The sequence below is a fragment of the Rhinolophus ferrumequinum genome, chromosome 16 (genome assembly GCF_004115265.2).
Source record: "Rhinolophus ferrumequinum isolate MPI-CBG mRhiFer1 chromosome 16, mRhiFer1_v1.p, whole genome shotgun sequence".
Lineage (NCBI taxonomy): Eukaryota > Metazoa > Chordata > Mammalia > Chiroptera > Rhinolophidae > Rhinolophus > Rhinolophus ferrumequinum.
In genome coordinates, this window is record NC_046299.1 from 38,498,828 (window position 1) to 38,643,006 (window position 144,179).

Here is a 144,179-nt window from a genome sequence, read left to right on the forward strand (position 1 = left end):
GGAGTCTTAATTATGAAAATTTCATGTGTGGTAAAACTAGGGAAGAAAATCTTTTGTGTGTATATATGTTGGAGTAAACTTGACATTCAGATAATTTTAAACAAGTACTTCACCTAAATGAATATGCTGAGGAAGTTCTTAAACTTGTCCTAACTCAGGACAATGATTTTCTTGTGTGGGACTTTCCTACACAATATCCTCAGTCTTTACACAGTACGTGCCAGTAATGCCACATAATCTTTGAAGGAGAATACTTCAAAAATGTCCCCTATGGAGCTAAACAACCCCTCTAGAGAGCTACTGGCTTCTATGATTTTCACAGGAAACAGAAGTTTTTTTTTTCGTTTTTTTCAATATGTGTTTCTTTTTGTTGTAGCTCAGCTGAACAGTTTTGAGAATGCTATGATCTAGGCTCTGTCTTTACCTAGTTGAAATTATTAAGTCACACAGAACCATCTGCAGTTCTTCTAATGTATTATGTCTTTATACTCCCTCCTGATGCATTAATGCTTCTTCCTCTCTGAGGAGAGCCTTATTCTGCATTGTCCTACTCTGCACAAACCTACTCATTTATTTAAAAAAATCAAATCAAATAATCCTCCACTTATCCTCACTGTACAGATTATCAGAAGTATCCCACTTATTGGGAAAGTTGCTTGACTTGTTTGAAAATGAATTTCTTAGTTCAGGCAAAAAGGATTACAGTAGTAGCTATAACATATGGTTGGTTGCTGTGACTTTTAAACTGATGGTAATTTTGAAGTGTTAGCTATACTTCGAACAGAGCATGTTTCCAATAAATGCCTACTTTAATTATTATCATTACTATCAGAACCAAATACATGGTATTATTAGCTCTTAAGTTGTTTACAAAACTCTCTTCCTCTTCCAGCCATCAAATTCCTGAAGATCTTCATTTTTCCATCAAGCACATATTTAGCAAAGTATGTAATTGATAGTAGCCATTTCAATAAATGTCTTTTGAAGAAAGATTAAAAGTATATATTAATTATTTATTAATTCATAACGTTAAGTCACTTTTCCACAACATATGTAGAAGTCAGGCTAAATATTCTAATTTAATACTATTTATACAGTATTCTCAGCTCTGTAACTAAGAAAGAGGTATTTCAGGAGTATACCACATGTTTTCTTTAGGAAGAAAACCTAATACAGATGAACCATCTTCAATTTTTCCTGAAATGTCATACTGCAGAAAATTACATTATTTTACAAGTTCAACAGAAGAATAAGGAAAGAAAGGGGTCTATTTGGTACACAGATGAGTTTTGGAATAACTGAGTTAAATAAAATTAAATGTAACTGGGCATACCTCCTTATTACAGGACTTTGGAGAGCTTTATTTGATAAACTACATTGTGAGCTCCAAGAGAGGGGCATTACAAGACATATTTTCCATTTTTAAACTAAAGAACAATTATGTATTTTGCTTATTGTGTTAGTTAGCTTAGGATGCCATAATAGTACACCACAGACTGGTTAAACAGAAAAATATTTTCTCTCAATTCTGGGGACTGGAAATCCAAGATTAAAGTGTTCACAAGTTGGTTTTTGGTGAGGCCTCTTTTCCTGGTTTATCGATGGCTACGGCCATCTTCTTTCTCACATGGCCTTTCCTCTGTGTACATGCACAAAGAAAGAGAGAGAGATCTGGTATCTTTTCTTCTTATAAGGATACCTCTCCTATTAGGTGAGGATTCTATCCTTCTGACCTCAATGAACATTAATTATTTCTTTAAAGGCTCTCTCTATCCCCAAATACAGTCACATTCAAGGTTAGGTCTTCATTAACTAAATTTTGGGGAGGACATAATTCAGTCCATAACACTTGTTAATTTTAGAACAGCTTAATTTTTTATTAAAGTAGATGTGAAAACTTAGTGATGGCTACTAAATAGTATTAATTTTAAGAGTGTATTTAAAAAGACTACATTTAGTTAAAGCCTTTGGCAGAATGAATTTGCCAAAGATGTTTCTAAAATTACATCCCATTCCACATGTTCTTCTGATAATGAAACCTTGATATTCCTCCCATTAAGAGTTGAGTTTATGTCCCCTAAACTTGTTGCTGGGTGGATTGGGTGACTAGCTTAACCATGTGATTTCTGAAGCTGGTATATATCTATTGCCTGATTCTCTTGGAACAGTGGCCTTGAGAAGCTAGTACCATTTGAAAATCACAACTGCCCTGAGGCGGCCATGCTGTGAAGAAGCCCAAACTAGTGAATGTGGAAAGTCCATATGAACAGGCCTTGAAACTACATGAAAAGAGAGATGTGCCTGATCAGCACCTGGCTGCTCCAGTCTCCTGATGTTTCACATCCAGCCACTATCTGACTGGAGCCAAATGAGAGACCTTGAACTAAAACTGCCCATTTGAGCTCCTTCCTAATTTCTGATCTAGACAAGTCACAAATGATAATAAAATGATTATTAATTTTTAAGCCACTAAGATTTGGACCGCTTGGTTATATAACAATTGCTAACTGAGAAATAATTTACTATAAATAGGTAGCATTGATTTGGAATCAGATGTTTTAGGATCAGATGTCAACAAGAAACTGGAAGAACATAGGAGAATGCTTGCAGAAACAAAGGGCCTAGAAGAGGCTGTGGGTCAGGAAGTAAAAGAAAGTAAACAAAAATGGTAGTGGAAACTAAATAATACAATATCCTTGTTATGTAACAGTGGAAAGTTGGCAAGACTCTTTTTTTTGCAGTAATGTGACAAATAGGAAACGTGCCTATGATCTAGCTGGGAAATTTCCAGATAATAATTTTGAAACTACCTCAAAAGAAATAACCAAAGTCTGTAGAGTGTCAGGTTCCGAATGAAAAATGAAAACAAAAAGGAACATGGGATTAAAAAAATTATATTCTGATAGAGTTTGGGGGATTAAATATACCATGAGAGGACTTAAAAATACAAAACAAATGTTAGTGTAAAATCTGTTGTTTAATCTTTAAAAAGCAAAAAATGTATATGTACTAGAAAACCAGAAAGCTATGAAAATATTACAAAATTTATGACGAATTTTGTCAAATTTTCAAAGAGAAAAAAGTATCCTATATGAAACTAATTTAAGAATAATGGATCTCAAGTTGAAAATGGACACAAGTTTTCAGCCTAAAATAGAGAATGTAGTGAAGATGGCAGTAGAAACTAATGGCTCTTCTACAATCGCTGATGGCAGTAAGAAAATTTTGGGGAAAACAGAGTTGAAATTCTCGGAGATGGTTAAAATGTACACATAGAAAACTCATGAAATGGTTGAAAATTTATGTGAAAGAAGAAGCTCCTATAAAACTCAGAGTGAGATGAGAGCCCATGTCTATTCCTTCCTGCTGATGCTAGAGATAGAACTATTTTCTGGAGAGAAGATGTAAGCTGTCAACCCAAGACACATATTAAGGAAACTAAACCAAAGAATTTAATGTTTAACAGATAGACTGGAAAACCAACTCTTTGGAGTTATGTTAATCAAATGCTTCCAATAAAAGGATCTCTAAGACAAAAGCACTTCTATTTTCTCCCTCACACTAAAAGATGTAGAATACTCTATGATCAATTAGAAATATGCCGCTCTGCATTTCCTCCTTCTTGTCATGTTCAATGTCTGAATATGGGCCTCATCCTGGTCTTAAAGGGACAGCCAAGACGTCAGTAAAAACCTATTCTGATTTTTGGGCCACAAAGGCAGATACACCTATGAATGTAAGATGATTCTGCTCTTTAATAGTAAGGGATGGATTGGATTACTGTAAAGCCTTCAGACCCTTGCTACATATGCTCTCATGACTCACCCTTGGATGGATGCCAAGAAGTGATCATTTGGTCATTTTGCCCATCTCCTCAAATAGAGATTATAGGCTCCAACAACTTGTTCCTTCTGCTGGTGCTGAGCATTGTCTTTAGAATCTTACCTGGTTTCCACATGAATGAGAGATCTGCTTTCTAATCATTAATAAAACACTCATGAAACCTCCATTTGATATTTAACTCTAAATTCTGTGACGTAAAAAAGTAACTACAAATGAAGCTACTTTAAACAGAGTCCTTATGTAGATTTGTCTGTCCTATTTTCTGAAGTTCATGTAAATAATAAATAATTTAAAAATATGATAAATATTACTTTGAATAATTGGTTTTATATTTTTTAAATGTCCTGTTCCTCTAGAAACGATTGTAAAGCACTGGTGTTAACCATACATTTGATTCAGACACTCAACATTCTTCTATGAACATAAAACTCAACTAAAAGTATATATGTGTGTGTGTGTTTATTGTGGAAAGAAGTTTAACATGAGTTCTACCCTTTTGACAGATTTTTAAGTGTACAATATAGGATTGTTATCTATAGACACAATGTTGTACAACAGATTTCTAGAACTTACTTGTCTTGCATAACTAAAATTTTATACATGTTGATTAGCAACTCCCTATTTCCTCCTTCTTCCAGCCCCTAGCAACCACTATTCTATTCTTTGCTTCTATTCTTTGCTTCTCATATACATCATATGAGTGAATCGTATAGTATTTGTCCTTCTGTGACGGGTTAATCACTCCATATTTTTGACACTTAAATAATATCTCAGTTTACAGCTCAGGAGCCTGTTTTTCTAGCAGATATGTTAATCACCTTCTTTATAACATTTATATTTTATACATCACTTTCTCCCTATTTCTTAAAAAAAAATGCACTTAAAGAAATACATCTGTTTTCTGAACCAGTCGCTGAAAACGTCCGTGTACAAAACCTCAAATGGCGAAATGGCAAACATAGAAAGCAAATGAACCCTTAATCACTTCATTTAAATGCTTACGGGAAAGAACATTGCAGGCCTGTTGTGTGAATTTCTTATTCCCTTTACAGAGATTTTCAACCAAATAATCATTAAATGCTCTGTTAAACTGTCCCAGTTTACAACACATGTTCCTAGTTTGTTGGAGCTCCACAGCCCAAGATAAGTGCTAAGAAGCCTACCCACATCGTCACTGTGCGGCCAAGTTGTCAAATAAATTAGTCCCTAACCATAAAGACACCTCAGGGAATTTAACTCTTAAAGCTTTAATCAGTCATGTGCAGAATACAGATCATAAAAAGACCCCAAAGTTTCAATATGTCGCTTTGGAAATAATCTTCTTAGGTGAGTTAGCATTTTCCCATCAGTGACTTAACCTTTTTCTATTGCACACTTTTCATGCTAAAACAAATAAACAAAAACAGGATCATCCAAAGAATTTGGCAGGCATTAAATTTAAACTTTGTCAAATTTAATACCACATTCTGCTTAAGGAAATGAACATACACAACACCGTGATTCTCTTTTATCATTTAAATCAGACATATTTACATAAATAACAATAAAACCATTATTTGGCACAATAGATAAAATAAAAAATTTAAAAAATAGGGATAAAATGTATGAAAGATAATACTCCTATAGAAATAAATTTTTCTTTCTTTTTTACTTTAAGTGTAAAACATGTTACTCTTATTATCTTTTGGTGATAATTTTAGCCTTTTTGTTTGTCTGCTAACATAAAATCAGCAAGAATTAAGAGTTTCCTAAAATAAAAGATGGTAATATGATAATTCTTCTTCATATTCATCTAGTGGAATGTTCAAGGAACTTATACCTGTATCTATCATAAGAGCCACCTAATATCAGTTCATTCCTTCTAGTCTGTAAAATGGGCGGGGGTGGGGGTAAGGGGGAAGGTGAGGGGCTTAGAAAACAATCAGTAACCACAAGATGGCCACGGGGTTTTGAAAATTAATCTGGGGAACGTAATTTAGTGGTTACCAGAGGGTAAGGGGGTTGGGGGGTGGGAGATGAGGGTAAGGGGGATCAAATATATGGTGATGGAAGGAGAACTGACTCTGGGTGGTGAACACACAATGTAATTTATAGATGATGTGATACAGAATTGTACACCTGAAATCTATGTAATTTTACTAATAATTGTCACCCCAATAAATTTAAAAAAAAAAGTCTTTAACAACAAAAAAGTTATTAGGGAATAAAATTAAAAATATAATTTGAAAATAGATCATTGAGGACCCAGAATGCCAAGCTGAAGGTGAAAATGTTACCATCTAAATTCATCTTATATCACCTCAAGCCAAGGAACAAATCACTTATTAAATACTTGAAGAAAAAAAAAAAGATGTCAGTGTGTTGTTACCATTATCTCTTGGGTACAAGACTGATCCTGGAAGTATGAATTCTCTAGGTTAAAAGTATATTTGTTTGTTTAGGCTGATATATGATATGCAGCCTTCCCAGGTAGAAAAAATCCAGTGATTATATAGTGTTAGGACAGGGAAAAAGAAATTCCTTAGAAATTCCAGCAGGAAAGGACAGAATACAGTGAAATAACTAGTTACAAATTTTCAGAAGACCTAAAAGAACAAAGTTCAGGGAAGGTCACCTCTAGCTCTTAGATTTGTCACTCACAGCCTTCCAGACAGCAAATCACTACTAATAAGAGAGCTGCTGTCAAAAGCTTTGCACAAACATTGGAGGCTTCTTCAGTAACATGCATCTGCCTTTGTCTTCTTTCTATGCATTTCTGTGGAAGGAGTAAAAATGATTGTTTTTTTCAGCCATCCAAATCTCATGCAAGGAGTCCCCACTGGGAGAATCTAATCCAAAATCTGTCTGATAATAGTGTCTAAGAACTATGATTCCCCTGCTCCTCTGGAAATGCAGTGGAGAGTGTAAGAGTGTGTCGGGCTCATCTAGTGTTGCCAACAGACAATCAGGGCCATCTCAGAAAATGTATATCAAGTTCTAATCCCATGCTTGATACATAGCAAAATATAAAACATAATGGTGCAGTGATTAAAAGTTCTAGGTATGAATCCTCCACTTTCTACCTGTGTGACTTTGGGAAAGTTAGGTTACCTCTCTAAGCTTCATTTCCTCTTCTGTAAGAAGTAAATCTGCCACATTGTGTTAAGACATTTATGTGTATTTAGCATAGGTCTGGACAAATAGAAATATATCTAAAAATGTTAGAAACATTACTATTGCATTTATAATCGTCATCATTATAAACAATTAAGTCTGGTTTTTCTTGTTTTGTTTTTCTAGTCTAAGAAGAAAAATCTGTGTTCCTCCTCTAAAGCCACATCTTCCTACACAGTATAGGTTACATCTCCTTCAATATTTAGAGGTATTTTACTTCTGTGATTAGCCCTGTTCCTCCTCATGTTCTTTGTCTATTTTGCAGCTTGGCTCCGCCACATTTTACATTACCTAACTGTTCTTTTTTCTTTCATTGCCAAAATCTAAGTCTGGTGTTCTAATGTCACTTTTGCTTTCTCATCATCTATTTAAATTAACCCTTCAATATAGTCTCCATTAATATTTTTCTACTAAAACTCTATGCTTTTTTACTCAATTCAGTGAGATTTTTGAATTTTTTAAAGTTGAGCTCTTTCTAATACCACTGACTTTTTATTGAGCAAATATTGATTGAACACTAACAATGTTCAGAATACAAGGTGCTGGGGATATACAATGAGACAATATTTTTTCCATATTTAAGGAGCTTAGAGTCTAGTGGAGACAGGATGGACCACACAATTTTAATATAAAAAGAATACAAGCAAGTCCAGGAAAGGCATAAAAGAAAGGATAACTAATTCTAGATGAAACATGAAGGTATGTCTTTACCTTATGTTACAGTTTGGAGAATGAATGAAGTATTGATAGATTTCAAAATAAAGGAAAGTAGTAATCTATGTTTTGCTTGGGTATTATGCTCTGTTCCACATTTTCTTCCTTCTGAATGTATGTTTCCCTAAAATCAATACTCGCCATTCTGTTATTATCTCTCTCTTTATAGAAAACTCTAGAATCTATAAGTTAAAAGAAAAATATTAATTATATGTACTTAAAAAAAAATTAAAATGTTCTAGAAGAAACATTTTAACTCCAAGCAACTGTTGTAACAATTAACATGGGAAAGGGTTTTCAAATATTTTGATGTTAAATCTCATTGAGGGCTTCTTATATTTAAAGAAACAATTAAAATTAGTCTCAGAACATAACATAATTTATAGCATAAATATTAAACATACCAGTAATGCCTGCTAAAAATTTCATATATATATACGTATATATATGTATATGTACACACATATATATACATATATATATATATATATATATGTATATATATATGATGTTTCTTCCCTAGAGCTTCCAGAAAGGAGTGAAGTCCTGCGAACATCTAATTTTTAGCTCAATGAGATGTGTCTCTGACATATTACTTATATAACTAAAAGGTAATTAATCTGTATTGGTTTAATAAATAAGCAAGTTTTACATCAAGGTTTTTTTCTTTCTCAGTGAAATTGCTGCTTTTTATAAATACTATTGTTAAAGAACTATCATGGATTAGGTAAATATGGCCAGCTATAAGTAATTCAGGTACCTGGCTGAATGCTAGCTTTTCAAGAAAGAAACTGTTATAAACATATTTTCTCTAATATTTCCTCATATTTTATTTAATTTGGATATGTGTTGTTTTCCAAAATACTTAATTTATAAAACTACCTAAAGGCATGAGTTTTGCTAAAAATAGTATCTTTGGAGAAATTTTATAAGTTTTTAATTTTTTTACATTTACCTAGCCCATTTTAGAGACTTACTTTATGTAAGTCTTTTTACAGTCCTCATTCTTAAAGTTCTCAGAATTTAGTAAAAGTGGCAACATTTAGTAACATTGATCAAAAACAAGGCCTCAATGGACATAGTAGTGAAACAAAGGAGAAATTGACCAATTCTGAATAAAATTCAGTAGAGGCTTACACAGAATATTGAAGGTCAAGCAGGAATTCTCTAAGGAGAACAAGAGAGTAAGTGTTTACATTTTATTTATTCATTAATTCAGCAAATATTTATTGAGCAACTAAAAATATTTCAGCAACATGAAATGAGGAATATGGTAGTGAATATTGAAAGCAGTCAACTCCACTTGATCTAACAATTCTGAAGGGGGTAACAAAATTAAATGTACATGTGAGAAAGAAAATAAGTAGAGGAGCTACCTATTTATAATTAAATAATATAATAAAAAACTTTAAAACCTCACAATCATTAACAAACAGTTTATTATATGAGCATATGGTGGAGCAATAGTGGAGAAAGACTTTTTCATCCATTTGTTTAGTAATTTCCGTTTTTATTTACAGTACATTAGGGTTAAACTTTTAAACAATAGCATCTCACTTAAATTCCCCAAATAAAACTTTTTACTAAGTGTAATATTATTTGATTATGTTATGGGAAATAAATATTTGGGGCAGTGTAAAATGTAGGTAATTGATAAACCTTGATGAAAATAAATGGACAATATTTTACTGTTTTATACTACTTCGGTCAGTTTGAAATTTTTCAAAAATAAATGTATATGTCAAAATATGAAGACGAACACAAATATTAGGGTAATAGTGGATTTTGGAAGGAAATGTTCTAGATGACTAAAACCTGAACATACCCTAGTTAGGTTGGTGAAATACGGAGTAGCAAACGTATTCATCCAGGATCCATGGACGGGCATTTGTCAGATTGATTTAGTACAAACACAAATAGGCAAAGGGTTAAAAAGGGAAAGACAGTTGATACTGTCAAAAGAGATTAAGAAATCAAGACCAAATAAAAAGTGAAGTGAATAAAAGAGAGGGCTAATTGTTTAGGAGATTGGTAAAGACTATGAATTTGGATGGTGGTAAAAGAACAATTATAGGAAAATAAGTGTTTTAGCAACCAAAGAGGAACAAAGATTGTATCAGAGAGGCTCCCCAAAGCATGTTTGCGGGAAAATCATTATGAATAACCTCTGAAAGTTCATTTAAAAACACCATCCTCTGCATTGCATAGGATAAATTATATTAAATATTTAGTAATTTGTAGCCTGTTAGAGAGAATCTCAGATCTAGTCCTCTGCTTCATCCACATTTTTTTTCTTGGTGAAATACCAGTGCTTAAAATAATTATTTTCTATTCATGGGTTTAGAGAATGTTGGAGCCATTCTCTTTCTGAAATATTGTGCTCCTTAAATGATATCTAACATCTTTAATATTTCAGGATTGAATGCCCTCAATATGTATTTCCTCCCCTAAAAAAAAGAAAGAAAAATTTTGTCCCTTCTGAAATAGTTATCTTTTATTGAATACGGCATAATAGTCCTGCTGAAAAGATTAATTTTATATTTGGTCAACTATCCACATTAATATTAATAACAAGACTCATGAAAGCTTAATAAAGCATGAGTCAAAGGTATTTATAGTTCAACATTCTGATTTGTACTTCATACTGATTAGCATATGAAATAACAGAATTAATCAAAATGGAGTATATTAAAACTAAGTCATGTAAAAGATATTCTGATGTTTGACTATCCAAGTGAGTGGGTTTTCTCATTGTCTAATTCCCATTATTCAGTGTTACTGTATGTACCTGAAATTGTTATGGAGAACATTAATTTAATATTGCCTTTTCATTACAGTGCCATTTGGTCACATCAAAAGTCACAAGATAGATCAGTTGCTCTCAAGACTACAGAAAGGATTGAGAGGACAAGATAATCCTTATTGTGTAGATATATGAAATAAATCAAATATGCAAGTAGGAGATAGACAAATAAAGGTTATTATTCACAGTGAAAAATACCAATGATGATAGATTTCAAAGTTTAGATAGATATTTGGTGTCCTATGTTTGAAAGAATAACTGTAAGAGAGAAAAACACTGGCACAAATGTTTTGAAATTGAAGACGAAATTATGTATATCTGTACATTTTTTTTACGGTCACAGCTCTATAGAATTTATCCTATTCAAAGAAGTTTCTAGAACTCCCAAATTTTAACATTTTTTGTCATTTCCAGTGAGTTAATATTTGCTGGATCTTCTTTAAATATTTATTTCAGAAGGAAACATTTTGCTCATTTGTTTATGACAAAATAATCCTTACAATTAATTTTAAATAAACTGTACTTTTTAAAAAGTGTATTTATTGTATTATAACTAAATCCCATTATCAGCAAGCTAGCCAGAGAAGATGAATTGGTTCACTGTTCTTTAATGTCCACCTTACATTTCTTTGATGACAGTTGTTCAAGTCACTTTTGATACATCTAAACTGATGGAATAACTAATGCAGAAAACAACAGACCTCTGCTTGCATAAATAATTCAGGAGTCAGTGAAGAAACGTACTAGAAAATATTGTTTCCAACATTCACACACACACAGCATGCACACACACTCACACACACCCCCCCATATGCACACATTCTTTATTGTGTGCATTATTCTATAATTATAATACAAACTTCCAAAGTAACCAGGTAAGTTGACGCTTTCCGTTACCTAATAAATCATTGCTGTGCTCTAGGACTTAGCACAGGGTTAACAAGAGGCTCCAGTTAGCAAACATCTCACCAAGTGTTCTGAGTGGTTATGTTGTTAGAGTCATTACTGAAAGAAATTGAATTTAGTGTCTGTAATAGCTACATTGCCAAGCAGATGAGTGAAGTTTCAGCTGTTTCATGTTCATGCATTACTAATCATCTTTTCTTTTCTTGTTTTGTCCTAGATGTTCTTGAAATCTTTCTTTAAATTATAGCTCTTGGTTACTTCACAAATTATAGTCCTATTAATGTTGATAAACCAAAATTTTATGCTACTCTTTTCATTCATATCATGGTGATGTTTACAAGTTCAGGCAGATCAATGAGAAGAGATACAGTGACAAAATGAGCCATAAAATATACTTGGAGGACCTGTGATATTTAAGAAAAGAAGAGTGCTGTTTGTAAAGCTGGGGAAATCAGATTACAACTGTTCACTGCTGGAGCCGGGGTTAATTTATTGAACTAGAATGAAAAGTAGCTGCTGTTTCTCTTTGTATTTTGTAAAGTGGCTCGTGAGGAAAGATTTTGGAATTGAATCATAAATTTGTATATTTAAATCCAAGTGCATTATATTTAGGGCAAGTTCGTGTTCATATGAAACATGATTTTGATTAAAAATTGTAGCAATCACAGATTAAATATGTAATAAGTGTTATTTAAATGTATTAATTATGCTTCATTCCTATGTTTTTATTTTATTTACTTAGCTTGTTTCTACACTGACTCTGGTTAGGCATATTTTGCTACTCAATAGACAGTGTTCTCAAGGGGAAAAAAATAACATTTTAATAATAGTTCCGTGTAGAAAGAAATGGAATTATTTATTTTGGAATCTACATATTCTCTCTGTACAGAATTTACTACGCCATATTGGGCTTTTTCTGCTTTATTTTTCCTAGTAATAATTGTTCTTTTAGTGAGGTATTCAGATACTATAAAGTTCATTCTTTTAAAGGGCACAATATAGTGGATTTTAGTAAATTTACAAAGTTGTACAGACATCACCACTACCTAATTCTAAAACAATTCCATACCCCAAAAAGAACTCCCATAGCCATTACCAGTCTCCCTCTACCAGGCCCTGGCAACGACTCACCCATTTTCTCTCTCTATGGATTGGCCTATTCTGGACACATCATATAAGTGGAATCATAAGATATGGGGCCCTTGCATCTGATTTCTTTTACTCAGCATAATGTTTTCCCAATACATCCATGTTGTAGCCTGTTTAAGTACGTCAGTCCCTTTTATGGCTGAATGATACTGCATTATACAGGTAGACCATACTAAAGCTTCAATCCATTTTTGCTTCATTTTAATGTTATTTCTTTCATTTTTTCCTCAGTCAATACAATTCTCCTCCTCTTCCTTCTTCTTCCTCAATAGCCAATTTTGTACTTTACAATGGGTTAAGCTCTTTAGTAAGTGCCTTAGATTAGGTAATCAGATTTGCTATTCACAACAACCTAATATGACAGCTATTATTGTTCCCATTTTGTAGATGAAAAAACTTTACACAAAAAGGCTCAAAAACTTTCCCAAGAGAGAACACAAAGCCTGTATTTAAAATTATCCAACTTGTGGAGCCCACATTTTAACCTCTACCTCATCTTCTCACAGTCTCATTATTTCCCTGTGATTTTCTTTCTGTAATGACTGCTTCCTTTTGATAAGCAACCCACTGACACGCCTGTGTCACTGACGTCCCTGACACCTCTGGTAAAACGGAGAGACATTCTGAGAGCTGTGAATTATAGCACTTCTAAAGTCTCCATCTGGGGGAAGTGAGTTCCCTCTGAATTCAGTGCAGAAGGAAAAGGATTTCTTTCAACCATCAATGGAGGACGTTTTCTCAGCATGATAGGGACTGAGTATTAGCCCAAGGTGCAGAATGGGAAACAGATTGTAGTCCACGTGAAAATATACTTTATACAAATTCTGTATACCTTAGGTGAGTGAGCTGTGCTGGCCATAAAAAGTAATTTTTGCCACCAAAATGTGTTTTCATGTTGCAGATAGACATCAATTAAAGTATTTAAAAATACATTTCTATTTGAAAAGTTGATAATTATATTGATATTTATTGAGAACTTACTATACATTAGAGAACATGTTAAATGTTTTGCATAAATTAGTTCCTATTCTGAGGTAAGTTTATTATAATGTATTACATATGCAAAAATGGAGGTGCAAAGAGATTACATAACTTGCCCAAATCTCATAGCTACAAATTGTCTAAGATGGGACTCAAGATCAGGTCTCTATGGCTATGAAATCTGTGATTTTTAACAGCTCAGAAATATTGGTTCTCAAAGTTACAGTGTAAGTTATTCACCTCACAGCCAATTTCTAAGTGAAACAAAAAAAAAATATCAAAGAACTCAAATGTCTGATTGAGTGATTGCAGAGTTTGACTTTCTCTAAATGTGTTAATGTTGTTTGAGAAATACCATTTAAAAGTATAAGAAATAATTCATTGTATTTAAGAAAATAGGAAAGATTTTGTGTCTTATGACTGATGATGAGGTGATTTTATGGATAAGCAAAGAGTGGCAACCTCTAGTTTTCTTAGGGGTCCACTGATTAAATTTATACAGAAGTATTGAATATTATAATAACCCAGTTTATACTTAAGAAATAGGCTTATTTTATTCTTGTAATCCACTAAACAGATCAGAAATTATATAAAATTCAGCCTGAGGTTTTGTTGTGGGCAATTTTCCTCTAAAGCTCTATTTACTTTAAAGTAGCTACTGTCTCCCATTAAAAAATAGTCACTTTGAATATTTAAAAATTGAGGGAAATGTTAGTTTAAGTTATGAGCTCTTGAGAGAATCATGGGGCTTAGGCATTTATTCATATAATTCAACCAAACTTTTAACACATTGTTAAAAGCTATCACATTTTTTACCTGAAATTTATAAAATTATGAGTAAAAAAGACACAATTAAACTTAGCACTGTAATTACCTGGGTTTCAATAGGCCATGTCTTTATTTGTTTTTAACTATTCAATTAGAATCATCTTGGATGCTAAACGGTATAGAAATAGCAAACTTTACAAGTATGAATGCTTTTAGATGTTATTTTGTGAAGAATAATAACTATGCTGCAAGGGTCATCCTAGCCATTATTTATCAGTAATGTAAAACAGCACAATACAATGTTGATTATTCTTAATCAACGCTGATGTAATTTTAATTGTGTTTCCTTCAGTAAAACTCAAAAGGTGCCAATGAATGGCAGGAAAAAAAAAAATCTGTCCTTGAAAAATGAATGGATTTAACAATCACTCCATCTTAACTTCATCTGAATTCATTGTCTAGTAGTTTTGTATTACTCACAGGTAGAAGCAAATGAGGAAAATAAGTGAGCTATATACAGGTTTCTTTCTAAGGTAAATGGTTTGGCAAACTTAGAAGATAATCTGTAAGCATTTTATTTTATAGAGTAGCCATGAAAATGGATTTGATGCTTTTGAAAAACTAGTCTTTCATGTCAATTATTGAACTTATTCAATCGCTAAATGGTCATTATTTTCTTAAATATCTAACACAATGATTTTCTCCATAAAATTTCACAACCGATAAAACTCCCCCTCCATCCAACTCTCCAAAACGTGGAGAAAAACACACATTTGCCAACTAGATGTTTTGCCATTTAGAGTTGTTAATACAGTGACATATTTTCTAAAAAAAAAAGTAGGACAAATGACATAAAAACATTTTAGGTAAAAAGAAGAGTCCATCCCAATTTTAACTGACAATCTAACTTAGAAACTTTTGCTTTCCTGAGCAATAGAAACTTTGACATAACCTGCCTTCTCTGGGCAGACTGGCATTTAGGATTCATCTTTTCTTTTGTCTTATAAAAATAAGAGATATTCTTCTATTGCATAAACACTCAACAGTGGATTATTATAGTGGGTGGGGAGTCTCAGCCAAAAATCTAGAAGGGTAGAGGGAAATTATTTTTCCTTCCCTACAAGTCCAATTAAAAATGATGAAAAAAAATACTCATTGTAAATTATTAAATAATGAAAAACTGCAAACCAGGACAAATGTCAAAGACACAGGTATATATCTCAGTCTGATGCTTTGCTTTTCAATATGTTCTTATCTCTTGTAGCCTTTAAGGAATTTCTCACAATTTTGTGTCACCAAGTTATTACTTAAGTGTGGCACAATAGCCACGTTCTTTTCTTTTCTACCATCCCTCGTGTTGGTACATTGGTTATCATTCTGCTATATCTATGTTTTGTTTTTATTAAGATAATTTTTAAATAAAATTTGATAAATAAGAAACATGTTTATTAAATTAAAATTTTACTGACTGTTGCATTGGTTGCATCAGGTTCCCTAAGAAGTGGATGCCAAGACAGAATTTTTCATGCAAGAGTTCTATTGGGGAACAATGCCTGTGAAAGATTAAAGGGAAGAGGGAGAAGAGAAATTAGAGGAAGCATCTACTCTACAAAGCAGGTCTGACAGCTGAGAAAGGCTAGAAGAAAGGAAGAAGGATTGACTGGTTAGAGCCTGAGATTATGGTGCAGCTACAAAAGTGTCAGCCTGGTTGGTAGGGAGCAGTAGTTTGATTGGTTGGAAAATGGGAATCCATGCTGGTGGACCCATTCATACCTGAGGAACTTATAGCTGTTTCATTTGTCTCCAAAAATATCTAATAGAATCTTACAACTCTACTTTTCTGGTAAAAAATAAAAATGAGAGCAGTTAAACAACAATAAAACCCACTATTTCAAAGGAGTAAAATAAGAACAATATTTAGACCTTTATCCAAGAATAAAAAAAGAAAATACTTCTCACTTCACTTTATAAATACAGCATACACTAGAAAACAAAGCCTAACCAAGATATTTAAAGAAAGGAAAGTTACAGACTAAATTCTTATGTAGATAAATGCAAAAATGCTAAACACATATTGGCAAACCTGATCTGATGTTTTTTTAAATGGAATAAAATATCACAATTGAGTTTTATTCCCAGAAATGAAAGGTTGATTCAATGTGAGAAAATGTATCAATATTTTACCATATAATCAGATAAAAAAAGAAAAACAAAGTATGAACATATTAAAAGATGCATAAAACATCAATACGAACTCATGTTTAGCTTAATATGGATACAGATTGCTGCATATGTAAGTATAGATTTACATATATGAGTTAGTAAACATGTATATAAATGTTTATATATAACATATTACAACATATATATGATATATTATATATATAATATATTTATATATATAAATATATATATATATATATATATGTCATATATACGTCTGATATTTATCTACCTTACATTATATATCTCTGTAAGCTGAGGGCCTAGAAGCAATGACATTCCAATGGCAACAAGTGCATCTATCACCCATATCTTGTTTTCAAATACCACTATCCAATAAAAAAGACCTGTGGGTACTTGGAGTTATGGCTGGTTCTAAGAATGGGTCAGAAAACATACAAGATGAGCCTGAAGCATCTTGTGGTATTCAAAAGTAAGGAGGGATTTAAAATACACACCAATGAGGATATGTCAAAGAGACAGAGATGCCAACTGAAAGAGCTCCCAATCATCAAAGCTGGACCAACTTGAGCCACAAAATCAATAATGTAATATTAGTTTAAAACCAAAGTATAAAATAAATATCCAGGAATCTACAGTAATATAAATACATAAATTACTGGGTAACTGAATAAATCAAAGAGAATAGACAATTTTCCCATACAGAAGAATCCAAAGTAATCTATGTAAATACTTCCCCTTCAATAAATAGAGCACAACTCCCCACTCTAAGTGTGCACTGAATATAGTGACTTTCTTCCAAGGGTGCAGTATTGAAATGGGGGACAAAAAGAAAAACTTGACAGTTGAGAATCCTGACAAACACTACCTCTGCCAGGTGGTCAAAGTCAACATCAATGGTGATAAGTCATGTTGATAGTATGTACCCCTGGTATGATTGATGAAAATGATATTTTACCTCTGTGATCTTCCTCCACAAAACCCACAACCCCAGTTTAATAATGAGAAAATTATCAGACAATTCCCGATCGAGGTACATTTTATAACATATATGACCAGTATTCCTCAAAACCGTCAAGGCAGTCCAAAACAAGAAAAGTCTAAGAAACTGTCAGAGGCAAGAGAAAACAAAGGGGGTAAGATAACTAAATGTATTATCCTGGAAAGGATCCTGGAACAGAAAAAGAGCATTAGGTAAAAACTAACAATATATGAGTAAAGTGTGGACTTTAGTTCTTTATTGTTTTATGTTTCTACAACATACACTTTCCTCTAACTATTGTCCTTTATCCTTCTTTTCTTTCTGAAATTTTTTTTTCTTTCTTTCAAGTTACTCTTCAGTAATATTCTCCATGGATCCTCCCTTCTGTGGTATATCACTTTTCTGACATCTGTCATATTAAATGATAAAAAATTGTTTACATGTCTGCTGCCCTGCTCATCCATTTCTGAGATCAGAAATCATCATGTCTATATTTCTTTTTGAGTTCCTAATAGAGTGCTTGATTTAATAAAATTAAAGAATATATGAGTGGAATGTCACTGATATTTCATAAACCAGCGTGGAATTACAAGAGTTAATTCTTCTAATGGCTAAATTGCAATGCATTAGAAAAACGAATTCATGTACAACAATGTTTGCTTTATAAACAAAACTTTATAAAAATAATATTTGTAAAAATCAATTGAATATAAACTGGTTAATGCAATCAAAATGTTTTAAGGGTATCAAGTTTTACACTAAAGACAAACTGAAAATTCTAAGGTGAGTATCCAAGATGGCAGAGTAGATAAATGATGTAGTTGCCTCCTCCTGTGACCACATTAAAATTATAACTAAATGATTAGAACAATCAACTTAGAGAAGCATCTGAATTCTAGATGAAAAGAAGTCCTGTAACTAAGGATATAAACAAGAAGCTACCTCAAGACTCGTAGAAGGGCAGAAATGCAAAATGGGTTGGCCCCACACCTGCCTGTAGCAGTTGAGAATTGGGAGGGATATCTCAGTCATGGAGGTCCCCATTGGAGAAGGGAGGTACCCCAGCCCCTCACTAGGCTCCCCAGCCCAGAGTACCCATGCCAGGAAAAGGAGCCCCCACAATACCTGCTGTGAAAAACAGTGGGGATACTGATGATCTGGGTGATATGGAAGGCTGCAGGAAACCCAGACATTCTCTTAAGGGACCCACACACACACTCACTAGCTTATAGGCACTCAACCTTGGCTCTGGCAGAGGGACAGTGACTTGGGAGACATCAGATACATACAGAGAGAGTCTGAATTTGTGTGGCTTCCGGGCAAGCCTGGAGGGATTTTCTCTTTGTAGAATTCTCTTTTTAGAATTAATTTTCTCTTTGTAGAATTCTCGTCGTGTGTAGTCGCCAGGAGGACGCCATCTTTCCTGTGTTGAGCCCTCCCCTCCATGGTCAAATCTGAATCTGCATTGACCTGGTGAGTTCCACTCACTCCACCCTGGTGACTCACTGGGACCACATCCAACCCAACTCGTGCAACCCCAGAGATATTTTCTTAGCCAGCAGCCAGCCACAAAGACATTGCACTCTTTCTTGAACAACTCTCAGCAGGGATGGGGGAGGGGTGCGGGGGGTTGGCAGGCCCCAGCTGGCTGGAGCTGGTCTTGGTGTGCTCTGAGACTTTTGCTGAGTAAGCTCCAGGCTCAGTACTGGCACAAAACCAGAATCTACATTAACCTGGTGAAAACCACTAGTCCCATCCTGAAGACTCCCTGAAACCCTGCCTCATCCCACTTGAGTACCCCACGAGGCTCTATCAGTGGCTGAGCCTTATGGGAGCCGACAGGTGGCACCAGGCCTCAGGGTGCTCTGGGTTTTTTGCAGAGCTACTCCACACCTGGTACGGTGGCAGCCATCCTCGGTTCACAGCATGGCCTGTCACATGCAACTGCAGGTCCAGCACAGGGAGCAACAAAGTGCAGATCACTTTGTAGGTCCTACCAGGTAGTCCCTGGCTGGTCACAGGCAATGTCTGACCTTAGCCTGCATTGGAACCCCTGTCAAGATGCCTCAGAATCAACCTACCTGGAGGTCTGCATAGCAGAGCACCGCCCAATTAGCCCCACAAGCCCCACACCCAAATGGAAAACTCAGCAGGCACTAGAGACCACCAGGGTAAATTCTACTCCATGAGGTAAGCCCCACACACAGCAGTCCATAAGCTGTGGACAAAGCCAAACCTCACAGCCAGTCAGCCTGAGGGTCAATCCCACCTAATGATGTGAAAGTAGCAATCAAGGCTCAACTATCACAGGAGGGTACACACACTCACATAAGGGACACTACTGCTACACACAGCATAGTGACCAGGGAGACTGCATTACTAGGCCTCATATGACACCAACTACATAAGAAAACCTGGCCAAGACTGGGGGACATAGCAGTTAGATCTCCCTAGTATATATGTAAAAAAAAGCACAGAGAGGCAGCTAAAATGATGAAACAAAGAAATATGTCCCAAATGAAAGAACAAGAGAAAACTCCAGAAAAAGAATTAAACAAAATGAAGCAAACAACATACCAGATACCAGAGTTCAAAATAATGGTTTTAAGAATGCTTAAGAAACTTAAGAAGAACTTCAAGAAAGAAATAGCAAGAATAATAAAGGATATAAAAAAAAAATTAAAGAAACACTCAGAAATTAAGAATACAATAACTGAAATGACAAATGCACTAGAAGAGATCACCAGCAGACTAGATAAAGCAGAGGATCAAATGGGCAATTTAAAAGACAAGACAGCAGAAAATACCAAATCGGGACAGCGGAAATAAAAAAGGATTTTTAAAAATAAGGATAACTTCAGAGACCTCTGTGACAACATCAAACATAACAACATTTGCATAATAAGGGTACCAGAAGGAAAAGAGAGAAAGCAAGTGATTGAGAGCTGGTTAGAGTAAATAATGACTAAAAACTTCCCTAACCTGGTGAAGTCAATAGGTATATGAGCCCAGAAAGCAGAGAATCCCAAACAAGATGAATGCAAACAGGCCCACACCAAGACACATTATAATTAAAATGGCACAAGAGAAAGACAAAATCTTAAAACGAGTACAAGAAAGGCAACTAGATACTTCAAGGGAGCTCCCATAAGATTATCAGCTGATTTCTCAACAGAAACTTATAGGCAAGAAGGGATTGGCACAAAATATTCAAAGTGATGAAAGCAAGGACCTACAACCAAGATTACTCTACCCAGCAGGCTATCATTTAAAACTGAAGGACAGATAAAGAGCTTTTCAGACAAAATAAAGCTAAAGGAATTCATCAACACAAAACCAGTATTATAAGAAATGTTAAAGGGACTTATTTTAGAAAAAGATAAGGGAAAAAAAAAAAGAACATTAACTATGAATAATAAAATGGCAATATCTATATATCTATCAATACTCACTTTAAATGTAAATGGATTTAAATGTAAACTGATGATTGCTAGATGGGAAGGGGTGAGGGATAAGGGAGAAGATGAAGGGATTAGATAGTACAAATTGGTAATCACAAAATAGTCATGAGGATGTGAAATACAGTATGGGGAATATAATCAATAATGTTGTATAGACCATGTAGGGTGCCAGATGGGTACTGGACTTAACAGGTACTGGACTTATCACTTCATAGATTGTGTAGATGCCTGACCATTGCACTGAAGCTGATGTAGAATAATATTGAATGTCAACTATAATTAAATATACATATATAGTCACAGGATGTAAAATATAGCATGGGAAACATAGTCAATGGTATAGTAACAGCTGTATACGATGTCAGAGAGATAGTAGACTGGGAGGGCGGTTATCACTTTGTGAGGAGTATAACTGTCTAATCATTATTTTGTTTTGTACAACTGACACTGAAAAAAAAACTTAAAAAATAAATAAATATTCTAATAAAAAAATCCATACAGTAGCTGAATGGATAAGAAAAAAAAATCAAATATATGCTATCTACAAGAGACTCTCTTCAGATCAAAAGACATATGCAGACTGAAATAAAGGGATAGAAAAAGATATTTCATGAAAATGGAAATAAACAAATAGAAAGAGCTGGGGTGGCAATATTTACATCAGACAAAATAGACTTTAAAACAAAAACTAGAATAAGAGACAAAGAGGGACATTACATAATGATAAAGGGATCTATCCAATAAAAGAATATTACCCTTGTAAACATCTATGCATTCAACATAGGAGCAACTAAATATATAAAGCAAATACTGACCAACATAGAGAGAGAGAATGGCTGTAATACAATTATAGTAGGGGACATTAAAACTCCATTGAAACCAAAGGACATATCTTCCAGACAGAAAATCAACAAGGAAAGAGAGGACTTAAATGACGCACTGGACCAGATACATTTAATTGATATTTTTAGAGCATTTCACCCCAAAACAGAAGAACATACATTCTTTTCATGGAACATTTTCTGAGATAGACCCAGGATAAGCCACAAAAAGTTTCAATAAATTTCAGAAGACTGAAATAATATCAAGCATTTTCTCTGACCACAATGGCATGAAACTGGAATCAATTATAAGAAAAAAATCAAAATCACACAAACACACAGAAAGCTAAAATATATGCTACTAAATAATGAATGGGTCAATAATGATATCAAGGAAGAAATCAAAGGATACCATGAGAAAATTAAAATAAAAAGACAATGACTAAAAATCTATGGAAAAAGAAAGCAGAGAAAGCAGTCCTAAAAGGGACTGCTTTAGTATTACAGACCTACCTCAAGAAACAAGAAAAATCTCAAATAAACAATCTAACATTATAACTAAAGGAACTAGAAAAAGAAAAGTCCAAAGTGAGTAGCAGGAAGGAAACAATAAAGATCAGAGCAAAAACAAACAATATAGAGTCTAAAAAACAACACAAAAGATCAGTGAAACTAAGAGCAGGTTTTTTGAAACAATAAACAAAATTGACAAACCTTTAACCAGATCATCAAGGAAAAAAGAGAGAGGACCCAAATGAATGAAATCAGAAATGAAAGTGGACAAGTGACAACTCACACCACAGAAATACAAAGGATTATGAGAAAACATTATGAACAATTATATGTCAGCAAATTCGACAAACTTGAAGAATTTGGATAAATTGAAGAAATGGTTAAATTCCTAGAAACATACAATCTTTCAAAAGTGAATCAAGAAAAAACAGGAAATCTGAACTGACCAATTACTACTATAAAAATTGAATCAGTAATCAAAACAACCCCACAAACTGAAGTCCTAGACTGGATGGTTTCACAGGTGAATTTTACCAAACATTCAAATAATAATTAACACTTGTCCTTCTCAAACTATTCCAAAAAATTCAAAAGGAGGGAAAGCTCCCAAGCTCCTTTTATGAGGCCACCATTACCCTGATTCCAAAACCAGACAAAGACATTCAAAAAAAAGAAACAAACAAACAAAAATTTATAGGCCAATATTTTTGATGAACATAGATACAAAAATCCTCAACAAAATGTTAGCAAACCGAATTTAGCAATACGTTAAAAAGATCAAATACCATGATCAAGTGGGAATTACTTCTCAGATGCAAGGTCGATTCCCTATCCTCAAATCAATTAATGTGATAAACCACATAAAAAAAAAATTGAAAGATAAAAGTCATATGGTCATTTCAATAAATAGAGAAAAAACATTTGATAAATATCAGCATTTATGATAAAAAAAAAACCTCTCAGTAAAGTGGGAATAGAGGGAACATACCTCAACATAATAAAAGCCATATATGACAAACTCACAGCTAACATCAACATAGTATTGAAAGTCCTTAGCCACAGCACAGACAAGAAAACATAATAATAATAAAAGGCATCTAAATTGGACAAGAAGTAAAATTGTCATCATTTGCAGATGACATGATGCTATATATAGAGAACACTACAGATTCCACCAAAATACTGTTAAAACGTATAAATGAATTCAGTAAAGTAGCAGAATACAAAACTAATATTCAGAAATAGGTTGTATTTTTATGCACCAATAATGAACTGGCAGAAAGAGATTTAAGAAACCAATCCAATTTACAATTGAATAAAAAAAAATACCTAAGAATGAATTTAACCAAGGAGGTAAAATACTTGGAAAACTATAAGTTACTGAAGGAAGAAACTGAAGAAGCTACAAATAAATGGAAGCATATTCCGTGCTCATCAATAGGAAGAATTAAACTCATTAAAACGTCCATACTACCAAAACAATTTATAAACTCATTTCAGTCTCTATCAAAATACCAGTGGCATTTTTCACAGAACTAGAACAAATAATCCTAAAATTTATATGGAACCATAAAAGACCCTGAATAGTCACAGCAATCTTGAGAAAGAAGAAAGCTACCTGATATGAAACTATACTATAAGACTATAGTAATCAAAACAGCATGGTACTGGCATAAAACAAACATATAGATGAATAAACACAATAGAGAGCCTAGAGATAAATCCACACCTGCATGGAAATTTAATCTATGACAAAGGAGGCTAGAATATACAATGGGGTAAGATCAGTCTATTCAATAAATGGTGTTCGGAAAACTGGACAGATACATGCAAAAAAATGAAACTGGACCACCTTCTTATTCCATATATAAGAATAAACTCAAAATGGATTAAAGACTTAAATGTGAGACCTGAAGCCATAAAATTCCTAGAATAAAACATAGGCAGTAACTCTCTGACATTGTTCTTAATAATATTTTGGTGATGTATCTCCTCAGGAACAAACTCATGGCTACAGAAAACAAATTGATGCTTGCCAGAGGAGCGGGAGGGTTAGGGATCTGGGTGAGAAAGGAAAAAGGATTAAGAAATATAAATTCGTAGTTACAAAACAATCATGGGGATGTAAAGTATAGCATAGAGAATATAATCAATAATGTTGCAACAACTATGTGTAGTACCAGGTTGGTACTAAACTAATCTGGGGATCACTGCATAAATTATATAAATGTCTAACCGCTATGCTGTACACCTGAAACTAATATAAAATAATACTGAATGCCAACTGTAACTGAAAAAAAATAATTTAAAAAAAGAAAATTCTAGAATTTTTTAGTTTTGTGAGAAAAATTTTAAATCTAAGTGGTAAGTTGACTTAGTTATTTTATTGCACTTACTTTATTACTCACATAGAAAATATTACATTACAGAAATATCCTATTATGGTATAATAAAAGGTTTTTGGTTAAACATTATGAGGTATATACTTATAAACTAAAATTTTAAAAGGACTATTAGAGAATCAAGCACTTATCTGACATAGGCAAACAAACTCTTCTGCATTTCTACATTGATGATCTAAAAGAAAAATTTTTTGTTATCAGAAGGTATCTATATATCCCTAGGAATGTATTTTAATAAGACTAAAGAAATGACTTCTCTGTTTTTCTGAATGGTTGGATTCATCATTGGACTTTATAATCCATATAAACACAGTTTTATTGGAGTTGTATCCAGGATTTGTAGATTTTATACTGGCTATTGAGCTGCTACACTAAATTATCAGTAAATGAAACCAGAGCATATTTTCTTTGTTAAATAAAATAAAAACAACCTGCTATCACCAAGTAACCAAAATATTAACTTGTCAGAATCTTACCCTATTTTCTACACAATTATAAATGAGGAATACAACGATAAAAATAATTTAATGTCAAGGATTTATCTTAAACAGTGGATTATTTTACATTTTCAATACCACTAAAAACAGAGAGATTATAAATGAGCCCTGTAGAGGTATCCATCTTCCATTTCTTTATCTTCCTGTCTTGAGCAAGAGAGGATAGAAAAAATAACTAGCTTGAGATATGCAAATAGAAAATTTATAGAGATGTTTTCCTATTTGAAATTATTTTGTATATAAAATTGTATTCCTTAGAAAGAAGAAATTTTTTTGTTTTTATATAAATTTTAGGAAAAAGAACCCCATAATTGTTTTATTTGCCATAAAAGATTCTGTCATAAAAGCATGTATAGAGTTTATGATATAAGATAAAGAAAACCTCAGAAATTCTAAGAAACAAACTTAGTGTCAACTGTTCATCCCATTGAACAGTGCAGAAAATTTTTTTAACCACATTCATGATCATCACTTTATTTATATGCAGATCATAACAATATTATATAGGTTGAGAAATAATTAATTAGGCTTTACCCAGCTATTCATATCCATATAACAGCAGCTGGTTTGTACTGTCTAAAGTTTGTGATTACTTTGTCATTGACACAATCTGTTAATTTAGGCCAATCTGATAATTTAGGCCAATTTAACACAATCTCCAGTCTCATAGTAACTTAGAAATCTCCATTCTCATAGAATAATCAAGAGCAGTCTTGACCATGATGACAAAAAAAAAAAACACAAAAAAACTTAGTCTGTTCAGGTATGATATTCCAACATAGGTATGATTAGAATAGAGATAAATGGGTATAAAACTCTGGAGATAAATTGTTTGGAGCGAGTCAGGGAACATTCTACTTCAGGATCTTAAATTAGAATTAAAAACACAACTTGGTCCAGGGACAAACTGTAGTGTTTCCCAGAGAGTGATGTATTTGTAATTGACAAAAATAATTAGTCTGCATGTGAAAGCAGAGAAAAAAACCTTGCCTAACTAAAAATGGTAAGTGCAGTCATGGTAATTATAGCCATACATTTGACCTATGTCTTTAATATTCTTGACAAGCTCAAGGAGAAATTTAATTAGAACCTCCAAAGTTATTTTCTAATAAAAAAGGAAGATAACACTTACACTTTTAATTACCGATTGTCAGAAAAATAGAGTGAGTTGGCAGTTAATTTTGTCAACAATAAATCAGCTCATAGTCAACTATTTTTAAAGCTTCTATGTATATGTTTTTGCAAAGATTACTGATACATATGGAATATAATAAAATCTCGAAATTTCTTTCTAGTATTCTTATATTTAATTTGCTGAAATAACCCTGAGAGGTCATTGGCAAATCTAAACAAAAGAGTGGAAATGAGTTGGCCTTGGATTCATTTCAAAAGCCTGAGTACTTCCTTTCAAAATGCATTATAGACAGGAACAGACGAACAACAAAAACCTGAATATCCATGATGATACAAGATTAATTATGCACATGACATAGTATGAAACATTAAACAAATTTTCTCCTTTTATTTTCCATTTATTCTATATGCTTCTAAAGCGATTTTTAAACTTTATGTGTATTAGGGCTATCTGAAGTAGATAATTAAAATGCTGATTCCCAGGTTCTAAATGCTAGAGGCTTATTTAGTGGGTATGGAAATCTTCCTTTTTAATAAATGCTCCAGATGTTTCTTCTGTTGATGTTAAAGCATAAACCACATTTGCAAAACACTGATCTAGAAAATGTGAATGAATTCCAACTACTGGTTTTATGTTTTTAATGTCATCCATTGTTGAACACTCACAGTGGTCTGAGAAAGCTTCAAAGAGTTGCCCTAAAGAGAGCTATGGAGTAATGGAGAGGAGAAAAGGAAAATAATTTATCTGCCAATGATAATAAAGGTAAACTCATGATAGCTGAAATGGACAGATTGAATGAGAGTTGGATCTACATGGTTAGAAATGCATTTTGGTTCAAGCTTCTAGGTTTGGGAAGAAAGAGTACTACCTAAATGTTTCCTTTTAAAATGTCTGAATCCACTTTAATAGAATTAGAATTGAGAGAAGATCAAGGTTGATTCCCTCTCCAGGAAAAAAAAAGACTGTATAGTCAGCTCTCTAAAAAGGGTTCATTTATCATGACATTCTTGATGGGGACTCTGAATGAAACATAACAAATATAAAAATGCATTAGGAAGTAAGTTAAAATGGTGCTTTATTATTCCTTTTTTGGCTTGAAATGAATATATATGTGTGTGTGTGTGTGTGTGTGTGTGTGTGTGTGTGTGTGTGTGTGTGTGTGTGTGTGTGTGATATTTTTTCTTGATTTTGCAATTAATTTATGTTCTTGGAACAGCTTTTAGAATAAAAAGCAGAAAGAAAAATTCTCTAAATGTCCCACTTACCTATGACAAGTATTATTTATATCGGATGGTAGCAGATGGTACTAAAATGTTCTTCAAGGGAGAAATCTGTGATTTTCTTTTTTTAATAAATCACTTCCAAACTCCAGAATCTTTATAATTCAGCTTTTTACAGCATGGTACTGGCATAAAAACAGACACATAGATCAATGGAACAGAATAGAGAGCCCAGAAATAAATTGATGCCTATATGGTCATTTAATCTATGACAATGGAAGCAAGAATTTACAGTAGGGTAAAGACAGTCTATTCAATAAATGGTGCTGGGAAAACTGGATAGACACGTGCAAAAAAGTGAAGCTGGATCACCTCCTTACACCATATACAAGAATAAATTCAAAATGGATTAAAGACTTAAATGTAAGATCTGAAACCATAAAACTCCTAGAAGCTAATATAGGAAGAAAGTTTACAGACATTACCCAGAGCAATATTTTTACTGATATATCCCCTCGGGCAAGGGGAGTAACAGAAAAAATAAACATATGGGATTACGTCAAACTAAAAGTTTTTTCACAGCAAAGGAAACCATCAATAAAACAAAATAGGATCCTACTGAATGGGAGATGTTAGTCAATGATATATCAGATAAGGGGTTAATATCCAAATTTTATAAAAGACTCACTCAACTCAATTCCAAAAAAAACAAACAACCCTATTAAAAAATGGGCAGAGGACATGAAGAGACATTTTTCGAAAGAGGGCATACAGATGACAAATAGACATACGAAAAAATGCTCAACCTCACTAATTATTAGAAAAATGCAAATAAAAACCACAATGAGATACCACCTCACCCCAGTCAAAACGGCTATCATCAATAAATCAACAAACAACAAGTGCTGGTGAGGATGTGGAGAAAAGGGAAACTTTGTGCACTGTTGGTGGGATTGCAGATTGGTGCAGCCATTATGGAAATCAGTATAGCAGTATCTCAAAAAACTGAAACTGGAACTACCTTACGACCCAGCAATTCCACTCCTAGGTATCTATCCAGAGAAATCCACAACTCTAATTTGAAAAAATGTATGCGCCCCTATGTTTATTGCAGCACTATACACACTAGCCAAGACATGGAAACAACTGAAATGCCCCTCAGTAGACGACTGGATTAAGAAATAGTGGTACATTTATACAATGGAGTATTACGCAGCCATAAAGAAGAATGAGATCTTACCATTTGCAACGATATGGATGGACCTAGAGAACATTATGCTAAGTGAAATAAGTCAGACAGAGAAAGACAAATACCATATGATCTCACTTATATGTGGAACCTAAAGAAAAGAATAAGTGAATGAACTAATCAGAAACAGTCTGAGAGATACGGAGGAAAAACTGAGGGTTGTGAGATGGGAGGAGGGGTGGGGATGTGGGAGAAGGTGAGGGGATTAGAAAGCTCAATCAGTAACCACAAGATTGATACCAGGAAATGAAAGTTAGTTTGGGGAATATAATCAATGATGTTGTAAAGATTTTGTAGGGTATCCGATGGACACTTGTAGGGAGACCACTTCAGGGATGATGTAGATGCATGATCACTGCGCTATATGCCTGAAACTGAAGCTGAACAATAATGAATGTCAACTATAATTATATATATATATATATATATGCTTTTCTCTCTCTATATATATAATATCTAATGCTTTTCTATATATATATAATTATAGTGATTATATATATGTATAATTATAGTGGAGTACAGCATTAGGAAGTGGAGTACAGCATTAAGAATAGAGACAGTGGAAATGTAATACCTATATGTGATGTCAGAGGGGTAGTAGATTGGGGGAGGGAGGTTATCACTTTGTGAGGGGTATAAATGATAAATGTCTAACTATTACATTGTGTTGTACACCTGAAACTAATTAGAAAAATATAATAATTCAGCTTTTCAAAAGAAAAATTACCATAGCCACCTTGCATAAAATTTTTCAACAGAAAGAAAGCTAGGGAGGCTGAATTCTACCAGTAAGAATAATCTCAAGAAAAAATACAACTGTTGGATAACAGCCAAAAACAAATATTTTAGAACAGCTATAAACTTCTTTAAGTAAGATCATCCAAGTAAAATTCCTTGTGTTATGTGTTTAGTTCCCTCCTGATTATTTCATAACTCTTCAACAATATTACAGTTGACAAAATATGTTGTGTGGAACAAACAGCATAAACACAAAATCACAAAATCAACCTGAGTAGTTATTTCCACTCTTAGAAAGGACAGACTCTTTTCCGAAATGTTGGCTTTCTAAAGCCACCCGGATTGTTCATCTTAAATTAAAACTCCAAAGGAGCACTTTCCAAGGCTGGTTTAATGGGCATTGTGTTACCTTTTGAAAAGATTGCTGCTTCTACCCATTGGCCAATTGGGGTAAGCCCTGTAGGCAGAGAGGACGACCACTGGTTACAATCTAGAACAGTATTATGAGAGTCTGACACAAATTTTTCATCTGTAATCTTACCAAACAGCATGAAGAGCACAAGCAGAGAGAGGCCCCTATGGGGGAACTCTGTAAGGTAGTACAGAAGTGTAACTCCTGTTAGAATGGAATTCATAATGAACCAGGAGAAAATAACTCCAGGAGAGGTGAAAGACAACTATGAATCATAAAAATTGAAGGGAGTTTCTTGCAATAGATAGAGAGTCCTTAACTATAAAAGTCAGACCTGCTTTGGTGACTGGCTACAAATCAAATGGTTTCCTTGTATATAGGTTGCCTTCTGACCCAGAATTCAAACGTTAGGTAGGTCTGCCTGAGTTAAGTGTTGCTAGAACAGGTGCATCTTTCATGACAGATTACTTATCATGCATATATTTATCCTAAAACAATGAGAACATGGATTTTAGGGGAATAACAATTATAGAGGGAGTTATCAAAACATTACCAAATATTTCGCAATAACTTCTGTAATGTTTATTCTTTCTTTTTCCTCTGTTTTCAACTTACATAACTTGCAGTTTTCATTTGAAGATATAAAATGATTTATTTATCTTTTAAAGTTATCCTATTAGTAACTGTATATAAATTCAAACTGAGAATCCACTGCCTTTTTCAAGCAGATTTCCTGTAACAATACTAACGAGTTCATCTAATGCTTTTCAAAGTCACTTTTTGAATTAAAAGAATAAATCTTCTAAAATTTCTGTCATTCATTTACTTCATGAAGCTTTCTGATTTCTACATTTGGAAGATTCTTACAGAAGGAAGGAAAATAAGTCATTAGAAATCAGAAAACCAAAGTTAAACTGGAGCTTTGTAATTTATCTGCTCTATGATATGACACCAACAATGTGAACAGAGGCCCTTCATTTGTGAAAGGAAGAAGACATTAGCATCTGGTCTTAATGTATTGCCATTTTTTGTGAATATCAATTGTGTTAACTTAGGTAAAGCCATACATGTTGTAAAATATTAAGTCCTGTATAAATATTAGCTAAGAAGATAGCTATGGTAATGGAAAACCATAGCTATGGTAGTAGGGATCTCCTTGAATTTTAATTTCAAGCTAAAGTGTTCTATTTTGCAAATAGATAAATGCATTAGAAGATTTTCTGTAGCCAGATTTCTTGAGTATTTCAAAGGTTAATATGAACTCTAGTAATTTTTACTTTAGTAATGCTGATTGGTAAAATATTCTCAAGATTAAAAATGATTATGGGTTTTTGATTCCATCATTACCAAGATTTGGACTTAGCCACACAAAGGAATGTTTATTTCTTAAATCAATTTTCTTGTTTCAAAATGGTCCATTTGGATATATTAGGTTGGTGCAAAAGTATTTGCAGTTTAAAAGATTAAAAAAATAATTGCAAAAACAGCAATTACTTTTGCACCAACCTAATATCAATATCATACTGATTTGTATAAGCAAAGTGCTAACAATATAGCTTCTGGGATTAGTCTGAGGAGCAATTGTTAATCAAAAGCTTTTATATAATTGCATTTCTGTTATAACTATGTGATTATAAAATTTGTTTTCCTCAGGGTTTTGCAGTATATTTCAATTATTACCTGCTTATTTCCACCTAGTAATTTCTCATATTAAAGACATTTTCTATATGTTTTTATTCCTTAGTCAGATGTTCTACACATCTTACTTAGTGCATTACTATATCTTCCAAAATTCAATTTGTTAATACAAATTAGATAAAGATGCAGCTAATATGAACCCTCCAGAGCACCACATTGGGCATTCTCTGACAATTTTTATAGTATACAATTTTGTTATTATTTATTATATTGCATTATTTATTAGGAATGGACATAATATGAACCCATGTAACAGCATTTATGTCAGAATTTATTGGATTTTTTTATTTAAAATACTTTGAGTATTGATGTTTCTTTGAAGTACATTTATTTAACATTTTAGAGCCAACTAGTACTTTTTTATATATTAACAATAAGCAATGAATATTTTCTGTGTGACCTCAAGTGTGAAATACATTCTTAGATTTTCATATTTAAAAAGTAGTATCAGATTGGATAATGTGGCAAACCGACACCTGCTTGCCAACTGAATAACAACACACTGCTTGAGAAAACAATTTTATTGTCAAAATGGCCATCTTGGAAAAGTACAGAAACTTAGAATTTATTAAGAAAATGTTAAAAAAAAAATACAGTTAAACTTTTTTAAAATAGAGTGAGTGAGTCATGACCTATATTTTGCATTTCTTTTAAAATAAATGTAGACAACTCCGCTAAGAAACATATTGCCAAAAATCCACTTCAGCATGGATTTGAGAATATTTAAATAAACAACATATTAGAACTCTTAGGCTTCTTTTTTTAATCTATGGCTAGAATAAAATATCAAATTATTCCCTCAATCTTCTTTCACAAAAATCTGAAATACTGGGTGGCCAGTTGGCTCAGTTGGTTAGAGTACAGAGCTCATAACACCAAGGTTCCGGATCAATTCCCATATGGGCCAGTGAGCTGCACCCTCCACAACTAGATTGAAAACAACTACTTGACTTCGAACTCATAGGTCCCGGAAAAACACACTATTCCCCAATATTCCCCATGAAAAAATTTTTTTTTAAATCTGAAATATTGTATTGGGGCTTCTTAATCATCACTATAAATCTAGTTTGTTATATCAACTTTGCTTCATTTTGTGTCTAAAAACATATCTTAAAGTAAAATCTACTTCAATCAGATTAATAATGGTTTTGGGAAAACAATAAAAACAAAAACAATACAATCAAAGCAACACCAACATTAAACAAAAAATTCAGTCTTTGTCTTTGCTTTAAACTTAAAGACAGGATAAGGTATTGTAACAGATGAGGACTTTTTGTGACATTGATTTGAGTACCAGGTGGAGTCTAGGTTTAATTAGCTTGGTAAATTTTCAAGTTGCATCGTTCACCTGGAGTTTCTTCTATAATTTAGGAGCAAACATATGTACAATGAAGGATAATTTCAAGGACTAGACAAGATAATGTAAGTGAAAGCATCTAACATAATAATCACGGAATATTGTTGATGGCCAATAAAGATTATTTTCCTTCCTCTATCCTCCTATATGGAAAATGCAAAAGTAGTACATTTTTGGAGCTTATGTTGTACAATTTTTATGTTTCTGATGGTCTCCCTGCTAAATTTTGTCTCGCAGAATAATCTTGATTTCCATCAGTCAATTTTTGTCTTTTTACTAAAACCATCCAAGCATTCAAGATCCTCTCAGTCTGGTACCTTTCAAAAATCTTAATATTATTTAAGTATTCATGTAGGTAATATATTAGTTTCCTAAGGTTGTCATAATAAATATCACAAACAGTATACCTCAACACAATAAAAATTTATTGTCTCACAGTTGTGGATGTTAGAAGTTTGAAATCAAGGTTTTACCAGAGCCATGCTCCCATTAAACCCTATAGGGGGAACCCTTTCTTGCCTCTTGAAAGCTTCTTGATATCCTTCTCTGGCCTGCATTACCTACAGCCACAGAGTCCTAGTTAGTCTTTCACTTTTGTTATCGCCTCCCATTTAGATGGCATAATTTGGACACATAGAATACATTACATCATTTGCCTGCTCAAAGCATATATATACATATAAAAAAATACACATCAAAAAGAAAATAAACTGGGATAAAATAATAACATTGGTTGTTTCTCAGTGATAAATAATGGATGATTTTAATTTTCCTATATGAATGTTATCTATTGTAAATGCCCTAGTGTTTGCATTTGTTACTTTTAAGCTCAGGAATTGATGAAATAATTTAAACCAATGCAAATATTTCATTATTAAAGGTGAATGCCACATGATCAGTAGTCTAATGTAATGAATTTTTTCCCCTTAATTAAAGAACCACTAAAAGAAACGCCATCAATTCTGCCCTTTCCTACTCTGTATCACAAGAAGAGTACTTTATATATTTTCTGACACATACAGAGGGTGCCAAAAAATGTATACATGTTTTAAGAAAGAAAAAAACTATATTAAAATTATAATACTCAATATATACCAATAACAAAAGATGAATACAAGTCATGATATACATTTTTTGGCACCCCCAGTATATACAGTGACAACAGAAGCAGATGCCTAATGATGGCACTAGAAAGATAAGCTGGGTTTTCAATTTGATCCCCCTTTCTGCTTTTCATCAAGTTTTACAATACAAAGAAATAGAAGGTATTTCTAACCTGAAATAACCTGAGCGGTAACCGCTAACCTGAGCGGGCATTCCCAGTGTCATTCAGAGTGATGACTAATAATCACTCTAGATGACTGGAAATGTCCCAAGATAATTATGTACTTGAAATTTCCTGGGTCAAGGGCAGCTAAATACATCTGCTTCTACAATTATATGATTTTGCCATGTATATAAATTTTCTTTCAAACCTATTTAGAGAAGGGGAATAATTTCATGACTAGAAAAATTGACTATTTTTACTTAATATTATAGTGAAATGCCTCTTTGGGAAATTGTTTTGGAGATTTAAATAGATAATCTATTGAAAAATTACAAATGGGGATATTCTGTTGCCACACAGCAGCCTACCCGTCTGTCTCCTCATACCTGCCCCTAAAGAAAGGAGAGTCTGTGAGATGGATCCTTTCAGGGACTTTGCTTCACCTTTGTGCTTACACCTTATGTCTCCCTGTTTGGCTCCAAAAGATGGCTGGCTAGTCAATGATGGGAAAAATTCCCCACGGCGGGAACAACCCAAACCAGACATAGCCATGTGGGGACCATCTGGGGAACTCATGGGGTCAATAGAGGTGGGCACAGCCCCCCTCCCCAAGGAGAGCCTCTGCCTCTGTGGCTGCATTCCTTCCCACAACCCCCAAGGGAAGTGACTCAATGATGTGCTCTCCATCTATTCATATGCATAAAGGTTTTGTCCCTTGGGGAAGTACATATCCTGAGACTTCTGCTGCCTGCAGGCAAGGGTGATTGGCTTAAATCAGATTCCTATTATAATGTATGGGATTCATAGATCTTGAGATTGACAAGCTTTACTTCTTTTACTTCCACACCTAACTAATAAAAGCCATGGGTTGGCCCGATTTGGGGCTCAGTCCTTGAGACTTGAGTCCCTTGGTCCTGCTTGCACTCTACTCTTGTCTACTGTCTTTCTTAATCTTGTGCTGCCCTTCTCACTTCCCACTGCTCTTATCATGCTGGACGGGACAATATTCTTCATCATCATCATCATCATCATCCTCATTCTTCTGAAAATTATTTGCCAGGGAATGTGATACGTTCTTTTAAAAAAAATAAATAAATTTTATTTTTTAGAGCAGTTTGAGGTTCACAGCGAAATTGAACAGAAGATACAGAAATTTCATGTATACCCCTTGCTTCCAGACATGGATGACCTTCTCCATTATCAACGTGCCCCACCAGAGTGGTGTATTTGTTACAAAGCTTGAACCTACATCAGCACATCATCATCACTCAGTGTCCATTATGAATTATTTCCTTTTACTTTTCTATTTGATGTAATATTGGTGTTATATTTTACTTACATGTTTGGTAGACTTTATTAGTGAAATAATATGTACCTAGAATTTTCTTTGGGGAAAAGATTTTAATAATAGATTAAATTTCTTTAACTGACAACTTGAGTGACCCTGTGTATACTCTCCCATGCTCTATTTCTCTCTCTTATGCTTCAAATTAGCTAATGATAAGTGAATCCATGAAACCCCAGATACCCCACTCTTGGACACTAATAAAGACAGAACCCCAATATCTTTCCAGCTCTCTCTCTCTCTCCCCTCCCCCCTCTTTGCTCCCCCCTCCCCAGTCTCTCTTCCTGTAATATCATTGTATGGCCTTCCAGCATGCCATGTAATCTCTAAGACCTGTGATTTACCACTTTCTCCACCAAAGAATCAGGAATAATCTCACTTATCTCATTAGGAATTGAGGTCAGATGATGTTGGATTAAATGTTTTTCTGGAGAGCCTACCTTGTTTGAACGAACATTCATCTTTTCATTATCCTTTTTGTCTTACAACAACTTTTTTATCTTATATTCCACTAAATAAAAGTTTAAAAAAATAGAAATGAACCCTCACTTTATGTATTTTCAGTTCAGTGATGACATAGGAATCCCTATGATAATGGGTCAACATATCCTCTTTCTGTGTCTAGAAATGATAAAATTTGTTTTTGCCATCTTCGCTTACTCTTTAAGCCTTCTTTGCATGCCATTTTCACCCTCTTTTGGAATTAGACACTTTGCTTCAAATAAGCAGCAACTCATCCATTGTTTCTTCATTTTATCTTGTCAAAATGAATCCCTGAAACCAACTATTAACACAACCACCTGAAGACAGCTCATCAACACTATCTGCCTTATTTCTATTCCACCAAAGTGAAGAGCTGTATTATTTGAGAGTAATCATAAATTCTCAGATACATTTGAAAAAAATCCTCACCCATATATCACACTAGTCAGGGAAATAAAGGAATGAGAGAGTTGTGTTTCAGAAGAGGCATTAATTTGTCATTACAACCATGTCAGAAAATGCAAATCATTATCATATCATTAGTGCATCAGCTATGAAATATTTTTTTACAGTATTAAGAACTAAGTGCTTCATGATTATTTGGCTATATAAAACATTGTTTAGTGTTTCATACTGAAAGCTATGAGAAGCCTTTAGATCTCTGAAGTGTTAGATCTCTGAAAGAAACTATTGCTGATAGATATGTATATGCTCCATAAACATACCAAGGTAAAAATTATGGATGTTACCTATGTTAACAGATAGTACTGAAATCTATTTCACCCACGAACCCACGAATTGAAATGTGATGTACTAAAAAAAAAGTTTTTTGGAGTATTTATCAACTAGAAAATATTACCATATCTTTGAAATAAGTACTCTTTGCAGTTAATCAGCTGTAATTATTTCTTTGTGAGTTTATAATCTAGTGTTCCATATTATAAACTCTATAATGTAGAGTTGATAATCTAGAATTCTGAAATATGATGGAAGACCCATTTACTTAGCAAGGAAAAACACATTACCATCAATGACAAACTAGGGGAAGCTTTCCTGACTAACAGCTGAGCATCTTTTGTCAAGAGCTGGAAATTTTGTTATTTTAGCTAGATTGGATTAAATAAAAGATTGTTATTAATTTCATTTTTAATTAAAGTTTATTGGGGTGTCAGTTGTTAGTAAAGTTACATAGGTTTCAGGTGTACAATTCTGTATTACATCATCTATATATCACATTGTATGTTCACCACCCAGAGTCAGTTCTCCTCCCATCACCATATATTTGACCCCTTGCACCCTCATCTACCACCTCTCTCTCTTCTAAAGGGTAAGTTAACTACTAAACTATTGTCTGTGTCTGTGAGTTTTTGTGTTTTCATTTGTTTGTCTTGTTAGATTGCTATTAATTTCAAAAACTAAAAAGCTAGAACTAGTTTAATAGTTAGTAAGTGGTATTCCTCCCCAAAGGCATGCTTTTCTTTTCTACAGATTTCTCCTCTTACAAAGTTGATAAACAACAGGAAAGCCACAAAATAACAATTATGGGAAATAACAAGCCTAAAGAGGAAGATGAGTATTACAGAATTGTACACTTGAAATCTATGTAACTTTACTAACCATTGTCACTCCAATAAACTTTAATTAAAAAAAAAAAGAGGAAGATACGACACTTTCTTTATCCTTGGCTACTTTTGTAAATAATATTTACCACTAGGTAAACTACAGAGTTTATAAGATGGGTTCATGCACAAGGATTGATATTCCACATTTTCCACAGGAATGTTTACTGTGTGCTCTGCCTTTAGCTTTTAAAAATAAATTTTAAAAGATTTTTCTACCAATAACACCTTTGCACATGAGAACAGATGTCAGTTCCATTTTACCAATTTAATCAATTTGTTTCAGGGATACAGAAGTAATTTTAAAAACAGAAAAGAAAAAAGACTCACAAGGTGATTCCCAGAAACAAATAAAGAAATATAAGGTACTTAAATATAGATAGATAAATATACACATGTTCTACAATGTATTTATAATAATGATTTTCTATTAATTTTTTCCTCCCAATTAAATTATATATGTATACAAATCATTCCAAAGCATATAATTCTATATAAAATTGCCAAAGCACTATAATTCTAATTAACTGCATTATTTTAGCAGGATAGGTGACCTTTTCCATATTAGAAATAGATCACTGAATTAGGGTTTAAAATAATGTTGTACCAGGTCCTGTAGTCTAATATATTTTCCCCGTAGTTTATGTAATCTTTGACTCCAATTATTCTATTGCACAGAATATATATAACTGCTTTGTAGAATATGGAATCGATAATCTTAAGGCTTCATATTTAATCAAATCCTCTTAAGAGTCAACTCTTGCTAATTGTAGGATGTGCCATTTAATAACTTTAAAGCCATCTGTTCAGTTAAATATAAACTGAAACTAAAATTTCAATTAAATCTTATTTAAATTGGTATCTACTTCAATTATTTTTACAAGGTGGCATTATTCACTGAATATTTACTACAGCTTCATAGTAGGTATTTGCAATTTGGTATACGGAATATGTGAGCAGAGCCAAGAAATATCCTTTTAAAAGTGTCAACATGAGACACATAATTGTTTTTATTGGACTTCCTACACTAACGTATGCTCTGTGGCAAAATAATTCCTCCAACTCTTTGTGCTATTTAAAGTACTGAAAATTCTTGCTTTGATCCTGTCAAAAATAAACAAAGCCAGACACTACAGTAGTTAAAGTGGTAAGGATAGACATTAATTAATAAGATACTATTACAATAGGGAAGAAACCAGTGAGAACTGAACTGAACAGTGATTATAATCTGAAAAGTTATATTAATACCAAGAAGAAGACAATAAACCATCTATAGAGTGGAACATTAAAATATAGAGGTTTTATCCTATCCTCCTTAACAAAGGACATTATACAATGACAAAAAATATAGAACAGGGAATTAGGATATGTTGTTTTAGGAATAAAATAAATGCAAACTCTAATTGAAAAATGTTCACGTGCAAATGGCATAAATCAATGAAATGTATTTTCCAAGGACAACTTTTGTGTATGTATTTATCATTTGAACCTTAGCAGATCACTTTATTGAATCTATTTTTCTCACTTTTGACTTCAACTATACCAATATAGAGTATGTATCTTATACAACTACATTGTACAACATGGAATTAAAAATAATAAGTATTCTTATATTTCCCTAGACATTTCCCTTAAAAATAAATTAAACATGCAGGGCTAATGAAATCTGAATTAAGTCGATGTGTTTTTCAGTTATTTTTGAAAGAGAATAATATTCATAAATATTTACTACTACTTTATAGCAGACTGTTTCAAGTTGAGAGAAAGACGATGGTAGCAAACTGATTACAAATATGAAGATTACCCAGAACAAGTACATATTTCTAAAGATTAATGTCTAATAGCCAAGCACACAAAATATGCAAACACAAAGTAGTTTAAAATGTACTGATTATAGGATTTAAATATTAATAGCATTTTCGACATAGAATTATTACTAATGCAAAAGGAGAGTATGGACAAGTAAGTGAATTATAAAACTATAGGGAAAACATTGGTGTGCTAGTTAAAAAGTAAATCACGTTTTGCTTTGGTCCTTAATGATATCTTTGTCCATTGTACAGCTAAAGAACTAAGATAAAGACAAATTTCATTCATTTTAACTTGACACAGAAAAACGTGTTTCTCAAGTAAAATGAATTCAAACATTTTTTTAAAATGTATTTTGTTGATTTAGAACAGTTCTTAGCATCTCCTGAAGATAATAGTGTCACTGAGGATTAAATTCTTATGAACAATAGTTTATGGTATAGCATAGGAAATTTTCTCTGAATTCTACAGAAAGTTCTTTCAGTAAACATTTGATAAAGAAAAGAATGCCTGTACAAACGCTACCTAGTTTGGTGGTATGGAAAGAGATCCCAGCAGTAAAATACCTGTCACACAGTAAACACTTAACTTTTTTTCTGAAAGAGTACGTGAGTGAACAAACAAATGACGACCATGCATTAGGAAATGCCAGAATCTGAGTTTCTTGAAGGCAAAACCTCCTCCGTCTGCGAGTGTTTATAATTTAGTTTTCTGGTTTGCAAGTAGGTAGGTAATCATATACTACTGGGGCTTCTTTTATATGCCACAGTCTACATAATAAGCAGTAACTGAGAGTGGAAGTTCACAAGAGATCAAAAGGACATACACATGTACTTGTTTTCTCTAGAAAATTCTGACAACGATGGCCTGTCATCTCCATATTAACTTAGCACATATATAGAAGGTACAGGTGTGCATGAGTTAGACACAAAAGGTTATGTGATGGACATGCATGTAGACACAATGACCAATTTTAGAAAATTCTATGTATTTGAATTGCTGCTATTATTTTATTCATTCTGTATTCCCATTGTAGATGAAACATATGAGGATTGCCGTGAATTGTTTGTACTCAATCTGAGGAACTTTCTTAAAGGTTTACACTTTGACAGTCTGATTACTTCTTCATTAAAACAAGTTAGAAATTGACTTAAGACATCTGGACAAATAACTTCCAATTGTTTGAATGTTGGTCTTTTTGCTACAATATTACTTTACTCTGTGTTTGAGCAAAAGGTGCTATCACTTGATATACCAGTGCAGGTTTAGAACTGGAGTTAAGAAGAGAAAAAGAAAGGAGAAATCTTAATCTAAACTTAAAAAAATAACAAAAACAAACCTATACACACATTACACACACACACACACACACACACACACTTTTCCTTCTCTACTTGCCTGTACCTTAAGAAATATGTTCCTCATTTAATGAAATAGTGTTGTAGTTATGGTCATACAGGGGCTTTTTTTAATAATATGAAACAAAAAACAAATGTGCAAAAATGTGATTTTAGAGACTCCAACATCAACTCCTTCTGTTTCTTTCGACATATTGACATACACTTGAATCCCTGATCTATACTTACCCAACATGGAACCGATTTAAAAACATGTCATGATACCAAAATAGATAGATAACATATATCTAAATAAATCATTGGCTTTTTGGCTCTGTAATCCTACGTTTTAGCACGGACCAAAGATTTGGAATAATTTTGATATTTAAGATAGGAAAAGTTTTGGCTAATCACTCTTTTTTCTTATGCACATGGCTATCCACAGCGAGAGGAGGGATTTTATAAATCCCATTGTCTATTTGATAGTGATATTTCACCTTAGCTCCCTACATTGAAAAGTGAGGACTGATAAACATGGATATTTAAATGATCAGTTTAATCTACTTTTTGGTAATTCCCCTGGAGTAGCTCTAGCACCATTCTTTATAGAGTGCAGACAAATATTACGTATTTCCCTATCTTTGGATATCAGGCAGGACTCTGAGACTCATTTGTCCTCATTTTTCTTGTGCTGCTTATAGTCCGGCATCTAAATATAAGGGGTTAAAATTACAGGCTTCCTCATTTCTACTTCTTTGGTGATTTTATAATCTAATGGAACCTTTTTTGTAGTTGTTTTGTTTAAACTTCATATGAACTTTCTCCATACATCTCCAGGGCTGTAATCACACTTCATTTTATAAAACATCCTTCAGAATATCTGCCTTTTACCATAAGATACTTTTCTCAAGAGAAAAGCCCCCCCTTTTCATTATAGACAATGTAACCAGAATGTATTATTTATGAGCTTAGTTTGCCTGGGCTTTCAGCCATAATACAGCCATTGCAGTCTTTGAAATATTAAGTTTTTTTTAAAGTTGATTTTACTCTTTAAATAGGCACATCGGCTGGCTTTGAATGTGCATACTTAGACTTTCATGACCCTGTGAAGGAGAAATATATCACTCAAGGAAGTACTCTCTAGTGACATTCTGTCCCAGTGTATCATAGGTACGATGGGGCTTTAATAACATATTGCTAAGTGTCACATATCAGTGAGCACTAGGGCGAGGAGAGAAGTCACTTTAATCAATTATTAGTGCCATGTATCATCACAGTGTCACCAGCTGGCACTCAAAAACACAAACCTACATTGGAGAGGTTATATCAATTTTATTTTCCTCAGCAGTATCTTTGAATCCAAGGTGAATAAAAATAAGACCATTGAAGGACTCCTCAAAAAGTGTCGTGATTTCAATGTTTATACAAACACTGTCAATGTTGTCAAGTAGCAAATAGAAATGTTAGCTGACATTTCTCTTTAGAATTTTAAGCTATTTGAGAATTCTACTCACAAATTGTAATTCATTTTGCTTTCTTTGAAGTATACGTAACTGTGGATCATTACTATTTTTAAGATTATTTTGAGGAACCTATACATACACATGCTTGAGCACACACACACATATCCAAAAGCATTAAGAAAGAGAACTGCCAATTTCTCTTTATCTCTTATATATCCTTATCTTTATCTAACATATTCAAAAATAACTATAAAATATAAACTAATCAAAATCGGTTCCTCCTTCCTTTCACTTTTTAGATTTGAATTCAATTCTATTAAAAATCATATTGGGTGCTTTTATTTTTTTTGCAAAGCAAATCCGTATTGTAGTTACTGTAAATTTTTAAGTTCAAAAAGAAATACTATCTCAAATATTTGCTTTAAACTAGCAGTTGTTTAAACAAAAATCATTGCTTACAATTAGAAGAGAAAGTTGAAAGTTGGGACTGCAAAAGCAGAGAAAGAATGGATGATATGTCTCTCTTCTAGTGTTTCTGTTCACCGAATAATTTTTGTCTACAAAAGGTGGCAAAGTCCAACTAATCATAACACTCCTTTCATAAGCCTGTAAGTGTGATTTTCGCTGTTGTCTCAGAGGTCTATAGAAGACCCAAAAATGAGGATAGTAGACAATATTTTCCAGTGCATTCTGAAGAATGGTGCTAATTAGGCTTTGGGGATAGATGGTTCCAAAGATCTGAAATGCACTTCTTCCTCCCATTCTCCAACGTTTTTAGGCATTACAAGCCTGTCCTGCAAAGCCTGCTCAAAAGTCTCTCCTAAAAATATAGCTCCCATGTCTTTAAACCCAAGTGTAATTACACGCTACCTGATCATCAGGTCTAAACTACTTCGTAACAACCCCTATTTTATTAAATCATTAAATTCCTTATGATAAAATTCTGCCTCTTTTTGTAAACTTCAAGGCTTTAAATCCAAGTAGAATATTCTTTTTATCTTTGTGTTCTCATGACCTAACCTAAAGCCTAAAGCAGAACAGGCCATGTCTACTGAAATGAATGGAATTCAAGGTAAAATAGACCAACATCTCCATTCATTTCGTGTCATCCGCACTTCCCAAACCATTGTTAAAAATGTAACTTAACCATTGAGAATCTGGCATTCTGGGGCTCCTTTATTCCTCTGAAATTGTCAGAGATCTATCAGAAAGGGAGAAAATAATATTTAATTAACATTGACAGGAGGTATTTTAAAAGTATGTCACATGTATTTTCAAACAATAACAAAAAGATGGCGGAGGCATTGTTTCTATTTCAGTTCTGGTACATTAGAGAGTATCTAGGGGATAGGAAAAGAAATCGGATTTAATTTCAGACTTATAAATATCACATATTCAATTGTTGTACAGAAGAAAATAGCCCTAGACTAAACTGAATTGAATTTGCAGTCTTTCCAAATAGTTTGAAACTATATTAGACCATTTTACAGAAAACCAAACTGCTAGAAATTCAGCATAGAATATATTATTCTTAACTTTTACTTACATTTGGAATACTATAGCATACACCATCTTTTTCCAGAATTAGGTTGCCTGTTAGATCCCTGTGTTTTCTGAAGGAGTTAACAGACATATGGCATTATTTGCCTTTAATTTATGTATTAAAAGTAGATTTGGAAATGGTGGTGAGTCTCCATGGGATACTGCCAACACACAAAAATGAAAGCTGACAAGGATATGCATGGCCCTACCAACACATAGAATTTTGCAGAAGGCTGTGTTTTTCAGTTGTTATCTAGATGCTGTGAAACTGATCTTTGACAAGCAGTTTCCAGGTCTCGGGCTCAGCCCTGAATCTCAAATTAGAGTTCTAATCACAGATTTTCAAAGGCTACTCCAAGAAGATTACATCTGCCTTAATAATCCTGAATTAATCTTGAATAACTTCCTACTAACTTCTACTTCTATATGGGCATTATCTGGGATGTCAAAGTACCAGACATTATAAAAAGAGATTGATAGAATTGGGAATATAGAGAAGGGGTTTCTACATCTAGCCTCACTGATATTAGTGTGATTTTGACTAAAGTTAACTCACTAACTCAGATTTAAGATACATCCAAAAAATTAGATTGTTTACTGGTATCTAACCGTTATTTTTTGTCTGTTGTTTAGGCCTTAGTTTTTGTTTTGTTTTTTTCATGAAAGTCCAAATAACTCATCTGAATTTTGTTAATTTTCCTCTATGAAATTGACAATTTGTTTGTGAAGTATACCTTTATTTATTTAACAAACATGTTGTTAAGACTGGCCCTATTCTGGGCACTATACAGAGATAAACGAGTGACTATTTGTTAAAAGTTGCTTTAAGTCTTTACTGCTCAGCTTCACCAAGTAGAATGATTTTATTGATAACTACAAATCTTTTCCCTATCACTCACGGGCTTTTTTCAAAGTTGTAATTACAATTAAGTGCTTTCCTTATTACATCAAATATGCAATATTTCCAAGAAAATCAGAATATCTGTTAGATTTTTGTATTTTCTGTATATAAAATACATTATATATTACGTAACATAGGTCGTTATATATTAAATATGTAATAAATATATAAAATATAGTAGAAAAATTAGATATTATGAAAGAGCAAAAACTAGTGAAAAATAAAATATCTATAATCATATAACCTAGAAGAATATAATATGTATTCTTTTACATTTTATTCATATATTTTATATTATACAAATTGTATATATTATACAAGTTGAACTTATATAATATTACATATTATATATATTATAAAGATTGAGTACTCTTCTTATTTTAAAGCCTATTTTTTTCTTGATGAAGAAAATATCAGGAGAATCATTCTGTGTCAATAAATATTTATTTAATACAATATATTTGCCTAAGAAAAAATAAATCATTTTAATTCTTAAAAAAATGAAGCACTAATTATTTTCATGTATAACTGAAGAGATATAATGACTATATTGAAATGAAGGGACACTGTTTGGATGGAATTTGATATGTAGGGTTCAAAATGTGATAATTTAATCTTCTCTTTTGACAAGGAAAGTTTTAGTCCATGAAGGTGGACAATGAAGAACTGACTCCAATATTGTCATAACAAGGCCCTGTGCCCTCATCTCTAACTTCCTCACTCTGTCAGAAGTCTTGAAACTGCACTGTTTCCCTGTGTTAGCCACTTTCCTATCTTGGGTTCAGCAGCCACTGAGTGTGGGAGGCATAGCTTTGATCTATGGAAAAGCTTAGGCTCTCCCTGGAGATTAGGCTGTCAATCAAAGAATATACAGTACACCACTTGTCAGAAAACTCTTTGCTCTGGTAACACACAAAAAAAGATAATAAGAGTCAGTGCATCTTCTCACTGAACCTATCTCTCCTTTTTTAGTCACTACCTGTCACTGTTTGCAACAACTCGGGTTTCTAGTAAGTCAAAGCTATATATGTGAGCAATTGTTTATTGGATTGTTCTGCTAGAAGTGAGCTGGACAATTTAGAGTTAGTGGCTAAGTGTTACCCATTACTTCCACTAGTATGGTAATAGAAGACAATGGACTTGACTAGAAATCACATAGAATTAAATTACATGTTTATAATATATATAAAATTGAAATTTGCTGTTAATATTCAATTTATTTTAAATCACTTAACCTCTTTGGCATCATAAAAATTTAAACACCTGATTTTATTTTCTATATTATTAAAATTAGCTCCAAATATGTGGATGTATGATTCTAGAGTCACTTGAATATCCTTCCATATTAAAATGCTCAAATAAGATAAAATCTGTTGGATATAATGTCTTTCATTTTAACCACAATTTTTCCATTTAGGCTTTATATGTTAACATACTAATAGTTCTATCTAATTTCAGGTTTTCATTCATTTATTGAAAAAAAATTTTTGGTACCTACTTTATATTGGACACTATTCTAGAAGCTGACAAAAATAAAACTGAACAATAAAAAAGAAATTCCTTGCCCTCATAGGATTTATATTCTAGTAAGCGGAGACACAGTAAATAGTAAACCAATAAACGAAAAACATTATTCCACGTTTTTATCACATTATGATGGAAATCAAGAAAATAACAGGGTCCCATGAAAAAAACAAAAGCATACTCAAATTAGCAGACTCACACTAGAACAATCCAAACAAAATAATGTTTGCTTGCTCACTTGTTTTGTTCCCCCAAAACGGAATACTGACAAAGATTTGAGCTTGGTGGAATGACAAATGATGGTACAGTGACTTGAAGCTAAGAACGGCTGAGTTATTACCACCCTTAGGGCTAAAGAGATAAGTAGAAAGAGTTACCGGAAATCACAAGGAAGCAGGTTGTGTGAAGTTGCCCAGCACTCAGGAACCACTGATCTTGTTTTAAGGACACAAGCAGCCCAATGAAAACTTCCCAGGGAAGGAGATAGATTTATCACTTTCCTGGCTTTACTTTCACCTTTCACTATGACCTCCTGCCAGAGCTGCACACAAGCTGAAGCCAACCAGATCCCAAAAGGCAATGGAGGCCAACTGATATATTCTATAAATGTGACCCTTCCCGAGAAGAAGATAAGGTGGAGAAAATAAGAGTGGATCTGGTGGGACAAGTGGAAGAAATTCAAAACAGTAATATAACATAGCAACTCAGTTGGCTAGAGGAGGGCGAGAAGAGGCCTACTTTGGAGATGATAGTGAAGAAAGGTGCTTCAGAGGAGATAATGTTTGTGTTGACACCTAAAGAATAAAAAATATCATGCTACTCAAAATCAACAGAGAATATCATTTGCCAAGGACATGAAATAGGAAAGAACATAGTGTGTTCAAATAACAGAAACAACCTGGAATGACTGGAGCATAGTGAGCAATCAAAGAAGTCAGCAGGTGTGGAGACAGGTAGGAAGGGGCTGGGTTACTCAGGCTGTTAAATAATCATAGATCATGTGCAAGCAAGAAGGGAAGCCAGTATAAAGCTAGGAGGCTATTGTAGTGTCCAGGATAAGAGTGAGAAGTGGTCAGATTCAGTCTCCTTTGGAGGTAAATATTCCAAGTGAGAGATAATAGTGACCTGGATTAAGAGAATTGCCAAGGAAATGAAGAGAAATGGGCACATGTGAGATATACTTTGAAATTAATAAGTTTGCTGATGGATGGGATGTGGGAGATGCAGGAAATGTTTTTGAATCCAGCAACAGCACACATGATTGTAATTTACCGAGATGGGGAAGACTAGAGGGAAACAGCTTGATGATGCATAAAAAAAAAAAAAAAACACACAGTGGAGATGACAAGTTAGCTGTTATGCTCTTCAAGGCTCAAGAGTAGAAATCAGTGCTAAATATAAAATTATTGATGAAGAATGATTTTTAAATGGCAAGACTGAACAAGTTCACCCAAAGTAAGAGTACAGAATGAGAAAAGAAAGATCATAGGACAGATCTCAGACCCAGGTTGAGGGTTGCCAAAAATGGTAAATGAAAAGATGAAAATATCAAAAGTCCACACTGAATATTATCACAGACTCCCCACATGTTCTCCCATTAAGTTTATAAATAGAGCTCTCTAAGTTCTTCACTTTTTAATTCTCAAATGAATGTGGGAGTATTTGTCATATTTATGTTTTTTTTCAAATCACTGTACAAAGATTTTAAGTCAAATCATTGCACGATATCATTGATGGTACCTTTCAGCAAATTTAAATACAGATGATTGTTCTCTATAATAAAAATATGGCTAGAGAAAAACTGCGGGTAATATCAGATGAGGTGATATACTATTAGGATTTGCAAATATGCTCCTGAAGTACCGATTAAAGGGAGATAAATTTTGTAATTTGGAGTTCAAGAAAGATTGCAACATGAAGGAGAAATCTTGTGATTCATCCTTTTCCCTTCACCAAGGTATCATAAGGTTAACATGATAAGTGAATTCATAGGATAGAGCAGAAACTCAGAAAATAACATATCTTTGAAATATAAAGCTAAAACATTTTACCTTGATTTAATGGGCACCCCCCCCAATTTTATATAAAGTACAGTATAAGGCTAACTGAAATAATTGTACTTATATTGGTTCGATGCAGGATCAAGTTCATATCAAACACTTTGTCAATGTAAAAATGGAGATAATTTTTGTGGCTACGTATGGAATTATAAAATATTAAATTTATGTGCATACATAGTTACGAAAGCATTTGTTGCTTAGAGAACATACATCTGTATGTTTTATTCATACTTTGCGTAAGAGATACTATCGGATAAGGATTACGGTGCAAAGGATTTTCTCTGCTAAATGCTTCTTGTCCTAAACTCATATTTACTACTCAGATTCCTTTGCATTCCATGGATACATGCTTTTCAGAGTGATGATATGCAATCATAACAATAACGAAGTTTTTTTGCAAGAAACAATCTGACTTCCATTACTGTGTGCCGCTAAAATAAATATTGTCATATTAACTAACATCTGCATAAAAATAATTTGTATTAAGATGTACCTTTTGAAAAAACAAAACCGCAATAAAAATATCAACAACCATGGCAGCCACAACAATTTTTAAGTGAAATAAAGTTATAAAGTTCTACAACTTCAGTGACTCATAACTGAAACAAAACCACATAAATAAACAAACACAAAAGAACACCAAATCGAAACTGCATAGCAGATGACTGTTGAAACTACCTGTGATTCTAAGAATACGCTTAACAGTGTTATCATTTGAAAATCACTAGAAAAAGTGTATCTTTCCTGCAAGGAAGAGAATTGAGATTATTCTTCCTCAAACTCTCATATAGCCTCTGAACTCAGAGACCAATCAGAAAAACAAAGACTATTAAATATTCAGGAACACTGTCAATCAATGAACTATATGGTATTAATTCGATTAATATTTACTAAACTATTAGTCATAGATCTGCAAGTTACTAGGCTTGACAATAATACCAAGACAGACATGATTCTTGCTATCATAAAATTTAACATTTTGGCCAAGGATGAGAAACAAAGTATAAATCACTACACGATTAACAAATTGTCCATGTGGTAATAAAGGAGTGTTGTGTCCTATAAAAATTCCAAACTTCTTGTTTAACAAAAGGTTAATAAACCATAGTTCCTTACAAAATATCAAGAAGGATCATGATTATTAAATGTAAAAATGGCCAAAAGAAACTTTACCTTAACGTCATCATTCTTAAATGGCCCACATCCCACTCTAGCGTCATTTCCATATTACATGAGGTCTCTGCTAACATTCTGTAAACAAATTCACACATTTTGTCTATCATAAAATGAATAGGTATGTGATAGTTTTAACACAACTGTTTTCCTCCCCTTTTAGAGAGTCATGTTCTCTAAAATTCATGTGAGTCTAATTTTAAGAATTGTATTCAGTGTGACTGCATGGCTGTCACTTACCTAAACACAAACCTGAAGGAAAAGCTATGATTCTATACAACTACTTTGAACTTAATCCATTATGGTAATTTTCTTTAGTTTTAAGAAACTAATTGCCCACAGAAATGCTTATACTTCTTAGAAGAGGAACTATCCAGCCAAAACAGGTTTTAATTCGTTAAGATTAATACAAGATCATATATTTTTACAACTAGAAAGTATCAGCTTGAAAACAAAAGGAAAAGTCTTAGCTTTAACAGACAATGGAATAAATTAAATACTGGAATGGTTAGCAAAAATCATTGAAAGGGACTTGCATAAATTCTAAAGGAATACTAAGATTACGGCTTTGTTTGTATATAATATTAAAAATGGAAGGACCACCAGGGACCATTGAATTCAATTGTCTTGCTTTGGATAAAAGAAGAGGTTATTCAATATCTTTAGGGTCACTGCACTGTTAAATAGTTTCCTAGGGTTAAAAAGATTTCTTATGATTCCAGTAGAGTGTTCTCAGCAGCATAAAATGATTATCTTCCATTGGGGCATACATTTTTCCCTTAACATAGACTTTTTTTATGAAATGATATTTCAGTTTCTATTAAGAATCCAAAAATATATTAAAGCAGTAGTTTGTATTTAATTACCACTGGTAAGATAATTAAATTGTTAGATACCATAGTACTAGGGTTTATTATTATAATGAATTTCCATAGTTTATTGCAGGTAAATCAATATATTGGAGATATGTAAAGTCTTAAACCAGACAAAATAAAATGAATGAATGTGATGAACAAGTTCAAAGGAAAAGCAAGACAATCATAAAGGGGGTTGGTTTGCTGTGGTAACAGGAAAATTTAGAATAACATGAGACATTTTTATTCATACACATATACATAGCAATCAAGCATTAGCTTTGTGCCTGTGTCTCTGCTAAATATAAAAGACACAAATGATGGTGAAATGGAATTTCAGTCAAGGGCTTAGAAAGATGGATATAACAAAAGATAATTATAACTTTTTAAAATTATCATGTAAGTATGCAGTGACATATGTGTACACAAGTTATTATGATACCCTGAAGATTGAATGGAATTATGGAAATCTTTCCCAGGAAATAATACAAATGTTGGGTTTCAAATAGTAGAGTTTGGGGGTGGTGTGTAAGGAAAGGAATTCCCAATCAGAAGGGGCAGCAATAGCAAAGCAGTGAAAGAAAGTACAACCTTAAAATATAGTAAAGCTTCCATTATCAGGTTCAAAATTTCTTGGAGAGATTTGACGGAGAGTTGGGTTGAAGTCAGTAGAGTCCCTGGGTTTTAGAAGGGACTATATCCCTAACCCCAACGGTAATTCAGGACTATTGGCAGTGAAGTTACAACCAGGAGGATATCATGTCTCAGTTGACAGAAAAATCACAATTTACTCTAAAGCAACTATTTACAATGATGATGCTCTCGGTAGCTAAACTGACGTTTACCTTATTATAGAATAAAAGGGTATGGCAAACTAAAGTAATTTTACATTAGGATAGATACTGAAATATATATTAGAAATATACTATCTACACATGTTCCTATAAATTTGCCATACCATGATAAATCATTCATATTTATTTTTAAAAGAGTGAATCTACAACTGTGACCTAGATGTATTTTATGTATATTTACATATACATAACAAAAATGGACTCCTTTAGAAATTATGTACTCCATACGTTTACTCAATAATAATTCAAAATAAATATTTTGCTGAATTCTTTCATTTGTTTATTTCCCCTCACATCAAATTTCACATATAAAAGGTAAAATAAACATGAAACAACCAAAGTTGGGGTCCTTGGGCTCACTTTGGTGGCAAATAATTGTTTTGCACAGTTACAAATTTGTTTAGCTCAGATATAAACATAGTGAAATTTCACAGCATTTTGTGAAGCACTAACACAATAGAAATTTACTCATGAAATTGCTAGTAGGTTTCCAGAGACTAAGGTAGAAAGACACTATTTTATCTTCCATGCCACTCTCCACTGCAAAGCTTCTTTTTTTTTTTTTTTTTGATTATGGAAAAAATAGCAGCAGAGGGTAGACAATAAAGATTAAAAACATCAAGAGAAGAAACTGTACCTTGTAATGGATACCAACATACATTTTCAATACCATCGCTTCCTCTCTACTGCCTTCTGTGTGAGAGCAGGATCATGAATCAGTGTTAGTAGGTTATACTGTATATTCCTCCCTATCCTCCAAATATTTATAGGTTATATAAAAGATATATCACTTGCCCTCATGATATTTATAAATCTCTAATGGCATGTTGTTCCTAAAAGGTTAACATAACTATTATAGTTAAAATATATTTAGGAGAATTTAGATTGAGAGTGGCACCATGTATCAAGGAATAAATGTCTAGAAATACACATGCACACGCACGCAAATAAACAGGCACACAAACATATGCATACACATGAATATTTATATTTCTCATAAATATCCAATCATTTATTTAACTATTGCTATTTACTAAACTAGCTCAATATAGCCAGAATACACAAAACTGGAATACATATCAAATAAAACTATTCAAAATTGGATGCCTCAGTAGATGTTTGAAAATTTAGTGAATTTCTTTTCAATAGAATAATATAATGATCTCCTATTTTATTTCATGGTCTGTAGAACTTTGCCTACCACAATGGTTACTAATACAAGAAATGGCTCACCAGAGATATGCTTTTCTAAAAGATATCTTTTATGGCTAAGGAAAAATTGTGAAAAATTCTTATTAGCTATAGGCTTCAGCAGGTATTTCCTGGCTTCAGCAGGCTTCAGCAGGTATCTGTATTTCCTGGGAAGGAAAGACTTGACAGACATTTCTCCTAAGAGGACATGCAAATGGCCAACAGATATATGAAAAGATGCTCAACTTCACTATTAGGAAAATACAAATCAAAACCACAGTGAGATACCAGCTCATACCTGTTAGAATGGCTATCATCAACAAGACAAGAAAGAACAATTGTTGAAGAGATTGTAGAGAAAAACAAACCCTCATACCCTGCTTCTGTGAATGTAAATTGGTATGGCCACTATTAAAAACATTATAGAGTTTCCTCAAAAACTAATAATAAAGTTATCATATGACTCAGCAATCCCTCTTCTGGGTATCTACCAGAAAAATTTGGAAATATTTATTCAAAAAGATATAGGCCTCAGACAATTAAGTTCGTGAACTTTCCACCATGTAAGTGCACAGTGGAAAGTTCGTGATCTTAATTGTCCAACCTTTTTGTATGTACCCCACTGTTCATTGCAGCATTATTAAAAGTGGCCAAGACATGGAAACAACCAAAATGTCCTTTGATGGATGTTTGGATAAAAATGATGTGGTACATGTATACAATGGAATACTACTCGGCCATAAGAAAAGATGAAATACTGCCATTTGCAACAACATGGATGGATCTTGAGAGTATCATGCTAAGCAAAATAAGTTAGAAGGAAAAAGTCAACAACCATGATACCACTCATATGTGGGATATAAAACAGAAAGCAACAAATGAACAAACAAGCAACCATAGACACAGACAACAGGATGGTGGTTCCCAGAGTAAAAGTGGGTGGGGGAGGTAGAAGAAGGTAAAAGGGGCCAAATACATTGTAGAGGAAGGAAACTTCACTTTGGGTGGTGAATACACCATGCAGTATACAGATGATGTTTATAGAATTGAACACTTGAAACCTATATAACCTTTTTTTTTTTTAATTGGGGAAGGGGAACAGGACTTTATTGGGGAACAGTGTGTGTACTTCTAGGACTTTTTTCCAAGTCAAGTTGCTGTCGTTTCAATTTTAGTTGTGGAGGGTGCCATTCAGCTTCAAGTTGTTGTCCTTTCAGTCTTAGTTGTGGAGGGCGCAGCTCAGCTCCAGGTCCAGTTGCTGTTGCTAGTTTCAGGGGGCGCAGCCCACCATCCCTTGGATGTCTAACCGGCAACCTTGTGGTTGAGAGGATGCGTTCCAACCAACTGAGCCATCCGGGAGCTCAGCGGCAGCTCAGCTCAAGGTGCCGTGTTCAATTTTAGTTGCAGGGAACGCTGTCCACCATCCCTTGTGGGAGTCGAGGAATCAAACTGGCAACCTTGTGGTTGAGAGCCCACTGGCCCATGTGGGAATCGAACCGGCAGCCTTCAGAGTTAGGAGCATGGAGCTCTAACCGCTTGAGCAACCGGGCCGGCCCAAAACTTATATAATCTTAATTAACCAAAGTCACCCTAACAAATTTAATAAAATTTAAAAAAATCATATCATCTTCAGCAGACATATCAGTGTTTCCTAGATGAGAGAGAAGAGCTTGGAATTCAGTATTGTTCAAATCCAACTTATCAATGTCATGAGTTTTCGTTGTGCATTTATTAAACATTAGTCAAAGAGGATCAAGCTGGTGAGAGAAGTAAAAAAGATGTTTGTCATTTAGTAATAGCTACAAATTTATTTGTAATGCCCTAGCAATTAAAATTTTGGAAGAGTTTCCTAAAACAAATTAGCCAATTAATTCTATTTTAGCAAGTATGTGTGTTCTACATAACATATACAGTACCATTTATATTATTACAGAATTGCGTACACCTGTAAAGACATTGCAAATAAGCCCAGAAAATGCCAATAATATTTGGCTTTCTATCAGTGAAATAATGTTTTGACATTGCTTACCACAGAATACAGAATATGGTTTCCTATAAATGCATTATGAAGGGCACACTGGCAGTGAGTGTTCTGTAATGAGAGTGTCGGACCTATATTTAGAAATTTATCCTTGATAGAAAAGATATTGAACTCTGGGGAAATATGCAACAAATGTTCTAGTTTTAAATTGATTAAATATTATCAAGTGAAGTCAACCTTGCTTTTCATGAGTCTTGCCAAATCCCTTCCAGCATAGTTATACAAAGATATTTTGCCCTCTAGAATGACAATCCTATAATACTGCTACCTTAGAAGAAGGCAATGATAATTTGTATATTTAGAGGAGTTTCAGCACAAGAAAAGAATTGACACAAGTTTAAAGTAAAACGCACCTGGTTATGATTATATTCCTGTTTTGATCTCAGCTACACTTATACATACTCATATAGAAGAAACGCTAGTATTTCCCTGTATTTTATCAAATTATCTGTTTTCTATTTGATTCTTTGTGTCCTTGAGCATTTTCCCAGAAGATTCTGTCCCTTTCAGCCATATTTAGGAACAATATTAAATACATCATACGAAATCATAGCTCTCATAAGTGCGTGCAAAACTGTGGGTGTTGTATATAAATAAATATTTTTAAATGTAGTTTTTGTTTTGAGAAAAGAAAGCAGGAAAATTCTTGTAGCTGAAGCGATCCATGTGATAAATAAGAGCTGGTAAAAGGAACAGTGAAAGAGTATCATACAAACCGTGTGTGTTCCATGAACTTACCACCAGAAATAATGAATCTGAAATACAATTTTTCCAGGGTATGGACCTTTTCATTGTTTTTTTAAGTGTAAATTTCAAATTTCAGAAAGAAGACTATTTTGGGTACTTCAGAATGATTTATAATCGCCTATCACTCCTCTCATACAGAATTCTCAGGCCTCTACTTTATTGGAAATTTTAATTGACTCACATTCAAATTTGAAACCATTTCCTTTAATAATAAAGTAGACATTTCAACTGCAAAATAATGTTTTATTTGTGCAGTCAAAGATTCCACGATATATTTCACAAGAAGTATCTGGTGTGTAAAATAATGCCATGAATGTGCCACACGATGCTCATGTTCTTTGTTCTGATTATCTTGCAGTCACACTCCACATTGTAGCCAATAAATAAAGGGGCTAATTTTCCTTGTCTTGTCAGTAAGAAATCCCTGTATGTGCTTTTCACTTAGAAAAGAAAATTAGTCTTTATAAGATATGGAATTTTATCATCTATGAAAATAAACCAATGTAAGTTATGTTCCTCTTTTGGGGGGATCATGAATAATTTTGAGTTTAATCATAATTGCCTTACATAAAATTTCTGTGTCTCTTATGTCCTGTGTTCACAAATTGGGTGAGGACACCTGTGTTAAATCATCTTTAAATTTCTCTATGTTTACAAAATCTATAACTGCATGATTTGTTTTATTTTAAACATATTAAAGTGTATATTTACGATAGATGATTTCTTAATTACATACATCCTATACTTTTATAGTTAATATTTATTGAGCATTCCCATATCCGAATTACTTAGCCAACTGCCTTATGTGTATAAATTCATCTATTCATAGCACCATTCTATACATTTGCTATTATCCCTAATTACATACAGATATGAAGTGAAATTTTGACAGGGGTTCAAGAGATATGAGTATAGTTTACTACGTGATAATTAGTATTAATAGAAGAAATAAGAATCAAACCAAGTCAGGCTTATTCTAGAAATATTCTCTCTCTCTCTTTCTCTCTCCCTCTCCCTCCCTCCCCCCATATACATGTATACCTGGGGTGCCAAAACAATGTACACATTTTAAGAGATGTTACCTATGCATTACTTTTTGAAGTTGAATTATGGTAGCAATGTGTAGCATGGTGTTCACTGAAAAGATGGCATTAATAAAATGAATGCTAGCATCAGTCATTGTATTCCAATTTTAATACAGCTTTTCCTTTGTTAAAATGGGTATACATTTTTTTGGCACGCTCTGTATATATACTGGTTTACTTTAAGTAATTTTTGACAATTTGTTATTGGAGGTTTTCATCCTCCTTTCATGTTCCAATAACAAATTGTCAAAAATTACTTAAAGTAAATAATTGACATATGATACACTTGTACATGGGTGGTTATCTAATATGAAAATGACGTTACGAACTCAAATTGTAATATCACATGTTCTCAGCCTTTTCTTCAATAGAAATGATGACGTTGTACTAAACTATTTACATCCTTGTACCACGTCCATCTGTATACTATGAGACAGTTACGTTCTTTTGTATCTTTAGTTTCTCAATCTCATTTATGGGTAGCTGGTAAGAGAAAATTGGTATGACTATATCTAATGAGGTGAAGGAGAAGAGTTTTTTGAATGGCATTTAGCTATATCACTGAAGCCTCGTATATAATGAACTTCAATTGGTTCATTTTTTTTTTAATGAATCAACTTAGGAAAGGGCATATCATCTTAAATTTTCCACAAGGCATGTACCTTGCATGTTAAGCCAGAAACTCTCTTCAGTTATCACCCCGTCTTGGACCTTTTCTCCCATTGACTTGAATCCATTGTTCCAGGTCTTCGTAGACCAAAGATTATATCCACTCCTTACCTATAGTCTCTATTCTCTAGGCACAATTTAAAAAGAGTTATATAACCATGAAAATCAGTACCAGAAAATAAAAATGAGCAATGATACATAAAAGTATGGATGAAATAGAATTTTTAGTTTAATATCTAGTTGAATAAAAGTGCTATCTGAAAAACATTTTTATAGGGTAATTCCCAATTAATCATTTTTAATACTACATTACAAATTATATATATTTGGAGATTATTTTGAAACACGCTTTGAATTTGTGCATAAAAGCTGATCATAGCTCTCGTTTTATCTGAGACATGTAGTGTTAAGTAATTTCACGAAATCACCACCTATCATCACCAATCTTCTTTTATGATCAGCGCTTTGGAAAATCTCACAACTACTTTCAGGTCAGTCCAACATCTACTATGTAAAAGTCTTTGTCTAGGAGTGGATAGAAATTCAATAATAAGTAAGACATAACTTCAGCCCTAAAGAAGATAGGGTTTAGCAGTGATGACTGAAATATGCACAATTAATCTGTAATAGATGACAGTGTGTGTATGTACAAGGGAGGGAGCAAGTACCTGTGGCTCAGAGGGTCAAAGAATAATTATGGAAGTGACACAAATTGGCTTCCAATAGCTGATTAACATTTCTGCAGGTAGAAAAAGAGAAGAGAATTCTAAAATTAGAATAATAAAAAGTAAAACAAAATGGGTGGATATTCACTCTATGTTGCACATAATAAGAAATAAGAAATAGTCTGGTTAAAATGAACTGTGGAATTCTAATTAACTCAATTCTAGTTGAGTCCAGATCTGAAAAGATGATTGACCTGAAACCTATGTAACTTTACTAACAATTGTCACCACAATAAACTTTAATTTAAAAAAAAATCATTAACAAGCAGGGCTTTGTACATGCACATTTTTATTTAATTTTGATTTGTGTTTTCTAAGAGAAAAAATTCAAATAAGAAAAAACGTTATCCACACATCTTTTTATCATTCAAAATACAACAGCTTATTTGAACTTCACAGAAAATTGTGCAGTCTTAAACCTTTATTAGTGTCAAAGAGAAAAAGTTACTGTTTCCCAGGTCTCAAACTTAATAGCAAATCTATATTTTTTTCATAAAACAGGATTTTTCCTTTTAAAATTTACAAAAGTAATATATAAACATAACACTGTAAATAATTTAAGCATTAGCCATGTGGATCGAGAAAAAAGACAGTATCTCTTTATAACTAACTTTTTATCATGCCATGCCGAGAGGTGATAAACATTTGGTATGTATTTTGACAGTATATATTGTATATATTATGCACACACATTTTCCTTATGTAAATGAATTATAATATATGCAAGATTCTGCATCTTGGAATTCTTTTTTTACTTAATGTCATTCCATTGCTCACTTTTGTGGTGACATGCTTACATGTCACAAAGAACCTTATTTATTCTGCCTGTCTTTTTTCACAAATGCAAATTTTAGCTTGGATTTAAAAACATTTACTTCAAGCACTGCATATTTTAATTAAATATATTGACTTTTAATAATCAAATTTTTTTCTTGATCCTTTTAAAATTATCTTTTAAATGTATTTATGTTAACCTTTCATAATAATGTTACTTTTCTGTAGTGTCCATTTGTTCTTCTCTGATTGCCTCCTTTTTGTTATCAAATTTCTCAGCTGCAATTAAATAATATTTATCCTTTCATGCTTTTCTCCATGCTTACATAATAATATTAAACAGAGGAATATATTTATAAATAACCACCCTTACATATACTTACATATATTTGATCTTGTTTCATGAAAATATGTTATATCAAACACAATTTCAACATTTTGCTTTTATTATATTATGCAATCTCTTCTAAGTAGGGCCACTTGACCTTGTAAATTCTTAAAATTTATGTGTTGTTTTTCCATATTTATTATTCCCATTGAAATGCAGAATTAGTCACACATAGATTTTGTGGACTGAGTTAGCCAGAATAACACTTTTATAACATATACAGTCCATTGAACAAGAAATATATGTTTGGATTTATGTAACAAAGGTCTGCATGCTCCTGAGAAACGTTTAAAGTTTTTTATGAATATATGTTTGAAACATGTCTTCTTATGATATTATTAGTTATTTTCCTTTTAATCTTGTATGATAATTTCTATTATGTGTGACATAAAAGTTAATCATCTTTAAATTCTGTTCTTTATGCATATAATATGGACGTATGGTTATTGCAAACGGGCAAACAAATCAGAAGTATATATAGAAACAAGTTAAAGACAACTTTGAGAATTTCCAAAAAGTTTCATTCCCCTTTCTGGTTTATTCACTCATAATATATTTATTAAGCATCTACTATTTGCTTGAAACATTTTTAGACATTTAATGTCTATCAGTGAACAAAACAGATCATTCACCTTTATATGAGAATGTTTGTGTGCATATGTGTATGTATTCACCAATTTGTAAAAAATATCAAACATCATCTATTTCAATATTGCCTTTCCTTCATTCTTTCTAATTTGTTCTTCTGCAGTTTTGATCAGAGGCATGTTGAAACTTCTCATCAATATTTTTCCATCTTCTTAACATTTGAACTGAGCTCCTATTTTTTTTAAAATCAAATCTATTTTACAGTTTACTAATTTCTTTTTCATTTTATTATCTGATGTCTAATTATCCATTATTTTTTTTCATTTTCATGACCATATTAGTGAGTGTGTATATAATTATAACCACCTTGGAAAATTGTTGGCACTACTTTGTAAATATGACAATGCACATACCTTAGAAACAAGCAATTCCAAAAAATAGACAAAACTGCTCCAAACAATGGAAAATGAGAAAGTGAAAAATAAAATAAGCGAACTAGAGCTATATACATCAACAATGCTGAATGACAAATACATAACTTTGAGCAAAAAAAAAAACCTGAGTCACAGAGAAATACACAAGGTGTGTTTCTACTTATATAAAGGTCAAAAGAGCTAATAAAAGTATTTAGTGATAAATTATAATGGAGCAAAAGATTTAATGTGCAAACCAATTATTAACATTAAGTTTGTGAGTGGTTAACCTCTGGAAGGGAAGAAATGAGAAACCTGCGGAAGAGCATTCAGGAGAATTTAAGGTTCGTGGCAATGCTCTGCTCTTTCCTCTGGGTCTGGGGTACACGGGAATTGTGTTTATTATTAGTTCTTAATGGGGATCAGTCTGTACATATGCATTATAAGTATGACGTATGTATGTGTGTATTCACTCTCTAGGTGAAGGGCGGCAGATAAAAGATGAAACATTTAACTTTATCTTAGGAGATGTGTTATTGGAAATATTAAACATCTGGAGCTGTATGTTGGTTATATGCTCAGTAGCTGTTGAAATACAGAGCTTGCTTATTGCAGATTTGCTTCTCTCCCTTCTGTTCCATTTTAGTGTCATTTCCCAATATTTCAACTTTAATAGATCATACTGTCCATGTTAGTTAAGAAAATGGAAAAGCTCCAACTTTATTAAATCAGTATACTTAATTTAGTGGTCAATTTAAACCACTTTCTAACATGACAATGGCTCTACATATTTTTTTACAGTTAGATCCATATCTTGATGAGATTTTTACTTAAAGATAATTCTATAACTTGCTACTTAAAACTATTCGGCATAGCTAAGGATGTTTTGTAATAACCCAGGCTTTGACTATGTATGTAAGTAATAAATCCAGCTCACCTTAACTGGTATGGTTCTGAACTTTACTTCTAAAAGGAAGGAACAACACATTAAAATACTGAGTGCCACATTTTACCAAAACCATTTGCTGACTACCTATCTGAAAAATTGCCTCTCTGGTATTGTTCAATGTGAATTAACCAGGCTGTGCAGCTCTCCATCCAAAAACTTCCAAATTGATGTAGATAAATGAAAATAATGCATAAACTGATGAACAAATAAACAAATAAATTAATTGTGAAAATATTATTGTGAGTGATGAGTTAGGGACTATATACAAGTTTGTGCTTCATGTGCAGAAACAAGCTTTGTCCAATGACTAGTCTTTGTGAAAGCATTATTTTTAGTCAATATATGAAGTGCCTTTTTTATTCATTTACACTTTATCCTCCCTGTTACAATTTGAGATACAAACATTTTATTTTACATATTTTTGTAGGACGATTAATTTTAAAAAGAACTGAAGGTATAATACAAATAACATCTTTTCCCTCTGTGATCACCCAGCAATGAAAATGGTTTTAAAATGTCTTCCTGGTACAGGAACAAAAATGGTATTTATTTCTTCAAATATTTGAGTTATTAGTGTTATATTTCCCCGAAAATAAGACCTAGCTGGAAAACCAGCTCTAATACTGATTGAGCAAAAATTAATATAAGACAGTGTTATGTTATGTTATGTTATGTTATGTTATGTTATGTTATGTTATACTCAGTCTTATATAATAGTAAATTAAGACCACGTCTTATACTAATTTTTGCTCCAAAAGATGCTTTAGAGCTGATTGTCCGGCTGGGTCTGTTTTTCGAGGAAACATGGTGTTTATCTGTGCTCAGTCCAGCACACTCAATGTGGTGTATTGCATATTACCACCATTAAAAACCACCAGAGGTTGAGGCAATCACTAGAATCCTAGATATACAGAATCTTCTGATGATAACCTACCAAATACAAACGTACCATTGACCAATGAGTCAATGCCCCTATGTTCTCTTCAATAAAGTAAGGATTACTACAATTGGTAATATAAATTCTCATGAGGACACAGATTTGGGTTACTTAGTTCATCTTACCTATGAATGAATGGGTTTTGAATATTTAGCTAATCATTCAGTTTCAGAAAGTTGTTACACTAGATATTTTTGATTATAAAAAACATGTTAGAAAGTTGACATGAGTAAAAGGAGATAAAGTTAACAGCAATATGGATTATAGTTAATAAGAACTAAAACACACCATCTATTAGCAATGCACTAAGGTTTCAGTGTTAATGTTCTATTGAGTTCTATAATCTAATATAAATGCATTATTCACTCAGCTAAAGTGTAACAAGATAAAAAATAAGATGTTCTGTACCAAGGTGTTGATTTCTTTGGAGAAGTAATTAAAAAGAGAGAAAATGTACCACATCTTCTTTAGCTAATCATCTATTGATGGGCACTTAAGTTGCTTTCAAACCTTGGCTATTGTAAATAGTGCTGCAATGCACACAGGGGTATATGTATCTTTTCTTTTTTTAATTAAAATTTATTGGGGTGACAATGGCTAGTAAAATTACATAGGTTTCAAGAGTACAATTCTGTAATACATTATTTATATATCAGTTCTTCTTCCATCATCATATATTTGACCTCATTTGCATGTATGTATCTTTTCGCATTTTTGTTTTGGATTTCTTTAGATAAATACCCAGAAGTAGAATTTCTGAGTCATAAGGTAGTTCTATTTCTAATTTTTTGAGGAGCCTCCATACTGTTTTCCATAGTGGCTGCACCAATTTGCAATTCCAGTAATAGTTTACGAGGGTTCCCATTTCTCCACATGCTCGCTAATACTTGTTTGTCGATTTATCGATGATGGTCATTCTGACAAGTGTGTACTAGACTAGTCAAGAGGATCACTTTGTAAATTATATAAATGTCTAACCACTATGCTGGACACCTGAAATTAATATAAAATAATACTGAATGTCCACTGTAATTGAAAAACTAAAGAAGTGGGGGAAAGTAAAAGGGAATAAGAGTTTCAAATTTCCAGGTATAAAATAAATAAGTCATGGGGATGCAACATACAGCATAGGGAATAGAGTCAATAATATTGTGATAGCATAGTACGGTGTCACATGGTTGCTGGACTTATCATGGTGATCACTTTTTTAGGTATATAAATGTTGAATAACTATGCTATACACCTGAAACTGACATAATATTACATTTTAGCTATATTTTAATAAAAATCTTTTTAAAAGAGAAAAATGGAAGGGGTTAATTATAATAATGTATGCAGTATACTTTTGTAGTGGCAAATAAGAAAACATGAAAAGGAATTCTCAACAAGATGATCTTGTTAAAATGAGAATGCAGTGAAGAAAGTATAGATTTATCGAAAGAAAGTGCAGATTTGGAAGTCTCCTGACTAGTTATTACACAAAATAGCTAATTGATAAAAAAAGAAAACAAAACATATTAATCCATTAGAAATGGTAGGTCTGGAGCCAACTTTTAAGGAAAACAGAACTTGGAATTATTTTTAACTGATAATGTTTTAACAAAAAATTGTTCACTTTTTGAATAACCCTCATGTAGCTCATAAATATAGGGAGCTATACAAGAGTCCTGGACTACTACACAAAGTTATACTGCCTACCTGACTGGAGTATATAAGGAAGATAATAAAATGTTAAATCTCTACTATGTTCATTACTTTCTACACATGTATTTTATTATAGCAGATCCTTTCCTCTCAGTACTTCAGCATAAAAAGCCCAGAGTTGGAGATTTTCATATATGGAAAGTATTTCATTTTTAGATTTTAATATCAAAGTACACTTGCACAGGTCCAAATAAAAATAAATATGATTAATTAGCAGCCCTGCACAAATCCAGTGCTTTTCAATATACTTGCAACCAACTTTTTGACATAAGAACTATTAATACCATGAACTTTAGTTAGAAATTATAAAAGTAGATCTTCTAATAAATTTTTGTTCTATATCTAATATATTATTAGGTCTTAACGTCTTATATTTTTATATATAACTATATCAATTACTGTACAGTTTTCAGAGTTAAAGATAATTTTTTATGCTTTAAATCCAGTGGAATTTATTTAATTTTAATACAGGAATTAATCCCAAACTAATAAAATGGTATTTTTTTTGTTTTTGTTTTTGTTTTTTCTTATTTTTATTTTTTTTTAATTTATCGAGGTGACAATTGTTAGTAAAATTACATAGATTTCAGGTGTACTATTCTGTATCACATCATCTATAAATTACATTGTGTGTTCACCACCCAGAGTCAGTTCTCCTACCATCACCATATATTTGATCCCCCTTACCCTCATCTCCCACTCCCCACCCCCCTTACCATCTGGTAACCACTAAACTATTGTCTGTATCTATGAGTTCTTTGTTTGTTTGTTTGTTTGCTTGTTTTGTTTTTTGGGGTTTTTTGTTTCTTTTTTTTTTTCCTTAGACGTTTATCATTTATAATCCCTCACACTGTGGACCCCCCGCCCCTCATCCACTATCTCTCTGACATCGCACCGAGCCATCCCATTTCCACTATCTCCACTCCCAATGCTGTACTCTGCCTCTTGTAAATGTACACATACCTATATATACATATATATATAATATTATAGTTGGCATTCATTATTATTCAGCTTCAGGTGTACAGTGCACTGATCAGGCATCTACATCTTCCCTGAGATGGTCTCCCAAATGGGACACGTGTCTATCGGATACCCTACAAAATCTTAAAATGGTAATGTTTGTAAAATATAAAATGGTCTACCCAAATGGTTCATTGGCACTGACCGACATTAACAATTATTACCTATTTCTTTTAGTTGTTGATATTTTCCTTGTTTTTTTTTGAGCTACAATTTAAAGAAAGAAATATACAATTAGATGAATTTCAAGTATTGTAAACAAAATAAAGGTACAGAAGAGGAAATTCACACATGGGAAATTAATTTGTGAGGAGTCACTTTCAGATTATGTAAATTTGTTTCCTCATCACACTTTTATATACTCATTTTAGTATCCATTGATAATTTTCTAATCCCACCATTCACTTGTATTTATTACTTATAGTTTTTTGGCAAGGTAAAGATTTTTCTTTGCATTGTTTCATTTATGCCTTTAGTCATTTATGTCAATATGGACTAGTGTATTCATGTTTTATTTAATGGGTTATAATGTATTACTATGATTTTTAATGTAATTAATGTAATTATTGATATGGCTCAGTTTGTGTCAACCATCACTTTTTTTTATACTGTCTTATCTCTTTTTTTCCTTCTAATGCTTTCCTTTTATTAATTGTGTACATTTAGACATTTTAATTCTTCTACTGACATTTCAATAAAGCGCTGAATATTTTTAGATTACACTTAGAATCGCCTTAACTTACCGCGCAATCTACCTAAATTATATATTGTACTATTTCATTTATAATGTAAGAAATTCACAAAAAGAAAACTAATTTTATTCACTGCCTCATGTCCTGTCTTATTGGTGTCATGTAAATTCAACTTGTTATTATGGTCAAAGTGCAATCCTATTTTTACTTAAATATTCAATTGTATTATGTAGCATTAAAGAGAATAAAATAAAACACAGTTTTTTATATTAAGCCACATGTTAACATATCTGACTCACTTCTTCCTTTCCTGTAGATCTGAGTTTTTGTCCTAATTTTCTTCAATATAAAGGCATATATTTGTTTCTTGCAATGCAGGTGTGGTGGCAGTCACCTCTTTCAGCTTTTGTTTATCTGAAAATGTCTTTAATTCACTCTCATTTATTTAAAAACAAGATACTCACTGAACATTTAGCATTCTGGGTTAGCACATTTTTCTCTTATTAAAATTCTATAGCACTCACTAATATTCTATTCACTTTCCTTCTCTGTTTCTGTTTGTTCAATTTCTAATGATATCAAAGTTCATAGGCCCATTCTTCTTTGAAATCCAGTTTATCCAAGTATATCCAATAACTTTTTTTTTAATTTCATATATTGTACATATTATTCCTAAAATTTCCAGATTTTTTTTTCATGGTTCCCCTTTTCCTGCTAAAATTCTCCATATGTTCACTCATTAATTTTAGCTTTTTCTTAAGTCTTTGAACATATTAATAATAGTTGCTTTAAAATCTTTTTCTGTTAATTCCCACTTTTAGGTCACCTCAGAATGTGTTTTGCTGTCTGTTTACTTTTTCTTGAATATTGATCATATTTTTCTGGTTCTTTACATAGTTGGCAATTTTTTATTGCATGCTTCTGATGTGAATGACACATTCTAGTATGTCCATATTATCTTATCTTCATTTAGTGGGTTCAATCTTATTGTAGCAGAAAGTTTAATTATCTGTCATTCTTCTTTTCCTGATAAGTTTAATCTTATTCTTTATTAGAGCAAATCTGTTTTGTTTTTATTTCTTAGTCCTATTGTCGAAGTTATGATCTTCAATCATAATGCATGGCTTTTCTGGGTTATCAACTGAATGCCCAAAGTGCTTCTATCCATTGCTAAACCAGAACTCTAATATCTAATTCTGTATTAACTCTTATACCTCTGCTCGTCTTTCAGCTCTGCAATAATCCACTCTCTGCTAGGCCACATAGAGTCTTCACTAATTATTTATAGCCCAGTCCTTCGACAAGGGTCAGTAGAGAAACAAATATTTTTTTTTTCTGTCCCATCTGTATAGCTTCCTTATTTTTAGGGCCATGACATACATATTTCTGGGAATTTAGAATGTGATGCACACATGTAAGGCTGAGTGCATATTGGGAAACTGTGTACAGGGTAAGAAAAGATGTGAGAAGGTCCTAAGGTCTCACCTCTTGCTGAACTAGAAGCTCTGTACAAGTAGAAATTGAAGGCTAAGGTGAAGTTGTAGACTAGCTTGGAAATTAACTAAAGACTTGCAAAAAAGTAGGAAGGATTGAGTCAAGAAAAATGTTAAATCTAAGTAAAAACAGAAATATTATTCAGCTTGGCTAGGTGTTGAAAACATGTCCCAAGATACATAGAAAGCTCCTTGACAGAGACTGGGATGCTGGTATTTAAGGAAATCTCTGCCCATTTATTAGCTGACCACTAAGCTAACTGAGTTGAGGCTTCAGTAAACCCACGTGACAAAGAATACAGATTTAACAGAATTGTTCAGGAAAGTCACTAAACAAACTAAATCAACAGCTACAACGAGGAATAAAACAGAAACAAACAAACAAACAAAAACACATAAGGGTGGGGGAGTCTTGCCACATTATATTATATAAAATATCAGTACATTGTTTTGTATACCTGAAACTAATAATTAAAAAATAAATTAAATAAAATATCAAACCTTCAGAAAACAGAGAGACAAAGACATAAAAAGAAACAAGAAAGTATGACCCATACAGAAAAAAAAAAAAGCAAACAAAAGAAAGGTCCATAAGGAAGCACAGTTATTGGTCTCATTTGGCAAAACTGTAATATCAGCAATTTTAAATATTTTCAAACATATAAAAAAATGGTTAAAGAACTGAAGGAATGTATAAGAACGATGTCTCTCCAAAGAAAGAATACTGATATAGAGATGTCAATTGCAGAACAAAACAAAAATTATGCAGTTGAAAAATATAATGCTTATTGTAAAACATTCATAGAGAGAATCAACAAAATGCTTGAGATGGCAGAAGAATATATCTGCTAACTTGAGAGAGGGGAATTGAGAAGAACAGTTTTTTTTTAACAAGTAGTGCTGGAACAACTGGCACCTACATAGAAAAGAATAAAGTTGGACTCTTATCTGATAGCATATACAAAAATTAACTAAAGTTATATCAAATAACTAAATGTACAAGCTAAAATTTTACAACTTGCGTAAATCTTCACGACCTTGTATTAAGCAATAATTTCTTAGATATTGTACCTTATACACAGGCAACAAAAGAAAAAATGTTAAAATGACTTCATCAAAATTAAAAACTTTTTGCTTCAAAGATACTATCAAGAAAGTGAAAATATAGCCCAGAACATGAAAAATAACATAAATTATATACCTGATAATAATCTATTATCCAGAAATCATAAAGAACTCTCATAATTCAACCATAAATGACAAATAACCCAATTAAAATGAGCAATGGGAACTATAAGCAAAGATTTTAATAAACATTTATGCAGAGAAGATATACAAATTGCAAGTAAGCACAAGAAAAGATGCTAAACATCATTAGCCAAATACAAATCAAAACCACAGTGAGATGCTACATCGTGCTCACTCAGATGGCTACAATCAAAAAGACAGACAATAAAAAGTATTAGCATGGATGTGGAGAAATCAGAACCCTCATACATTGCTGATAGGAATGTAAAATGATACAGCTTCTTTGAAAAACAATTTAGCAGTTTCTCTGCAATTAAACATTGAGTTAACATATGATCCAGCAACTTCTCTCCTAGATACATTTGTATATCAAAGATAATTGAAAACATAGGTCCACTCAAAACTTGTACATGGATGTTCACAGCGGCATTATTTAAAAACCCAAAATGTGGAAATAATCTAAATATCCATCAAGCGTGTTTATAAAATATGGTATGTCCACACAATAGAATATATCATAAAAAGAACGAGGAACCAATCCAGACTATAACATGGATGAACTCTGAAAACATGAGAGGTGTAGGAATCTAGACACAAAATGTCATATATTGTATGATTCAAATTATATAAAAGATTCAGAATAGGCATATATAGAAATGGAAGGTAGGTTAGTGGTTGCTGGGATTTGGGGAGAGGAAAATTAGGAGTGACTGTTGGTAAAAACAGATTTTCTTTTCAAAGTAATGAAATGTTCCGCAGTTAGACAGTAGTGATGTTTGCACACCTTGCAAATATACTAAAAACCACTGAATTTTCCACTTTAAATAGGTGAATTTTGTATGTGAATAACATCTCAATAATAATTAATTAAATAAAACGTCTAAAAAACATATTCCATAATACTCTTTTAAACTTGAATTAATTTTCCAGATACTAGTACATTCCAATAAACACCTGAATCCAGCCTCTGTAGTGGGAACAGAGAATAAAAATAAAACTGTCGTAAGAGACTGAGGTAGAGGAGCAATGAAAACAGAAAGAAAAGGAGAATGTTAAACACACTTTAATTCCTCATAGTGTCGTAATTCTCAAATGTTCTTTTGTCCTAAGTGTCTTACAAGAGAAACAAATTTAGCAACAAGTTCAGTGAATAGAAACACCCCACTCTGACTGAGTGATTATTAAGACTCTCTGCAGAATGCTTTTTGAATTGAATTAGATTGATAGATAAAGATACATCTAATTTTTGTACTTGTCTAAATGTATCACATTTACTTCAGAAAATCTGAACCAAGGTAGAAAGAAATTAAGGACACTGCATAATTTTAAAATGTCAAAATATAAAGTGTTTCTTAGGTTTTGGTAAACTGCATACGAGTATTATAGACAAAAATTTATGTGGTAAACTAGTAGATATCAACCATTAATATTGTTAACATGCAACGAGAACATGCAGCAACTTGAAGAGTTGTCAGCCTTTAGGTTATATTGTGAAAAATATATTTCTTATGATTAAGAGACCAAAGAAGAATGTACACAAATGTAGTTTGTAGATATATCTTTCATTAAAACATGTATTTTACTTAGACTTGAAGGAATATTGTGGTATGAATGAGCAAAAAATTACTTTTACTTCCTCTTCAGAATGTTTTGCTGCAAAGAGTTTGAATTTTTTTAATAAGAAAATGACAGTGCATAACTCATGCAAATTCATGCACACGCACATGTGCACCAATTACACACAAATGCACACACATACAATATGAACTAAACATGTAGACAGGCAGATTATAGAATTACTCACCCTACAGAAATAAATGTAAGGCAATCAATACTACCTCAAAATAAAAAGACACTTCAAAGTTATTTTTTTAAACACTATTAAGTAATCCAGTGTCAAACACTTAAGCCTTGTTAATTCTCTCTTGTTAGGAACAATACTTTTGAGAACTCTACTCAGCTAGGTTCAGGGTTGTGTTTCATAACCTTACTGTCCGAAAGAGAGCAGATGTTGAGTGCCAAGGATCATAAATGACTCTAATTACTAATTGTTTAATTTGTGACTACAAGAAAACATTGAAATTCATTTATTCAACGTGGGCTTGGTGTTTATAAAAAATGAAATAAATTTGCTATAAACATTTAATTAATTCAAGTACTTATCTTGTGATTACAAGATTATGTATATCTTATTGAACTTATTATCCTTGGTATTTCTATTAAATTAATCCAAAGATTGCATGTTTACTTTATATTTATTAAAAAAGAGAAAGATTTACCTGTGCAATGTGAAGAAACAAGGCAGAGCAGTGTAAATTCGTGGAAATGAATAATTCTTAAAAATATAATGATAAGGGGATATGCTTCCATAAAATACTTTTGGATAATTATTTAAATTGACTTCACTCTGCATGTGTGTGTCTTTGTATAATTTCAGAAAGAGCCATAGATGCACTGTGACTTAAGTATTTTTTAATGGTTTATTTAATAACTTCTAGTAGAGACATAGCTTTTCATATTTACCTGGCAGGATTTCAGAGTTGCTATACCAATTACTGAGTCTACTATTTTCCTCTGTTAAATGTGTTTGTTGTCATTTTGCTGTCCTTGCCTTAAAACTGCATGTGAGTTCTGTGGGGAAAGAAAAAATGTCTCTTTAGTTCATTGGTCTTTAGATTGAGAGGAATCATACCTGAGAAACTGAATTTAAGGAGTCTCATTAGAAAAATGAATGTGAATCAGATGCAAGAACCTGAGCCGAAGTCTGATACCATAGTAAAGATGCTAGGAGGTGTTACCAAGAGATGCACATATTTTGTAATAGTTCCCCACCCTGTAGGCAACTAATTTTTTATTTTTCCCCATACTTTCATTTTGCCTGATCTAATACTTTATATAAATGGAATCATACAGTATCTATTCTTTTGTGTTTGGATTTTTATTATTTTTAAGATCCCCGTGTGTTGCATGTGTGAGTAGTTTGCAATTTTGGTGGCTGAGTGAAATTCCGTTATATGACTATATTATAGTGTGATTCATCCCATTCTGCTCTTGAGAGATATTTGGTTACAAAGAAGAGAATTCTTAGGAACATTCTTTACAAGCATTTATATGAGCATATGTTTACATTTCTTTAGTACATACCTAGGAATTGTTGAGAAATAGGATAGGCATAAGTGACTTCATAAGGAAAGACAAAACTTTTTCCTAAGTGATTGTTTATGGTAGGCTCCCAGCAGCACTATATAAGAATTTCAGGATCACCATATTCTTGCCAACATTTGGTGTTGCTTATCACTTTAATTTTTACTATTCTAGTGGTTGTATAGTGATATCTCATTATGATTTTAATTTGCATTTTCCTGTTTCTTGTGTGTTTACTGTCTTGCATATATTATGATTTTATTAATTTATTTTCTGAGACACTCCATCTCATAGCTACAGGAATCATGCCTATTTTGTTTACTCATTTGTCCACACACTGAGGACTATGCTTTAGTAGTTACATGTGGAATGACCAAAGGAAAGTTTAAAGTATGACTGCTAGAGGAGTCGTTAGCTTTTCAAATGTACTTACTCTTGATACAAACATCTCATTCTCAAATCCCATTTCTGCCAACTTGCAAATGTGGAACATTAGGCAAGTGCTTAGGTTATGTCAGCTCAATCTCCTCATATTCACAAGGAGGATAAAGCCCATAACTGACTTATTCTGTTGTTACAAGGAATAAATATAAAGTTCTTTGAACACTGACTGGGATTTATTTAGTTCACAATAAATATTAGCTATTGTTTAAAAATGTACCTATATTTTCTATATATCCAGAGAGTTTTAAAAAATAAATATTAATTCTTATGGGAAAAGAATGAATGAGAACTTAATTTTAGATATCTCCCAGGCCTTAGAATTAAGTTTCTGTGAAGTGCAAGTTTGGTTTTTATTTTCTCAGCTACCCTTGGATAGTGCGTACGCCACAGCTGTCAGTCTTGTTGCTGTTACTGCTGCCAGGATTCTTATTTTCCACTCATCAATATTCACAGTAGCTCTAATGTGGTCTTGGAGCATTTTCTCCTCCTTACTCTTTCTTGATAGCTATTGTTGATCCATCAGCTCACTACACAATAATTCCTGCTACACCCCAATTTTACTACATTAGCCGCTTTATCAAATCACTACTATCTATGGGAGTCCATGTTATGCAAAATAGCATAGAGAAGTACTTCAATGTCTTTCAAAAAATGTATGTTCTTTTCACTACTGCAAAATAGCTTACTCTCAAATACATTTTTGCTTAAATTAAAATGTTTCGCTTCTGGCTATTAATGTCAGTTGTCTTGCTTTTCAAGGTTTTATTACCTTTTAATGAAGCAAAATGGATTCTTTAAGGTTATCTTATATTAAAAAAATGCAAATGGGTGAGAAAACTGGGAGAAATTTAGAAGTCAAAAATCTGTGAACTTAATTACATTTTAGACATTTTCTTTCAATGCTTATGGCCCTAGCAAGCCCAGCCTACTGTTTTCTTCAACAGTTCTTACTCATCCATATGAATTGTTTCAATTCAAAAGCCTCCATTGTCAAATCTAGCTCTCAAACAAGTTAATTTTCATTCTCATCTTAGAAGCAATCTGTTCATCAGTCAATTGTCTATTTGGCTGTTCAAGTCAGTAGGAAGCATCATTAGGTTGCACTGAAAACTCAACTGGATGCATGAAAGAAGTGCACACTAGATTGCCAACTTGAAGCTATAGAGGTGAGTTTTAATTTACTCTCCTGAGCTCAATGCAACAATCTTCATAGGTGACTAACAAGTATCCTATATACATAGACCCAGAGGATTCTAGTCAGTGTGGTTACATTTGGTGAGCAAGTTGAACATCGCAAATGCAATGTGACACTTGAATTATATTGAGAATAGAAAATCCATGCTACTTTTGTCCAGTTCCTTCTGTAATTACAGTATATTAATATTAAAAACAAGCTTTCCTGAGTCCTGAATGACAGTTTTGAATTGTTTTGTCAGTTTTATCATTGCCTTTGGGGAGAGAATTTGCCAAGTTTCTCATTAAATCAGTTCAGTACTCCCACCTAATCTATTTACTTTTAATGTATTACTGATTTGAGAATTGATATATTTCATTTACTTTCTCCTTGCCTTCCTCTTCTGTTTATTTTTATCTCTTCCTTTGCTTTTTCGGGGGATTGCTTGTGTATTTTGCTATTAGCTCATTATTTATACATTCTTTCACTATTGTTTTAATGTCTATGCTAGAAATTGCATAAAGAAAATTGGAAAACTCACAAATCTGTGGATATTAAGCAACATGCTACCGAACAACAAATGGGTCAAAGAATAAACCAAACAGAAATAAAAATATACCAAGAGATAAATGAAAATGGAAGTATAACATACCAAAATTTATGGGACCCAACAAAAACAGTTCTAGGAAGTTCATAGTAATTAATGCAACCTCAAGAGACAAGGAAATTCTCAAATAAACAACCTAACTTTACAGCTCAAGGTACTAGAAAATGAAGACAAACAAACTCCACAATTAATAAAAGGAAAAAAATAACAAAGATTAGGGTAGAAATAAATGAAAGAGACTAAAAAGACAATAGAAAAGATCAATGAAAGCGCTGATTCCTTGAAAAAATAACAAAATTGATAAACCTTTAGATAGACTCACCAAGAAAAATAGAGAGAAGCTTTAAATAAATGTAATCAGAAATGAAAGAAGATATATTACAACTGATACCACAGAAATACAAAGGATCATAAGAGTACTACAAACAATTGTACACCAACAAACTGGACAATAATGAAAATATAGAAAATCTGAACAGAACAATTACTAGTAAGGAAATTGAATCAATAATTAGAATCCTCTCCCACCAAACATAAGTCCAGAACCAGATGACTTTACTGGTGAATTCTACCAAACAATCAAAGAAGAATTAATACCACTCCTCCCCAAATTTTTTAAACAAAATAGAAGAGTAACTCTTCCAAACTCATTTCAAAGGGCCAGCATTACCCTGATACCAAACCCAGAGAAGAATACCACAAGGAAAGAAAATTATAGGCCAATATTCCTGATGAATATAGGTGAAAAAATCCTCAACAAAATACCAGCAAACCAAATTCAATAATACATTAAAAGGATCATACACTAGGATCAAGTGGGATTTATTCCAGGTATGCAAGGCTGGTTTAACATCCACAAATTAGTCAATGTGACATACCACTTTAACAAAAATAAGGATAAAAAATTATGATCACCTCAATAAATGCAGAAAAAAAGCATTTGACAAAATTCAACATCCATTTATGATAAAAATTCTGAACAAAGTGAGTGTAGAGGTAACCCATGATGACATAATAAAGGCCATGTATGACAAGCTGACAGCTAACATCATACTCTATGGTGAAATAATGAAAGCTTTTCCTCTAAGGACAAGAACAAGACAAAAATGCCTGCTCTCACCTTTTCCATTCAATATAATAATGGAAGTCCTGGACACAGCAATTAGGCAGATAAAGAAATAAAAGTCATCTTAACTGCAAATGTCTCTATTTGCAAATGACATGATATTGCATATAGAAAATCCTAAAGCTACACACACACACACACACACACACACACACACACAAACACACACACACACAAACACACACTAGAACTAACCAAAGAATTCAATAAAGTTGAAAAATCCAAAACTAAATTAAAGAATCAATTGAAGTTCTATACATTATTGACAAACCATAAAAAAGGAAATTAAGAAAATAATCCCATTTACAATGACATCAAAATAAGTGAAATACTAGGAATAAACTTTGCCAAGGAGGTGAAAGACTTGTACACTGAACACCATAAAAGATAAATCAAAGAAATTAAAGGGAACACAAATAAATGGAAAGACATGCAGCAATCATGGATTGGAAGAATTAATGTTGTTAAAATGCCCATAATACTGAAAGCAATCTACAGAGTCAATGTTGTTCACATTAAAATCTCAATGGCATTTGTTACAGAAATAAAAAAAAAATAAAAAAATCTAAAATTCGTATGAAACTGCAAAATACCCAGAATAGCCAATGCAATCTTGAAAAAGAATAAAGCTAGAGGCATCACACATCCTGATTTCTATATATTACAAAGCTACAATGATTAAAACAGTATGGTACTAACATAACGATAGACTTATAGACCAATGGAGTAGGATACAGAGCTCAGAAATACACGCACACATACAGAAGCAACGAATATTTGACAAGGATGCCAAAGAACAGGCAACAAAAGCAAAAATAAATAAGTGGGATTATGTCAAACAAAAATCTTCTGCACAGCATATGAAACAAACAACAGAGTGAAAAGGCAACACATAAAATGAAATAAAATATTTGCAAACCGTATATTGGATGAGGAGTCAATTTCCAAAATACATAAGGACCTTCTATAATTCAATAGGAAGAAAAACAGCTATTATGACTCTGTTATGTGTTGGTGAGAATGGAAGCAGGAATGGGAGGCCTAGATAGGTGATGGCTAGGATTGGTTGCTTAGAGCAACCAATATTAACTATTAAAAATATTAATAATTAAGAGTATTAATATTCTTTTAAATATGTATTATTTTATTTAATCTCGATTGAGGTATTTATTCAGTGCTCTTGTTTAATGTATAATAAGTAAGCTTTAATCTTGTTGCTATTTCCACCAAAATTGCATTTTAAATTTTTATATTGTATTATAGTTCAACTCTAAATCAATTTCCTTCCACTTAAAACTCTCATTGGGTGGTCAGATGGCTCAGTTGGTTAGAGCACGTGCTCTTAACGAGGTTGCGGGTTCAATTCCTTCATAGGATAATGGGCTACGCCCCTTGCAACTATGTAGATTGCAAACAGCGACTGGACTTGGAGCTGAGCTGTGCCCTCCACAACTAGAGTGAAGAACAACGACTTGGAGCTGATGGGTCCTGGAAAAACACACTGTTCCCCAATATTCCCCAGTAAAATTAAAAATTAAAAATAAAAATACATTCATTTAAAAAAAAACTCTTTCATTACAGTTGGATGTGAATATTTCACTCAAATACCTCTGATACCAGAATTTATGTGATCTGGGATAAGTTGTCTACATCAAGATAAATTGAGCTTACCCCATCGTGATCTTCTAAAAAGATACACCCAATGATTCTAATATACAATTGATTATTTCTCCCTAATCTCTCGAAGAACTTTCCTCCCTTATGTTGCTATTGTCATCTGATACAATTTAGATAATTACCCAGCCAACATGCCTGTTAACTTGCATGAGAAAAATAAGCAATTTTTGAACATGTCATTAAACCTAATGGGTCCCTTCAGTCAAAGTTAGAAAATTACTGTCTTAGGTTGGACTGAACCGTGAGTGCCCTTGTGTTCTAAAACAGTTAATGCAATTTCTGTATTTAAAATTTAGCACACTTGAGAATTTGTGTGGCGACTTTCCAATTGACAATACTCTTGTTGTTCTTCTGTTTCAGTAAACCATGCAAGAGTTATATATTTAGATGGGGGTTCCGGTTTTTTTTATTTCCAACTAGGTGAGTTTTGACCTTGAATTACTAGTGTCAGATTGTACATTAGAAAATAAAAATTGGCAGAAAAATACAGTAACAATGCAGATAAATTTCAAATTAATGAAGGCCAAGGGTATCTTCCCTTGTGTTTCCATGCCACTATATTTTCTTTGTCACAAGTCCTCAGAAACTGTTGGGAGTCAGTGTTGATTTAGAAGCAATATGTGGATGATCAATGCATTGCTGAAACAAAATGTTCTCAATAACGGCTACTTGTAACACTTTAACTCTTTTATGTCTGTGATCACTTTATATCATACATTTCACTTTCTGTATCCTTGTGCAGACTTCTTGTAAATTCACAAAAATAAGGTAGATAAACTTATGTCATCAGATTCTTTAAAAAGTAAATAATTTTGATGCTGTATGAGTCCATAGAAAAAGGTGGAAAGCTCCCCAAATAATTTTGTAAAGGCAAAACTAATTAACAATAAAGTATTGATAAATGTGCTGCAGAGAAAGAAGAGTCATAAACTTCCTAATAAATACAGACACAAAAGTTCTACAAAACATGTAGTTACTAAAAACTAAGGGTATAAATAAATAATTTATGGCCAAATTTGGTTTATTCCAGTGATGCAAAAATAAGCATTTATCAGTGTAGACAGTTATATCATTAATAACAGAATGCAAAATATTATTATAACAGGTACTGGAAATGATTAATGACATTATAAGACATTTTCAATTAAAATCAAGAATTAGAGAGGATTTTAAATATTGATTCAATTGATTCAGAGTTTATACTGAATTCAATATTCAAAGAAGTCAAGGAAGAGAACTCATCATCTAGTACATCAAGACGTGAAAAATTTTATTTTGTTATAAAAGTATGCTTTACATATCAAAATATTTGACAGTTTTGTATTCATAAATCTTAAGTTTGGCCCATACCTAATATTTTCCCTTTTACTAAAACCCCTGCTCACAGATTATGGACATAAAAATATACACTGACTAAATGTAATAATATTACTGTCATGCCATGATAATGGTTAAACAATTTTTGAAGAATCTAGCAGCACCCAAAACACTAAATTTTAAAGCTCAAAATTATAAAAGTACTAGTCAAAATATTTCCCTATTTATATGAAAAAATCTTAGGAGTAAATAAAAAGTGATACTTTAGAATTATTGTCAAGATACCTTAAAAAAAAAAAACAATTATGGTTCCTGCATTGCTTTACATTGTGGGATTATTACAAATGTCCACAGGCAATCTGTTTTGCCTCCCAACACAAACTGCTTATGTTTGGAATGAGGAAAACAGTTACACTTTCAAGAATTTCTGAATACATGAAAAAAATCTCCATTTATACAAGCCACTCACATAGAAAATCAAGTGACTATTTCTACTCTAATTTTAAGTTTAAAAATATGGGTGAATTTTCTGCAATATACTGGGGTGCCAAAAAAAAAATATATGTAAGTGGACACTTTGGTCAACATTGCTGAAGTAGTAGCTTGCCATAATCAGAAGTGTCAGAAGATGGTGATGGTAACCACTTTGAGAACCTCTTGTAGTTGCAGAAGTCAAACATGACTTGCTGTCATCTTTTGTTATTAGTATATATTGAGTATTACAATTTTAATACAGTTTTTTCCCTTCTCAAAATGTGTATACATTTCTTTGGCACCCTCTGTATATTACAAATCAATACAGCTATTAAAAATATATATGGTTGGACAGGAATTTCATTTTAATACAGGAAATTAGATAAAAATTAAATAAATAAAATAAAATATAAACTTATATTTCTGATCATGGAATTAACGGTCCATGTAGAGATGTTGAGAAATAACAAAATGTGAAACAAACAAAAAATCCACAAAACTGTGATAACTATTAATGATAATTAGGACTTTTCAATTTTTTATATGAAACATTTATATAAAATGTATTATTTATATCCTTGCACTACGATTATATATTTTTATACATGTTGAGCATATAAATATATTTCTGAAAAATTGGAATTTATCCTTTCTCTATAACATTTACACAAAATGTTTATATTCTTACACTGACAATGTATATGCCCTTATATATTTATATTTTTTCACTTTATATTTTACATTATTAATATTATGTACATCTATTATAATATTCATTACAAATTATGATTTTCTTATACATTATAATTATTCAAATATTTTAATGACTACATAACACCATATGATTTTTAATTGCCTCTCTTTTTTAAGTTAAAACAACTGAATTTTTTTCCTTATTGCAATGACTAAAAACTTTAGATCACAAATATGTGATAACAGTGAAAATTAGTATCTCTTTTACTGTCCTAATGGCTCATATGCTTTACTAGGAAATTGATAATGAAACATGCAATTAAATGAAGAATTCTATATGATGTATAGTAAATTCTATATGAATTCTATATGATGTAAAGTATTCTATATTTGTCGTGAGATTTTACCAGTAGCTGTTGCTAATTTCTACTGAATTTCTTTACTGTATCATTATCACATTTTATAATTGGTCTGCTCAAATATATTTTAATAAAGATCTACTGTATCAACCATTGCTTTGCAATAGAGGGATAGTTATAGTCAGTTATTCTGGAATACTACTTTAATGTCTTATGGATTGAATTTGACACAATTTGTAAAATATTTTTACTGCATATTTAGAACTAGTATGATTGGTTTAAATTAGTGTTTTCCATAGTTTACTCACCATAACAGTAAACCTATGAAATACTACATTTAAAAGGTGTTTGCTTATGCCATAACTGGAAAATTCTACATAAAATTTTACAATCTACGTGTATTTAAGGTTATTAAATTTTCCATGAAATCATTAAATAAAGAAATTCATTCAATTTTGTTCAACTCAGATCCTATCAAATTTATTTGAACATGACATTATTTTTTAGAACAACTGTTAAGAAATTGTTTCGTCTTTTTCAGAACACGTTTTGAATAATACTACCTTAAAGAAATAATTATTGGTATTATCCTAGTGTTTAAAAATATATAATTGGGTATCTTTCTACCTTAACATTTAACATTGCCTTTCATTTATGGCGCTATTACTTATCTTTTTGCTCATGTTGAGCTATTTCACAGTCTTGGTTTACCTATTACCTTTGAAAAGAAATGCCTTAATTAGAGAATGAATCTTTATGAAGAAAAATAAAACATAACAAAGTTTTTCCAGCCCATTCTCCTTTCTACCTTTATAACAAAGGTCTTCTGTTTAAGATGAAAATGTCTCCACATGGAAGGGGCCTGAATCCTTCAGTCACGGTTTGAAGGGGGGTCCATAGGAAAGGGTACAAATGCATGAAATGGTGATTTTAGTGAAAAATAAACTTTCATTTTGTCAAGCAACTGAAATTTGAGAGTTGTTGGTTAGAGCAATTTGTGTCGAATTTCTTGAAGAATACTAGACCTATCTGTTCTTTACACTTTGAGGCTCCTTTATTTGTTGCTTTCCCTGACATTTAATGCATGTTGTGATATTGAAGATTAAATACCTAATTTTAAACTGCTTACTGGAAGGCATTTAAGACTAATTGAGAATTAGACTAATTTCCACTTAAAAACTTATCAATGAATAATTTTGAAGTGTTGATTACCTTTAATAATTAGATACAAAACAAACGTATAATAATAGAATAACATTTAAATGCAGTGAGTTTTGTAATTATTTTATTGAATTAATGAAAATAAAAATAATGATTTGAACTCCTCTGATATTTAGATCTGAAAATTGTGTTTCAACAACTTTATTTAAGATTGAGAGAATTAAAACTCCCAATGTTAAAAGCCACGTAATGGCAAATAAATATCAAAAATGTAAATTTGTTTATCACATGTGCTATTATCTGAGACTCAAGAACCCCTTTCACACAAAGTCTGCAACTTTGTTGTTTTTATTATAATACTTGTATATTATCAGAGATTGCCTTTATGATTAAAAATTGAACTATTACATTAATTTTGTATACCATAATTGTAAAAATTGAGATATAAAGTTGTCCTAATAAAGAATAGGTTCTAAAAGACTGTTAGCTGGACTAAACAATGTAAAAAATATATATCTATATAATAAAATCTGTTAAAGTTTGGGTAAAACACATACTTCTCTCATTTATAAGACCACTTTAACCTAGTATTTCCATAATCATTTATTCCAGAAAGAAGTAGACAGTTCCTTACTGAAATTCCATACTATTTATTGAAATCCTCCATGGTTGAAAAAAAAATGGGTTAGTTGATGAATCTGTCACTCTTCATTGACATTTCTCATTCTCCCTTTTCCAGCCTATTCCATGGTGGAATAGCATCTACAAAAACCCAGCTAACATTATACTTAATGGCAAAAGACTGAATGTTTTTCCGCTAATACCAGGAAAAAGGTAAGAATATATCCTCTCACAAAGCACGTTCAAGATTCATTATATAGTACATCATTCAAGACTTTGTGATATTGACAAAGGAATTAACAAGTATATCTATGTAACAAAATACTAACATGCCCCTCTGATGTTTGACAAAGGCACAAAAGCAATTCAGTGAAGGAAAGATACTCTTTTCAACATGTGATGACAAAGCAATTGCCTTCCATAGGCAAATTAATTAATCAATTAAAATAAAACAAAGTATACCTCAACCTAAATCATCTCAACACTTTTTATAAAAACTAACTCAAAATGGATCAAGGATTTAAATGTAAACTATAAAGCTTTTGAAAACAGAAGAAAATTTTGGGGAGCAAGGGTTAGGCAGAGAGCTCTTAGAAAATATCAAAAGCACAATACATAAAAGAAAATATCTGATATACTGAACTTCATCAAAATTAAAAAAAAAACTATTGGTCTATGAAAGACCTTGTTAAGAAGATGAAAAGATAAGCTATAGAGTGGGAGAAAATGTATGCAAACTGCACGTCTGACAAAGGACTAATATCTATAATATATAAAGAACTCTTGAAACTCAACAGTAAAAAGAGCAAATAGCCCAATTAGAAAATGGGCAAAAGATATGAGTAGAGATTTCATCACAGAATATATACAGATGACAAATGAGCACATTAAAGATTTCAACATTTGACAAGAGGCAAATGTGAGAAATAATGTGATATCACTACACACCTATTCAATGTCTAAAATTTAAATATATATACATACATATACATATATATATGTTTGTGTGTGTGTGTGTGTATGTATGTGTATATATATATACATATACATATATATATATATACACACACAACATATATATATATATATATATATATATATATATATATATATATATATATAGTGACCAAAATGCTGTCAAGGATGTAGAGAAATCAGATCACTCATATGTTGCTTCTGGGAATATAAAATGGTATAGCCACTCTGGAAAAACAGTTTGGCAGATTAAATAACTAAATATGTAACTACTATAAGAACTAGCAATTGCATCCTTGGACATTTACTAGTGCGAAATAAAGACTTATATTCACACAAAAATATATAGTTCAGTGTTTCCAGAAACTCTATTCACAATAAACAAAAACTGGAAACAACTTAGTTATTCTTCAACAGTTGAATGATTAAACAAATTAGAATACATCCATACCTTGAAACACTATGCAACAATATAAAGTAATAAATCATTGGCGTATGTAAAAACCTTGATGAATTGTCAGAAAATTATGCTGAGTGAAAGCCAATCCCTCAAAATTATATATTATATGATTCCATTGATGTATCATTTGTGAAATGACAACATTATAGAAATGGAGAACACATTAGTGGCTTCAGGATTTAAGAAGGGAGTGGTGGTGGGAGGGAAGTGGATATGGCTGTAGAAGGGCAACATGATGGAAGAAAATGTGCTGATTGAAAGGTTCTGTGTATTGAGTCCATTAATGTCAATATCCTACTGCGACATTTATTTTATTGTTATCATTACTGGAAACTCAGTAAAGTATACACAGGATTTTCTGTGTTATTTCTTACATCTGCATGTGAATCTATAATTATTTTTAAATAAAACATTTAATTAAAAAGAGTTAAAACTGCATGCTTTGACCAACTAACAGCAAATTACAGAGCTAGTTTAGCAAATTATGATTCAATGAGTAAATAAAAATGAGATATAATTTAGCAGACTTTGGGCAAAAGGTGACACTTGAACATGTTTTATCCAACCAAGAATATATTTTGAAAAAGGAGACTGCATTAGTTTGCTAGGTCTGCCATAACAAAGTATCACTGGGTGGTTTAAACAACAGAAATGTATTTTCTTACAGTTCTGGAGGCTAGAAGTCCAAGATCTAGACGTGAGCAGGTTTGGTTTCTTCTAAGTCCTCCTCATCTTGCAAATGACTGCCTTCTTGTTGTGTCCTAATATGGTTGCCCCTTGGTCTGTTTAATGTCCATGTCCTAAGCTACACTTTTCAAATGGACACCAGTCATATGGAATGAAGGCCCACCCATATGACCTCCTTTCACTTAATTACGTCTTCAAAAGCCCTATCCCAAAATATAGTCACACACTGAGTTGTTTGGGGTTAAAATTTCAACGTGCAAATTTGAGGGTGTGGGTGGTAGACACACTTCAGCCCATAACAGAAACTGACATTTAGAAATTAAGTAATTCCAAATAAAAATTTAGATATCTGTGTTATTTCTAGAGCACACAACTAGTTATGGCAACAATTAGTAGTATCTGAGGAATGAATTAATGCTTCAAAAGCACATGCATAAATGCCCTCAAACATTTGTAACACTCATACATCACACACACACACACACACACACACACACACACACCACAATCACAGAGTCCTCTTAACTCCTATAATAAATCCCTGGCCTTTGTGTCATTTAGCTTGTGATGTCTGGAATATGGTATCATACAGGCTTCTGATGAAGTAGGGAGATAAGAAGGCAGAGAAAGACTGAAAAGAGAAACATGAGGGTTCCATAAAAAAAGAGCCTTCGTAACAATTTTGTAAATAGTACTCTCTGTCAAGAAGCAGTAGCTACTTGTTTTGACATTTGCAGAGAGCAGGTAGTGTCTCTCTCAAAAGGACGTAAGAACATTCTGTCAACAATGAATTAGTCTATTATTTTAATCCTGTATTCTTCTTTGTTTGATCAGGAGTTGACATTTATGTCAGGCTCTACCTTTTCAGTCTACCAAGTATACTGAAGGCATAGAGAGTAGTGTACTTGTCTATTGAGAGCATGTCTGTGAACATAAAGAAATGATCGATCTTAATGCAAACCATTATACCAGGTTGGCAACCATGTCACTGTAGTTTGTGCATGAAAATATTTTGCTAGATAAGGAAAGCCAATCCTTTATTATCATGAAAGCTACAAAGGAAGAAAAAAATAATAATGTGACTACTATTTCCTTAAATACACAATAAAAGTCTCAAATTCTACAAGGTGCAAGACGGAAAAGTGATATGAAATGTGAAGGCTCAGGTGGCATTTTAATTTTATATTGGAGCGTAGAGGGAGCTTGTTAACCAAGGCCTAGGGTTGGTGACATCTCTGCATCATATCGTTTATTTGCCCACATTTACTAAATATTAGATTGGTGCAAAAGTAATTGCGATTTTTGCAATTATTTCCAGCCTTTTAAACCACTATTTTTTTTAAACAGTTACTTTTCCATCAACCTAATAGAATGTCACTAATCAGCTTATTAAAAGACAGACAACCTGGAAAAAATCATGTATGCCATTGCAATTAAAACAAGGCAGTTTTATTTCAGAAAATAAAATATGTACAAAGCAAATAATTAACCAATATATATATAATAGTTTATAGTTTTCACAGTGTTTTCATTTCTAGCATACCATTTGATTTTATTCTCATAAACTTGTGAGGAAAATATAAACAACAATGTGTTTTCCAAATAGGTTTATATTTAACTTTACCAATTAGAATCAGTGCTTCCCAGAGGAGTGTTGATTTAGCATGGGAAGTTTTCAGGACATTGGTTGTCCAATCTAAAGAAACTAAACGGCCAATTTAATTCATTGAGCTTTAGAAACACACACACACAGGAATTTAAAAAGTGCAAGATTTGATGAAATAGTTCATAATTTCCTTCAGCTTTGTATTTTATGACTTTATAATCTTTATAATTCCAAGTTTTGTTTTGTTTTTTTAATTAAATGATCTTTTTCATACAGGACATTTACAAATCAAGTAAAGCCTAAGGAGATCACAGATGCAACTTAAAACAGAATTCTGTTTAGGGACTGCTAGGGTAATAAACAGTTGTAGGAAAACTGTTCTTGCATTTATGGCCTCCCAAAGAGATAATCTCTCCCCATATATTATCTTTGAGACAAAAATGAATTGTAAGCTATGTATGGTTTCCAGATAATTGCAAAGTAATTTTCTTTAGAATAAAATATTTTTTCCTCCTTTCTCTCAAGACATACTGGAAGCCAAAAAAATTAAAATGTATTATTGTAAAAAATTAAAATAAATAAAATGTAGTGTTGCTATAATATGCCTTTTTAGTACATACAATTAATACTCTTAAACCCATTCTTTGAATATTGAGTCTTTCTTTGGCTTTAGAATTAAGTAATGGGTGATGCCAATATATGAGGAAAATATCTCTCAATGTGTAGTTAAATGACTCTTTTTACAAAAGAAACAGAAAAATGAGGGAGAGCGAATTTAGAAAAAATATAGATCATATGATTATGCATGCGTGTCTGTGTCTGAGTATGTATATGTATGTACATATATATACATAGTCATGCATAAAGACTGTCCTGTTCTGGTTTTATATCCCTTACCAGTGAGTGAGTGGCGGCACTAATCCTTTGTCCTCTTCTATGTTTGTATAGTTTTCTACAAACCTGAAACTGGTGTGAGAGTTTTATTCACAGTTTGCTTCTCTCATTTTATCAAAACCATTAACCTCATATTGTATGAAGAAATTTTAGAGAGGTTCTCCAAGGACTTCTGTAAGAAACCGCCAAAGATATCATTCCTACAGATACCAACTGTGACTGGTTAGTTCAGTAGGCATAATTCTTATAAATCTTTGTGTTCCAGAGAAACCTTATCACATATTTGAAATGAAGAGGAACTTCCTGAATTCCAACAGACACTAAGCTTATACTTCATTTTCTATTTTTAAAAATTATTTCTCTATATTGGCTAAAACCTTTACCGTGTAAACCCCTACTATAGTATACATTATATATTGCCTTGAGAGATAATTACGAATGCAATTCTGAGATGGAGTTCAATTAAAACACAAAGAATCACCTTTCTTAGAAGAAAAAATATGCATTTAGATAGCTGAAATCATCACAAAAGTCTGACCAAAGGCTTTAAATACGATTTAGCAAATGGGCACCTCGGTATTTTATAAAGTGAACTTGCATATGCTTCAAGACACATTATAAATGTGTTACAGTAAAAGGTAGAGTATGAAGGGATAGTGCATTAATCAAAAATATTGTATTGTCTAAATGTCCTTAGGACAGCTATATAACATGGTGAGTACATATTAACAGTAATAGAATACTTCTACCATTAACCTCTGCAGTGCATAACTAATATTATAAACATTACTGAGAATCAAAATTTTCTGTAGGCTATCTGTCCATCTGAATGGAGTTTTTTTGTTTTGGGGTTTTTTTTTTGTTTGTTTGTTTGTCTTTTTAATTCTGTTATGATCGGAGAGCTCTGCAAGCCAAGAGACTTACCAACCATTCATGTCTCTGATAAGCTTAACATCAGAGTAATACATGTAGCCAGTGTGACTGATGATTTTGCATTAGGGAGATTAGTTCACCATCAAACTGATTATTCCGTTCCCATTATGCCCAAGGCCTCATTTAAAAAATATATAATAATCTTTACTTTGTAAGCTTACCCTTAAATATTTTAAAAGAAGAAAAGAGTATTGGACAAGCTCTATGGATCTAATCAGGCAACAATAAACGATATCATTGCTAGAATGAGAGTGAAAAGTAACCTTTTATAATAAACATTAATTTTTTCTTTTCAGGTTGCAATTTCATATGTTATATATCCTTAGGGTAATGCAATCTTTACTTAAACCCAATCATTGCTCTCACAAGAGAAATTCAAGCTCAATCCCTCAGCCTCTTTATTCATGTTACAAGAGATGTAGAAAAGAAATTCTCCATTGGGATCTGGATTTGGAGAGAAAAGAAATCAACTGTGTAATTGCTTAGTGTTTTTTTTTCTTGGGTCTCCATGGTTTTTAAATAGAAAGAAGTAGACACTTATTCTGTTATCAGTAATATGACATTATAAAAAAAATGGTTAAATTTATTTTGTTTGGCACCTACATTTAAAAGACAAAAACACTCCACTAATCTGAGAAGGCACAGTTAATGCTTCTTTTCCAAAGCAACTGTGTGATCTAGTGGTTATCTTTATTCCTGTTGCCTACTGTAAAGACGCAACTGGAGGACAAAGGGTATAAAAGTACCACAAACTGAGTCTGAGAAATGAAGTTGACTTGGTATTCTTGGTGAAAATACCTTCTACTCTCTCATTTTTCTCTGTTCCTTTTAAGAGAATTTCAGGTTCAATAGGCTAGCGTGAAGTGTTGTTCTCTTGGGATAAGTAGTATTATCTGTATAGTGTCTAACACATCATCAGCAATAGAAAAATGCTTCTGATGTAACTATTACAAACACAAAGATGCAGCAGACTGAAAGAAAATAAGAGGCAAGAAAAAAACTTCAAGGTTGCAGTTTGAATTGAAATAGTTGCTGTATCCGCTTATGGAATTAGAATTCAAATATCAGTATTATTTGACCTAGTGAGGTTCAACTATATAAATTACTGGCTCTTGATTACATATTTAATAAGGATTTCTGGCATGTATACATCAATCCATTACACCAATGCTACAATTTAGTAAATTTTATTTATTATGTATTTTTTTTTACTTACAGAATAGTATTGAAAGAATTTTAAACATACTGAGAAACTAGAGAGAAGAACCATTTGGTGTTTATCTTAATCTCTTGGCTCTCGAAAACACTCCAAAATTACTAAAATACATTTCCTTTTTACATCTCCACGTTCTTTATCACCATGTCTTTGTCAATGGATAATTATAAACATACACTTTCTAATTTTGTTTCACACCAAACCAGTGTCTCCACAGAAAGTAGAATGAGCTATGAAATGTACAGCTCTAATCATGACATATACTTGTAAAAATGTTATCAATAGCTTCCAGCTATAATTTAAATATGACCTTTCTCTGCGGACCCTATCTAAAGGTAGTTCTTCCCTGTTAAAATTTAGGGTAGAACTCTACCTAATAGAACTCACTATAATTTAAAATCATATGTATGACTAATTGCATGCATGTATATAATATATACATATAAATACATATTTATATATGTCATAAATATATGCAGGCACATATTATTTTATTGTGCTTTCCTTTATTGCCCTTCACAAATACTGCATTTTTTACAAATTGTAGGTCTTTGGTAACGTTGCATTGAGGAAATCTATCAAAACCATTTTTTGCAACAGCATTTGCTCACTTCATGTCTCTGTGTCACATTTTGGTAATTCTTCCACTAGTTCACAGTTTTTCATTATTAATTTTTATGGTGATCAGTGATTCCTGATGATACTATTGTATTTGTTTTGGGATTCCAAGAACTGTGCCCTTATAAGACACCAAACTGAATTGATAAATGTGTGTGTTCTGATTGCTCCACCAACCAACTGTCCCCACATCTCTCCCTCTCCTTGGGTCTCCCTAGTCCCTGAGACACAACAATATTGAAATCAGGCCAATTAATAACCCTACAATGGCTTCTAAGCATTAAAGTGAAAAGAAGAGTTACACATCTCTCACTTTAAATCAAAAGTCAGATATGTTTAAGTTTAGCGACAAAGGCATGTCCTGAAAGCTGAGACAGGCTGAAAGTTGGACATCTTGTACTAAACAGTTAGACAAGCTACAAATGCAAAGAAAAATTTCTTGAAGGAAAATAAAAGTGCTACTCCTGTGAACACATGAATGATAAGAAAGCAAAACAGCCTTATTGCTGATATGGAGAAAGTTTTATGGTCTAGATAGAAGATCGAATCAGTCACAATTCCTTAAGCCAAAGCCTAATCCAGAGCAAGGCTCTAACTCGCTTCAATTCTATGAAGCCTGGGAGAGATGAAGAAGCTACAGAAGAAAAGTTTGAAGCTAGCAGAGGTTGGTTCATGAGGTTAGGGAAAGATGCCATCTCCATAACATAAAAATGCAGGGTGAAATAACAAGTTCCCATGTAGAAGCTGCAGCAAGTTATCCAGAAGACGTAGCTAGGATAATTCACGAAGGCAGCTACACGAAACAACAGATTTTCAATGTAGATGAAATAGCCTTATTTTGGGAAAAAAGCCATTCGGGACTTTCATAGCTAGAGAAGAGAAGCCTATGCCAGGGTTCAAAGCTTCAAAGGACAAGCTGACTCTTTTGGTAGAGGCTAATGCAGTGGGTGACTTTAAGTTCAAGCTAGAGCTCATTTACCATTCGAAAATCTGTTGGCCCTTAATAATCATGCTCAGTCTTATAGAGAATCATGCTCATGTTCTCTATAAGTGGAACAACAAAGCATAAATGACAGTACATTTATTTACAACATGGTTTACTGAATATTTTAAGTCCACTATTGAGACATACTGTTAAAAAAAATTCCTCTCAAAATATGACTGCTCGTTGACAATGCAAGAGAACTAGATTTAGAAGTGGTAAAAGTAGATGTGAAAGAATTGCTGCAATTTCATGACAAAACTTTAATGGATGAGGAGTTGCTTCTTATAGATAAACAACAACAACAACAAAAGTGGTTTCTGGAGATGAATTCTACTCCTGGTGAAGATGATGTAAAGATTGTTGAAATGATAACAAAGTATTTAGAATATTACATAAACTTAGTTGATAAAGCAGCAGCAGGATTTGAGAGGACTGACTCCAATTTTGAAGTTCCACTGTGGGTAAAATGCCATCTAACGGCATCGCATGCTACAGAGGTATCATTCGTGAAAGGAAGAGTCAATCGATGCAGAAAATGTCACTGTTGTTTCATTTTAGGAAATTGCCACAGCCACCCCTACCTTTAGCAACCACCACCCTGATCAGTCACAGTCATCAACATCATACGTGTGTGTGTGTGTGTGTGTGTGTGTGTATATATGGTCTTCATAAAATAGCAGGCAAATGAAGATCAAGACAATATGAGTCAAGAAACAGTGTATAGTATCTGAAGTCTTTGTGTGCTTCTGTTGTCTCTTGGTTCAAATGGTTCTTATGAATGCTATTTTGTCTCTTCCTGTGTTTTGTCACTTTTGATTGGGTGTTGAGCATGGCATTTCAGTAATTGTTAGTACAAGTCATTTGAGCCCTCTGAGTCAATTTCCTTGTGCTGTTTTCAGGTTCCTCTGGACAATCTGGGATTACCTTACTCTAAATTTGGGGTTTGAGATGTTGTGGGTCATCCAGGTAATTCACAGCAAGGCTGCAGTCTTTATGAATATTCATTTACTTTTATTTCATCTTTTCTGTTAGTATACAGCACTCTGAGGTATATAGCACTCTTGAGTATACAGCACTCCCAGCCCAAAGCAAGGACAACTTACCTGGATTCCAACTTTTTCCCTCTGTCTCCATGAGTCTATCAAAAACTCAGTTTGGCATTTTAGCCATCTATCGTAGATCATCAAATACTGTCAGAGCAAAAACGCTGAATGCTCTGTGTTTCTATTTCTCCCCAAACCTCAGCCTGGTAATTTTTTTTTTTTTTTTTGTGAATGGCTGAGCGGTGGGGGAGGCTTAAAACAACAGAACTTTATTCTTACATAGTCCTGGAGCCCAGCAGTCTAAAATCAGTATTACTGGGCCAAAAACAAGGTGTTGCCAGAATCATGCTCCCTCCAGAGGCTCTAGGGAAGAATCCATTTCTTGCCTCTACCAGCTTCTGCTTGCCCTCAGCATTCAAATAGACTTCTCCTCTCTCAGCCTGGTAATTCTTTACAATCTCCTTGGCTCTTTACTGCTTTTTAAAATTGGAGATTCCCCATCCCCACCCCTCAGCAGCCTTTTAAACTGTCTTTATTGGTTGAAGTTTGGTCAGAATTACCCAGTCTGCCATTAACTAGTAAGTATAGTCCCCAATGTACTTAAAGTTTTTACCATTTTTTCTTATTATTAGCATCTTCGTAAGTATAAAAGATATTACCGGCTTTTTTAGACTGTTTTAAGTGAATCCATGCATGTAAAGCCCAAGAATAGTATCTGGTACTTAGTGAATATTCAAAAAAGTTTATTATATATTGTTTTCCCTAATATTATTGCTGTTTGTTAAAAACATCTCATGTAAAAGATGGAACTTGAAAGTGTGAGCTCACACTGAGGAAAAAAGTTTTAGTTTATAAACTATCAAAAAATTGAACAGGTGTTAAGTAATTTTGTATTAATATAATAAATATATTATAATTATACAATCCTTAAAGTGTAAACAAATCTGAGCCAGCTACATTATATCATTCCTGGATAGAAAGCTCTTAAATGTAAAATATAACAAATTAAATTTATACAATATATATTATAAATAAATAAGTAAATAAAAACAGAGTACAGGGGAGCATTGAAGGACAACAGGAAATCTTTTTTAAAAAAAATAAAAGAGAAAATATTTCATTAGTTTCTTTTTTTATTTTATTAGTTTCTCTGGTTCTTTTTCTTTCCTTCAATTAGCATTGAAAGAAAAAAACAAGATGAGTGAATGGAAAATTTTGAAGTTAAAATGAAACTGGAAATCAGATCCATAAAAGAATAAAGCAAAATGTTGGCAGGGGGTTGGGGGGAGAAGAATTTAAGTGGAAAACAGAAAGTGAAGATACACATTTCCTTGCTGTTTAAAAATATGACCTTTCATACAACTAAATGTGCAAGTGTGTGTTTACAAAGGCTCCTGCAGTCCCCACCAATATCCTTATTAATAGAAAAATAGGCATATGAGAATATGTAAAACATCACAAATGAATTTAGGAACAGCTCTAGAAGTAGGAGACTCAGAGTTTAGCACAAGAAATAATTTGAAGAAACCCCAGATAATTCCCATATCTACTCAGGGAAGAAAATGAGAGGTAATTATAAATTACTACTGTGTCTTCCCAGACTACTGTAATAGCCTCCTACCTGGTCTTTGCCACACTAATTTTTCTAAAATATAAATTAAATTTTTCACCTCCCTGCTTAAAAGCAATTACTAGTTTCTCCCTGCCCTTAGGGATAAAAGCCAACTTCTGCTGATGACCTGCAAAGCCTTGCATAATAAGGCTCTTGTTTACATCTCCAGTTTTGCCTTATCCCATTCTTCTTGGTTCAATATATTTTATCCTACCTTGAGTTCATATAATGCACCAACCTAATTCAGCCAAAAGGCTTTTAGCACATGAAGTTCCCTCTGCCTGGAGTGCTCTTTCAACCCTTCCTCACATAACCGACTCTCTTGCTCACCCTCTAGATCTGAGCTTAAATCTTACTCTAAGACCTTTCTTAAGATAGTTTCTATTTAACTGGATCCGTCAGACTTGCTTCACATTAGCCACCCAATGATATTTTAAAAACAATAACTGTTTTGTAGCTTGTGATTCTTTCAGTCAACAATTTTGGCTGAACTCAGTTAGGCCTTGGTCTTGATTGGATCATTCATTCAGCCCACTCAACCATATGTCATTAGGAGTTAGGAAGATAGGCCTCTGATCCATGTGCTTTCTCACATTCTAGAAGTGTAGGCCAACTGTTCACCAAGTGAAAAGGCAGGGTGGAATGTGTGTGTGTATTAGAGAGAGAGAGACAAACAGAGGGGTTGGGGTAGATATTGTCTAAGCTTCTTAAGCCCCATGCTCAGACCAGGCACATTGACACACACTGTCTACCACACTCCATTGGTCAAATCAATTCACAGTGCAGCCCAGAATCAAGGGGAGATAAAATAGACTCCAGCTCTTGAGGACAGAAGCTACAGTGGCACATTACAAAGGGTGTGGAAACAGAAAGGATGAAGAATTGTGGCCATTTTTGCAGTTGACTACACTAACTGTTATATATGAGACAGCATCCTATTTATTCCCTTCACACCACAGAGCAAATGTGTCTCACCAGTTTGAGGTTTGCTGCGTTATTATTTGTTACTCTCTGTAGACCATAAACTCTATGACAGCAGAGACTGTTTCTTCTTTTTTAACATAGTATAGCCATGGGCTGGCATAATCCCTGGCATATATTAGGCACTTAATGAATATTTAAAATAAAAAATTTAAAAAAATAAGGAAACTGTGTAGAAATGATCTCTCTTACAGTTTTACAAATATCAAGGGTCTTGTGAGGTCTCGTATACCTGTCATCTACTCACAATCCCAGTAACTAGTAATAGCATTAAAGGTTATAACTGCAAAGAAGAAAGTTTGATCACAGAAACTGGACTAAAACCTTGCGCAACTAGAATGCATTGTCTTATTAACAGAATGTAACAGATACTTACATTTGCTCTGTGCATTCATTATGTCAGGCACTATGCTGATAAATTTGTTCTTGCCATCACCTGTCTGTAAAGCTAATAAGAGAAAGAAAAAAATGTGACCTAAGACAGATAACATGAGGATTCTGACTTGGAGATTGGTGTTTGGGTTATCTGGCAGGAATTTAGGAAAGACTGGCACATACAAATAGAAAGGAATTATATAAAGAATAATGCTAGTTTGTATTGACCTAGGCCTCAATGACATACAAGGTCATGATATAATATAGACCTTGTTTGGAAGGAATTTGCCTCAATATAACTCCAGAATTTTAGCCCTCTGTCCAAATACTGAAACACCCAAAATAGATACATTTTAGAAGCCATCAGTATTTAAGGATGCTATGTGTAGTTTAGAGTTCATGAATTACAATTTTAAGAGAAACTCTGGTGTCAGAAAATACTGAGAATTAAATGCTATGACAGTTTCTAGTCTGTGCTTATTCCTTGAATCAGACCAAAAAAAACTTGAGTTTAATATTCGTAATGACAATATATAGCTTGAACATAAAAAAAAAAATTTGTTTCAATTAATGATAAGAAAATGCAATAAGGTAAATGGAACTCCATCTTATAAAAAAATGGAATAATTACTATAGTACTACTAACATTTTATTTGCGAGTCACTGTGTGTTTTCAAAACTTTTTACACAGTTAAAGCTCTTTGCCCTGTGAAATTCAGGATTAAAGAGATTAAATAACTTGCATATACTCTGCAAAGATTAGGTACAAATAAATCTAATGCTCCTAACTTATGGTCCAATGTTCTATGCTGCTTTCTGATCTAATGGCAAATACAAAAATATATTTACAAATAAATAAATAAGTAAAATCCACAGAATAGATTGGCATGATGTTTAACGAATTGTATGACCCTTTAGAGTGTATCATTATTTAAACAGTCAATATCAAGGAATGCACCAGTCAAACTATCTAAAATTAAATAGTTAAAATATGTTTTCAGTTAAATGTCAGTTTTATAATGATATAGATATACTCAATTTACTTGTCCCAGTTTCATAAATCCCCATCTTCTCTAGATGTCCCATTCTTCAATGTCTTCATGCTCAAATCATATTTGTATAAGAAAAATAAAGTCTACTAAAACTAAAATTAGAAATTAGAAATAATCTCTTAAGGGAAAGTAAGATGATCTTATTTCTTATATTTGTATAATTCTATTTTCAAAATAAACATAAACATTTACGAGAAAAATATTTTACTAATCACAATAAAAACAGCTTTCTCTGAGTATTTAATATTTTTGGATCCTCAAGCTTTGGCCACCCTTTACATTCATGTCTAGAAAGGAGGTAAGCTTTCCTTTTCTCTGCTTGTGTCTAGTCCAGCCTTATCTACTGGCATGGACTGAATTGTGTCCCCCTAAAGCTCATGTGTTGAAGCCATAACCCCCACCACCTTTAAATGTGACCATTTTGGAGTTAGGGACTTTAAAGACGTAATTAAGGTTAGATGAGGCCATATAAGTGGGCTCTAACCCAATCTGACCAGTGCCCTTATAAAAATAGGAAATTTGGACACACAGGAGGCACCAGGAATGCGTGTGCATAAGGACATCTGAGAAAAGTACGAAAAGGTGACCATCTGCAAGCCAAGGAGAGAGCCCTCAGAAGAAACCTAAACTTTGGCCCACTGTAAGTTTTATATATGACTCACAAGCTAGAAGGGTTTCACATTTTTAAATAGTTGAAAAAAATTTTTTAAATACTATTTTGTGATATTTGAAAACTATATAAAGTTCAAAAATCGGCGTTCATAAGTGAATTTTATTGGTAACAGCCCCACCTATTCATTTACACACTGTCTGTGACTGCTTTTGTACTACCGTGGGAAAGGTGAGTAGTGAGACTCTTTGGCCCACAAGCCTAAAACATCTGTGTTTTTGTAGAAAACGTTTATCAACCTGGACCTGTAGGAAGTAGATAATTTCCTAGCAAAGTATAGCTTATTCTAGAAGTAAAAAATGTGAACAGGTCAATTTTTAGAGGACAGAAATCATAAAGTGATTTTTAAAAATCTACTTTTGAGAAAGCCACCAGAATGGCAGAGTTCATCGATGAGTTTCATTTAAAGTAAAATATATATATATTTTTTAAATGTTATTTAAACTATTCCAGGACATTGAAAAACATTAAGTTCTTCAATTCATTTTATGACTACAGTAGAACATCAGTAACAAAACCTGATATAAATAGTGTGAAAAACTCTACACCAATATTATTTATAAATGCAGAAATTCTAAACGCAATGCATCCTATTATTAAGGACAGTTTTCTTCAAGGAATGCAATGGTGATTCAATAGCAGAAAATTCACTAACAAATTATGGAATAAAAATTATATTCTTCCACCAATAAACTTAAAAATAATTTGATAAGCATCTGTTATAATTTTTCTTTTAAAATCAGGAATAGATATCGCTGTGTCTCATTGTTATTGTTCAGTGCTGATTTGGAATGTTGAATAATTTCAAAGCAATTACTGAATGAAATAAGTATTAAATAACTTGTAAAATATTGGAAAATAAAGGGATAACATTATCACATTTTCTATTTTTTCACTTGATTATGCCATTTTTTAAATTTAAGTATAATTGGTATACAATGTTATATGGGTTATATTAGTTTCAGGTGTACAATATAGTGATTTGACATTTTTAAACCTTACAATGTGATTCCCCCACTACTTCTAGTACTCATCTGTCACTGTGCAAACTTATCACAGTATTATTGACTACACGCCCCTTCCCCTTTTCACCCATTTTCCCACCCCCTCCCTTCTGAGACCCATCCCTTTGGTCTCTGTTTCTATGCGCCTTTTTGTTTTGTTTTGTTTATTTTATTTTGTTTTTAGAGTCCACATGTAAGTGAAACCATAGGTATTTGTCTTTCTCTGCCTGCATTATTTCACTTAGAATAATACCCTCTGAATCCATCCATGTTGTCGCAAATGGCAAGATTTAATTTTTTTTTATTGATACACAATATTTGTGTGTGTGTGTGTGTGTGTGTGTGTGTGTGTGTGTGTGTCTTCTTTATCCATTCATCTATTGATGGACACCTAGGTTGCTTCCACATCTTGGCTATTGTAAATAATGTTGCAATGAACATGGGGGGGTCCATATAGATTTTCGAATTAGTGTTTTTGTTTTCTTTAGATGAATACCCAGAAGTGGAACTGCGGGTTGTATGGCATATCCATTTTTATTTTTTTGAGGAATCTCTATACTGTTTTTCACATGCAGTGTACTGGTTTCCAGTCCCACCAACAGTACAAAATTATTCCCTTTTCTCCACATCTTTGCCAACATATGTTATTTGTTGACTTTTTGATAATAGTCATTCTGACTGGTGTGAGATGGTATCTCATTGTGGTTTTCATTTGCATTTCCCTGATGATTAGTGATGTTGAGCATGTTTTCATATGTCTGTTGACCATCTGTGTGTCTTCTTTTGCCTAGGTGTTTAGTCTATCAGTTTTTGTGCCAGATTTTCAAAATGTTCCCATACAGATGTGTAGTATATGCTCATAATTATTAACCTCATAGTTTATAATATAATACTATCATTTTTATATCTTCAATACCTGTGACTATTTTGCTTTACTAATTTCTAATGTCATATTTCTTCTTGCTCTATTTTCCTTAATCAGACTTACTAGGAATTTACCTGTTTTTCCCCTAAAAATCAGTTTTTTAATTTATCCTTTATCCCGTTTGACTTTATATTTAATTATTCTTGACTCTTATCTTTAATTATTTCTTTATCCAAAGTCCTTTGTTTCATCTTGTTGACCTTTCTTAAGGTTAAGATGAGTAACCATGTTTTTTCTTTACTCATGGACTAAAATTTTTCCTCTAAGTACAGTGATCACTTGTCTCTGCTATGGGTTGAACTGTGTTCCTTAACAATGTGTTTAAGACCTAACCTCTAGTATTTTTGAATGATCTTATTTGGAAATAGGGTCTTCGCAAATATAATCAAGTTAAGATGAGGTCATATGGAATTTGAGTGGGCCCTAATCCAACATGACTGGTATCCTTATAAGAAGTGAAGAGACATGGACACAAATTTAGAGAGAAGTCAACCATGTGAAGGTGGAGGCAGAAATTGAAGTTATGGTGCCACAAGCCAAGGAATCTATGGGGCTACCAGAAGCTGAAAGAGGCAAGGAAGGATACTCCTCTAAAGGCTGAGGAAGGAGTAGGGCCATTCCAACACCATTATATTAGACTTCCAGCTTCCAGAACTGTAAGGAAACAAATCTCTGTTGTTTTAAGCCACTCAATTTGTAGTATTTTGTTATGGTAGCCCAAAGAAAGTAATACAGTTTCCACTTAGAATTGGATATTAAGTGATCTATCTCTTTTATATTGTCTTCTAAATGGGCTGTAATTTCTCTTTTATTTTTTGATCTAATAATTATCTAAGACTTCTTTTTAATATCTCCAGTAATCAAGGCTTTTTTGGTTATCTTTTTATTTTTTTCCATATGATAAATTATGATTTATAAAGGGGGCCTATAAAATTTATTTTCAATCTGTAAATATTTCCTTTGTATCCAAACTTATGATTGCTTTTTGTAAATATACCACAAATATATATATATATATATATATATATATATATATATGTAATTATGTGACTGAATAACTTGTGTTAATAATTTTTTATGTTCTTAAACAAAAAAAAGAAACCAAAACTTCCTACACCTTGATCTTGGACTTCTGGCCTCCAGGACAGTGAGAAAATAAATTCCTGTGTTTAAGCCACCCAGGCTGTAGTATTTTGTTATGGCAGCCCAAGCAAACTAAGACATCTACTTATAAGCAAAAATATGTCTAAAATCAGGCAGAAGGCAACTGCCTTCTATTTTCAGAACAGTAGTAACAAACTGGCTACCCACCTTGGGGCTAACAGAGCTTGTAAAGTTGCCAACCTCCTAGGAATTCACTTCTCCCCTGGACATTTTCTTTGAAATGACTAGTCAAAGTCTCACCTACGTCCTTTTTAATTCAGAATCTCCTTTCTGACTATCTCCTGACAGATAATCACAAAAGCAGAGCTTGAATTTGAGTAGACCCTCTGTATTACATAACTGTATGCCCCTCTCTCTAAGTTTTCTGGCTGTCCTCTTGCATTCTGTCCAGACTCACTGTAACAAGCTGACTTCCCTTTCATGGTTCTTTCTAGCATTCATTGTTTGGCAATTATCCCAGACTTTGGTCATACTCATTAGATTTGATCACCAGCATATCAAACGGATCATTAAAGGTGTAGAGACTATGCAGCAGCTCATGCTTTCCTCAATACACAATCGCACTATTAAGGACTGGCAGATATCCAGGTGGAAATTGGTATTTTTGTCTACAGGTAATATAGAGGCAAAAGGCTCAAGTTTCACATCACTACAGCATATGCGCTTACACAATTTTAGTGACAAAAAAAGTAAAAAATCACGTCAAAACTATAGCTTAGATATCAGGATAAATGAGGGATTGGTAAACCACTTATGCTGTCCTTAGATTTAATCAATTCTAGGGCAAAGCAATAGAGAGGAAAATGAACAGATTATTTTTTTTTTTAAACTCTGTGATATTTCTGTTTCATCCTTGAGGAGGTAGAGTGATGAGGACACTGGAGATATTTTTTTTTTATTCTTTGATTTGTATCTTAAGAGATCCCATAGTATTTTAAAAGAAATTAAGTACATTTAATGTTGTCAAGGCACCTACTTTCCATTACATACTCCAGGAAAAGAAAAAAATCGCTTCAACTGGTAATTTGAAAAACACATCTTGAGCCTATCTCACCAATACTGCAGATACATTTAAATCCCTGATGTGTGGCCAATTTTTATAAAATGCTAACTTTGTGTCGAAAAGAACACTTTTTTCTTCTGAAACTGTGGCAAAATTTCTGATCAGGATATAAACTAAAGAAGCATTAAAAGTGCTGGGGCGCCCCCTAATGATCATCAAACCAAAACAAAACATTTTTTTGCTTTTACAAAATTTATTTGTTCATACCATTGGCAAATTATATTAAACATGCTGATCTACTTATGTCTCTCTTTTGTTGGTGGTCTGGGTTCTGAGTGTCCCATGGGGATGTTGATTGCAGTATGTCTAAAACGGAACTCTTCACGCTGTCATCTCTCCAATCCTTCTTCTCTACCTGCATTGCTTCTCCCGGTAGATTTTACTCAGTTACCAAAACCAACAACCTTAGGAAGCCTTCTCATTAGTATCCATGTCACGTTAAATGTGCTTTTGGTCCCTTAATTATAAATGGTGATGTTTCTGTCCTAAGTGAGAGTCATCAGCATAATTTATCTCTATAATCACCAAGTCCTCCTTGCTGTTTTTTTCTCTGCTGTGTGCTGTCATTCTCCACTTAACCTGGCCAATTAGATCTGATTTGAACTATTTTCCTGATCATCACTGAAGAAAAAAGAGACTGGATTACCAGTAGCTACATCTTTTAGAATGATGGTAAGTCATCTTCACTGGTTCCTTCTTATTTTTTCAAAGCTCCTCCCGATTTTCTTGCTGTTGCAAAGGTGCTGCTATGAGTTCCATAGACATTTTCCCAATAATAGCAAATGAATGAATAAAACCTACTGCTTCACAGGGAGATGAGACTATATGTGCTTTGAGGTCATAATGAATAGCAATTTTTCCCTCTAATTGGTTTCTTTCATGATATTATTCAATGCAGGGCATGAATTACCCTCCTTTTATTAATTTCTGTACCTTGTAATGTTTGAAATTAGGCTGTTTTTTCACACTTCAATAGGACATGTAAGGAATACATGTACCTCTGGTACAATAGCCCTTAAGGATTTAAAAGGCCTAAGAACCATGTTTCACTGTCCTAGATTCATTTATCTCAGAACATGACAGTAATATTTGAATAAAATGTTTTTTCTCAACCACACAGATGCCATGGGTATACACTGGCCACACGTTTAAATTGTTCATAAAGCATCACAGACCCTCAGTATCGGGATGACACAGTCATAATCTCTTGTCTGCTTTGTGAACATCTGGTTAGCATTTCTCTTCGGTGGTAAGTCCTGAGATCTTATTTAAATGTTATATGACAAATCCTTAGTTTGATTTAACTATAACTATCAATGTCAATATCATGCAATCAAAAGAAAGCACATTTAGCAAAAAAGAGATTCTTAAACTCAAACTTATTTGGCATTATTGTTTTAAAATACATTATTTTAAATATTTAACCTTTAAACACACAGTCTCACACACACACACACACAGAGAGAGAGAGAGACAGAGAGAGACAGAGAGAAAGAGAGAGAGAGAAAGAGACATACATCACTAGTAACTATTTCATGCTTTTAATAACAATGTGTGTTTTTTTCTCTTGAAAAAGAATATGAGCAGTGGTGTTGGGGAAATCATAAACACCCTAAAAATAAGGCAAGCAAGTAGAGACATAAGACCAGAAATAAAAGCAATCTCTTGGAAAAATCATAAAAGTTTGAACAAGGGAAAGTTTTATAAAACAAAGAGTAGTACTATGTTAATATTCATGAATATAATCAATCTCTTGCTTTCTAAGGATAATTCTGGGTTTGGCCATAATTTTCCACCCTTGTGCACCAACCATGGATAGTTCTTCAAATGTACTGTACTTGGGCTTGGAAAAAAAATGCAAGGAGATTTAGAGAGGGATGATAACCAAAGCATGTGGTTAAGGTTAATTAAGGAAGGGCTTTTGGACAGTCTGGAGAAAGCCGGCTCTGTTATTCAAAATTTTATTCAACTATCTTTTAAAATAATGAATGATTTGAGGTTTGATTAATCAGGAGAAATTTTGTTTTCGATGTGATTTTTGTAAATTTTCCCTTCTATTGTTATTTATTTATGTATCTCTCTCTTCCCTTTCTCAGCCCCCTTTCGCTCTCTTTCATAATTCTTCCTCTTCCTTTTTTCTCTCCATCTTCTTCCTCTTTTCCTTCTTCGTCTTCTCCCTCTTTCTGTTCCTCCCCTCACCTACTCTCTCTCTTTCCTCATTTTCCTTTGTTCTTTCTATTTGCTGTAGATTTATAGGAAAATTGGACTAATAATTTAATTTCCATTTAATTTGGATGTAAAGTTGATGTACAGATTATTTCCATAAAATATAACACTGCTTTTAACCAAATAAGCTTTGTATATTTGAAAAGTTATTTTTCCTTTAGCCAATTATATAATAGCAGTCTCTTTAAAAAGAGGTATATGGAGATTGCATTAAATCTGTAGGTTACCCAATGCAGTCCCCATCAAATTCCCAATTGCATTTTTTTAAAGAAATAGAACAAAAACAAACAAACAAACAACAACAACAACAAAAACATCAGATTAGTATGGGATCACAAAAGACCCCAAATAACCAAAGCAATCCTGAGAAAAAATAACAAGGCCGGAGGTATCACATTCCCTGACTTCAGAAATAAACCTACACATATATGGGTGGGTAATTTTTGACAAAAGAGTCAAAAACACACAATGGAGAAAAGAAATCCTCTTCAATAAATGGTGTTGGAAAAATTGGAAAGCCACATGCAAAAGAATAAAACTAGACTGCTGTCACCATATACTAAAATAAACTCAAAATGGATTAAACACTAAACATAAGACCTAAAATAATAAATTGCATAGAAGAAAGCATAAGTATTAAACTTACGGACCTTGGGTTCAGAGAGGATTTTATAAATTTAACCTCAGAGGCAAGGAAAGTAAAAGCAAAAAACAAATGAATGGGACTGCATCAAACTAAAAAGCTTCCGCACAGCAAAAGAAACCGTCTACAAAATAAAGAAAAAAACAAACAAATTGGAGAAGATATTTGGGAACAACACCTCCGATAAGGAGCTAATATCCAAAATACATAAAGAACTCATGTAACTCAACACAAAGAAAACAATCCAATTAAAAAATGGGCAGAGGACCTCAGCAGACGTTTCTCCCAAGAAGACACATAAACAGTCAATCGATATATGAAAAGATGCTCAACTTCACTAGCTATTAAGTAAATGCAAATCAAAATCACAATGAGATACCACCTCACACCTGTTAAAATGTCTATTTTCAACAAGACAAGTAATTAACAAGTATTGGAGAAGCTGTAAAGAAAAAGGAATCCTCATACACTGTTGATGGGAGTGTGAACTGGTACAGCCACTATGGAAAACAGTATGGAGATTCCTCAAAAAATTAAGAATAGAATTACTATACAACCCAGTAATTGCTCTTCTGGGTATCTGCCAAAAAAAATCTGAAAACATTTATCCATAAAGCTATATGTACCCCTATGTTCACTGCAGTATTCTTCATGGTGGCCAAGACATGAACACAACTGAAGTGTCCTTCAATAGATGATTGGATAAAGAAGAGGTGGTACATATATACAAGGGAATAATAATCTGCCATAAGAAAAGATGAAATACTGATATTTGCAAACAACATGGATGGATCTTGAGATTATCATGTTAAGTGAAATAAGTCAGACAGAAAAGGTCAAGAACCATACAATTTCACTCACGTGTGGGATATAAAACTGAAAGCAACAAATAAACAAGACAAACAAGCAAAAATTCATAGACACAGACAACAGTTTAGTGGTTACCAAAGTGGAAAGGGATAATGGGGGAGGTAAAAGAGAGTAAAAGGGGTCAAATACATGGTGATGGAAGGAGAACTGACTGTGGGTGGTGAACACAATGCAATATGTAGACGGTATATTATAGAATTGTATACATGAAACCTATATAATTTTACTAACCAATGTCACCCCAATAATTTTTTTAATTGTTAATAAAAAAAGTAAAAAGAAGATATAGGAAGAGAAGGTAAAGATAATTGCTGATTCTTTCATCCAGTAGCCATCGTGCAATATAAGACAGCAAAAAAAATTTGGAAATTATTATAATAGAAACTAGTAAATCTCATTAAAATATTGTAAGTCCCAGTATTATTTAGCCAAAACTTAAGTCATAAATCACTCATCTGTGTTATTGTCAATATATACTTAAATAAATACAGAATATCAGAATAAAATGTCATTTCTTATAACTTTGAAAAAGACTTTAAAAAACTGATAATTTTATCATTCTGATTATGTGTAATTCTACAATGAGCATAATTTGATGTTCAAAAGTTAAAATAACAGTAATTATTAATCGAACATACAAATCAATAACTGGTGCCTGTACCAGTACCTTGAAATTAATTAATTTGCATCATTATTCTCTGTATAAGCACTGGAGTGCTTTTCACATTCGCTTGGCTACTGTTCTCTCTGTGTTAAAAGTAGATATTTAGAGTTAGACTACTTTTAATTTTTTTTCATATAAACAAAAGTGGTACTTTTTAAAAATGACTCAAACTTAAATATAGAATTGCATAGGAATATTCAAAACCTCACAAACTAGAGATAATTGAACACTGGAACTTTATATGAAATGGAAAAGAAAGACTTAAGTGAACAGTTTTTAATTTCCTGGACTTAAAAAGAAGGGACATGGCCCAGTGCACCATTCTTTCTTTTTTTAAGATAAGAAACTGCTTTATAATAGAGTCTGCTTTCTCAGGTCTGGAACAATCCTAAAATTTGAAATTGTTAGTATAGTGAACATTTTAGAGCTCTGCCCATTCTGGAAAAGCCAAACGAGTGATTAATTGTGAAGAAAGTAATCGTGTATGAATAATTTAAACGGTCACGTTAGTTTGAGTCTAATGATGTTCACAGATTTCAACTTTCATATGGAGTTCTAATTGCATCTTTCTTTTTTCCCCTTTCACATAATCACCAAGTATTTATTATAAATATTTCTTAGTTTATCTCTCTAGAATAGGTATCTAATTTAAAACTATTTTGAATATGACATAGTTCTAAGCAGAACACTTAACATGTGTTTTTTCAGTTCTTTATTAATTACTTAAACTTCTAGGGGCACAACTAAATGTAGTTGTATTTATAATTTCTAGAATTGCTATTTTTATACTACACTTGTTTCTCCTTTCACGTCTATGTAAAAAGACCTCACTAGAGTATAAACACTTGAGGACTATTATAAGGGTATGGCAGTTGTACACACCTAATTAACCAGCAGGAGACACGAATTACTCAAAGGCAGAGTGTGGATAAGTAGAGTTTTATTTTTTAAAATAGAATTTTTAAATCATTTCATACCTGAAAAGCATGTTTTGTTTATCTATTGCTATATAACAAACTATCCCAAAACTTACTAGCCTAAAACACCATTTTATGCTGTTCCTAATTTTACTGAAAAAGGCGTGGCTGGGACGGCTGTCTTTGACCCATGTGCTGTGAATTGGAGTAGCTGAAAATGATTGGATTAAGATTGGAAATGGCTTCATTATGTACATGTATGGTGCCTTGGTAGGGATGGCTGGAAGGCTGGGTCCAGAGGCACCTCTCTAGCTCTCAGTGTAGCTCAGGGTATCTCTACGTGGCCTCTCCAGCAGGTTAGTTTGACTTCTCACCTGGTGATTCAGAGCTCCAAGAAATACTACCTTAAGTGGTAGAAAGTAAAAACTGCCCTTCCTCTTAAAAGTTGAAGTTGGAATTGGCATAGAATTACTTATGCCATACTCTATGGTCGAAAATGTCACAGACTAGTCCACATTCAAGAATTAGAGTTCACGGACCCCATCTCTCCAGGCAGAGCTGTCAACAAATCTGTGTCAATCTCTACTCTGCCATAGTTTATATTACATCTCTTTACCTCTTCACACCTATCCAATCGTATAAAGTGTATTTACATAGAAACTGTTTGAATAAGAGATTGTACTATTTTATTTAAATGCATCAATTAAATGCAGTGACTCTATCGATGAACATTAGAGGGAAAAAAGGTATATATTTCGAACCTAGATATGATACCACTCTCTGATATCCACCTTATATTTTCATTAGGAGATACTTAGTTTGGTTTTCCTTTAGTTTCTTGGATGGGGGGGAAGAAAAACTTTCAATAAGAACACTTTAATTCTTCCAAAAGTTTCAGAATTATTATGGCATTACCTGGAGCCTGTCTGCCCTTTCCTACATCTCTGCTGTCTCCAGTAAAATATTCAAGAACTGTCACTGTCACCCATATACATCACGACCATATGTATATAGGGCACAATGTTCTGTAACCTGATGACTGAAAATTCCTGATGAATATTCATGGGAAGTGAAATGAAGGATACTAATATTTAATGAGGATATCTTATTTAATAGATACTTTACATATGATAACCCATCTAATTCTCTCACAGGAAATCTATAAAATATTTATTATCCTTTTATTGAACACAAACTAATTGAGGTTTACACTTCCAAGGTCACAATATTTACTATGTGTCTGACACAAAACTTGAATTTATGTCTGACTGATTTTAAAACCGATTGTAACAATCGTTTGTTTCCATTGTACTATAATAATGAATAATCCCTCATCCCCTCAAATCTACTATGATATGATTGGAACATCCTAAAAACTTGGGTAGAATTCAGGAATAAACAGAGGTACTGAGAAATTTGGGTAATTCCTATTAATGTGACCAATTTGATCTAACCTACAATTTGGTAAGGCCTAAGACTATCAGGTTTATTAGCATTAAATACCTGAAAAATTAACATGGCAGTCGTACAAAGGCATTGTTCCGCTCTACTAATACTTAACATTTTATTCTGTTTGCAATAATCATCTGTGAAAAAATATCTAAAGAAATGAGTATCAGTTCATGTTTCTATGTTCGCCACTCGAAAATAAAACAGCAAGAAATTCACTCTTTGGAATGTCAACTTTGGTCTTCATTTTGTGTTATGGCAAACTAGCAGTTTACACTTGTTTCCCAGGCTAACCTTTTTGCTATTATCTCAGCATTGCCTAGATTTCACCCTTCTTTTCAGATAGACCTCAACAAAAGTAAACAAAGCAGGAATAGAAATTTCTGCAGGAGGAAGCAGCATATTCAGAAAAATTTTCCACAACCCACTGTTGCCGAAGGCAAATTGCACAGGGTGTAGTCCCAGTTTTCCCTGTAGAAAGTAAACACACATAACTGTAAAACTACCACAGAGCAGAATTCAGAAAGTCCATATTCGTCTGCGGTCATAGCCAAGAGATTACTGATGCTCATATTCTGAAAATGCCATGTTCTAAAGCTATCTCATCTAAAGACAAGAGTGCCCAGGCATATACTTGAAAGGCTAAATTATTGCAGGTTTCTGGAACCCCATCTATTGAAGACTCTTTCTTTGACTCATCATATAACCATTAACCATTAGCCTGGCCTTTTCACTGCCCATCAGTGGATATTCAGCAATGAGGTACGTGGCGCTTTTTCTATGATGAGTGTGCGAACTGAATTGTCTGACCTCGTATATTAAATTCTCTTACCACTCTCCCCAGTCTGGGTTTGTGCTTTTCAATTGTCTTTGAAATCAGATCTGCCAATATTTAACTCTGTGGTTTCTGGCTTTGATGTCTATGTAAGTTTTGAAGGGCCTGCCCCCAGACCATTCAGTCAGGCTGGAGGTACAGCAGGTTCTGGTGCAAAATGAGGGACGTCACAGACATTGAGGGAGATCACAGACACTTCCTGGGACACAAGATACCTCATGGTTTGAGAGGGGAGCTCTGGAATTATGAACAAGGATAATACCTTGCTCATGGACTCACTGTCCATTCAGAAAGGGAGTACTCTCTACCTTTTTATTTTCCCCCAAGGCTGTGTATTTAAACATTGGCTTGGTTCTTGACCTTTGATAGCTTAATAGAATAGTTTATAATCCTGTGGCCTGAAATATATCTTTATATAGCTAAAAAAATAATCTTCACTAAATGTTTTTTACCTTAGGATTTTCATTAAGCTGCAAAAATCTTAGTGTTTTGTTTTGTTGTGTTTTTCTGGAAAGAAATACCCTGTCCAAATACACACACACACACACACACACACACACACACACACACACACACACACACCAAAACAGACTTAAAACAACCACAGGATAACTATTTTTAAATTTTTAATTAAATGCCATTGATAATGATTTGCATAGCTCCAGCATATTACCTGGCCAGTAGAAAACATTGAAAAATGGTAAATTCATAAATTCCCCTTAAAAGATCAAACTAATTGAAACCATTCTTAAATTTATATGTTTTCTCATGTAGGTGGGATAGAAATGCAGTGAGACCATAATATTTAGTTGCTCCCCCCCCAAAATGTTTTTCATCACTGTCACAAATATTTACTCTGCAATTTCAAATGACTAATTTTATTTACATAAAGTTTTCTTTTCCCTTTTTAATTAACACATAACCCACATATAGAAAAAAGCACAAATCATAAATATACAGCTCAATGGGTTGTGAAAAATAATACTTGTGTAACCAACACTCAGGTCACAAAATGGAATATGAAAAGCCCCCCCAACTTCCATTACTAGCCCCTATCAACTTTCCAAAGTGAACTATTATCCTGGCTTCTAACCCCCAAATTAGTTTATTCCTGTTTTTGAGTTTTATATATATATATATATATATATATATATATATATATATATATATATATATATATATATATTGAATCAGAGAATGATGATCTCTTTTACATTTGGCTTCTTTGACTCCCTTATGCTTGTTTGATTTATCCATGTTGCTACATGTAGCTCTACTTTGTTCATTTTTATTACAATAGAGCATTCTATTATACAGATACATGTATATTTGAGTAAATGGCTTAACATGCTTTTCATTAAAATACGGCTGCTAAATAAAAAACTATTAAAGGAAAACAAAATGTCATTAATTCAATTAGAAAATCACTATATATTCCATTCTAACACCAAATATCCAAAATAATTATATATTATATAATGTCAGTTTATTATTATATAATATATAATATCAGTTTATATATGTATTAAAACCCATTTAAAATCTACTTTGAAGGTTACTGTGCTCTTCAAAACTAAAAGAAATGATTTGACTTTGGTGGTGATTAGTGAAGGAGGGTGCAAGAGAAAGGGCATTCTTTTTTTCTGCACCAGTTTCTTCATCAGATTTTCAACCTTTGGAAGCTCATGAAAAAGACTTCATGAGCTTTTATAGTTGGAGCACTGAAAAAGACCAGCAAGTCAAAATAAAACAATTTTTCCCCCTTTCACTTTAGAGCAGCACCTGTTTAGCTCTAAATCTTCAGTGTCACTTGGTATAGTAAGCTTTCTGTTTTTCTTTAATATAGCCATTCCATAAATTGTGTAGTGCTTTGTTCTAGTATATAAAATTTAGATGTTGCTAATAACTAATGAAATTCAGCACCATTTCAAAAATGTAGTGCCCATTTGTTTGAAGTGTTCGTTTAAAATTCTTTCATGATTTTGTTTTTCTCAATGCTTGTCTATAGTTTTCTGACCGGTTTCTAGGAGTTAATTATATATCCTGAATAAGAGCTCTTTGACCTTTATATGTGTGGCAAATATCTTTTTGGCTTGTCTTTTCAGTCTCTTAAAGGTGCATTTTGATGAATAGGAGTTCTTAATTTTAATACAGTAACAATTTGTCACTCTTTTCTAGTTTCTGCTTTCTGTGTTTTAAGAAACTCTTACAACTGAAAAGTTGTAAAATATTTTCCTATGTTATTGTCTGGAAGTTCTACAGTTTTACCTTTCCTATTTTCATCTTCAGTCTACCTGGTGAATAGTGTGACATTAATGTGACTCCAGTCTTGCCATTGAAGTCTGAAGGGACATAAGGTAATGTTGTTGGTGACAATGTGTTCTGTGTCTTCAGTGTGGTGGTTATATGGGGCAATATGTATTCAAAACTTAGCAAGAATACATTTAAAATAGGATCCTTTTACTGTAAATAAATATACTTCAACAAAGTTGATTAAAAATAGCCAACTTGAGGTATTTTTCTTCTTCATTTCGATAGTCAAATACCCAAATTATTTATTTGAAAGTTTTACTTGGCCTCTATTAGAAACAGAAATAAACAAGGTCTTACAAAATATTTAATCTTCATGGCTCATTGTGAAACCTTCACAGTTAATTCAAATTAAATATTGCTTAATAAAAGCTTACTGTTGTCCCATAACATATTGTTTGCAATGCTATTGATCAAATAGAAAATAGGAATTGGCTGAAATTGTCATACTGATTATAATTCAAAGCCTAATAATTTGTTTTCACATTATTTGTTTTTTTCTGAACAATTCTGCTTTTTTGTGCTTAAACCAGCTATAAAAACATAAAGAGTACAGCATATTAAGTGAATTTCAGCTTGACTGAAAGAAAAACAGCTTTATAAATATCACCAGGGATCTTTAGAATAGGAGATTTACAGCATATATTTTTCTTGTTCTCAAGAAATGTAAAAAGTTTTTATCTGGTTCACATATCACTGGATTATTAAAACAAAGCCATGTTCCTTCTGTCTGTATTTATCATTTGCTTTTTTGTGAAAACATATTGCTTTCTGTTAGAGTGAAGAGTTGGTTGGTGAGGAAAGGAACAGATTCAATCACTTGATCTTTTAAAGGCATGATGCCACACCGGGAAATATACTCAACAGCAACAGTTTCTAGTACTAACTGGCTTGACTCATTTTTCAAAAAGTATGAATTTATCAGTTAGGCGAAGAAAAAAGAAGGAGTAATCCGAAGTCTTGGATGTCCCTAGAAAACTTTTTGGGCCTGATTGCTAAGCCAAATGTTTGATTTACATGTGGATGAAATAAACAACCATTTAAGAAATATGTATTTTTAGAAATACAGTAGATCCTTTTGGTCCCTAAGTCCTTCCTCATATGTATCTTAATTCTAAATAACCACGGTAATAATTTGTCTCTGCTTTGGGCCTTGACTATTTATTTTGCTTATTTTGTTTTTGAAATCTTAAGGGGTAGATTTCAAGGTACATACCTCAAGCCACACTAGTTAAAGCTTACGGGACATTAGTTGTTCTTTGAGGGAAGCAGACCTTAAGTACCCCCAGGATTTATGGGGCACAGGGACCTGGAGAGCCCCTGGAAAGCTAAAGTCACCACATCAGAATCCAACATGTTTGACTTTAGGCCAGCCCTGGAGAAGCTATTAGATAAAGCATTCAGCATATTCTAAAAGTGATTTATACCTTTCTTGCTAAAACAAAACTTAAATGTATACATTACTTACTAAACTATTGGGAAAACAGTCACTTCGTTTGGGCAGTATTACAACCAGAATGAGCCAGCATTTGAAGCATTAAGAGTATAAAAGCTGTCACTAGGGTTATATCAGGCTAAATAATTCCTTTCCAATTTTCATTAATTAAATAAATACTTGCTAATCACATATTATGTTCCAGACATTGGGATATATGTTGGAGATAACAATGAAGAAGAAAAAAGAATGCTATGTTTTCTAGTTTCACATAATTAACTTTACATAAAAAATTATAGGTTTGTGTTGGTGCAAAATGGATCAGCTTGAATTATTCTGAAGTGTATCCATACTTCAATTAAGTCAAAATGATGCGTTATTTATTTAGAGGAATTAAGAACTGTTTTTTGAAAATTTGTGATAATTGTTAGGGAGAATAATGCTTGCTATATCTTGGATTTTAAAAAACGTTTTGTAATTTTGTGTTCTAAATACGCTTACATTGCCTCTTTTAGCCACTTTACCCAGTCTACAGCCTCTATCTTTCACTGCCCATAATGTTGTACTTTATTTGGATTACTTCAACAACCCTTTAACAAGTGCATTGCTTCTGTTTGTGTTCTGTGTGTGAGGTACTACTGTTCCAGGCAATGGAGACACAATGGGGACCAGACCTCTGAATTCACTGAGTTTATATTTTAGTGTGTGTTATTACAAATAAACAAAGAAATAAAATATTATCTTAGAATGTGATAAGTATTTTGAAAGGAATAAACATGGAGGCATGCAGAGAACAGAAATGAGTTCACTGTTTCAGATAGGATGGTAACTTCCTTGAAGCTGACATTTACGCTGAGATTAGAGCAGTGAGAAAGCCCAGATACTCAGAGGTGGGGAAGAACAATGCACTTAAAGGAAAGGAAATGAATGCGTCCTGTAGTCAGAAAAGGGCTTAGTATGTCAGGGCAGTCAAAAGAAACCCAAAATATATGCACTAGGATGAAATTTGCCTCGCTAATTTTGATCTCATGTATAACAGGAAATAATTATCTGTGGGTCTTCAGCATTTCTGTTTACCTTGAGAACAGAGTACCAACTGGCCTTTTGTTCCAGTCGTTTCAAGGCTGTTTATATAGAATGGAACATAGAGGTCAGTGCTTTATTCAAATAAGGCTCTCATTGTACATACACTCGGTACAATTAAATTTGACATTAAATTTTATCTTTATCACCTATTGAATAATCATCAGTGGTATCAAGTGGTTATTTTTATTTGTTGGACACACATAAGAGTCTAGTTACGGTCTTAGAAAATGTACCCAACAGCATTCCCTTCTGTACTTCAGCATCACTGACACTAATTCAGTGATTGTGTACACATCTATAGTAACCTTAGTTACATTCATCCACTTCCACATTTTGTACATATTCTAATTTATCCCTGAGTTCACTAGAGATCTCTCTGTATAACCACATTGCTTTGTGAAATTTGTCTCACTAATTCCCCAAGGATAATTTTTAAAAATTTGATATTAATAAATATTTAAAAAAAGAAAATTTCACCTTTCACTGGATAGTCTTCTTCTTTTTAACAGTAATATGGATCCATCTTTCACCAATCTATCTCTTCTAAGGCAACCCAACAATATTTACCAATAATAATACTTCAACGCACTTTCTAGAATATGATAGACATTCAAATTAGTTTCCCCTTCAAAGTGTTAATGGCTTGTGAAATTGGACTCCGGGAGATAGCCTGGAAAACTGATATTAGCCTCTCTCTCCCACTCAGACTTTCTGAATGAATAGACAGCATTTCCTCCATTTGAGCAATGCTTATATTTTATTTTGTAAGCATCAGATAGCTCTATAAAGATAGAAAAATGAGTGCCAGGAAGACTGGAACTTTTCAAATCGGAAGAACTCAGATAAGAATCTGGGGTCAGATGTAGGAACAACCAAGACAAAATATAATTTATGAAAACCATTAAGTAAGCATAACTACTTTCTTTTGAAAAACTGCCTCAGCAAAATCCAGGAATTTTTTTTTTAATTTAAGTACCTCTTTTCGTTATTAAAGAAGGATTTTAACATAGCTTTCTATTCATTTGTTTAATATCAGTATGAATTGAGAAGAGACATATTAAAGTATAGGAAAAATATTGCATACAAAAAATGTCATCAGAAGAGAAAATGGCTCACAATATCTAAACCCCTGCTTGTTAAATTACAAGATTCTGGATTTACATGTTTTTTTTTTCATAATATGCATAGCTTCCAGCAAAAAAAAAAAAAAGCAAACATGGAGCAGAGGATTTGAGATTGACCAATTTTCATATGAATAACTGGAAGTTTGAGAAGCTCAGATATAATTTCAACTGAATTAATATTTTATACTAAAATCAAAATGCCTTCAACAAAGTATCTTACAAGGTATAAGGGACAACTTTCCTTAAGTGAAGAGCATTTTTCAAACTTCTGTTTCTCCCTAGTTCTAAACAATCTAGGTGGATGATTCTATCCTTGAAACTGCAAACAATCAACCACAACTAGGTCTATGAAATAAATAAATAAACAAACAAACAAATCAATCAAGCAAGAGAGCAAGCAAGCTTGCTTTTACATGATCTGTCCAAGTAAAGGGAGCAAAGCCAACCGTCAGGGTGAATTACCTAGCAGGAGTATTCTAATTCAATTCAGGTGAAATAATAGAAAATAAGATAATAATCTATTAACTTAATTGTTTGGGGCTCTCTCTAGCCCTGGAGATATTTTAGAAAGGGTGAAAAAATAAATAAATGAATACCAATTTAAAAAGAAGGAAATGGAAATGATGGCAATTGAAATCTTATGGGATCAGCTTGAGACTTGTCAGACTTGTCTCTTGGCTCTGTACACTCAATAGGACAGACAGTTATGAGAGGAATCCATCTCAGGTTCTCTGATGCTGTCAGAACTCAACAGTGTTCAAGTCCATCACTGAGGATGCTTATGCCATAAAGGGCCAGAAAGATATTGTCAACAACATTACCTAAGATTTGCAAACCTTTGTGTATCAATAATCTCCAGGTGAAATATTCAAAATAAAGAAGAACCAAATATGATATGTATGGCAATTTTCTGGGATCTAAACACCTCATTATCAGTGCTCTTCTTTGTTTTGAATTATTCAAATCCTAGTAAAAAGATTCAAATTCCCTTTTGTTCATCTATTGATATAAAGAATATTGATTCTTCCAATCCATGAACATGGAATGTCTTTCCATTTTTTTGTGTCTTTTTCAATTTCTTTTAATAATGTCTTATAGTTTTCAGTGTATAGGTCCTTCACATCCTTAGTTAAGTTTATTCCTAGGTATTTTATTCTCTTTGTTGCAATTGCAAAAGGAATTTTTAAAATTTCTTTTTCTGAGATTTCATTGTTAGTATTCACCCTGTTTCCCCAAAAATAAGTCCTAGCCAGACAATCAGCTCTAATGCGTCTTTTGGAGCAAAAATTAATATAAGACCCGGTATTATGTTACATTATATTGTATTGTATTATATTATATTATATTACATTATATTATATTATATTATATTATATTATAAAGACCAGGTCTTATATTATAGTAAAATAAGACTGGGTCTTACATTAATTTTTGCTCTAAATGACGCATTAGAGCTGATTGTCCGGCTAGGTCTTATTTTGGGGGAAACACAGTAGGAATGCAATGGATTTTTACATGTTGATTTTGTAGCCCGCAACTTGACTATATTTGTTTATTGTTTCTAACAGATTTTTGGTGGAGTCTTTAGGATTTTTTATATAAAGCATCATGTCATCTGCAAAAAATGACAATTTAACTTCTTCATTCTCAATTCAGATACCTTTCATTTCTTTGGAGAGGCTGTGGAGAAAAAGGAACCCTCATACACTGTTGGTGGGAATGCAGATTGGTGCAGCCGCTATGGAAGGCAGTGTGGAGGTTCCTCAAAAAATTAACAATACAAAAAGTCACAAATTAACTAACAATACAAAAAGAAACTCATAGAGGCAGACCACAGAATAGTGGTTACCACAGGAAAGGGGGATGGAAGGAGAGCAAATAAGGTAAAAGGGGTCAAATATACAGTAATGGAAGAAAACTAGACTTTTGGTGGTTGGCACACAACAGATACCGAGTTATAATGTTATACACTTGAAATTTTATATAATGTTATTAACCAATGTTACCTCAACAAATAAATAAAAGAATCAAATGAGATAATAAAAAAAATTAACAATAGAATTACCATATGATTCAGAAATCCCTCTCCTAGGTATATACCCAAAAAACCTGAAAACATTTATCCGTAAAGATATATGTGTTCCGATGTTCATTGCAGCTTTATTTACGGTGGCCAAGACATGGAAACAACCAAAGTGTCCTTCAGTAGATGAATGGATAAAGAAATTGTGGTATATATACACAATGGAATACTATTTTACCATAAGAAAATATGAAATAGTACCATTTGCGACTTGGATGGATCTTGAGATTATTATGCTGAGCAAAATAAGTCAGACAGAAAAAGTCAAGAACCATATGACTTCACTGACATGTGAGATATAAAACTGAAAGCACAAAGGAACAAGACAAACAAATAAAGAAATTAAAACTCATAGACAAGGACAATAGTTTAGTGGTTACCAGAGGGAGAGTGGGGAGAGGGGAAATAGAAGAGGGTAAAAGAGGTCAAACATATGATGATGGAAGGAGAACTGACTCTGGGTGGTGAACACACAATGTGATATATATATATATATATATATATATATATATATATATATATATGATGTATTACAGAATTGTACACTTGAAACCTATGTAATTTTACTATTGTCACCCCAATAAATTTTAATTAAAAAAATAATATTGATGATGTTGGGTGCTAGGTACACCATGGCAATAAAAGACATTTAAAATAATAAATGGTTTAGTCATCTCTCAGTTGAATAAATGGCTACAAATAGGGGACTTAAAAGTGCTTATAACACTTTTACTCAAGCTCAGGCTCTATCTTCTCCTGGGAAGTTAAGTACTGCACACATTTGTATGGACACACACACACACACACACACACACACATCAACGCTGCAGTTCTTCATTCAATAAACATCTACTGTGTGTCTTTTGTATTCCAGGTACAATACTAGGTTCTATAAAGGGAAAAAATGAATAAGGTAAGGTCATTGCTATATAGTGGCTCACAGTTGAGTTACTTCCTACTTATTCCATAAGTTAATTAATTGAAACAATAGGGGTTCAAATATCTTAATATAATAAGTCAGATTTTTAAATCCAATTGTTCATCACATTATATAGTATAGTTACTAATAGTTTGGACATTTTAATATTATCTTACTCCCCACTTTATTGATGTATAATTGACAAATAAAATTATATGTATTTAAGATATAAGCATGATGATTTGATATATGTATACATTGTGAAAAGATTACCACAGTCAAACTAATCAACACATCTATCACCTCTCAAAATTACCATTTTTCTGTGTGATGAGAACAATTAAGCTCTACTCTCTTAGTAAATTTCAAGTATTCAGCACAGTGCTATTAACTATAGTTACCACGCTGTACATTAGATCCCCAGAACTTATTAACCGTAACTTTGTAATCTTTGACCAACTTCTCTCAATTTTCCCCAACACTCAGCCCCTAGTAACCACCATTGTACTCTGTTTCTATGAGTACAAATATTTTGGATTCCACATATAAGTAACACTATACAGTGTTTGTCTTTACTGTCTGGCTTATTTTGCTTTGCATAGTGCCCTCCAGTTTCATCCATGTTCTTACAAATGGCAGGATTTCCTTTTTTATGTCTGAATAAGAGTCCACTGTTTATAGATACTACATGTTCTTTATCTTTTAAAAATGATAAAAATAGCATCTACCATTATTTATTGTTTATGAGGGCAAAGATACTGTCCTAAAGACTTCACATACAATATTCATTTTCTTCAACAAACATTTATCTATGTGTACTCTATGCTAGGAAAAAGTGTAGGCTGGGGCTTCTCATACATTTTCAAACAGAAAATCTGGAGACTTAGTCAAATAAGCGGTGATTAACTCCAACTTTCATAACTAATTGACTGTAATAGAAGGAAGTTCTATCTACTCCTACCTCCTCTAATTTTTTAAAAACCAACACTATGAAATAAAAAACTATATGAGAAACCATGGTTCCCAGCAACCTATACTAAGAGTGCTCTCTATATTTCCCCTCTATAGCAATTTCATTGTTAGAGCAAAAACCCACAAAAATCAAATATTTATTTCAGACCCCAGCTCCTTTTGAACCATTATTTGCTAAAAGGTGACTTTTTTTCTGTGTACTTCTTCTTCAAAATAATTTCAAATTTACTGAAATATAAGGAGAGAAAAAAAGAACTTTTTTTCCTGAATCAATTTAGAGTGAATTGAAGTTTTGTTGCCTCATTACTCCGAAACATTCAGTGTTTATTTCCTACAACATGGACATTCTCTTTCATAAGGCCAATACAAAGATCAAAATCAGGAAATTATTAATGACATGTTACAACCATCTAAAACCCAGACTCTCCAAGTAGAAGTTTCTAAAATTTTTTTTTATACATATTGATCAGCTAAAAGTGCATTTAGATTATTAAAAAAAAACGAGTTTTGGGAATTTAATTATAAAGCATAAGCAAAACAATAAATTGAAGTGTCAGAAGGTAAATATAAGCAGCACACTCCAAATACAGAAACAAAGACAGGCTTGCAAACTGAGACAACAAAAATTAGAAAATTAAGAGGACCAACTCAAGAAGCACAACAATAAAAAATCTTACTGAAGTGGCCTTTCTAGGAGGGTAATGAAACCCCACCAGTGAGAGCTTAAGATATGACCTTCAGAAATAAAATGGTATGCAATTGTGCCTTTGTAACACAATCTTACATATTCAGTGACTGTCTCCAAACTTTTCCCTGTCACATACAGTGGAAATACAAAGAGGAGACAGGGGAAGGCACAGGCCCAGTCAATCCTTGGTTTGAATAAAGAAGACCCAAACTGTCCTGAGGGAGCAGATGTCTTTCCTGTGGTGTATGGGAACGGAGCTGCCAATTATAATATGGACTTAAGAGTGCCAGGAAGGGCTGGAATCTCTCTCAGACCTGCTTCTTTTGTTTCCTGCATTCTTTTAAAAAACAGGCAAAGTAAAAGATGATTTAAGATTAACACAGAACAAACAAGAATCCTCCCTTAACAACTTTCATAACATAATATATAAGCCATACTATTTAAGACTTGGATTGTAACACCCCCTTGGAGAAATAATGACTTAAACTTCCTGTTTTCTACATGGCTCACATCTGGTCAATATGTGACATGCATTTCTTGCCCAGCCATCGTTGGGTGGAAGCTAAATCCCAACAGTTCTCTGGCACAAACTGTTGTTTATTTCTCTGGTGTGAGTCAGGCAGTAGTCCACATCCCCCCTCCCTCAACTGCAGGGAGTACATAACAAGCAAGCTTCTAGGGGTTCCCACTGGAGAACCCTTCAATATGTTTGAGTTAAAAGATAGCAACCTCCCTTCTGGTTGGTGGGATTTGGTCAGAAGCTCTGGGAGAGATTTCTTGGAGAAGATAAAACTTTTAGAATATATACAATTCTTGCAAATACTAAGATATGCCTTATACAACTGGGAAGCATCGAATTAGTATTCAGTACACAGAAAAACAGTAAATGAAAATAGGCCATTAACATAAGAGAAAACAAAATGCTGGAAGGAAAGATAAAGCAACCCTTGTATAGTGCATGATTGAGCTCTGAATGCTTTAATTTAGTGATAATATGATAAACATGAATATTCATTTCATCAAAATTATGGTATACTATTTCAAGAGGATGGAAGATCAAAAGTGTGCACGTGTGTGATAGGGGCCGGAAGATGAAGAAAAGCTAAATTTTCATTTTCCACAGTGGGAAGCCTAGATAAATCCTATTAATAAAAACTCAGAAAATAGCAATATAAGCATGTAATTTACAAAGATGAAGAGTTCTTAAAAGAATCAGCTAATATAGTTGAAAGTGGTTGCATCTGTGCATCAGGAAATGGGCTGAGAAAAAAGCACAGGAACCATATGACACTTTAAACTACTATAAGTTTGATTAAAACAAAAAAAGTAACTTAAAAATATTATGCTATATATATTGAAACCTAAGTGCATCTACAATTTTGAATTTTTTTCTAAATACATTTTAAATTACTTTGATATTAAGATCTCTTATATGAGATATGTAAACTTCATATTCTAGTTGGGAGTTTGAGAACACAAAACTAAAAATATTTATTTTCCTATAAATGGGAAAATATCTTGTAAAGCTACTGAAACTGAAACAAAGTAGAATATTTACTGTAGAAACTGTAACCACTTTCAGTGGCAGTAAATTTGACCAGAAAGGAAGAGAATTTGATGCAGAAGATACGAATCACATACATAATAAGCCATTTATGAAATATTGAAAAAATATATGCCATAGGAAAATATCATGGAAAGTTTCCTGTCCCCATTTCATAGTTAGCAGGGTGATAGATGACCCTGAGAGATGTCCCAGAGCTGTGTTCTGCAGTGTTTCTTTCACAATTTTAATATTCATAGCAAAACACAGTGAAAAGAACATTCATCATCAATGACTTGCACAAGTTTGTCTCTGATGATTTGAAATATTTTAATTTTATTTCCTCACAGCGACTACTTTTGGATATTTTAATTTCAGTTATAAATGTATCAAAAATTCAAAAATCCAGTATGTTGATACATCCAAGCGTGCATAGTATTATATAATTTTATCACATATTTATTAATGGTGCCTGTTTTACTTGGTAATGAAATTGTAAGTCTTGACTCTAGTGTGCACCAATTAATCTTGTTAATGTATTGATGAAAAAGAGAATTGCCAGTATCTTAAATACCAGAGGCCTCATTTTGTCCACACTAGACATAGCCCTGAGATGGAGAAACCACACAGAGTGAATAATATAATTAGACCATTTAACCTCAACCTTCGCTCAGCTTTCAGATTTCAACAACTAGACGGGACAGCAAGGCAGATCTACAAAAAAGTCCAGCTAAAACATTCTGGAAATAGTACAAGAACATGTACCCCAAAACCTAAAATACAACGTTTGTAGGCCACCCATGGGATTCCATGCCCATTTTAACTCATTACTGGCATGTGAGAAACCAAATGCTACTTTCACATAGTCTCTAAACTTGACTCCTTCTAAGAGCGTAGCGGTACGAGTGGGAAAGGAAACTGAAATGAGATGGGAGACTCTTTCTCCATAGAGGCCTTAAGGTTTTGACTTTTGAAAAAAATAAATAAAAAAAAGCATATACATTGCACAACTTTTCTATAGTATATGGAGAACATCAGAAATCTTGAATTGCAGGCTTATGAACCCTTGTCATTTGGCATGGAAAATCAAACAAACAAACTGAGAAAAAAATGAGATTGATTTATTGACAGCATTGTTTCTAGAACATGATATTGTAAGGCCTGGGCATATCATCCCAAATTTTATACAACTTAAAATTTATACTACTTAAAGCAAGAAAAAAAGAAGCCAACACGATGTGCTGCAAAACATTTATAGAATCACCAGTCTACCAATCACCAGGACAGATCCCTTGCTATGCTCTAATCCTTTGCCCAGAAGTTTATTCTTGTATTCTCCTTATCCAAAAACCTTCATGAAATTATCTCTGGCATTTCCCACAGCCTGCCATACATTCTTAGTTTACAACAGGTCCTAAATGTGTATGTACACACACATGCTAGCATGCACACACACACACACACACACACACACACACACACACAGATTATATAGCTCAAGAAGGATCAAAATGGGCCTTTTGAAATATAGGTACTAAATTATCATACAAAAGATGTTTCTACCTAGAAATGGGAAGTCAAAATACTTGGTTGAAGATGTAATTCATATACATGCAACCTATCAAAGGTAAATTCATGCTGTACATAGATTGCAGAGAGGGACCTCCCTGTATTTACATGCTTTGCACTGTGACTTCACAGTTCCTGCTATCAAGAGGTGGTATATGTTTCCTGCTCTTTAATTCTGAGTTTGGCCACCTGTCTTCCTTTGGCCGGTAGAGTGTTAGCAAAGGTGATTAAGCAGAGGTTTGAAAGGCCTTGTCTAGTTGAGCTTGGCAGCGTTTTCTCCCTTTCAGTGTTGAAGGATGATATCCAGGCCAGGGTATTAGAAGATGAGATAAAGGAACTTGGTTCTTCTTGTCCCAGCTGTCAACCAGCTCAGTACATGGTAGTTCACACTGAAACAAGAAGAACTAACTAGTGCAGTCTCACTAAAATGACTAACCTTCAGACCCTAAGCCAAACAAATGCTTCCTTTTCCAGTCACTGAGTTTCAGAGTAGTAGATTATTCCTTGTTATTTTAACAGCAGATAACTGGCATAGAGATTTCTCTTTTGATGACATTTATCAGGATATCACCGAAAATGCATGGGAATATTCAATTAATATTAAAAATGATTTTTCCAAAAAATATATTACATCAAAATATCATGTAGTGTTGAGTTTGAAAATATCACACTGAAACTCGTAACTTAGAAAGCCATAGTTGGAATTTTAAATTCTTAGTATGAAGCAAAATTAATTTAAATATACATAGGTAAATAAATAAATTGCATTATTTTTTTTTCCTGAAATTGGTGTCGCCTGGCAAGAGGGACTCAAATTCTCAATTGGTATTAAAAATATTTGGATAAAAATATACACTCATGTCTTCTTAGTCTCTTGCATTCTTGATACTGCTAGATACAGAGAAAGAGAATGTTACAGCAAACTCTATTTCCCAGAAAACTTAAGCTTTGGGTTGATCACATTTGCAATGGGTAGTCATCAATCTAAGCCAAGTTCTTTTGCTCCTCATCAATCCTTTCATTTGTTCTTATTCTATTGCCTCATTTATTCTATTCCAGACCTATTCCACAAATTCACTCTCTACTCCAACCTCCTTCCCCAAATTAATCACCTAACTCACTTGACTTACAGGCACTAAGCTATTATTCTAGTTTTATATTCTTTCACTGACACCCATCACTTAGAACTGGAAAAGCATTTTAAGCTCTTTTTAACTTCAAATTTGTGGTCAGAAAGATGCAAGAATATACTGTATCCCTAAAGCAAACCCAGGATGCTATTTTAAAAAGAAAAAGAAAAAACATCAGAGAAACAGAAAATATTTTTATTGGAAAGCAACCTTTAAAAAATTCACAGAAAAAAAAACCACCAAAATGCCTTAAAAGATATATAGGACGCAAATTAATAAAAATTTCAAAACTGTAGAGGAAAAAAATGGAAAATAAGGATAAAATTTAAGAAATACAGAAGACATATCTAGAAAGTTCCACCTGGGTCTTATATGAGATACAGAAGGCACTTCCCTCAAAAAAACTCAATAACATGCACAAAATAAATAGAAATAAGGAAATAGTAATTTAAAAAAGTAAATGTTCTTTTCGAAAACAACATGTTATTTAAAAAAACAATGATGATGATGATGAAGATGATGATGCTGATGAAGTTGATGGAAGTAGTTGTTGAGGCAGTCTCCCAAAGCAAAGCAGAAAGATAACAAGAGAAAATGAGCTAAATTTGGCATTAGGGTAGGTTTTTTATATAATATTGCACCATTAAATACTTCTGGTTCCTTACCTATGATACCTTTAATAAACTGAAGAATATATTTAGTGGAATCAATCTTTTGTAAAATGTGCACAGTCCAAAGAGAAATCATAAATTGGCAGCTTTTTACAAATCAGAAAGGATGCATATTATCAGTCTTAAAATGGTCTTTCTTAAAAAAATAAACAAACAAAGAAACTAAAACATGGACAATGTTGGGAAACAAGATAAGCACCAAACAGGGAAGAAAAAAACAATGTCGGCAGGAGAACAGAATATTGTTCATCTATTTACAATTTGGGATAAGGTCAGACAGAAAAAGTCAAGAACCACATGACTTCACTCATATGTGTGATATAAAACTGTGGCATATGAAAGCAACAAATCAGCAACACAAACAAACAAAAACTCATAGACCCAGACAATAGTTTAGTGGTTACCAGAGGGTAAGGGGGGAGGAGGTTGTACATGATGGAAAAGGAGGCACAAATATAGGGTGATGGAAGGAGAACTGATTCTGTGTGGTGAACACACAATGTGATATATAGACGATGTATTACAGAAATGTACACTTGAAACCTATACAATTTTACTAACCAATGTCACACCAATAAATTTAATAAAAAATTTTTAAAATGTAAGCAAAAATTTGGAAAATACCCCAAAGCAAATTCATTCTGATTTACACATTTTCAACATATAGCCTATAGGGGACAATTGCAGTTACTGATTTTTCAATATTTGAAAAAGCACATCTGGAATCCCAGGTAGGGAGATGGCTGACGACTTCAAAGCACTTCCAGACCAAATACAATTGTACAGAACTTCTGGTAGATAGAGTTATAGAAACCCTCTTGGTTCCTAAGAAATTATGTAAGGAGAAAGGCAATTCAGAAATTAAAAAGCTACTAGAGGCAATTACTTTTATTCCAGAAAAACTTCTGAAAGGCACCAGCAGCTACTCAGCTACTAGAGATGTTTCCTCTTTTTCAAAGAGAACTAAACAAAAATGGATAGCAACAAGAAACCAGAGAGGGCTCCTACTGCATTCAATCCTTCTTCAGGTTTTGCCCCAGGAAGCGCCTCACAATCAGTGTGAATTAGTAAAGATGGAAGATCAGAAAGTAAACTTCACTTTATCCTGAGACTGAAATGTATCAAAAGGTTATTAGTATTTTTGGCATTAACAATTAGTCAACTTATATTCCTTAAACTTGTTCCACAAAGGACCAAAGGTTACAGAGGTATTAAAGACTTAGAAGCGCTTCTTCCTGGAAAAGTATCAATCAATAATAAAAATGCTAATTAACAATGATGACTAACTTGGCCAGAGTTTTTCTGTTTTAGGCACTGTACTACTTGCTCTACAGAGACTATCTTATCTAATACGCTGAACAACCTAGTGAGGTAGTCAGTTCAATTTACATATGAAGAAGATAAGAATAAGAAAAACATGTGACATGAAGCAGTGGATGATTTGAAATTTGTTCTGAGTGCAAGCTTTCAATCTTAGTTATTAAATAAGCAAATATTTTGAGTTTTACTGACAAGTGTTATTTTGATGAGGCTTGTCCTGACTATGATTTTCTATATAGCATTTGTGTATAAATATCTATCTATCTATCTATCTCTTTCTATCTCTATTTCTATCTTTCTATCTCTATATCTATCTATCTATCATCTATCTATCTGTCTATCTATCTCTTTCTCTCTCCATATTTAGAGATAAAATATGTAGAAATGAATACCTCTGTATAGCATCTAGAAACAAATGTATGTATATATTTTTCTAAAAATGAATAAAATAACCCCACATTGCCATCATTGAAAAGATAATAGAGTAATTCTGTACCTGAACTTTATCATGTGAAATGAACAAAAAAGGAAAAACAAAATCTTGAGGTTAAAATCTCCTTGAATACCTAATTTCAAAAATGCTATTTACCGAATAAGATTATGAATGCTGAAAACTCACCTTGTACACTGCTTACTAAAAGCATTTTTTAGGCCAAGGTGGCTGCTGACACACTTACAAACTGTTCTTCTTATAAAACACACAGCACAAGAAGACAGCTAAAACAAATAGTTCATAAAAACTGTTTCCATATATACAACTCAAAACACAGATTTGCTGTGCATACGATTGTCTGAAAGTACAAGTTCAGAGCGGAGTCCACGTGGTGAGATGTTGATCAGTGTGGCCAATGAGGTAACCCCGAGTTATAGAGGAATGACAACAAAAGGCTCCAAACAACTAGATGGCCATGCAGGCAGGCAGCTCGTTATGACTGGGAAGGGAAAAGTGAAGTGGGGTCAAGCCCAGTTCCAAGTAGGAAGAAGCAGACAGCTGCTCTAGTGCAACTAAAAGTTCACTGGGCCATGGAGGAGAGGGATGTGTCAGCCTGGGCAAGTCCCTGGCCTATTGGGAACCTAGGCTCATCATTTGTGCAATGAAAGCATCAAGACTCCTAAGTATATAATGAAAAGAGAACTTTGGCACCATATATACGTATTTGTGTGAGGTTATACATGTAAATAAGCACACGTTTTAACCACAGTCCTTCTCAACTGACATCCAGGTTATCATGAGTTTCACTTTCTATACCATTCTAACAATAACCCTATAATTATCAGGGGCTCTATTTTTTCTTTCAGGAGACTTCAAAGTGGCTTAATCTCTGGCTGCAGGCAGGCTTCATGCGTTCTGGACAATCCAAGTTCAATTTACAGTCATCTGTTGGAGAAATGACAGTGACAGAGCAGCTAACATGGATCCCTTGCTGATCCCAGAAAAAAATTGGCTCTGCTTCTCACTCCTGGACTGCCACAGATTGTATCATACAACTCGGGCTTATTTGCAAGTACAGATTTTAGAAAAAAGTGAGACAGGGACCCTGTGCGTTAGAGGCCCTCACTCAGGGCCTGCTCTCTTCACATCCACCCTCCAGGGACAAAATGTTCATGGGGACAAACTGGATCTTAAGCTATCTTCCTAGCTCATTGACCAGGTATCTAGAACTCAAATGTCCCTATCCAACTGATCCTATAGATCTTTCCAGTGTCTACCTGAGCATTTTCCTAGGCCCGAAGGGTGGCCAGAAGGTGGCTGTTTCTGAGGACTGCAGATGGAGATTGAGCAGAGGCCTGGATGTCCACCTGTGTAAGGTTACTGCAGTGTAAAACAAAGGCTAGAGCAAGAATAAAAGCAGGACTGTCTGCAGGCCAGACGCTGAGGCCTGATCAGCCCAACATTTCCATTTTGAAGAAAAACACTGTGATGTCTGAAAATTATTCATGTGAACCTGGACACCCAGGTGGTTGTGAGGTAGATTTGTGAAGTGAGCAGGTTAGAATATCTATTTTTTAATTGAGTTTGCTTGATGTACATCTCGAAATATTTAGAACTATGATATATACATATGCTTCCATTTATACCCTCCCCCTAGGACCATGGTGCGTCAAATGAGTCTATCCATTGCTTTCCTCCAAGATTATCCCTTCATACCCAACTCATAAACTAAAGCGCCTTATATAAGATGTCTCAGAAATGAGGTAGTCTGTTTCTCTACTAGCCTGTTTCCCCGAAAGTAAGACCTAGCTGGACAATCAGCTCTAATGCGTGTTTTGGAACAAAAATTCATGTAAGACCCAGTTTTATTTTACTATAATATAAGATCCGGTATAATATAATATAATACAATACAATATAATATGCCAGTTCTTATATTAATTTTTGCTCCAAAAGATGCATTAGAGCTGATCGTCCAGCTAGGTCTTATTTTGGGGGAAACATGGTATCTTCCACCCCTATTACATAGTAGATACTCTATGCTATGTGTCGTAGTAACACACTCCTGGTTTGCAAATCTACTTAGTTTTGAAAGTTATTGTTATGATGTGCATTTCAAAGGCCAGCTTTAGAAGTAAAGACTAGAAATAGTCATAAACCAAAATTCTATGGATGTCTCTGGAAGACTGAAGGTAAAGTCAGAGATACAATGAGGTTTGAAAAATAGTACAAAATTCAGTATTTCAATATATTGTCTCATTGCTTATCAATCATTTTTCAGAATTTTCACATGATAAAAATATTTTGAGCAAATTATTATCTTGTGATCACTCAGGGCTAGGCGATGACTTGGGGTCCTAAAATTCAATAGGTATAAGAGGTAACAATTCAAAATAAAATGTATATAGATGTCAAATGCACTATTTCTCAAGAATAATACTTAACCTCTTCTTATATATGAGGATCCAGGTCTTTGTTTTTTTTTTTCCAATCATCTTGAAAACACTTTAATACCTAGTCTTTCTAGACTGGGAAGATATTAATCACATTATCAGAGAATGATAGAAGTGCTGCAAAAATAACTAAACTGTCATGCTTTGCTTCCTCTCTTTCTTTCCACACTGAAACCACCAAAAAATGTACAGCAGACCACCAAAGAAATGATTAAATGTGAAGTGTGTTAGTATAAAGTTGGTATAAATGAGAATATAATACACATTTTTCATTATCTTGGGAAAAAATACTTTATATTTTCAGAATAATGGCTCCCAGGTAGAAAAACAGTTTTGAAAAATTTATTTCTAAATATGAAAGCATAATCACATCATTGACAAAATGACCCTGATTTTATTTTTAGAAGGCCAATAGCAAAAGAAGATGTTAAAAGGCATAGATTTATCTCCTAAAATTCAGAAATTAATCTTGAATAAACAAATTCAAAATATGACAATGCTCTCTCACTGATCTTAAGGATACAGAGTCCATCAATATTGTGACAAACTTCCCTAATGGAGATAAGCAGAGAAAATATCGGAGAATTCAAATTGATTGCATTGAGAGTATTTGAGTATACATTAGGGGCGAAATCTTAGTAAAGTACAAAATTTGAAGGAAGATCAAACATCCGAGAACCAATACAGAATAGAGGTGGAAAGTTATACAGTCATCCCTCGGTATGAGCAGGAGATTTGTCCAGGTTTCCCCGTGGCTCCCTGGGGAATTTCAACTTGTAAGGTCTGGGTGACCACCTGACAAGATTATTGCATGAGTGGTACTACACTGGTGGGAAGTTAAACTAAATAATATTTATAGGTCATTTCTCAGCAGAAATATTCTATGCAATTAATGCTTATTTCTTGATATGTTTGAAATGTCACAAACACACACGAAAATCTAGTGAGATTCAAAGCTGTATTTTCTCAGTGTTAGCATAAAATCCTTATATCAGTTATTTATTTCCCCAATAATGCTATGTAACAATCTTTCTTAAATTCACTGACTTACAACAACTATTTAATTAGCTCATCATTTGTGACGTTCAGCTAACCTGGGCTGAACCCAACCACTCTCAGGGGGCTCATTTACATGTCTGGAAGTCCCTGGCAGGCAGCTAATTTATGATGGCCACAGCTTGCTTGACTATGGCAACTTGGGTCTGCTTCACTCCAGCAGGCTCTAATTGACTCCATAAGGGAGTTCAGGCATGTTTTTCAGACTCCAGCAAGCTTGTCCAAGCACATGATTATAGCTATGACAAAAGATCAAGTACAGGTGGAAATATGTAAATGATTCTCCAAGCCGATTCTCGCGCCGTACCTGTCAACCACTGACTAGCCAAATAAAAGTGCATGACTGGCATCAGTGTCATAATATTAATAGAACACCACAAGAATGATATATGGCAATGGGGTTTGATCAAAGGAAGCTGAAGAACTGGGGCCACTAGATACACTTTATCACACACCTAAAGTTTTAAAAGAATGACTTGTAAGTACCATGAAGCATGGTTAACAAGACGTATTTATATATTTTCTGACACATTTTAGTTTCTTTTCTTAAAGTAATTTTAAAAGACATGTTAATTGTAAAAAAACTAAGAGCTATACAGAATGAATGATTTTTATATTCTAAATTTCTTTTAAGTAAATTATGCATACTATTCAGATTAGTAGATATGTGTGCAAGTATATAGCATATAACTACTAAAAACCTATTAGACTAGCTAAAGTCCAAGAAATAAGTGTGTGTGTATGTGTGTGTGTACACACATATTGCATATAACTACTCAAAATCTATTAGACTAGCTAAAGTCCAAGAAATAAGTGTGTGTGTATATATCAATATATATGTGTGTATGTGTGTGTGTGTGTATGCACACAAACATATAGCATATAACTGCTAAACACGTATTTGACTAACGTCCAAGAAATAACAATACCAAACGCTTGAAGCTAAATTTGTGCAGATATCCCTCCCTCCAGGAGATGGAACTCTACTTCCCATGCCTAGAGGTTGTACTACACTTTGTGACTTGATTCCAAAGAGTAAAGTGTAGAAAGGATGAGAAGCAAATACTTTACAGTTAAGAACCTGGAAAACATACCTTTGGCCCAGTGATCATGTGTGGCGTCCCACACAAGGAGAGTTGTGGGGAGTGAGGAGAGTGGCACAAGGTTAAGAAAAGACAGTAGCCATAAATAGAGTTTAAGCAGACCAAGGGACACCCAGTCTCAGGACTGGACTGCCTGAATCAGACCTAGCATCAACTTTTATTAGTTAAGTGGGGAAGTAAAGGAGATAAAGCTTGTCAATCTCAAGATCTGTGAATTCTATGCACCATAATAGGAAACTGATTCAAGCCAATCATGCTTGCCTGGCAAGCAGCTGGGCCATAAGTTTCAACTTCCCCAAAGGACAAAATCTATATGCATATGAATAGATGGAGAGCACTTCATTGAATCACTTCCCTTGCAGGTTTTGGGAAGGAATGCAGCCACAGAGGCAGAGGCTCTCCTTAGCCTGAGGAAGGTGGGGGCTGTGCCCACCTCTATGAACCCTCTGGGTTCTCCTGTTGGTCCCCACTCGGCTCTGCCTGTCTTAGGTTGCTTTCCAAGTGGAAAGTCGTACCCGTCATTGGCTAATCAGCCATCTTTCTGGGACCAAACAGGGAGACATAAGGTGCAAACACAAAGGTTAAGCAAAGTCCATGAAAGGATCCGTCTCACAGACTCTCCTTTCTTTGGGGGCAAGTACAAGGAAACAAATTGTTAGGCTGCTGCATGGCGACAATCATGTTAAAATCACCAGTAATAAGTCATGTTGGTAGCATGGATCTTTGATATGATGTGATGAAAACGGCATTTCACTGTTGTGGACTTCCTCCCCAAAATCCATACCTCTAGTCTAACCATTAAAAGAAATAAATAAATAAAAATAAAAATAAAAAAATAAAAAAATGAAAATCAGACAAAACCAAATTGGGTGACATTCTACAAAATTTCTACCAACAATCTTCAAAACTGTCAAAGTCATCAAAAACAAAGTCTGAGAAACTGTCATAGTCAATAGAAGCCTAAGGAGACATGACAACTGAAGGTAGTGTGGTATCCTATATGGGATTCAGTAACAAGAAATAGACATCAGGGAGACACTAATGAAATTTAAATAAAGTATATAGGTTAATTAATATTAATAGAAATGTAGCATACATAAATTGGATATAATTGATATGGCATGTACAGATGAATGTTATGATAAGAATAATAGCATCTAGCTTTTCTATAACTGATATTAATTTATATGCATTTTCATAAGCAAGAATAAAGCCCTAAAGCAGGTAAATAAAAATAAAATAACAAACAAAATAAAATAAAATAAACCTTAAAGGCCATCTGTTGTTAGTCATTGTAATCTTGTTAGGTGGCTAATTTTTGGCAGGAAACTGAGAGAATATTTCAGTGTGAAACATATTGTCTTTAAATGAGTTTTTGAATACATTAAATAGAAAAAAACATAATTTGCTAATATTATTTTAAATGATTCTGTCCCAAACCAAAATTGTATACTCTTTATCTTATAGGCAGTATATTTATGTTTTACTAATGTTTATCTTCTTACATGTTAATCTTTCTTCTCCAAAGCCAAACAAAAATTAATATCAGCAGGCATCATATCTGATTTTTTAATCGCTCCATAGCATCTTGCAGCATGGCCTTACACATCTTTTTGTTTGTGTTGTTCTATATTTTGTATTTCTATATTAAATTTATCTGTGTGCATTATTATTGACCTTACATATTCTGTGAAGTTTTAAGATTCAGTAAAAATTGTATGCTATTCATAAAGATGTTTTCTAGACTATTCAGAATTTACCAAAAAATTGGTTTATTGGTCATTTTCCTTTTCTGTGAAAGCACTGACAATAATATCAGTTTCTACTGATGATAAGGTTTAAAATATTTGGTAACAAAAGGCAGAATTTTATCTTTTTAAAATAGGATTATTATGAGTAATGCCTAAATATGTGTTCATTGATTTGACCCCTGTATCTAAGTACTGTATTGACCCTTATGATGTCATTTTAAATGATTAATCACCTACATCTAAAATCCTGTACATAAAGTGCAAGATGGAATGTTTTTGTATTCAAATAAAAATATTGCGTTTGTTATATTTAATTTTTATTATTTATTTCAACATAAGAACAAGCTTGATAGCATCGGTCCTAAGTGTTTTTAAATCTATCAGATGAAGAAAATTACTTATTCAAAAAGAAAAATAACACATTCTTTTAGATATAACTAATAAAAATTGTAATGTGCAAGCAAACTTCTCAAGGTTTCTTTTAGCTCACAAGGTAATGATAACCTGGTTATGTACACTGTCTCACAGGATTACTTCAAAATGATAGCTGCATAGTTTCACTGAAATCAAATCATTACAAAGGAATTTTTGGTGACAGGGAAGAATGCTATATTCAGATTCAAAAACCTATACAAACTTTAATTCTTTAATCTCATGCTCAAATAATGGGTTTGCATAATGAAAGATGAATATTCACGGAGCAAAAGTTATCTTACCAGCACAAAATAAATTATCTCCTAAGGACTTACTTTTCAAATTAATTCTGAAATGGAAGTGACATACTAAAATATTATTATTATTATCCAGGAAGAATGTAAAACATTTCAGACAGTATTATGACCTTGTATTTTACAATGGCTTCTCTCTCTCTCTCTCTCTCTCTCTCTCTCTCTCTCTCTCTCTCTCTCGATGGATTGTACTAGACAAATCATTTTCCAAACCTTGCTAGAAACCTGCCCCATTAGGAGAAGACTCTAGGCAAAAAAACTGAATAATGCATGCAATATAATTTTGAAGTTTGGATTGGGGTGCTAAGTTTTCTAATAAAGTCTAAATTTGTGTCAGTTATGGGGCATCCTGAATGCCATCAAATAATATAAGCTCACAGGATAAGACTGGACCTCATAAAGCAAATAGCAGGGTCCTTAGTAACCATTAATTCATACAACACATGTAGATGCCTGTAAAGAATAAACTAATCAAACTCCTTTATTTCCCTGGGTCTCAAATTCCCATAACAGGAATCATTCTCTTCATTATATTTTGAGAATAAAAGTACATATTGTGGTCTTATTACTTTAGAGTGAAGACAAATTTTTGTTCCTCATCAATGAGATGTAACTTGATTCCATTATATTTTTCGTCTTTCTTTCTCCTGTATTGTTTTTCAGAGGAGAATTGTATTCTTGACTTTCCTTCATTGTTGTTGTTGAATTTGCATCCTAATAATTTTAGGATGTAAAAATCTAGTAAAAAATAAACTTCCCAAAACATTGGAAAGCAAGATAGCATATACAATTCCTTCAGTAAAAGAACAAAGTTAAGAAAATAAGTTAGTCTGATTTATTTGTAAAGCATGGAGAATTAATACCTGAATTTTATCCTACTACTTACTCAAAACATCTACAGAGACTGTATACTTCAGAAATAAAAAAGGAAAAAAATTACTTTGAATTACTATTTTCTACTTTCTTTTCCACTCTTTCTCCAACTCCATTCCCCTGAAATAAGTTGATGTTTGGATGTTTTCTATTTTCAAATAGCAATGCATTTTTGAAAATAATATAATAATAAAACCCCCACTAGCATTGCTAGTCAGCCTGGGAACTCAAAATTAAATTAAATTCTGCACATTGCCACTATAAAATTTACCATCAGAACTTTTAAAATGTGCTGATGATGCACAAAGGAAAATGAAAGCCATTTTGGGGGTGGAGGGAAATAAATTAGCTCTCTGCAATGGGCAGACACAGTCCCCAAGCAATAGCCTTGAATCTATGCAGTACTTAATGCTTGAAACCAAGACATACATAAACTCAAGAGAAGAGGACACATGCTCTTTACACAATTTTCCAGTTTGAGTACAGTTCATACCCTTTTGTTAATATCACATTCCTCAATCTATTGACAATTTTCGTTAAAAACAAGTAAATGAAAATGCATATCTAGATTACCATGCCTAAAACATAGGTGCGGACATGTTTCTGCAAAAGGGTAAACTGATTGATAACATTTTACTCCTCTATTTGTTTTTCACACTGATTTCAATCAAGGATATAATATGTGATACTTCTAAACTCAACAGTTACTGAAAATATCTTAAAACACTCACAAAATGAAATCTAACATAACGCTTTAGAAATAAGAAATATACATAAAATTGAATTTCCCATACTACTCTTTGGTAAAAAATAAAATATAGTAGCAATTGATGGAAAAGTGCACATCAGAGAAAAATAAAAGTATTATTTAAAAGGTGACTGGAGAGAAGGAAAAAGAGAAGGAAAACAGGAAATAAGAAATCAAATCAGACTCTGTACCATACATTTAATGTATAGAATCCCCATATGATTTTCAATGGTTGAGATTAAAGGCTAGTGGTTATTTACTATTTCCAAATACTTTATGCCTCCCAGGAAGGATTCTTTAAAATACTTGCTTTGGCACTTCGATGTGTTACACATAGACCAAAAGGAAAAAAAAAGGAAATAATTATTTAATTATTAATTAAATAATTAATAACTTTGAATTATTAATCCATCCACCCACGTGCCTCTATGCCTTTCCATCTATTACTCTCTAAACTTCCATTGTCTCAGAATGTTTTTCTAGTAGAAAAATAACTATGTTGTTTATTAGTCGTTTTTTTTTTTTTTTTACAAGAGCTAGAAGTTGCTTTTAGTTGCTGTTTCTTTGCCATGTATGGAATACTCTGATAAATAACAGTTACTGTGCCAAGAGGTGGAGCAAGACGTACTACCAGTTCTGTAAGACTATAAATCCCATGCTCATGGTATTATGAACTATTGTTTCCTTTGATAATAAAAGACAAAATAATTTATGACCTTGAACAAGTTACTTAATTTCTCTGTGCCGCAGTTTCCTTTTTCTGTAAAACAGGGTTAGTTGTAGCATCTGCCCTCAGAGTCATTGTGAAGATTAAATGGTATCATACATGCAAAGTCCTTAGGATAGAGCTGGGCATGTAACCAGTGTTCAGTCATTGTTAGCCATTGTTTTTATTACCTTAATTCATATTTATAGGTCAGTCGATCATGATCACTCCTCACAGCCACACTGTTCTCAAGGAATAAAAACTCAATTAACTCTCAGATATGCTATTACCAAGTTGAAGGTTCTGGTCCAGAGAGTACCTTGCCAAATTTTCTTGTATCTTTACCTGTTCAAGCCCACTGAAGAGAGATCACCAGGGACACATTGGAAGTAAGGTAAAGCTGGTTTTATTAGCTTGTTTCAGGTAGCACAGAAGAATGAGGAGCTTTTCCAAAGAGGAGAGTTAAAAAGTAAACTTAGCTTTAGAACACAAGACCTCGAGCTAAATTACTGTTAGATTGGCCTGGCTGAGGACTCATCATTAAACATGTGAATTAAAAAGAACTTGTGCTTCATGTATCTTGCAAGTTCTGGTTTGGTAAGTTTATCTACATTGTGACTCAAAGCAATGTTTTTCAAGTTGTGATTTATATTCAATTCTAAGTTCCCCATCACAGCCCATCTGCCAGCAGGACCATTTCTCACATCGTCAGCAATTAGTCGGGAGACTTCCAGTAGTTGTGGGGAAAAATAATTGTGGATTGCAGAAGGGTGTTGTAAGTGGAAATGGAAATAAATGGCAGAACTTCAGGAATATTTATGAGGCAGAACTATCACTATCAGGTTTGGTGATCGATGAGATGCCTGTAGTTAAAGAAAAATAAATATCAAGGATGCCTGCTAGATGTCTACGCCTACAACATTTTTTGGCAAATGTACATCTATACATATAGAGAAAAATGTCTATCTACCACAACAGGTACGATGCTACTAGTACTCAACTAAAATATTAATATTAAACTGAATGGAAAAGCAAATGATCATATAAGTTATGACATACTCTATAAAAAACCTTGTTACATTTCTAAGTACATTAGTAAGATAAAAAAAAAATTTAAGCATGGACATTAACTAAGGAAAACAATAATAGAGTTGTTTTTTTATCCATCCAATAAACTGCATTTATGTTACTAGTCAGATTTTCAGAGTTATATTTTATTTTGTCTTTCATGCTATGCTCTGACCATGAATGTGTTCTTCAACATTTAACAATTCCATTGAATTTGATCATTTTGGTGGCACAAATTTTAATAACTCATTGATTTTATTCATGTAAAAATGATTCCTCTCCACTGAGTAGCATTTCTGCCGCTATGTCATTCCGAACGCCTGTGCTTTCTCAGACAGGAGAACACTTTTACATAATGCTTAGCACCTTACCTGTGTTTCCTAACATTCACACACTGTGGTGCAGTAGTAAATCAGAGGTTCCCTGATATAAGTATTAAGAAAAGCAATGGCAGAACATGGAATGAAGTTTAAAATTAGACCTCTGTTAGAAGGTCCAGCTAAAATCTAGAAAATAATTACATAATGGACTTGGGTTACAAGCTACTTGAAAAACCCTGCTGGTGTAGAGTATATGTGAAATGTGCCTCCCAGGGATAGCTTAGATTATGTTTGTGCTTTCCCTATCGAAGCAAGCAATTAAAGAAACAAACAACGTAGGCCTTATAATACAAGCTGGAAAGGCAAAACAAAATCAGAACCTTTTCTAAATATGCTGGAAAATCACCCCATTACAAGCTGCTGGTCACCTATTCCAATTGGAGCAGTTGGAATATTCAGCTCGAGTTGAATTATTTCTTCTTTGGCCTTTACTGTATTATGAATAATCATGTTCTTCCTTTCAAGATGTCACCTTTGTAACTGTACATTAGCTTCACTTCTTTAGCATGCATTTTGCTTTAATCCAAGCTAGCTTTGTTTATCCTGATAGAACTAGGACTCCCTTGCTTTTTTCCCCAGATCCTCTTCCCTGTACGTATATTGTATGTCCACCCCTTTTAATCATTGAGCCCTCAGGACATTGGGTTCCTTTCAACACCTAATTCATTTAATAATAAAGCTTCAGGTCTATCAATCATGACCCGGATATAATAACTAAACCTCAAACAATGAGTAAGGGTTCAATACGACAAAGCTAATACCTTGGCCTCAGTTATGTTTCAGCTCTGGACTCTTTACAGCAAAACAGTCCTACAGACCACATCCCATGGGAACCAGAACAAACAATGCCATGACTAACACCAAGACCTGAAGCCATGATCAATTAATTGCTCCCTGCCTTAGCTCCAACCAATCAGTAGAGCCCACAACACAAACTCCCAGAGCAATCATGATTGATGATTTTTCCCTTCTGGTCACTAGAGGCCATCGGGGAGCCAGAGTTTTGAGAGCACTAACTTACCTGTGTCTCAGGACTTAGCACCAACTCCTTAAATAAACCTTTCCTTTCTTTGCTGCAGACTCCTGCTGGTGTTTTCTTTTGACCCGGATGCCTGCAGGCAAGCGGACCCCTTTGAGTCTGCGGTAGCACCATCGACCCTACATGGTAAAGCTGAAGACTCTTGCTAGGTGCTCCCATGACAGCAGGTTACAGGCATTCCCTGTGTGCTTACCCCCCAAACAAGCATTTGTCATGTGGTATTATCCATCCATACAAAAATACACAAAGTTATTTGTTATAACCAAACACTGGCAACAACCCAAATGTCCTTCAACGGGTGACTGGTTAAGCTAACTGCAGAACATTCATATTACAGAACAGTATTCAGCGATGAAAAGGAATAAACTGTTGATGTAAACAACTACTTGGAATGATCTCGAGGGTATTATGCTGAGTGCGAAAAAAAACAGCAAAAGCTCACATACCATATAATTCCATTTATGTGGTATTCCAAAAATGACCATATTTTTGCAATTTCCCACATCTCTATAATTATTCAAAAATAAAAAGTTAATAAAAATGTAAAAATATATAGTGCAATTAATCTTGAAAATGATTTGTTCATGAATAGACTTCTGCCTAAAGCAATAGTGAGAGAAACATTATGAGAAAGTTATTCTCAGAAGTGCCTTCACTTATACTAGAGAACACAGGAGGAGAAAACTCCCCTTCACGGCTTTGGCCTCTATGCGAGACTGGGAAGTGAGGAGTCATCTTGAGACCAGGGTGGTAAGCTACCCTACAGTATACAAAAAATTCATTCCTAAGAATGCCAAGGTCGAAAAGAAAATTTTAAAAAACCAACATTTATAATGTCAGTTTCCGATTTAAGGAAATTTTGTAATCTCCTTAGCTTGGAACTTCATTTATTCATTTGATAAATATCTACTGAGTGCCAATTATGTGCCACACAGTGTAAGTATTTATTGTTTTAGTCATTTTCAGTAAGACTTTTAGATGAAAAGAGTATGAATATTAGAGAAGACAAATAGTATGTGAAGAGTCACACAATGTGTAAGGAACTGTTAATATTTTGGAGATCATATATATATATATATATACACATACATATAAATGTGTGCATATATGTGTGTGTGTGTGTGTGTGTATATATATATATATATATATATATATATATATATATATATATACACTCCGTGTTTCCCCGAAAATAAGACCTAGCCAGACCATCAGCTCTAACGCGTCTTTTGGAGCAAAAATGAATATATGACCTGGTCTTCTATTGTATGATATTATATAAAACACACTCTTATATTATGGTAAAATAAGACCGGATCTTATATTCATTTTTGGTCCAGAAGACGCATTAGAGCTGATGGTCCAGCTAGGTCTTCTTTTCAGGAAAATACGGTATTCATAAGTACCTATAATATATGCACTTAAGTGTATATATTTCTAAGTATAAATAATACTTCAATCTGGTGTATTTCTCAGTATTAGACTCCTATCCACTAGTTTATGCTTGAATTATTCCTATTCTAGTGTTATTTCATGTCATAGATAAGTTTTTCAAAATGAGTTTATTTTCCATTTTGATGATTTCCAATTGTTTGTTTCTTTGTAACCATCTCTTGTTTGCTGCTTTATTTATCATTTTGTGATTCTTATTTCTGCTTATCCACTAAATTATTTCTCTTGTTTTTGAGAGCTTAAAAATAGTTATTTCAAATTTATTTTAAATTTGTACTCTTCTTTTCATCTCCTAGAGTGAATTAATTTCCAGAATGTTATACAAGTTCCTTTGTTTATCATGTATTTGAAAGTTTCGGTTCCCAGGCTCTAAATTCCTCTTGATGCTCAGCCTTCCCCTTCTATTATCTTTGCAGCTTCTTCTACCAGCCTCCAAAGGCTCGCTGTCCAAACCAGGTGTCATGCTGAGGACTCAGCAAGCTTGCCCCAATGCAACAGTGGCAGGGCGGGCTGCTTGAGCAAACAACCTGAGTCTCACAGGGCCACTAACTCATAAGGGCCCCTCCATTGGTTTAAGGTTCTGCTGCCCCCCTCTTGAAGTTCTTAATAATTTTATCTTTGAACTTGTATTTTGTCACTGAAATTTGAAGGGACAATGAAGCATGCACATGAGCAGAGGAAGTAGGTGCAGTAAGTACCTCCCTGTTCCTTGCTGCCCCATTTTAATATATGCTTCCTGATGCCTCATAGGCACACAATTCCATTGCGTCCACAGTGAGTAGGAGTTCCAGAGTATTCAAAATGAGTACAAGGTAAATGTGTTTTGTGTAAGCAGACCCATTGACAGCCCTGACAAGCCACACCTTTTGTTACAACCAGAACTTGCTTCAAATGCACAAAGAAGGTAAGGGAGTTGTCAGAAATGTGAGCAACCATGGAATCCATCATGTCCTTTCTTACACAGATGTTACTTCTCTGCATTAGCCAACTGAAAGTAAAGATATAAGAAAAAGAGAGATAAGGCAACTCATAGTTCCTTTTTCTTTTAGTCCTCCTTTACCCATTAGTAAGTAAAGATGGAGAGTACTGGTCGAATGTGCACACGCTGATAGGTTAGATATAATAGTTGAATTAGTTTTGTGCAACATTTCCACTTTTGTAATAAAATAGATAATGCATGTACATATTATGAAATATGAATTGTGTAATTTTTGTGGAGAAGTCGAACACTTTTATATTTGTATAAATATAAATATAAATAAATAATATAAATATAAATTTATTTATTTATATTTTATAAATATTATATATTATATGTAATGTATTATATATTATATTATATATATTATTATATATAATATATGTTTATATTATATAAAATAAAAATTATAAATATACATAAAATTAAATATAAACTTTTATATTTTAAAACTGACATTGCACAATATAAAGATGAATAAAAAAATATATTCCCAAAATTTAGATTTTTAATATTTCTTCCATTAGGACATTAAATACTATAAAATAAGATGAGAGACAGACCACAGATGAAAGAAGGCTACGTTTTAGTACATTTGATGACACGTTTTTTTCCCTTGTATTTTTAACCGATGGCCTACATTTTCATGTACTCTAGGCAAATTTACTCCCCGCAAATTCAAGAGCCAGCCCTGGATACCGGGTTAAGGACAAAATCAATATTTGAGCCATAGGCACATTAGCCCAAGCTATTCCTTTCAGGCAATACTGGCTGCTGTTTTAAGCTGTGAGCTTGATCTTCATTTCTGGCAGTGAGCCTGTTCAGGTCCTCCAAGTAGAATAAAGCACTTTTTAGGACCTTGTAGTAGTCTCTCCTATTATGAATGGAGGCCTTAAAAATCAGAGATTACTGCTTGTATTTATTTATACGATGCTCCATAGTTGAGAAGGTAGCCTCTCCCTGTGATAGATTAAAGAAAAGACCATGGCTTTAGCATTTCATATCTTTTAGTTTCTGGTCCATGGAGGTATTTTATTTACCTTGTTTTGCTTATATCCACTTTTCAGGTTTTATCTATTCCTATTTTTCTATCCATGCTCTGCATTTGGATAAGAATGGTGGGCAGATAACTCCACAAGAAGACTAACAGTTTTAGATGCAGATTTAATTGCATATAAACATTAGATGCTATCTAGTTAATATTTTAATATGCAATCGTGTGTTAAGAAAAGAAGGAGGAAACAAATGGCTTAGTTTCCAAAATATCCAGTGCATCAAAATGATTCATCCCAAGTATGTTCCCTTTAGGCGATTATAGGAGAGCTCACTTCTATAATCAGCATTCACACGAGCACAACTATACAGGTCTGATGGTTACTAATAATGAAGGGCCGCTCCCCTTCTTCACTTGATCTTTTTTAATTGGAGTTTATGTTGCCATCAATGATCATTAGGTTTAACCAAAGAACACTTTTCTACCTATTTAATTCTATCTCTTCTCAGCAAGAAGTTGATGTTACAAATAAACAGAGTATTTCCCTGACAGCCCCCAACACTGGAAACAAAGCAAGCAAAATGAGAGCAAGCCATCTAGAAGGCCTTCATCAAAGATAATTTTACTTATCACAAGCAAAACCACTATTGCTATTCCATTTCAGCTAGGGAAATTTGAAAAACAAAAAACAAAAAACATCCTATTCTGTAAACTGTAGTCTTCCATAATTATGATTTATCTGTGAATCTGTCACAGGGCCAAGCACAAAAGAAATTATTCCTTTGTCTGAAACCACTGCCTTCTATGATGTGAGAGGTAGAGATTTGGGGGTATGAACATATTTCCTCTGTCCCATAGCTCCCAACGATTTTCCAATTAACTGCTTCCAATGCTATATTTCTGGAGCCTAAACCCATATAGAAATAGCCGCTCTTCTGTTCTGCTATCATTTGCAATGCCTGGAGTGCTGAATTTCGTGTTCCTGTCCAATGTCACTTGCCCAGTATCAACATAAACAGATCAGAAATGGTAGAGCTTACTCATATTCATTTTTCAGCCAAAAAAAGTGCAATTGCCACTTGGCATTCTATCCAATCAAAGCAAGGAAGTACCTGTTGCCACCACCACTTTTGTCCATTGTGGCTGCCTTCTGGCAGCTGCATCAAGCAGTTGACTCCAAGGCTAACTCCATATCTTTCTAAAGCATTATTGGTCTTTCCTGTCTACCTGATGAATTTTAAGAGTCATAGAAGTAGATGGAAAGCTTTGTTCTCTGTGAGTTTATATACATCAAAGTACCAACTTCTGACCTACTTTTATAAGTATATGAAATGTGTGCCTTAGTTAAAGGGCCAAGAGTGGTTGTCAGTTGGACCTCTTTAAGAATTTCTATTTAATTATACCTGATTTGATACATTTAACTTGAAACTCATTAGGTCAAAAAAAGAATTAGTTATAAAGCAAATGAACATATTGACATGAAACATAAATGAAAAATATGTAAACAATTAAATTAAAATTAGCTTTTAAAATTCACGATCTTTATTTTTACATTCAATAAGTATGTGTTTTTGTAATTTGCCATCCAAGTAGCATTCAATTTGCACAGCGTCCATTATGTCACAGTGTTTGTGGTTGTTTTTGTAGGCAATTCTGTATGTTCAAATACTAGTGGAATGATAGTTATCAGAGTATTTCTCAACCTTAAACTTTTTATCTGTAAAATGGGGATAATAGCCTGTAATCACATAGTTATTGTAAGGTTTTAATGAAGTGCTATGCCAGTGATTTATCTACTTTAGTATGCACAGGAATCACTTGTGTGCATATTTAAATGCCGCTACAACTCCATACAGGCTACAACTCCATAGATTCTAATTCAGAACGTTTTGGTGGTATGCAAGAATATGTATTTTAAGCATGAACCACAGTAATTGTGATTTAATCAGTCAGTCAATACTTAAGAATCACCAATATATGTAAATAAAGTAGTGCGGTGTTATTAGTTAAGGATTTTGCTGGTTCTAGGAAATAGATAATGTGGGGTTAGAGCTATAGTGAGAGAGACTGGTGTTACCTACAAATCCTCCCTCACTAGGGTAGTGTTCAGTCCTTACTTAGAGGTAACTAGAGTGGTGACTCCTGCTTAGGACCAGTCCACAGACACTTTTCATTATCACTGTCTGAGTTTCTGATCATAGTCTGAGATTCCGAGTGTTATATTGGGTCAATCTTTCTGATATAAATGTAGATACATGAAATGCTGGAATCTCATTCTCACCACCAGCAATTGCTGGAATTTCTGTCTACTGCTCTGAATTTGCCGCCCTAAATGTTCTGCACAAAACTAAGTGGCACAGAAACTGATGTCAGCATCCTCTCCTGGCTGCCTCCCTTTAGGTTTCCTGGAAGGCCTGAGAAAGGCATTTGTCTTTTGCCTCTTTTCTTGTCCCCACCTTTCAAATGTTCTTCCAGCAACATCTCGAGGAAAAAGAAAATCCTCTCTGAGAATTAAAGTATATCAAAGTGGAATCCTGACAGAGTCCATGCAAAGGACCAATAGCTTATATATTTATAAAATGGACATAAAACACAATATTAAACAAACTATTGTTAGGCTGACTAATATCCTGTATCCTTCTCTACCTATGAACTGGAATGGCAGTTTGAGAAATCTTAAGAACTGGTTTGATTTCAAAACATCACCTTGGTAAGACTGTCACAAAATGTAAATACAAAAGGATACTAGCAAAATTAAGTAGTTGTGAACAATCACCTCCAGATCTTTCTTTTCATGCTACGATAGATGCCAATGAACAGAGACTAATTTATTCAATTAAGCATTGAAACTTAAGGAATCCGTATTAAAATGTGAATAAGCTATATAATTATAACAAACTTCCCTGTTGGAAAACTCACTTCAACAAATCAATGTTGCAAATTAAAGTTTTATGACACAGAAAGAGAACATAGAAAGGGGTGCTTCATAGGCAATGGCAGAATGGCTCAGGATGGCAGGGGTTTTGTTGTCATAAGGGAGCATGTATCTGGGAAGACAGGTTCATAAAGTAAAAATAGGAGATGAAGATAGAGAGGAAAGGTGGACAAAATTGAACCAATTACTTTAACAATTTTTCTCAGGGTTTCCCTGTCCCTAAATAATCTTGAGAGGCATATTTGAATCTGTGTGATGCCCTAAAGCAAGTGAGAAGAATGAGTGCTATTCTGTATCCTCACGTTTGAGAAGAAGGCATGAGAACAGTATCCTCTAACTGACTCAAATCGTGAGCATCATGAATGAAAAATTTATATTATTTCATGGAGATGGCTAAATTTCTAAATGAATTACGTGATTTGTGGCTTGTTAAAAATTTTAAGTAGGAAAATAAAAATAATGATTTCTACTAGGAATAGGTTGATTTGTTTGCTAAAATATACATTTTTAATTTTTATTAAATTTATTGGTGTGGCATTGGTTAGTGAAATTATATAGGTTTCCAGAGTACAATTCTATAATACATCATCTATGTATCACATTGAGTATTCACCACCCAAAGTCAAATTTCCTTCCATCACCACATATTTGACCTTCTTTACCCTCTTCTACTTCCCCCTCCCCACTTACCCTCTGCTAACCACTAAACTATTGTCTGTGTCTATGAGTTTTTGTTTCCTTGTTTGTCTTCTTCGTTTGTTGCTTTCAGTTTTATGTCCCACATATGACTGAAATCATATGGTTCTCGACTTTTTCTGCCTTATTTCACTTAGCACAATAATCTCATGATCCATCTATCTTGTTGCAAATGTCAGTATTTCATCTTTTCTTATGGCCGAGTAATATTCCATTGTGTATATGTACCACATTTTATCCAATCATTTATCAAAGGACACTTTGGTAGTTTCCATGTTTTGGCCATTGTAAATAATGCTACAATGAACACAAGGATACATATACCTTTACGGATAATGTTTTCAGATTTTGGGGGTAGATAACTAAAGAGGGATTGGATTGCTAGATTATATGGTAAATCTACTCTTACTTGAGGAATCTTCATACTGTTTTCCATAACGACTGTATCAATTTACATTCCCACCAGCAGTGTATGAGGGTTCCTTTTTCTCCACAGCCTATCTAACATTTGTTACTTCTTGTCTTGTTGATAATAGCCATTCTAACAGGTGTGAGGGGGTATCTCATTGTGGTTTTGATTTGCATTTCCCTAATAGCTAGTGAAATTGAGAATTTTTTCATATATCTGTTGGCCATTTGTATGTCTTCTTGAGGGAAGTGTCTGTTCAGGTTCTCTTCCCATTTTTAATTGGATTGTTTGTTTTTGTGAATTCATTCAAAGAGGATTTAATACCTGTCTTCTCAAACTCTTCCAAAAACCTAAAGAAGAGACAATACTTCCTAACTCATTTTATGAGGCCAACATTATCCTGATACCAAAATGTGGTAAGGATAACACACAAAAAAGAAAACTATAGACCAATATCTCTGATGAATAGAGATGCCAAAATTCTAAACAAAATACTAACAAATCAAATACAGCATTACATTTAAAAGATTATAGATCACAATCAAGTGGGGTTCATTCCAGGGGCACAAGGATGGTTCAACATATGCAAATTGATCAATGTAATACACAATGTAATACAAAATAAAGGATAAAAATCATATGGTTATATCAGTAGATGCAGAAAAAGCATTTGACAAGATATACATCCATTTATGATTAAAACATTTAATAAAATGGATATAGAAGGAAAATAGCTCAACATAATAATAAAGGCCCTATATGACAAAGCTCAGCTAATATCATACTTAATGGTGAAAAACTGAAAGCTGTGTTTCAGCTAAAATATTTTTAAAATTTAGTTTCTTAAACATGTCATCTCAGTTTTCACTCTGTCTAATACTTAGTGAAAACAACATTCTACAAAGTGCAGAACTGTTTAAATCAGGGGGAGGCAAATAAAAACCTGCAAAACCTGGCCCATCACCTGTTTCTGCAAAT